At 35.2% G+C, this 144,179-nt stretch overlaps 1 protein-coding gene, 1 long non-coding RNA gene and 14 pseudogenes across 2 annotated transcripts; all 16 read left to right on the top strand.

Moving 5' to 3' along the window:
• The first annotated feature begins 37,525 nt into the window (after window positions 1-37,525).
• LOC115885902 lies at window positions 37,526-61,716 on the top strand (annotated as a pseudogene).
• A 2,869-nt stretch (window positions 61,717-64,585) lies between these two features.
• LOC115885901 lies at window positions 64,586-69,121 on the top strand (annotated as a pseudogene).
• Window positions 69,122-73,686: 4,565 nt separating this feature from the next.
• On the top strand, window positions 73,687-82,429 carry LOC115885900 (annotated as a pseudogene).
• A 71-nt stretch (window positions 82,430-82,500) lies between these two features.
• Window positions 82,501-85,108, top strand: LOC115885899 (annotated as a pseudogene).
• Window positions 85,109-88,731: 3,623 nt separating this feature from the next.
• Window positions 88,732-90,947, top strand: LOC115885952 (annotated as a pseudogene).
• Window positions 90,422-91,356, top strand: LOC115885898 (atypical protein kinase C-like). Its single transcript, XM_030904929.1, has 2 exons — window positions 90,422-90,562; window positions 90,862-91,356. Exons 1-2 carry the CDS (start codon window positions 90,422-90,424, stop codon window positions 91,354-91,356), a joined length of 636 nt encoding a protein of 211 aa, XP_030760789.1.
• Window positions 91,357-91,371: 15 nt separating this feature from the next.
• On the top strand, window positions 91,372-94,157 carry LOC115885954. Its single transcript, XR_004050813.1, has 3 exons — window positions 91,372-92,701; window positions 92,765-93,935; window positions 93,998-94,157. It is a non-coding gene; the product is annotated as an uncharacterized LOC115885954 (long non-coding RNA).
• Window positions 94,158-106,850: 12,693 nt separating this feature from the next.
• LOC115885897 lies at window positions 106,851-109,791 on the top strand (annotated as a pseudogene).
• A 908-nt stretch (window positions 109,792-110,699) lies between these two features.
• Window positions 110,700-118,647, top strand: LOC115885896 (annotated as a pseudogene).
• A 3,172-nt stretch (window positions 118,648-121,819) lies between these two features.
• Window positions 121,820-122,477, top strand: LOC115885895 (annotated as a pseudogene).
• Window positions 122,478-122,494: 17 nt separating this feature from the next.
• Window positions 122,495-124,395, top strand: LOC115885894 (annotated as a pseudogene).
• Window positions 124,392-125,390, top strand: LOC115885893 (annotated as a pseudogene).
• Window positions 125,391-126,598: 1,208 nt separating this feature from the next.
• LOC115885892 lies at window positions 126,599-130,305 on the top strand (annotated as a pseudogene).
• Window positions 130,306-130,507: 202 nt separating this feature from the next.
• LOC115885869 lies at window positions 130,508-131,493 on the top strand (annotated as a pseudogene).
• A 1,476-nt stretch (window positions 131,494-132,969) lies between these two features.
• On the top strand, window positions 132,970-134,440 carry LOC115885891 (annotated as a pseudogene).
• Window positions 134,441-137,506: 3,066 nt separating this feature from the next.
• Window positions 137,507-138,657, top strand: LOC115885890 (annotated as a pseudogene).
• Window positions 138,658-144,179: the final 5,522 nt, after the last annotated feature.

Genomic DNA, 144,179 nt, shown 5'->3' with positions numbered 1-144,179 from the left:
CTGACTTTTTAAGCTTTTACTACTCTTTACTATCAGCTAAAATAACACATACTGTCGTATTTAATTTTTTTGAAAAAGCGCGCTATGTTTGTTAAATTGTAAGAAAGCGCCCCCTAGCGTCTACGTTCAAACCTTATTATTATTATTTTTATGGTATAATATAGAGTAAGAAACGCTCCTTTTAAACGAGCCCTCGTTTGTTGGATTCTGATCGCCTAGTCCGGAGTTATTAACATTTAAATAAAGATAGATCTAACCTTACTTCCCCCACCACTTTATTTTAGCAGATAGGGGAAAATGGTTTTAACAAAAAAAATCCAAAATTTACTGAAGATTATGAAACTATTATTTATAGTACCCTATATCTAGGTAAAATTCTGTAAAAAATCTATTTTCTTATTTTCCATAGCAGTTGCGCCACCTAGCGGCCGTTTTACAAACTTGAAAATAATTTCCAGCAGTTTCTCATAGCTCCTTTAGTTACAAATATTTTTTTCCGTAAGCCCTGCGGCTAATACTTTCCGAGATACAGCCGAGAGCTATTCTTTTAGTGGGACACCCAGTACATAAATTAAAGAATTGAAATGTTAAACTTAAATTTTGTAATTTCCAGACTTGATATAATATCATTTTATACATCTACAAATGCTAACTCGAGAACTGATGTCAAATATTATTGAGTATCACAGTTTCGGCAGAATGACATCGTTAAATGAAACTGAACATATCGAAATTAATTAAATCAAATTGTTTAAGTGATATTTTCAAAAGTCAATAACTCGGAAACGGTTGGTTTGAGGTACATTATGTGTATTTCGATTTGTGCTTAAAATTGGGGGGGGGGAGGGAGAATTGAAATATGCAATAATATACAGGGGGTTCTATTTAAAAAAATAAAACTTTGATGTGCCACGACTTTATGACCGACCCTGTATACATAAATTTATTACTCGCTAATAGATATTTAAAAATCCTATAACCTTTGTATTTAACTTTTTGCGGTACCTCCTATATTTTACGTAATAATCGACCGTTTTCATAAATAACAGATAACAGCGATCCTGTTGTAAAACACAGATAATGGTTTTTGGTAAAGTAATAATAAATATAAGGTAATCATATTATATCGAAGAAATAGTGTATACTTTTAGATAGGTCACCGTTCTTATATTTTTTATATCAGAACTGTCAATCAGCCACTTTTTCAATTACTTCTCCTTGACATACATCAAATTCCTTCCTATCAATAGTATTCATTCTCGTATGTCAATGGCTTGCCCCAATTTCGTCTGTTTTCAAACATTTTATCCCACCCAAGCACCCACACACACAACCACCCCTATTGGGAGTTTTAGCGTCGGCAACCTATTTCATTCATCCCCTTTTCTACAATTAAATCGTTCAAAAATCACCGCCCCATTCAGAACTGCTACCATTATCGTCTAATCCCGTCTCTATATCGCTCTCTTCGGCTATTGTCGGTTTTTTTCTACGCCTGCACCCCGATGCCCAATAATTCTTTGCCGAATCCGTCAGAAAATCACGGTTTGCTATGAAAACAAAAATGCCGTTCAAGGTATAGACGAGCGGATATTGTCTGTAATATGGTATATCTCATATCTGTTACGGTTAAGGTCCTATGTCCGGTTAATGTCGACATTACCCGGGTTAATCTCGAGAATAACACACAACAAAACAACTAAAAACATAACCTAGCCCAAACATTAACATGTTAACGTCGACATTAACCGAACATCGGACTTTAACCGTAACATATCCATTGAATAGATCAACGAAACAGTTAAATACTATATTTAGTTATTATTCTACCACGTCATTTGCGTTAGGTTAGATTAGTCTGTTGTATTAGGGTAGTATGTAGTTATTGTTGTGAAAAAATGAAAAATTATGTTATACAGAGTCTTAAATAAGTGCAAATATTTTCGAGGCTGGTAGTTCTCGAGAAAAGAAACATATTTCCCCTTTACCATTTTTCAGATAAGTCTAAAACAACGTAAAGTATTTTTTCCCTATGAATTAAATTAGCCAAAACGTACAATAAACAAATCGAAAAACGCGTCGAACCCTCCTCGTCTAAACTGGTACTACCTTATAAAATGTTCAATTCCGAATGGGAGAACAGGTAAAATATATAAGTTTCAGCCGCATTCCACGACACACTGTCGCCATACATCCCTCTCGCTCCAACTCGGTGGTACCGGTCCGTTCTCTATCCTCGTCTCGCCGATTTGCAGGTGGATGGCTTTCAAATGTGCTTGTAACACGCCGATTGATGATGGGCACCGTGACGAAACGTACCGGGACAGTTCCAATGGTACTTTTCGGTTGTTTGGATGGGTATATCGTCTTGTTGCTTGTTAATTATGCTGTTTTCTTTGTATATTCTCTATGATGTTTTTCTTTGGATCTGTCCTTTGTTGTAAAACATTTTAGTCTAATCTACAATATTTTTATTGCAATGTTTTTTACCCTTAACCACTAACGTGAGGAAAGGGCACATAACCGCTAACGTGCGGTCTAGCATACAGATGCTATTTTTTATATTTAAGACAGTAGAAACAAAATTAATAGCCTCTAGCTAAACATCAAAACAAGTATTGACAAGCCTTATATAGAGACTTTCGCCAGTATATACAAAGAAGCCAAAGTAAGAGTATAATGATATATAAAACCACCCAGAGTTCCCAACAGGCAAAGGAGTACGACAGGGAGACGCGATATCCTCAAAGCTGTTTACAGCAACACTAGAAGAAATCTTCCGTCAACTGGACTGGACCAATAAAGGATTAAAAATAGATGAAGAATATCTTAACCATCTAAGATCCGCTGATGACTTATTCCAAATTACTAATAGTCCTGAAGAATTACAAGCACAAATTAACGAACTAAACACAACCAGTAATAAAGTACCTAAGTCTCAAAATAAATTTAGCAAAAACTAAAGTTATGTACAACAAACTAGTAGACAGAGAAGACATCCTAATAAATAAAACAACACTGGAAATAGTAGAATATATATATATTTGGGACAACTAATACACAGCTTGGGATTTCTATTATCAGAAATCAACAGAAAAATTAAGGTTGCATGGAGTACTTATGGAAAAAACTCAATCGTATTTAAATCTAGAATGCCACTTTATCTAAAGAAGAAAACATTCGACCAATGTGTCATACATGCGAAACCTGGACAATTAAAACGGACATTATAAGGAAACTGCAGGTCGCACAACGCTCAATGGAACAAAATATGCTTGGAATAACAAAGAAAGACAGAATAAATCCCTCAAGTGGCAATGAGCAGGACACCTGCTAAGAAGGACGGACAACAGATGGACCACAAAAATTACAGCATGGTACCCACGAGAAATTAAGATACCTAGAATAAGACCAAACCTGTTGAATTGTTTTGAATTAAAATCTGATTTAAATAAAAAAAATCTGATTTAAATCAAATAAATCTGATTTTTTTGATTTTTTTTAAAAAATCATGATTTTTTCCAACCCTCTTCATTAGTATATACCACATATTTTTTTTAATTGTTATACCCAATTATAAAGAGCTTCAAGTTTATTTACTGAATTTCGTTTGGAAATGAACATTGATCATCTAATTTCATGCCAAACTTTTGAAAAATCTAATCCAAATCAGAATCTTCCCCATTCATCTCTTCAACTTGAAGTGTATCCTCTAATTTGCCTCTAACTCATAACATTTTTGGTAAATCTTATACTATCGTCATTTTAATCTAGATTTTAGGCTCATTTTTCAAACATTGTGAATGAAGTCTCGGAGTCCTCGACAACATACCGTATGATCGAATAAAAACAGCGTCAGCGATGGCTATGAAATGAAGATCGCTGTCATTTTATATGTAAAATTATACGGGAAATGTCATCGATCGTCATTTCATAGCTATCGTTGACGCCGATTTTATTCGATCATACGGTATTTCTGCTATACTACTACATTGCACTTGTCAAGATCCTCTTGTCAACTACTAAGACACTTTGTCGTAGCATCGCCGAGAGGTACGTAGCTCCCCATTATACGTAACTCCCATTAAATTCTTGCTATTTTTCTCCTATTCCAGACCTGTTCTTGTTCTGTAATTCTGCATTAGTTTTGCCGGTTTTACAAGATGGATATGATTTTGATGCGTCAAATCACAATATAAAACATTTAGGTAAAGCAAGCAAATTAAATTACTAGGAACAGAGAGAAACGAGATATTTTGTATAATTTAAAGATCTGAGAAATTAAAACAACATTACAACTTACAACATAAGTTTTATTATTAAATTATGCCTTATTTGGTCCATAGCAAAAGAGTTGAAGAATCATAGTCCTTCAGACAGATTTTTTAACTTATTAAAACATTTTAACAAGACTTTTTTTACATTGATGTCTGCTAGTAGCAATATCCCCCAAGATTTTTTGGCAAAAAATTATTCTCAAACCAACAGTCACAAACCCAATCAAGCTAACAGCTATACAAGGTTTTTTTCTTTAAATTATTATTGGTGTCTTTTTATTACCCACTGTCATAAAAATTTCTAAAAAAGGCAAATTTCCTGGAATTCTTTTGTCCTTTAGAGGATGTACGGATTCATTTTTATTATATTTCTGATTTATATAGACTGGCAATATTTTGTATGTTTGTACTCTCTGTGTCTCTTAAAGTGAGAGTTTATTGTAATTTAATAAAAGGGAATAAGTTTTTATGTGAGTTTGTTTTTAATATCATCATTATTTGTAAATTAGACTAAATTATTTTTGTATTACGTTTTCAATATATGTATGTAGAGGTAGATTGTATGGGAGTTAATCACTGCGATCTTATAGATCTATTGTGTCTCTCTTTCTTGAGTTATAACTCATCATACAGTCTCAGGGTTTTGGCAAAAGTCAGTATCTGAGACGGTTTTATAGAGGTTGCTTCTCCATCTACTATATCAGTCGTACCAAAGTTTATGGCAAGAATGGATGTCGTCTCGGCGCACTCAGTGATGAGGTGTTCTGGTGTTTTCCCATTTTCCCTACAGAATCTGCATTCGCCGTTGTTTTTTAGCTTCAATCTACTGAACTGTTCATTGAGGAGACAGTGGGTTACAATCCTGTTAAAAAAAACCCGTGAAAATCCGAATATTCTTCTTACTTAAATCAATGTTTTTTTTTAATTTTTCTCTATCGTAAGTCTTGAGAAATTTCTTCGAATGTTTTAGACCGTTGGAGAATTCCCATTCCAGGTTATGGATGAAGTCTTCCAGGTTTCAATATTTACAGAGCTGTTTCAATATATACAGAGCTATACAGAAGTTTTATTAAAGTAAAAACAAGTCGTTATCAACAAAAGTCGATCAACTAAAATCTGAACCTCGCCTAAGCGCACCAAGTTTTGGATTGGGCCTCGTATCTAACCTCAGCATTTATAAAGCTATTCCTTTTTCGTGCATTTTTTCAGCCTCGATCAATTTGAACACCTGAGTGTTCTGGTTTTTTGGAACCTTTTTGTTTTGTGGGAACGTCGAAAGCTAGCGGCCGCCGTACCGCCTCCTAGCGGTAGAAATTTGCACTTTTGCAATTCGTTTCTTAGCACACGGTGAGCGAGGAAAAACATTACGTCAAATGTAGACAATAGTTTTGGTTGTTTTTGATGTAAGAGAAACGTTTTTTGAATATGTGTGTTAATTGAAAAATAATTTAAAAGTAGGTACTAAATATTTTTTCAACTGAGTTTTAAAAGGTGCCATATGTGTATGTACTTATGTTATTTTTGATATAATTATATTTGTAAGATTGTTAGACACAACATTCCACAATGATAATACCTTAAGCTTACTTAAGAACAAATTAACTAACTAAATACAGCCAGCAACAAAGGAGGTCTCAAAATGAATTTACTTTACAATGAACTAGTAGACAGGAAAATCATTCTAATAAATAACACAACACTGGAAATAATAGAAGAATATATATATTTGAGCGCTCAGGACCGCTCTACTAATCAGAAATCAACAGAAGAATTAAGGTAGCATAGAGTACTTATGAAAGAAACTCAATTATATTCAAATCTAAAATACCACTTCATCTAAAGAAGAAAACATTCGAGCAATGTGTACTACCAGTCATGACCTGTGCATTGCGAAACCTAGACACTTAAAACGGACATAATAAGGAAACTGCAGGTTGCACAATGCTCAACGGATCGAAATTATGCTGGGAATAACCAAAAAAGACCTTAAAAGAATAGAGTGGATACAAAAGCCCAGGTAATAGATGTCATCCACATAATTAATCCTTTAAATGGTAATGGGGAGGATCCCTAGCAAGAAGGACGGACAACAGATGGGTCACAAAAATTACAGCTTGGTACCCACGAGGGATTAAAAGACCTAGAAGAGGAACAAACCTGAGATGGGACCATGATATTAGGAAATTAGCAGGGATAACTTGGGCCCGCATAGCCTACAATAGACGCTCAATTACAAAGAGAGTAGGTATCTAAATATGTGAGGGAAGTTACACTATAATTGGAAATGGTTGAATAAGCTGAGAATGATGCTGATGATGATGATTATCATCTTTCATTATATATTAAGATAAAATTAAAGTGTCCTCAAATCAACTAACTTTATGTTGCGGATTTCATGGTTTTATCATATCTATTTTTTCTAACTACAAATCACAATTATTACCTAAATTACCTGCTCGTATTATTAGGGTATCAGGGTACGAGGATCACAAGATTAACAAAAAGGCAGATGGAATGTCCAAACAAAGCTCATCAATGCCATTCATATGCCCAAAACCGTTCTGTGGGGTTGCAAAAGCAGTCACAAGAATGACCACAAAAACGGTGGCCGGCTAACAAATCTGTAGAATGGTGGAGAAATTTACCAGGGCATAGACTAGCGAAATAGTTGATAGTAGAACATTCGCCAAAGATCACGGCAGACCTGATATGCAAAGACAAAAAGACAGTCCAACCTGTAGTGGGTTTACTAACAGGGCCTTGTAAGCTTAAACTGATAGGATTGGCGTACGAAGCTATGTATAGATTTTGTCAATCTGAAGAAGAAATGACAAACGACAGAACACAATGGTGATAGTCAATGCTAGGCTATTGACAAAGAGTTATATGGAGGATTTAGTCTCCAAGTTACTAGATTTTTTGAAAAGGACTGGACTGAAGAATATAACTTCAGGATCAGAAGAGGACCACATTTTTTTATTTTAATCATGAATTTAAATAAAAAAATCAACTTGTTTAAAAACTTATGATAAATAGAAAGATAACTGTAAAAATTATAAAAACTTTTCCTATAAAGCTATAAAAAAGTCTTCCTATATCAAATATACCCTATACCTATTCATCAAATAAGTGCAGGGTGGGTCAAATTCGACGCTTTTAAATGGAAACACCCTTTTCTATAGGAGATAGACGAAAACTAATATCGGTGTCTGGAGCTCAATTTTCATCAAAAACATGACGGTGTAAACCGCACATCAAGATCTGTTACCGTCTCGGAGTTACTATCTAGACAAAGACTTGGTCGACAAAAACCGACTGGTAGTCAAAAGCAGTGCTAACGAACCACACCCCAAAAAACTTGGCCAAAACTTCAACATTCTCAGTTCTAAAAACAATTTCACTTCATTCCTCAAAATCGAAAATCAGACAGCCACTGGTCAGGTTCTGAGGTACCCACCAGGACAATGCAACTTGAATAGACCAACACGAACGCACTGTACGAGAAAAATAGAATTTTGGACCAATTCAGTACCGAGAATCTTAAAGAAAACATCTCGAAGTAAGAGCGAGACTAGAAACTCACCTCAGACTTTCAACCTATGGCTACAGGTATATTGATACTACCATGGACTACCCTTACAACACCTCCATGCAAGACAACGCCATGTTCATACGCTACGGGTCTCAAGCCTAAACCTCACAGCACGGAAACTTTACAACGTAAACCTTACAACGTTGAGACACAACCACGTATTTCTTGTACATAACGTTACCAGCTTGCCCAAACACCAAGAGAACAACATGGGCAATAGAATTTTGGTCTGACGCCTAAACTGGAAAGGATTTCAGTAAGGGTGACAGTGCTGCCAGGTTGGGCAACAAATGGGGAAGTGCTAGCGACTTAACGTTTCTCAGTAACGATAAAAATAACCTGAAGAGTAGCATAAAGAGTGGGGAAGGCGGTTCGAAGAAAAAGAACGAGAAAAGGGTGATTTTCAGTGCATATCACACGGTTCAAGTTGTTTGAAAAGGAAATAGATCGGGTTTTGACGTTTGGTTTTCGATCATCACGAATGTGAATGGTGAAAGTGAATTTATCTCCAAATTTATAACCAGAGCAATGGATGGAAGCGGGGTGTTTTTCAAAAATGTGCATTTTTAACAAATCGCTGTAACTTTTTTACTATGGAAAATTTTGAATTTCTATGAAAACATTTCCAAAGCACCTTTTTACGTAGAATTTAATGGTTTAAGTATAATTTTTTTAAAATTTATAATTTAAGAGTTATCAACAGAAAAATGATTTTTTATTTGGGACACCCTCTATATTTTTAATTGACTGAAAATAATTTAAAATTACCTTTCAAAAATATAGCATTTGATATTTTGTTATAATCCCCTTCGAAATACAAGTAAAGTTCGCCACTTTTTAACTATAGTAGGCTTTGGACCCCTTATTGATGGTATGCCCTTAAGTAGAGACTCGAAAACATATTTTTCCAGCAAGACGACGCACCACCGCCTCTGAACGCTGAAGTTATCAGCAAATTTTTGCAGCAATTTCCAGAATAATTGAATAGCTAACCAAGATCCCAGAACGTTGGCCGTCAGGGCACTGACTATCTGCCCATGGATCATCCATGAATATATTTGGGAAGAATAAAGGTTCCTTATTCTTCCGTATAATCTAGACAAGAGTAAAATACTTTGAAGAAGAATACATAGAAGCAGTTATGAGAGGGTATCTTTCACCCTCACTGAGTTAATGAATTCCGCGAAAAATATTCAAAAACTGCCCCGTCTGTCCATAACAGAAACTGTCGACATATCCGAACAGTCGACATATCCGAACACCTGTAGCAAAATCTCATGTCTTGGTTTGCTATTTATTTTTATTGTTATTAGATATAGTTTAAATGTGTTGATGTTGGTTAAATATATTTTAAATTGTTATAAAATTCTTCATCTCTCATAGCAAATATTATTTTCGTTTTAATTGATGCTCACAGCTAGATTTTTTTTGCATTACATATTTTGCTATAGAAAAGGGTGTTTCCATTTTAAAGCGTTTAACGGAAACGTTATTGGCCTAAATCATACAGTAAATTGGCCAGCAAGGTCTCCTGATATTTCGCCAAATGATTTCTTTCTCTGGGGCCATTTAAAAAACAGGATATAGAAGGATAAAAAATACCAAATTAGACGAGTTAAAAAATGCTATTTCTGCCGAATGCAATAGAATTTCAGTTTACCAACTAGCGAATGTAAGAAGAGATTTTTATGATTGCCTGAGTTATTGTCTAGCAGTCGATGGAGGAATATTTGAACATCTTCTTAAAATCCTAAGTTCTAACAATTTAGGTTTGTGCTAAATTAATAAGTTATTGAATATTGTAATAATACTATAATTAACCTTGTAATTGATTACTTCATTTTACTTTAATTCATATTAATGTATTTATAAATACATCTTAAGATTTCCGATGTAGGAATGAGTTTTCAACAATAATAAAGCACTAAATAGGTAAATTTCTGAAATGACAACTTCAATTTGATAGTTATCTTTTACCTTGACTGTTGCTCATAAGTAAATACAGGGCCATAAGAAAGGAGAAATATTTAAAAAGAAATCGGCGATAACTCGTAAACGAGCTAATCAAAAATATCTAAAGTTATTCTTTTGAATGTGGGTTTTCATAAAAAAATGTGGGTTTCTTCCATAAACCTAAATAGAATTATTCTCTAAAATAATTAGGGAAGTCAATAATTGACCCCATTAAAATTTACATGGGATTTCCTAAGTCCCGCTCGACGATGCAACACCCGGTATATCTGTGATCCATGTGGAAACACATTACATCAGGACACCCGCCGTAGAAATGTTAATATTGTTAATATCGGGGGCAGAGTTACAGAGATTTAGTCATTTAGGATACGACTTTAAATAGAAAATTGATTAAAATCAAAAAAATCTGATTAAAAAAAATCGATTTTTTTATTTTTTTTTAATCATGATTTTTTGCACCCTGCTTAAATTGGATCTTAATATTAGATTTTTACGACACATGATTACCATGTAATCGAAAAAAAGGCGTCCAGTTGGTGTAGAAATGACGCGAGCAATGACACTTCTCATATAATTTTACATCATTCCATTAGTTTCCAAGACATCTCTGAGGACTATATTTGTCCATATTCATTTAAACTGACATAAAAATACTTATTGACGTTTATGGCCAACTTAAAAATTACGACACTTTAAAAAACAATTAATATTATCAGACCGGTTCGATCTGACCTTAGCGCCATCCGATAGAAAAATTACCATAGGTGTACGTCGTAACCATTAATTAAGCTATAGAAAAATGCGCGACCTTCGCATAGACGGCGCATTCTCTCTCCTTTTATATTTATTATTAAACGCCATTTTTGAACTGGAAGGTTCTCAGACTTTATTTGACCACGTACAAGGAAAACATTTTTTTCACCTTTCTGCTTGGCTTTGGTGTGTTGTTATTTATTAAAAATCAGTTTTTTTGCCTGCGTGCTTAAGTGGATGCGGCGTTGCCAGATCTGTAACAAATCGTGAAATTTAATTTTGCTTGTTCTATGAGTTACATGACAATAATTCCCCAATAAAAATGTCAACCTTATTATTTGTTGTTATATTATTCTGTTTTTGTTCTTGTTATACCAGATGTCTCCGTACTTCTGACGGTTTCAATAAAATGCATTCTTCATAAAAAACTTTCCTTGTTCTAAAATGGTTAATCCCATTTATATTTTTAGAAATTTCCATACCGTTTTAGAGAAAATTCCACACCTGTAATTTTTAACCAATCAAAACGTGTTTGTTTTTGACAAATCACCATGGCAACGGATAAATTTTAGTGAAAATTTCACACCTCTACTTTTCAACCAATAACATGCTTTAATGACTAGTTACCATGGCAACTGAAAAAATTTCCGAAATTTTTTCGAGGCGCCACCGAGGCTTCCAGTGGAAATTTTTTTTGACAGTTGAAAGGTAAACATAAGATCTACAATCATAATGTGAATGAACTACAATGTCTATATATTGAAATATTACCCATTTGAGTTTTAGCATTTGATGTAACTAAGGTTGGATTAATATTTTCAAATTTAGGTGTGAAATTTTTCTTACCGAATACCACGCAAGCAAATTATTCCTGAAATTTTCTTTCAGGCACGAATATTTTTAGGAAAATTATCCTCGTCTTCGACTCTTTTCAAAATCTCGATAATTTTCAAAATATTCATTGCCCTAAAAATTTCCGAAAATAATTTAAGCTCTTGTAAATATTATAAGTGAAAATTTTTTCCTTGTGGGCACCCAACAGCAGATATACTGAAATTTTTGACGTTTATAATGACAAGAATATCTTTTTTGAGAGTCTGGTTTTTATTTGTTTACATGATAATTTTGATACATTTCAATTTACAAAACTGTGATGAAAGTTTGTAAGCTGCTTTTATACGCTTGACTTCGATTTCCTAGTATTCGCGGGTGTCAACTTCTTAATCTCCTGGCGAATATTTTCTTTGCTTTCATGACGAAACATTTTTTTAAGCCGTGCCGCTTGACAGCTTCATTGAAATAGTTTTAGGTTTGGGTGTCACTTGGATTGTCATAGTAACTAAATAATCAATTCGACCAAAATTCGAAAAAATACATTTTAATTCTTTGATTTCAAGCACAATTTGGTGTGGAATTTTCTTACCGAATACCACACGAGGTCAAAATTAAATCCGGACATTTTTCTCTCAATATTTTTTAGAAAATTATCCCTCGTCTTCGACTCAGGATAATTTCAAAATCGAGCTCAAAAAGCTTCCGGAAATTTTGTTTTTACTTAAATCAAGGAAAATCTTTGATTTTCTCAGTCGTATTAAAATATCTGAGGAACTTTTCGAGTGTCTTAGACAGTTGAGGGGACTCCCATTCCAGGTTACACGGATGGAGTCTTTGAGTTCCCTCAGGTTTTAGTTGGTTTCAAGCTTGAAAAACAGAATGGTTATTCAGTTAGTGGGTACTCCTTTTCTAGCTAGATCATTTGCTTTTTTATTGCCTTCTATCCATTGGTGAGCTGGTGCACAGAGTTGGAGGATTTTCTTTGACTAATTTGTTCAGCTTCTCGGGAAAGTATAAACGAAACTAACCATTTCAGAGCAAGCAAGCATTTTATTCAAAATGTCAATAAAAAAGTTTTTCTCTTGTAGACAATCCGGGGACAATCCGGGGACATACTGTAGTGCATTACACATTTTTATTTTTTGAAACAGCCTGGGTATTTATTTTTCATAGTCACTTATATGTATCACAGATGTATTTTAATTGTAATGATAGTTTAATTGCCTGAAACAGAAATCTAAATCTCATTAAAACATCAAATTATGGTGGAAACACCTATCCAACAACCAACAACTTTGTTATAATTAAATATTTAATCAATTACCTATCAACGTTTATAAGGACCAAATAATTGATTTGGTTTTACATGAGATCTCCACAGATTTTTGTTGTGGAAGAAGTTGTGGTGAGACTTGTCTTGTGAGGTATTTTTTATTTACATCTATACTAATATATAAAATCCTTAAGTGACTGGCATACTGATTAATCACGATCCTGCTCAAACCACTCAACGTAAAGAAGCATATATTTACAATATTTTTTTATTTAAAAACGGTCAAGTTTCCGAAAAAACGCTTAAGCACGTATATTTTGTTTGTTGTTTTACATATTTTAGACTTTTTATAAATTTATACAGGGTGTTTCATAAAATATGACCATTGAGTAATGGGTTATAGCAAACTGCTTGACATTTTAAGCTGATTTTTTTGGCAAACTTGACTGTGTGGGGTGGCAGGGTTGATAAGGAGGGGTTTCTCGAATCCAAATTCCAAGGGCAAAAAGCCTTAAATATTACAATATTTGTTATTTAAAAACGGATTAGTCTTTCAGGAAAACGCTTGGACAAGCATAATTTATTTGGTTTTTTTACATTTTTAGAAATTTTTAAAAAATCATACAGGGTGTTCAAAAAGTTGGGTAATTTTTTAGCCGATTCTACTTAAACTGCTTGACGTAAAAAGCTTATTTTTGGCAAACGAAGTTTTCGAAAGTCAAATTCCAACGAGCCAAGATGAAACTACTCCTCAAATATTACCAGTACCCTTCAATAATATCATATTGTTTTCTACTCGTGCTGACATAAATGTGAGAACATTTTATCCAGTTTGCTATGATAATGAAATTCTTGCTTTGCTTTATCATCGCACTATTACAATGATTGGTGCTTGCGAACGAAGTCGCTGGTACACACTAGTTTTATATAAATAAGCTCAGTAAAGAAACAAATCCACAAAATTTGAAATCAAATTCAAATGTTTCCAAATGAAACGTCAAACAAAACTGTCAAGGATCTCCTCCTAGGACCCTATCTATGATGTCGATTACGTCTATCATGAATGAATACATGGATAGCATTATACTCCTTCCTTAATAATTTTATTCAAACAAAATGAAAAAATTAGGCTTTAAACAGAGGTAATTTCGTACATACGTTGGTTTAGTAGAAATGTGACATTGTATCGATTAACATATTCAACCAAGTTAATTTTTTTTAAGCCCAAACCAAAAACTCACATAATATGACATAATAAAACCCTATAGGAGATGAAACTATAAATATTCGAATAGAATAAATTTCACTTCTTTTTAGTTAGTCTCAACAGAAATTTACTTAAACTTAATCAGATTATCTAAAATAATGAATTCTGACATACGACCATATACAGGTATTATTTTAATGAATGGTCTGCGTACCTGACTAGACCGGCATTTCTTAAAGTCGTCGAGTCTGACGATGCCGAGATTACCGCCGCGGAAAGAAAGCGGCGAAATAAGTAAGAAAAAAATAAAACAGTACCGTGGGAGTGGTACTGATGGTCACCTGCCGTCGGAAATCCCTCGTTTTGATTCATTGGGAACCTCGTCGAGGAATAACCCAGTACTCGCCGGTATCAGCGTCGGAAGTTGTGCCCAACAGTACCACGATCCGGTGCTGCGAACACTAAATGCAATGAGCGAAAATGAGTCCATATAAATCGTATAAATATAACGGGTGCAGTGTCGGTTCCTCAATAAATGCCTGTACACGTGCAGCACCAAATACAGTAATGCGCCAATGCCTATTTCGCACGCTGCATATAAATTATGGGATTTTGGAATTTTTGATTTTGGAAAATGGAGGACTAAATCATAACTAATTATTTATTTCAGAAATATTCAGAATAAACAAATAACATCAAAACTTAACACTAATGCATATTCGAGTTATTATTTACAATATTAACATTAATAGTAGTAGTGGGAACTATCGAATGAATACTATCGAAACATTCGATAGTTGCAATTCATTCGAATAATTCGATAGCTAGTAAGAAAACATTCGTTGAAAACTATTCGAATCAAAATTATCGAATAGATGCGTCATCTGCCTTGAAATATTGTATTCTGAAATATTCCGGCAGCAAAAACCATTCATTTATAAAAATTCATTCATTTATGAAATTCATTTATTCGTCAGGATCGATTATAATAAAATAATGTAACTGGATTTTTAGTTGTCGCCCGGCGCGACGTAGGTTTCTTTCCGAGAAACCCGGCGGTCGTAGCAATGCTACGAAAGAAGAGCGGCATCTTTGATTTTTTGCGGAGTAGATAAAGATAAGGACACATTATTTTTTTATTGGTGCTAGTATTTACACAAAAACTACATTATGAAGGGCGCTGTTGCCATATATTGGTATTAGTTGATATTAGCAAAGAATATTATTGTCACAGCTTTAGTTAGTTAGGGAATAGTACGTCTATATATTTTGCATTTTTTATTAATATTCTGTTGTTACACTGCAATAATACTTGTTATTTTGGATGTAGGAAAATGATTTTTAATGCTTTTAAGCAAAGACTGGTTTAATAAATAATAATAACGAAATAATTTGTTATACGACAGATATAACACAAAATAACGACAAAATTTAAAATCCATTTATATAAACATTCTTTGTAAGTAGTGGCAAAATATAAACAACAAATTAGATGTCAAATTGTTTACATTAGATCATATATAAAAATAATATAGACTCTAAAATTTTTTTGCAGCCAGGGTTGTTTTTAAATAATAATTACAGAACTAATTTGTTATATTAACAACAAATTTTAAAATCATGAAATATCAACATTTATTAATTTTCTAAGCATGCAGTGTAATGGATGGAAAATATAAATAAAAATTAAAATCAAAATTATTTATATTAGGTGCTTTATATTACTATTTAAAAATAATATTATTTACTTTTACTGGCATTTACTTTAAAAAATAAATGAAATATTTCTTCGCAAAAAACTAAGAAGAAAATAATAAAATTAAAAAAAGAATAAAAAATAAGAAATAAGTAATAGCCTTGTATATAAGGGTAATAGTAATAGTAAGATAATTAGCATAAACAAAATACAAACATCGTTAACTTTTTTTTTAAATTGGCACGTGTAAAACTTTCAATTTAATTTTCTCACCCCATAGTTTGAGTTCGATAACCATTTATTTAACCACATTACTTAAATATGATTATTAAGTTCAACTAATTCATATTATTAAAACATTTAAAAAATACGAAATATCTATTTTTAATTAATTGTAAGTTCATCTCATCTCTCTTAAAAATTGCTACTTCTCAAAATTTTCCATTAAAAAATAGACCTTATATCATATGAGTAAATAATTGAAAGATCGGGCTACGGAAAATCACAAAATTTTCAGAAAAATGTTGACCACCTGCACACGCACACAATCGTCAATTAAAACTATTTTAGTATTTTAAATATTTTTAATAAACGCAAAAATAGCACAGTATTTATACGGCGAAGTTATAAAAATTTGAAGAACTAATAATGCACTGACGCACACAAAAATCAAACTGGATACTAAATTTCATTTATCAAAAAAAAGCATTCGATAGTCGTGGCTCAGCGATAGCATTTAGTGGCACGGCGAGGGTTGTCACGTATGCTTTAGTATACAAATGAATGAACCAGTTTTATTCGAATAAAACCATTCGATAGTTGAAATCATTCATTCAGTAACCATTCGATAGTCTAATTCATTCGATAGTTCCCATCGCTAATTAATAGTACAACCAGTACACGAACCAGTATTTAATCCCCAAACTGCCCAAACCATATATAGTTCTGATTTGCATGAGTTTTGGGACTTGAGACTATCAATTTTGATATAAGACCAACAATGCGATTGGTGACTCGTAACATTTCTTGGACTAAAACTTGCGTATTTTCGGTAAATCTCAATACAGGTGAGAGTTTCCTACGATCTGCTCTATGGGTATCTCGGAAACTACTGGAGATAGAGAGTCGGTTAAAATGAGGAAAGAATTGCAGTTTTGTGGAGTCATAAATATGCGCCTTTCATAGTTGCCCATGACTTCATAAAAAGCGCCATTTTTAAGCTTTTCAGCGATATAAAGCTATAATATGTTTTTTCGAAAAATTACTGATTATAGCCAATTCTTATAATTTTCTCACAATTTCACTTAGTTAGCCATAGAAACAGTTCAATCGTCGTTGCTTCTCCAGTGGCGGTACTAGAAGTTTAATTAAGAACCGGTCCTTTTTAGCGAGGCAGAGTAGTAATTCAGTTTTAAAAGATACAACTCAAAACAATGGCGGAACATTTTCTAAAATAACTTAAAGCGTATGCAGATATTATTTTTTAAGTTTTAGTTTGTTCAATGTAAATTGTAAGGGAACCGTTTAGTAATATATTGTGACTTTTTATAAGTTATAAATCATAACAGAATAAGAAATACCATGCAATCTAATTGAAATTAGTCCAAAAAGATAAGAGTGGCTATAACTAAATTTAACTTTCTAACATGTCTTGAAAACCGTTCTCTAAAAACGTAACATTCACCGGTCAACGTATCGAATGTATGGTCAAGAAAAGTTGAGCCAATAATCCTACACGCTTTTCCTCATTTGAAAAATTCTATTTACAATTTTGGTAATTTTTAATTTACGAAGTTTTGACAGCTCCACATTTCTGAGAGGAAAGGCGATTAAACTTGTTTCCATGGCTAACTAAGTTAAATTGTTTAAAATGATAAATTGTCTAACTCAGTAATTTTCGAAGAAAACATGTATAACACTTATCGCTGAAAAAATTAAAAATGGCGCTTTTTATAAGTCATAACCAATATAATTTGCCATTAAAAAAACATATGTTTGTGTCATATGTCAAAAAATGACAGGCTTTAGGAGAAAACGGAGGGCCACATTCTCAAGGATATGATTATCTACAACTTTTATCTGAAAACTTTTGTCTAAAAATAGCTTATAATGGAATTAGGAACAACTTTTAAAATAGCCGAAATTTGTTTTTCGAAATATCTAGTAAGCCATGAACTTTTCAAAAATCTGAAAGGCGCATATTTATGACCCCACAAAACTGCAATTCTTTTCCCGATTTAACCGACTCTCTATCTCCAGTAGTTTCCGAGATACCCATAGAGAACATCGTAGGGAAACTCACCCTGTATAATTCAAATTTTACCCTGTAAAGACTCGGTCTATGTTTGTTTTTTTGTATCCGAATTGCTTTAACAATCAAATTGAATCTTTATCTTCTATCCCATCGACCGTCATTTAGTAAGTTCCTCATGGCGGCAAGCACCAGAAGCCTGTCATTAAAACGACCTAAAGGAAATCGATGACGTGTCTTTGACGATGTTCAGTAATAAAAAATATACAGGGGTGGCGCCTCTCATACGCCGGCGCCGCGAAGCTGGAGAACAGTAGTTTATATTGAAATGAAATTTTGACGGCATATGTAAGATTAACTGAAGCATTTTTTATAAAAATAATAGAACCACAGGGTGTCCCCAAAAAGATTTACACATTAAGTTTTAATATTTTTTCTAATGGAACACCTATATATTAATTAATTTTCGGATTCTAGGAAAAAAATAAAGGTGAGTTTTATTAAAGACGCATATACCTAAAATCTAAGAGTTTTGACATATTTCACATTTGTGAAAATAAAGAGTAAATTTTAAATTTCGATAGCAACAGCTATCTAATTTTTAATTGACCTTGTATAGCCTGATATTGAACTAAAAGTAACCATTGTATTTTAAACCAAATTGAGAAATTTGACCGAAAAGTTATACAGAATTGAAACAAAATTATTATGGAACATTAGTCACTTTTAAAAGCAGTTACTCCTTTATTTTAAATGGAACACCAGTATATTTTTCCGGTGTTCAATGGGGGAATTTATATATCTTCAAAGTATATTATTAAGGTTGCCTACCCCTCAGACAAATATTTTCCTAGATATTTTTAATTTTTTGTGATTTTGCATGATAAATCTTTATTTGAAAAAAAATTTAGGTGGCTGTGTGATACCTTTTTTGTTAATTTAACAAAATTAAAGGTATGAAATCGTGAAGGGTAAGAAAAAGATACACGTTTAAAAAATATTTTTAATTATTACAAGAATAAAAACTAGATATAAACCAATATATAATTATGCGACAAAAATTAGCTAGATGAAGTCGAATGCTCAAAATGCTTCCTTTTCCTTTTTAACTTCATAAAAATGATTGTGCTTTCAAAAGGATCTTTTCATTTTAAAAGGCATATTTGTAATGTGGAGTTCGTGCTACATTTTCAAGAGGGTTATCCACTGGGATATTTTTCTAAAAAGCATGTACACTTTTTCTCTTGTTAGCGAAATAATGTAAGCAGGTTAATGTCTCTTGATATTTTTTATTGATGAGATAAACGCAATTTTATTAATTTTTTGCCTTGATCCAAGTCTAATAGCAGCCTTTAAAAATGTTAAATATCATTAACTTGGGAAAGTTTTTAAATAAATTGCATTGATTTCATAAAAATATGAAAAAAAAGTTCTAAAATATAGGTAGCAGTATTACATAGTTTTAGAGTTACAGGATGTTAAACCTTTTAAAATTAGGTTTTTGTAATTATCTTAAATACCGTAAAATGGGGTGAATAGAAACAGTTTCGTAGGCTATTAGCGATAATACCAGTTGAAAAAATGTGGTATTATTTTCCCGAATATTTTAAAACATGGGTCTTTTTGTTCTTTGCGTATACATATAATTTGATTTTTGAAAAATATGCATATAAATATTAAATAAAAATAACATTTGTGTTTTCCTATTCACCTGCTATTCGGGAGAATAGAAACACATTGATGTTAATGTTTTATCTATTTCTATTTCCAACAAGGTGATTAGAAACAGTAAATTATTACATATTTAAGTAGTTTAACAATAATTAACAATACATATAATGCTTACATGTACCAGCTTATGTATTACTTTAAAAATAAATATTTTTATTTATAAAGTTTTTCATGCCCATACAAAATAGGTGATAAATCGATCTCACATTTATGGATCGAGCTGATTGACTTAAGTAGTGCTGCCACAGATAAAAATATAGTTTTTACATTTTATTGTGTATTACCAATGATAGAAAAATTAGATATGTCGACTCTTTTTACTTTTGAATATTTTTAGTCATTGATTTGATTTTTTATTTGTTTCTATTCTTTTACTATGTTTCCTATTCGCATTTGCAGGTGCCATAATTTTTTTTATTTTTGAAATTGCTGTAGGAGAGACTAATAGTTATAATAACTAATATTATTTATTACTAATAATTATATTAGTATTACTAATAGTAGTAACATTCAATTATACCGGCTGCGTCTCAAAGTGGCTCACCCACTATAACTTCTGATAAAAAAAAAAACGAGATTTGGTATGTTAGTATAAATTAGGATTGATTGGTGTATTCAATTGTTTTTAGTCTTCTGTTTCACCGGAAATGACTACAACTTTTGATTTTTGTAGCACCCTCAGTATTTCTTTACTTTATTCGATAAATGACATTCTGAATAGAATGACATATCTTATATGTCAACTTTTGACATTCTCCTTAATAATAAAAATTGGGAAAATTCAATCTAGAGTGCCAAGGCTATGTTAAAAGCACAATTCTTCATCAAAGGAGCCTTGGAAAAATAGATTTTATCGTCTAATGTTTTTTAGTGTCTTAAGAATCGTATTTTTAATCATAACTCAATTTTTTCAAATGGGCAGGTGGCTCATTATCATATTTGGAAAAAGCATTTTTTTACACGAATAAATTGATTCCACACACTTGGTATTTCAACTCAAATTTTCGTTACAGACCGCAAGTTATAATTTCAAATAAACCATATGCGAAAATGTCAAAGTTCACATATGATGTGTCATTCTATTCAGAGTGACATTTTCTATCTAGGAAAGTAAAAAATACCGGGGGCAAAGTAGATGAAGACAAAAGAGACTTGACAGTGAACAAAGTCGAATTTTCATGAGAGAGACACCAGATATATTAAAATTTAAGGTCCCATCAGTCCATTTTATCTGTTGCCCATTATATTTCTTTGAAAAATAAACAAAATTTTCTGAAAAATAAATTAATAATATAAGAAGAATATAAAGTAACGTATGTTAATACGGAAATGTAAATTTTAGTTTAGGTTGGTTTAGGTTCTTTTTCGCAATGTTACTGTTAATATCAAAGAAACGAGTGACTAACTAAAATTTGATCGATTTCAAGATAAACGATAAAATCTGAAAATCTGACAACGGCGTACTTTATTTATTAACCCTTGATGATTTTTTAGGACGCTAATCCAGCTGTGCTAATCAGGCTTAAACATAAACAAATCTGATTAGTTCTTTTCTTGCATTTTTTTGCCTTTTTAAGTGTGTGTTTAGAGTTTTCGATATATTATCGTTTTGAAGTTTTTAAGGTTTAATTTTAGTATCGTTTTGTTGTACTAATTTGTAAATTATTGTTGAAATATGAATACTTGCTGAACCGGGGATACGTAGCAAGGAAAAGACGAGATGGTGGCAATAATGTGTGCTTATAAAGACTGCAAAAATAGGTCTTATTCTTCGACAAACATAATACTGAACAAAGGATCACACAAAGAAAATTATTTTTTGAAAATATACTATATAATTATGTTTATTAAACTAAACTAATGTAATCCATAGATCGAACATGGTTAGAAAGCTTGTAATATATATTTTACAAAGAAATTGAGCAACTCTATTTTTTTGTACATAAACTCCCATTATTGATATTGTAGAATGGAGGAGTTAATCACCGCGACTTTTATAAGATGTGTGTGTTCATTGTAATATTACACTTTGTTCAAATCCATATGCTTAAAAAAACCACACGTAAATAAAACACTTCTTACAAATCGACTTGGTCACTTTAACTTGTTTACCAACGATATGCAAAATATTGCTTTTTATTATCTTTATTCCCCGACAATGTTTCTAAATATAATTTATTTTATATAATATTTATAAAACTCATTTTTCGTTTATTTTTTTGCCCCTTTAGTAACTATTTATAGAAAGCTATACAGGCAAGTTTTAATAATGGTCTATTTCAGAATTTCCCGCGAAAAGTTACGAAAATTTAAAGGGACAAGCAAGAGACGAGTCACTCTCCCACCACTCAAACATGAAAGGTACCATAAGAACTTTGTCGTCTCTTGTCTTGCTCTACTCTTTGCCGGGGTGCCATTTAAAATCAAAAAGTTGGCAGTTAAAAAAATACACAAAAAAGTTATAGGGGTGAGCCACTTTTGAGACACACCCAGTATATATTATATAAAATTAGATAAAATATAATTTATCAATTTTCCATTTTTATTTTAATTTCATTAATTGTGACCTAATAAAATTGTACGTTTATCATCTCATCAAGGCCAGGTCGGAAAATATCGGAGATAATTTTTAATTATAGTCTGTCCAGCGATAAGATCCTTGACAGTGATAGATGTGTCTGTCATTTTAATTTCAAAAGTAGTTTATTTTATTTTTACAAAGAAATAAGTTGGTACAACTGGAACATAACTTGGAGATATTTAAAATTTGACTGACAAGTGGTGCTAAAATATTGTGAAAGCTTTGCATAAAACTGAAAAAATGTAATTGAGTTATTTTATTTAATCAAAGCAGGTATGTGTTAATACAAAACAAACACGAACAAGACACCATATACCAAAAAAATAGAAAAAAAGGCATTTACTTTCAAGCTTTATGAACTTTTTTTTTTTTGAAACCCGCATTTATACATTTATCAATATAACATATATACAAATACAAATTTGTTATATTCCACAGGAATAAATAAAACAACATAAATAAAACAAACTATTTTATTAATAATAACACTTGCAAATTTTATACCTTAAAGGTTTGATTAATTAACTTTAATCTTAATAATTTTTTAAACCAGTACCTTTTATTTTTTCTCAGTACTAAAATCCATTATTTACCTATCTGGTGTGATGTCGATATTTTACAACTACTCAGTTTTTAGTATGTGTTTAGTACATGATTCTACCATATTCGAGATACACTTATACGACGAGATGGTATACGAACTTTATTTGGTGTATAAAGACTTTCTGCTTGGGCAGCAGTAGTAATACGCCACACTGCTCTGGGTCTACAGTTAATTTTCACTCGATTTTCCTCCACTTGGCTACAAGGCCACAAAACACAGGTAATAACACGAATCAAAATGCATCATCTTCCAAAACGTAGGGTATTTGACAAAAGAGTCGACACAAAATTATAACCTATAATTTGGCAAGACTTTGACAAGCGTCAAAAATCTAAAGGCGAGTTCATACGCATCGGCGTCCGTTTGTCGTTCATCGTTCGTCAAACTGGCAAAATTGAAAATACGATCTGTCATTTTTTACGAAATAAACTAATAAAACTGGTTAAAACAATGAGAGACGACGTATGACAGTTATATTTAAAACCCATCCATAGTTAACTTAAAATTGTGAGAAACTTTTTAGTAAAATAATAGATTTGGTATGGAATATCTGTTTTTCTTCTGTCATCGTCTGTCCGAAAATCTTACTGAGAAAAGCAATTATAGCATTAAACGGCCACACAATTTTTACTACATATGCACGTCCCGATGAATTTGTTAACACTATTATAGCATTAAATACACGTAGCACTCATAGTAACTTTACTTTTTTACCCTTGATTATGTATAAATAGATGTACAAATGAGGGCTTAGTACCAAAACCGTCTTCTAGGTGGCGCCTTACTTCTGAATTTTTGTATTCCCCTGCACTGATTTTCTTTGAGGGGAATCCAGCCCTTATCGTTCCAGATGATGGAAGGGGCGCGAGGTCACATCTGGCCGGGCCACTTAACTGCTTTGTTTCACTATGTTTTACGAAAATAGCTTTATCGCATTTTGTTTCAACTGTGACAAGAAAAAAAGGAAAAAAGTTATATTCGCTTCTAAATTCGGCAGTTTGTTGATCTTTCTCGGCTTGTAATTTCGTTTCGTTTGGTTATGTCTTATAGAAAATAAATATTTATAGAGCTTTTGAATTGAAATATACCTTGAAATGCATATCTGAGTAATTAAAAAATTCAGTTTTTGTCCCACTCGCGAAGAAACATAAACAGTATTTGTGAAATTTGGATTAGAAACTATTATTTTATTAATTTTGTTGTGTTTAAGTGTTGTGTGTTGTACCTACTGGATAATATTTTCCACCATATTTAAGCAAAAAGCATCTGTTTGGGTAAAAGTAAATACTGTTCATATTTATTTCTAAATTCATATAAATTTGTTTTAAATCACTCTTGGGAAAAATGTTATAGAGTCTGAGATAAGTTTAATAATAGGAAACATTTGATAGATTGATAGATAAGATTAAACGGTAATGCCGATTTGCTTAAAGTTTAAAAAAAATACTTTGATTTTTATGCTATAATTGTTCATTTTCTCACTTTTGGAATTACGTCAGATATATTGTATGCAAATTTTTCCGAGAATTTTTCTTAATAACTTGATAACGTAAAATTGTTTATCTGAGTCAGCTTCCTGTGTTTAGATAAACTTCATATCAATTTCCTATTTTATATTTTCACTCAAATCATATTTTTTTGTAGAAAATAATAACTGCAAAAATGGCGTAAAGAATTTGACAGGGAGGGTATTTTATAGATATACAGGATGATTCAAATATATATTTACTTTTAAAGTTATTAGTTATGAGCAAGGTTTATGAGTTTGTGAAAAGAAGGAAGCTATATTTTGTATTTTTGCTTGGTGGATTTGTTTATTAAATTGTCATTTCAAAAATACCATAATGTCGTAGTCATTGTAGAGTTCATTTTGACCAAAGAATATATTTTGACCCTTTTTTGGATTGAATTTTGTTGTTTATAGTAATAAAATATATATTTAAAGAGCCATCTCTTTCTAGTTAAGAGAAGTTAAAAATAGGTAATATCGACGTTTTTTGCACAAGGACATGGTAGAGATTTAATAATTTAATAATTATATAATTCATATAATTATATTAAAATAGACTAAATTGTTTACATTATATACAGAGGATGAGTCAAAACTAGATATTATATTTTTCTTTGCTATTTCAAATGAAACACTATTTTATATCATAAATCAACAAAGCTTTATGCAAAGCTTTTGTTTTATTAAGATCTATCCCAAATTAGTTATTAAATTGTTTTCAATTGTCTCTTTAAGGAATAAACATGATTTTCTACGCAATTTTTATTAGTAGGTTTGTCGACAAAAGTGATGTATCTATTTATCAGCGACAAAAATTAAGAATTAGATGTTTAAAATAATTTTCTAATTATTTTTTTACTTGGCATCAATAAATGATTTATTTTATCGATGCAGCTGAAAATATTATGTATTCTAAAAGGGACATTACTGTATATACATCGATTTACTAGTTTAAAAATTATTTTTTCAAACAAATTTGGAAAAAATTTTTTTGAGAAAAAGTGAGTTCTGTTCGAAATAATCGAGAAAAACCCAACATCTAAGTTTGACGCCCCTAGTATATATCATGCATTATAGTTGATTATGCTGCAATTTATTATACATACGTAATTTTGTTTGGTGAAAATGAAACTTTCAAAAGTATTTATTAAACATATTAGAATTTCCTACATTATAATTTTGAAGACGTTTGAGTGGGCGAACAATTTTGATTAAATAATGGCAATAAAAAATTAGTACTAAAATAATCAAAAACCACTTAACACATATAACTCGCTTTTAAAAAATCTAAAAGAAATAAGTTTGTTTATTATATTCATATTTTATTAAATTATTATAGGTGTGACTGCTAAGTGGTCGTACTCGCCACTTTAACCAAGCATTGGTGGGACCTTCAGAGATCATAATGCGAATTTCTTCATACCATGTAAATCTATATACATGTATTAATAAATGCGTTTGCTTTATTAAATTTTTTTTCTTATACGGTATGAGCGAAAAAAAACGGCGTCTATTTGTTTACGTACAAATGACATCGATATTCATTTCCAAACCACCTCTGAGGCCGTTTTTTTTTATCGTATGGTATATATTTACATATCCCTTATCCTTTAATTCCGATTTATTTCTAATAATTATAAAAATAAGATACCTGATTAATTCTTCCGAAATATTATAAAATGAGATATCACGAAAGAAATAAAGTTAATTATCTCGTTTGTTTTGGGAATTCCAAAAAAATAAAAAAAAGGGTATAGAGAATCTTTAGAGACACAGTTCAAATGTTATTTTTGAGTATACTGGTTGCTTCAAAAAATGTGGCGGATACATGTTTTTTAATGCAAAACTCCATTTTTATTTTATTTTCGATTCTGCCTAAAATTCTATAACTTTTTTTTATAAATAACGTTAGTAAGTATTTACAATTTAAAAAAAAAGTAAAATTTTATTCCTATGTTACTTAACTGTCAGTTGTTTCCGAAGTTGGACTACACAAATTTGGTAGGAGTGTTTTACAGAGATGAAAAAAAAATATATTTATATGTAAAAATACTTGCAGTTAGATGCTACACTGTGTTCAAACATTTTTTTTGGCTGATCCGATATATATATTATTATTTTTTCTAGTGATTTTACAAAACCTTTCAACATTTGTTAAGAAAGTATATTAAGTACACCTATACTCAACAGCTTGCAATCTGTTCTGAATTTTATCCTTCTTTTAATTCATTTACATTATAACAAGTTGCCATATGACAAAACAAAAATTATTTATTATTAAACATTAAGTAAAGTGATTTATTTAGTTATATGACATTCTTAATAGAAGTTGAAGGATTTTGTAAAATCTATCAGAAAGAATTATAATATATCGGGTGTTTTTCAAAAGTAGCTTGATTGATGTATTCAATTAGTTTCGGTCATTTCTTGTTTCACCGGAAATGACTACAACTTTTGGTTTTTAAATGGTACCGTCGGTATTTTTTTACTTTATTTTGCAGAATATGGCATTCTCAATAGAATAATTCAATGTCAACTTTTGACTCTTTTACTTAAAAAATAGTATTTTAAAGTTCAATCTAGTAGAGTGCCATGATAATAAACAACATGTAACCGGTCGTAAAGATAACGACAGTTTGACTCGACATACGGAGTGTGTGGTACCAAATTATTTACCAAAATTAGGTACCAAAATTTATTAGGTATCAAAAAATGCTTTTCCAAATATGCTAATGAGCCACTCTCGTTTCATTAAAAAAAATTGAGTTATGATTAAAATACGAAATGGGCATATTTCAACTGACCAGGAAAAGACACAAAAAATATTAGACGACCAAATCAATTTTTCCAAAGCTCCTTGATTAATCCTTGATTAAAAAATAATGGTTTTAACACAGCCATGACACTAGATTGAATTTTAAAATGCTATTTTTGATTTAATTGAAAATGTCAAAAGTTGACATATGATTGTTGATGTCAAAAGTTGTCATTCTATTCAGAATGTCATTTTCTATCAAATAAAGTACCGTATGATCGAATAAAAACGGCGTCAGCAATGGCTATGAAATGAAAAGCGCTGTCATTTTATATGTAAATTTATATGAGAAATGTCATCGATGTTCATTTCATAGCCATCGCTGACGCCGTTTTTATTCGATCTTACGGTATAAAAAATACCGAGGGTACCATTTAAAAATCAAATGTATACATTTCCGGTGAAACAGGAAGTGACCGAAACTAACTGAATACGAATCAATCTCGATTTATGTCATATACCTACTAACATTCCCAATTTAGTTTTTTTCTCGGAATCTGAAAAAATAAAAAAGTTATAGAGGTGAACCACTTTAAAAAAAAACACTCAGTATAGGCTGTGTCATTGAAAGAGTCTGCAGATATTTTTTTAATTTTAAATACGTAGAATTAACCATTAATATATGTTGAACACCCTGTAGCATCTGCCTTAAATATCTACATAGTATCTAATATTTTTTCTTCATCAACAAATTGAAATATTAGAAAACTAGTTTTAGGTTACACCATTATACAAGGATTATACATAAAAAAGTAATAATTTTACGCAGGATCTAAAATAAAATAGGATGTTACATTTAAAAAAAAACATTATGTTAAATCCGTCATACTTTTACAAAGTTACAGAGGTAGGTAGGTATAGTTTTGCCTGCTTTTTTTTTTTAATTATCCATCTAGAAATAAAAATATATATATACTAATATAATAATTTAGTATTTAACAAAGGCTAATCAAAATAAATATAAATCCATATCCAAAAATAAAAAATGTAAATAACGCTTTGGTAAAGAAAATTTCGGTTCGAAGCAGATGAGATATTTTATTCTTTACAAAATTAGTGAAAAGAATTCCTAGTCTACTTCTTTGCCCAAATTCAATAGTCTCACCCCTTTTTTACGTTTCAATTTCTGCCTACAGTTGGCAGCATCGACTACAGGCATTGACTAACTATTAATATATAAACAAAGGCTTTTTTACGCTCAATTTTGTTCAAAGATTACTAAAAGTACTTGTGAAAAATTATTAAGAACTTTAACACCCTGTAGCTGAGAAACAAAAGCAGAATCGGGTCTATATTGATATGAAAAATAAATCTTATTTTAACGTGAGGAATCTCCCCGAGGGTAGTACATGGTTTTGAAACACCCTGTATAATTGGTAAATATTAAAAAAAACACAACGATGTTGTCACTTTTTTATGACCCTGTAAACGCTCTATATTTAAAAAATGTTCCTAAATTAACTACCATATGCTCACAAAATTTTGTTTTCAAAATACAAACTGTCGTTCTACTCGGAACCTCCGCGTCGTATGTAGAAGCCCCGCTGTATATATTAATAATAGAGTCTTTGTAATAAGTAGGTATTATTATCTCTAATAATGCTCAGAATAAAGGAGTGTTAAAAAATGGTAATGTTCGTTAAACTTGAGTTTGATTAACTGATTAAGATATGATAAAAATATGATGTCCAACGAGAAGATCATGACAGTGATAGATGTGTCTGTCATTTTAATTCAAAGTAGTCTATTTTATTTTACAAAGAAATAAGTTGTGCAACTGGAACGCATAGCAAGATATATTTAAAAATTTGATTGACAAGATGACAAGTGATTACTTCAAAATATTGTGAAAAACTGTATGAAACTGAAAAAAATGTAATCAAGGGGCCACATTTGTAAAGCAGTATGTGTTAATACAAAACAAGCAAGAACAGACCCGCTACATACCAAAAAAATATAAAAAGAACTATTATTTTACTTTCAAGCTTTATGAAACTACCCACATTTTATAGAGTTATATTTATCAAATACAACTTAATGGCACAAAATACAAATTTATGTAATATTCTAGGAACAAATAAAACAACATGAGGTAAATAAAACAAACTATTTTATTAATAATAACACCTACCAAATTTTTATGCCAGGAGTTTGATTAAATTAACTTTAATCTTAATTTTTTTTAAACCAATGCCTTTGCCTTATTTTTCTGCAGTACTAAAATCCATTATTTACCTATAGTGATGTCAGAGTATTTTACAGCTACTCCAGTTTTTAGTATGTGTTTAGTTTGATCCTTCTACCATACGGGATGCACTTAACTTTTGACAGGGAAATGGTACCAAACTTTATCGATGGCAACTTCATTGGTGTAGAAGACTTTCTGCCTGGGCAGCGAGTATTAACCATAAACTGTGCTCTGGGTCTGGTTAATTTTCACTCGATTTTTCCTCCACTTGACTTCAAAAGACACAAAACACACGTAATAATACGAATCCAAATGCATCTCATCTTCAAAACGCAGGGTGTTAACAAAAGTTGACACAAAATTATAACTATAATTTGGCAAGACTTTTGACAAGCATCAAAAATGACAAAAATCTAAAGGCGAGTTCATGCGCATCGGCGTCCGTTTGTCGTTCATCGTTCGTCAAACCAATAAAATTGAAATACGATCTGTCATTTTTTAAATAAACCAATAAAACTGGTTAAAAACAATAACACGACGCATGACGGATTTATATTTAAACCCATCCATAGATAACTTAAAAATTATTAGAAACTTTTTTTAGTAAAATAAATAGATTGGTATGGGACGTCATCTGCTTTTATTCCGTCATCGTCTGTCGAAATCTTACCTGAGAAAAAAAACAGAGTATAGCTAACTAAGACTCTGGCAAGTTTCTTTTGGTACAATTTTTATGAGGTTTTCATGTGAATACACTTTTAGTTCCATTTTTCACATAAATGAATTGAGTGGAGTCTACTAAGCCACCCAACATAGTGATGCGTGAGTGTAGATGAGCAGGTATTGTAATTTTTGACATTTTTAGTTCACAGGTAATTTAATTTTCTTATTTTTTCGTTGAAATTTTCCTGCCTGGCCTTGGACAGATTGTAGATGTGTTTTAATTTCTTGAATCGTTTATTAATGGAAAATAAAGAGGCTATTCAGGTTTCAGGTTTACGGTTTTTTGTCTGCAGGTTGCCTTTCATACTTTTATTATATACCTTTTTATATATATATATATATATATATATATATATATATATATATATATATATATATATATATATATATATATATATACTGCTGCTATCTCACTCTGCTAACTAACTGCTATATATATATATATATATATATATATATATATATATACTTTTATAAAACATTTTTTAGTGAAGATAATTACTGATTTATGTTAGTGTGTAAGTGAAGACTTTGCAGTGTTTTAAAGTTATATACGAATTAGTTATAAAGTATATTTTTTATTTATAGAATTGTTTTCGTTTATTTCCGTACCAAAGTAAATCCGTAAATGGTTAATTTAATTTTGAAAAAGAAATAATTATAGGAAAATAAGTTATCAGAATATCAAAACTGATATTCATTTTTTAAAAAATATGTCCAAAATGTCAAATTGCGTTATTTTAAAACAAGGCAGCCACAATCCTTTCTCTCGCGTTGTCGACAATAGCTGGTGGAGTTTTGTAAACACGGTCTTTAACATATCCTCATTAAAAAAACTAGATTTGATAAAAAATGAGCATTAAATCGTTCACCCAAGTCTCGTTATTTATACAACCCATACAGGGGCGTATACAGCAGTGGCGGCTTGTCAGGGTAGACAAGGCAGGCAGCTACCCTACAATTTTATAGAATCTAAGCGGTTTATTACATTACATTATTTACTATTAGTGTTACCAAGGGAGGGGGAGAGAGAGAGAGCTAGAGCATCCTCCTCAGGCTGGCCATCGTACCAATGAGTCGGACCTGCAATTGGATATAATCTTGTCTAGGGATTTTGCAGAGTATCCATTCTGAAGCAAATCGGTTTTAATATTATTTAGTTCAGAATTCAGAGATTTTTGGTCAATGCATATACTGATTGCTCTATGACAGTGTTTTAATTATACCTCTTTTGGTTGCTTCAGAATGGTTCGACTGAGAATTTAGATATTGTCCTGTATGTGTTGGTTTTCTATAGACAGAAGTGTGTGCTAATGGATCCATCGCTTTTACTTACAAGAACATCCAAACGGCAGACAGAAGTTTTTCTCTTTCTCAATCGTGAATCTGATTGAGTTATTTCGTGAATTAAGATGATTAAGAAAGGAATCCAACGGTCTATCGGTTCCGTTCAGATTATAAGGTATCTGGCAGATTACCCCCCAAGAGGCAGCGAAGTCTTTTCGGAAAACGTTACGTCATCCCTCAATACAGCTTCGACGATGTCTAACATTGATTCCTCTAAAGGGACGTAGGTGTATAAATCTCTACACGTCAAAACTGACAAATTTGTCTGAAGGACCTAATTCTACTTTCTTAAATATATCTACAAAATGTTTAGAGTTCTTAACAAATGATGTTTCCTACCAACAGTTGGACAATTTGAAGAGAGAGAAATCTACTTAAATTGCTAGTTGCTGAATCTCTTGAACTAGTAATAGATCTCAATGTACATCATCTTTGTGAATTTTTGGTAACCCATAAAGATGTGGTGGTTTACTGTGATGTGAATTGTGCTTGATGTTCTTAAATTATCACATTCATGAAATTCGTATATTTGTATAAAGCTCTGTAGATTGCTAAATAAAATAAATAAAAAAGTAAAAATATTAATGCACGGTTAGGTTGGTTAGGTAATAGGTGTAATAATCAATATTAATTTAATCTTTGGTCTTGTATATTAAAATAATCACTACCGCTGGCGTACAAAAACAAAATAATTTTGACCGTTGCAGTATATTGCACACGCCCTTGTTCCTGATTTCTATATTGCCTGTTATCAGAGTCGATGCACGACGTACGGCAGTCTTCTGTCCTGTCTAGCTCATCGTGCGGTAGCGACGCGACTAAGTCTGAGTTATCTCGTGATAAAGCCCAGACTTAGGCGAAAATCTTTGTCGCCTTTTGCACTGTGCACATGAAGTCGCGGGCGCTCGGTATATTTCGTTCCAATATTTCATATCATTCATTATACGTAGTATTTACAACTTTTATATAGAAATTCAAATACATTTACAGCAAATTGGGAACATTTGTCAAGCTTGTCCAAGACGATTCAAAATGATATAACCAGTTGTATTTCAGTACACGCCACAGAACTAATAGAATCCGAAATAAAAGCGCGTTATTTTATTATTCCGTCCAAGCTTGAACGATACAACAGATATTACAGAAAAGTATCAGTGTGCTATTTCAATTTGATATGTTAATAAAAGGGGAAGTCAAAATATTTCTTTGCGAATTTTATTTTTATTTTTATGAAATATTAGATAACATTGTTATGCATTTAGAAATAAGGTTTGCAAATATGTCTCAGTTATTTTATTTATCTTTTTGCTGATTCACAGAAATTTAAAGAATCTATAAAAAAAATTCCAACGCGTTTAATATCTGATTTAACAAACTTTTACCGCTATGTTTTTGACCAACATAAATTAATGAATAAATGATTTCGAAAAGGTATTAATAAGGCTGTACTTAAACTGCCGTTAAACGGTAACTTACTAAAATACCGTTATGGAATTGTGACGTCGTTGATGTGACGCACTTTGACTTTATGAAATATAGGAATTTTAAGGGCTAACCCAAAGCTATCCACCCCACCAAATAACCAACAACCAAACGCAACTAACCTCGACACTGATAAAAAAATATAAAAAACAAATATAAATTAGTAAAATCAATAACCCCACCAAATAACCAACTAACCAATGAATTAACACCCTCCAAATAACCACGCTAACCAACCGCTAAATAACTAAACCAATCCAACCCAAAAGAGTGAAACCAATGCAATAAGATCACGCTATAAGCAAAAAAAAATATAACAAGTCTTGGTCGGCGTGAGATTTGAACCACGGACCATTCGCTTACGAAACGATAGCCTCAGCCACTGACCCACAGGTGCTCTTGCAAAATGCTTAAGGCTAGGTATTACTTTCCGCCGACATGAAAGACGTCACAATGTCTATTAACGGCATTTTAGTAGGCTACCGTTTAATGGCTTTTTAAGTACATCGTATTAATAATAGATATGAAAATTTTTTTGGTTTTGAAAAAAAGATTTAAAAATCTGTTTTTCTATAAATTACCAATGTTCCCGTAATATTACAGGTAATATTACTGTTCACGCATCTCATTATTCTTTTTTTTTAGTTTTCTTTGATTGGGTTTGGGTTTACAATATTTAATCATTTGTACAATATAAGTGATGTGCAGAAATAAGTAGTTTAGTTTTTTGTTTATTTTTCTTTACATTATTCGATTATTAATTGTTTGGTTGAGAATGATCACATAAATCATTAAATTAAATTCAATTTCGTTTCAAAATTCAAACTCAGATGATTTCTCTATTGCCCAGTGCGCGCGATCATAGTGCGCGTACTACCAGAAGACATTCGCAATTCGGCCTGTGTGTAGAGAACAAGTCGCAAACTTACTAGTCAGAATCCGACACTGTTTCTATTTTCTGGTACTATTTTTTTCACCCAACAACGTTACGTGCATCCGAAGAGTGTGGGCAAAAAAAGGGTAAGTCATTTGAGTGCCCTAGTATATTTATTTCTCAATATTTTCTTTTTTTCAATTCTCTTTCGTTCAATTTCGCAACATATTTTGATCCTTCTCAGCCGGATAATTTAGCTAGATATTTCTTTTTTTGCACATTTTTATTACTATTGGTGATTTTAAATAATTTTCTATTAATTAATATTAAAATATTTGATAGGTAATATATTTTATTTCAATAAAAATTTGTTTTTTATCGATAAAATCGTTCGAATTCGTTTTTTGTCGCATTCCATTTTAATCGTTTGGATAAATTCGCTTCGCATATCTCGCAGTTCTTGGCTGTTTTTCGATTCTAAATTATTGAAATAAATTGTATTTTTTACTTGAGAATATTTTAAATTTTAGTAAATTAATTACTAAAAAATAAAATCTTATTTGCTAATAAATATTTTTGGGTTCATTTGATTAAAATATTAATTAAAAACACACATAAAGACCTAAATTCGTTTCATTAATTTTTCATTTTTTTTGTTTCATAAAAAAGATAAAATGGCAGCACAATCTAATAAAAATTAAACGGTTTTATTCATCTAAGACAATTGCTTCTTCTAAATTAAGAACAACTCGCTATTTTTGCAGATAATGCATCACAAGATAAAAACACAGCTTATATTTAAAATTCGTTATGAGCAAATTGATAATATATGAAGAGTTCTACAATAATCACTTAACAACAATTGCTTTATTGTCTTTAACAGAAAAACCATTTGAGAGGTAGAAGAGTCTATTCGTAAAATGTTTGATGATAGATATTTTTTTAATTCGCACAACTTATCATAGTTTATTCAATAAAGATATAAGAAAGAGACAGATCAATGTAAAGTTTTCATCAAACTAATTTGCAATTGCAAAAATAGATTTGTCTAAATTTTATGGTGATTATTCTGAATGGCCTGCATTTATAGATTTATTTTAAATCATTAGCAATTTTATTTAAATAGTTCCGGTTCCACTTCAAAAATTTCAATACTTTTGCAATTATCTTTAGGGAAAAGAACCTCTCTCTCTAATAAAATCTTTAAATTTAAGTGAAGATAACTATGATATTGCATATAAAAGTTTGGTCAATCGTTATGAAAATGTTCGCTTATTATCAAGTTCATTGGCAGCAAATTACTGATTTACCTAAGTGCTTCCAGAAACTCCTGTTGAATTAGAACATTACTAAATGTTTTAATGAGAATTTAGAAACGTTACGAAATTTAGGTTTTACCCATAGATTCATGGGATTTTGTTCTTTTCATATTGCTATTGCCAAGCTTGATATGTCTACACTAAAAAAGATTTGAGTTAGAACATAGCTCAACAAATAGCACCAACTTTCGAAGTTTAAAACTTTTTTAGAAAAAACAGTGTGTAGCTTTTAGAATCGATTGCATTCACTACTCAAAAATCTGACAAAAAATCATTTTTCTTCTCATAGTTCAAGGAAAAATTCGTTCGCAATAAATCGTTTTTTACTATTAATTCTAACAAATCTAATCCAATAATTCTCCAAATGCAAGCTATTATTATTGTTCGTTTGTAATACTAAAGGCCATCTATATATCGTTGTAGTTCATTTCTGGAAAAATCACCTAAAAGAAAGATATTCAATTGCAAACAACATAAACTTTGTTTGAACTGTCTCTGTAATAATCATAATAAGCACCATTGTAGTTCTCGTTTCTGTTTGTCACTCATGCAAAGGAAACCACCACACCCTTTGCATTTTTCTACCGAAAATCAAATCAATCAAGATGTAATATCGCCTCCCGCCTAAAATTCTGTTGCTGGTTCTCTACACATCTCAAATTAATCCTATTCCAGGCAGTTCTGGTTCTTCTGAAGTAAATTCGTTAATTAGTCTCTTGTCGTCCAGGCTCGCCTGTTATTATTTCTACCGCTCTCATCGAAATTCGCGATGAATGTGGAAACTTCCATAAAGTCCAAGAGCTATCATTGACTCCGCTAGTGATTGGTTTCATTACGGAGAAATGTGTCAATAGGTTAGAAGTTGTCCAAACAAAAAAATCAATATATCGATATTCGGAGTTGGTCGAAATTATCGTCTACCGCTACCAGCTTCATCTCGTCTCACTTCGCCCATGCAACTCATCGTCGTCGTCATCTCTATTAATCAGAGGCAGTCGTATTGCCTAAGAATTGGAAGCCTACTCACTACTCGCCTTTAAATCTCGATTGTTGGCCTCATCTTTCCGGTATAAAGCTAGCAGACCCTATTTTGGAAAACCTGCTCCAGTTGATCTACTACTAGGAGCAGAATTATATCCTTTTATTTGGGACCAAGAATTCTTACTCATAATCCCAAAAGCCTTCTGCTATTCTCACTATTTTTGGTTGGGTTCTCAGTGGTTATGCTTCCCCACCAGATTGTGTAAAAACTAGTTTTACGCAGTGTGGTGTGCTCAGAAAAGATTTTCAAAGATTCCATGGATTCATTCATTAAAGATTCTGGGAGGTGAGGAACTGCCACAAAAATAACTTTTCGTTCTTCGGAAGATGAGTTATGCAGCATATTTCTTAAATCTCTCTCGCGTTGGTCGTTTATCGTGTGGGCTTACCATTTCGACATATCGCCAATTTTCGCTGGTTCTCGCTCGCACTCGCATATCGTCGTTTTTTGCTTTCGCTAGAAAAGCGATTACTAAATTCTTCTCTCTATGACAGTTACTCTGAAGTATTACAGGAATATTTGTCGTCAGGACATATGGAAAAAGTGTCTGCTCCTGCTTCGGATGAAGGTCATTTCTATTATCTCGTTCATCACCCTGTAGTTAAACTCAGTAGTGCTACTACTAAAATTCGAGTAGTAGTAATTAGTAACAGTTTAGCAGTCGTACGAGAAGGTTGTGTTACCGATCGTGCGTTTTGTCTGCCGGTTATTGAACGTTTTGTTTTGTTTTGATTTGACTTGTTTTTGTTCCTGACCCGAAATCAACTCAAAGTTCACTGTTCGTTTAAACTTGACTTTGTTTACGTGTGTTAGTTTTTTGCAACATTAACTGATAATTTTTTCGCCGTACTTGTTTCCGCTGTGCGTGAGTTTTAGCTTGTTTATACTTCGAATTTTTATTCAGCTGTCATCGACTTTTTATTAATATTATTAATCATTACATTATTATGGCTGAATTTAAGTGCGACTCTTGTCAAAAATCAAAAAGGACAGTTATAAGGTTCGCTGGCAGTGGAAGTGTCGAAGAAGTTTTTTGTGCCTGTACAGGACTGGATAAAGGCAACAACAAAATTTATGTCAACAAAGTACCACAACGTTTAGATTTTTCTGCACTGTCTGCGATTCTCCCTACGATAAAATATGTTCATGATAAATTACACAGCTTCAAGAATGCCAGGTCAACCAGAAATGAAGCACTAAGTTCTGTTTAAAAAAAATATTGACATTTTCCAGTCATAACTGAAATGTATGACATGCTGGTGACCACGATTCCCAGTGGAAAATTTTACTCAAGAAAATTGATGACTTATATCCAGGATATCAGATACCACACAAGAATCCTTATTTAAGTCACTTAAATGAGATAAAGCAAAGACACCTTCCATCATCAATTTTAATGGACAACCATGATGGGTCCGTTAAAGTCCCTTCGCTGACCCATCTAAGGAAGAAATGGCGAAGGAAATGGCTGACCTTAGGCAGAGCGTTAAACAAATGTCGCTCACATTGGAAAAGCTTGTTACAAGGGATAAGACCTGTACAGATCATAATATGCAGCGGAAAAAATCCATTTCAACGCAGACGGGCCCTATAGATCACCAAAATAGTACTTTAGATAGTACTTTAGCTTTTATAGATTCGCCAAAAAAAATAGTTTCACCCAAAATAGTGTCATCGCAACCTCCTAAGGCCGCCATAAGAGAAGACTGGAATTATGTGGTGGTGTCCAGAATTCCACCTCCTTACACAGCGAATCAACTTGCGCACTATGTTAAAGAAAAACTAGGAACCACCGACTTCATCAGATGCTTTCCAATGCTGAAAAATAAGGACAGTTCCCATTCCGATTTCAAAATTGGAGTGCAAAAGAGGTGTCACTTGGTGCAGCTTAAGGACATAAATATGTGGCCGCCGGGAACCATAATAGATTCAACCTCAACATCCTTAAGCCAAGCTTCGTTTACTTCTTCGGTTGAACCTGCTCAAAATCTCAAAATAAACATCATTGAGAACCGCAAGCTACCTCACCTACTTGACCCACCACTGGCAACTATGCCAAGGGAGGTAAGAACTATTAAGATTGGGTCTGACAGGGAGGCTATAGCTGCTTGCAAGTCCCTGGCGATGGAAAATCCAGAAATTATTGTGCAGGGAAGTGCGAAGAGAGATGGTTTGGCAGTTATGGACCCGATGACCCCACCTATAGTACGGCTGTCTCAGGACTCAGATGCGGTAAATGGACGTTACGTGTTGGCCAGGTTGAGGGACCCCTCCATTTTGAAATCTCTTAGGCTATTCCTTGCCTATCTTCACGACCAACCATCCAGTGTGTGTTTTGAAGGACACACTAGTACCAGCATCAAATTGATGCTTGCATCAGAAGGGCTACCTAGTGACCTGGAGTCCTTGCGTAAGTTGTACTACCGCTTCCACAACGCCTATGGTATTGGTTCAACTGAAGTTGATGCAGATCTTTCAGCTTTCAGGTCATTCTTTTCTGCGGAGAGCCTTCTACGACTTCAAAAAATTAGGGAAAGTCATGGCAAATATTATTCCAGTGGTTCCCCAAATAAGAGTAAAAATTTTTAGTTGAATTGACGCGAACAGAGGATCAAGCACCCTCTGAAGAATTAAGCGATAGCAAGCTTGGTCTATTCCTTATTAATATTCAGTCCTTAAGACATAAAACAGATGAATTATATCTTTTACTAGAAGAACTTGAATTTCCAGATATCATTGCCATAACTGAGCACTGGTTGAATTTTGATGAGCCTGTGTTTATTAAAAATTATACCACAGTAGCCAGATTTGATAGAACAAATTTTTCTCATGGAGGTACTATGATAATGTCTTTAAACAACGACTTTTCCGAGGTAACTAGGTACAATGATTTGTTATCTGAAAAAGTATTCGAATTTTCCATTGTCCACCATAATGCTTATGACCTTTACATTATTTGTATTTATAGAACACCTGACTCTGACGTGCAATTATTCTGTCATAATCTACTAAGCTTGCTTGAGTCCCTGCCCTTGAAAAGCAAATTAATTTTGTGTGGTGATCTTAATATTGACTTTCTTAGTGTATGTGCTGCTCCACAGGAGTTTCTTCCAGTCCATTTTGATTCTTTTGGAATGGTCATGCATGTGAGCTCACCTACCAGAATATCCAATGCAGTTCTAGCTGCAGGAGCTATGTTGTGTCATCTTTTGATCCAAACTCCATCGCCTGCAACGTCTTTAGCTCAGGTCTCTCTGATCATGAAGCAGTTTTAACTGAATTTTCGATAAAGTCCAAAATCAAAAATGCCCCTCGTAAATTATGCCGTATTTTTTTGAAAAGAATGCTCAAAAGTTCGGCCACTTATGTAAAACAACCAACTGGGATACTAGCTCTTATGATGTCGACACCGAATTTTCTATTTTCGTAAAACATTAACCAGTCTAGCGTTCCAAATCCTTTCTCTTAGGCTATAAAAATAAGCATAATAAACCTTGGACCACTAAGGTCTACGCATATCTTCTAAAAAGCTTATGCGTTCATTATCTCACTTAAAAAAATTCTCAGACAGTCTCTTCTTCCACAATTACACGTAAAACTATACAGAAAAATTTATCATAAGACTATAAGAGCCGCTAAGGACCTTTATTATAATAGGAGAATAGTTAATTCTGGTAATGTTGCTAAGGAAACATAGTCTGTGTGAATGAGTTGAGAAACAAAGCTTCTTCGATCTAGCAATATCTCTACCTCGCCTGAGAACCTTAACGATTACTTTGTAAATGTGGCGAAAAAACTTAACTAATACCATATGTCCTCCTCATGATCCACTTTATCTCTCTAATGATAATGTAAACTTACACAGTTTCTTTTTTTCGCCCGTAGTTGTGAAGAGCTTCGCAATTACCAATTAATACCATCAAAAATAAATCCTCTTCTGAAACGGGCTAACTTTAAAAATGTTTTCGAATCTGCCAGAAAGCACTCTGAATCACCTATGCTTTTAATAAACATGTCGTTCCAAAATGGTATTTTTCCAAAATGTCTTAAGACGGCAATAATCATTCCACTGCACAAAGGAGGAGACAAAAAGATGAAGCTTCTAACTATCGCCCAATTGCACTCCTTCCAACGCTATCTAAGATCATAGAAGGTTGGTTAAAAGGCTGGTATCTTTTGTTTAAGTACAAATACTTACTGAATATCAATTTGGATTTCTAGCAACAAGTCCACAAATGACGCTATGTTTTCCCTCCTTAATAAAGTTTACTCAGCCTAAACAACCATCATTCTACAGCAACAATTTTCTGTGATTTTCTAAGGCGTTCGATTGTGTAAAATCATAAGATCCTAATTAATAAGCTGCGGCACTATGGGTTCGGGGGATCATCTCTCGAATGGTTTTAAGTCGTATCTGAGCAACAGAAGTCAACTTTGTGAGGGGTGGATACCACGTTGATAAACTTTCACAACAGAAGCCAATAGAATGTGGAGTACCACAAGGCTCAGTACTAGGCCCTATTTTTGTTTCTTCTTTTATTAACGACATTGCTAACATAAACATCAGTGGCAAAAATATGTCTTTGCCCGGACGACACTAGCTTCACTTGGAGCAACAAGGACATCACGGCACTTCATAGGATTATATCAAATGACTTAATCACCATTAAATCTTGGTGCGATTCGAACCTCCTGAGTCTCAACATTTCTAAAACTAAGGCTTTGTCGTATAAAAACTCGTTGCAGCAGCCTTTTGGCCTTGACAACACCACCATTGACGTCGTAAAATCCGTAAAATTCTTAGGGCTTGTTGGACAATTCTCTGAAATGGGACATACATATCGAAGCTTTGTCCGAAAAATTGAGCTCTGCCTGTTTTGCATTAAGGTCTGTTTCTAAGGAGCCCAACTTGTCAGTGGCTAGAACTGTTTATTATGCACTTTTTGAGTCGCACCTCAGGTATGCCCTTCCATTCTGGGGTACGCGTTGTGCGGCTCAATTTGACCGCATTTTCAAGCTCCAGAAGAGGCTTTGTTCGATATTCACTGGGACTAAACAGCAGAACTCATTGCCGGGGCTTTTTAGAGTTAAAAGAAAATATTGACTCTTCCTTCCTTATTTATATTTGAATCCGTTTGCCTATTACGTAAACATGTATCAGCTTCTCAAGAAAAGGCCATCTCCCACACTTATCCACTCAGGAGCAGCGGAGCAAGATCTTTATCTACCTACCCCGCTCAGAGTTAGTTAAAAAGTTCAATATTATACAACTCGAAAAAAATGCACAATCACCTGCCATTTGAAATCAAATCCATAACATCATTTTCATTTTTCACCAAAGCATTGAACTCTTATTTACTAGACAAAGGCTTTCTACGCCGTAAATGAATTATATTTGAATTGAAAATCGAATTTGAATCTTGAAAACACTGGTTAATGTTTGCTATTGCTATATTTACTAATGACATCGAAATTAATTTATTTAGGAGTCATTGATATTTTCTTATAAACTGGCTAAATATTTTTGAATATTATTTTTATTTTTTTGTTCTTTGACATTGTAAACATTTATATATGTTTATTTTAACAATAAGACTGACAATATTATTTGTATAATGTTTTGTATTATCTTTTGTTTGTTTGTTTGTGTACCTTGTTATTTTTTACTTTGTTTGTTAGTTTACCTTTGTCCACAAATTGAAAATTTTTTTGACAATAAAGGCATTTATTTATTTATTTATTTATTTTATTTATTTAGTATTTGATGCTTCGGCTAAAGATTCCAAGGGACAGTCCTTGAATGATAGTCTTTTAACGGGAGAGAAATTACAAAAGGATATATTCTCAATATTGTGAAAATTTCGCATTGATAAAATCGTATTCACTGCAGATATTAAACAAATGTATCGGCAGATTTGGATAGAACCAAAGCATACCGATTATCAACGTATTTTGTGGCGGTTCTCCTTTTTAGCGAAGACGTTCAAGACTACCGTTTGAAACTGTCACCTTTGGAGTTAGCTCATCTCCATTTCTGACTCTTCGCACCATTCAACGGCTTATTGCAGAGGGGAAAAGCTTCATTTCCACTAGCTGCAAAAAGTCTAGAAACTGACATTTCGTAGACGATGTTGTAACAGGCTGTTCATCGGTCGAGTCTGCATTGCAATTACAGCAAGCTTGTGGCATTATGCAGTTCTGGAGGATTTGAACTTAGAAAATGGTCAGTAACTCACAAATTCTTAGATAAAATAACGTGATCTGTGTGTCACGATTCTTCTTTTCTTTTTTGATTTTTTGAAAGGACATGGTTCTCAAAATTCTTGGTCTCAGTTCTTTCACTGCAAGATTATTTCACATATAAAGTTGATATTCTGGAAAGGCCATGTACAAAAGAGCACGTTTTTCAGAGCTGGCAAAATATTCGATCCATTGGAGTTTCTATCACCCTCACTTTTTTCGCTAAATATTTGATTCAACAACTCTGGGTTTAGGTATGGGGTGGGATGAAAAACCGCCCGATCTCGCATTTGAAATTTGGGAAAATTATAAATCCCAACTGCATCTCATTTCGTCTCTTAATGTTCCTCGTCGCATCACTTGTGATGTCATATACTACGAACTTCACGGGTTCTGTGACGCATCAGAAAAAGGTTATGCGGCTGTTGCTTACCTTCGTGCTCTTTCTCATAATTCTCAATATCGGGTCTCTTTGGTGAGCGGAAAATCAAAAGTTTCGCCCTTAAAACAGATCTCTCTTCCTCGACTGGTTATGCGCTGCAGTCTTATTGTCTGATCTTATTGCGAAGCCCTCAAACACGCTGGAAAACAATCTTAAGTTTTAGCTTTATGCTGGTCAGATTCTATGGTAACCATTTCTTGGATTAAATCTCCACCTCATCGTTGGAAAATTCGTTGCCAATCGAGTAAGCCATATTCAAAGATATTCTTCCACCTGCTTTGAGTGTGGAATCAATAAGAACCCTGCTGATTGTGCTTCGCGAGGTTTGTTACCAGAGGATCTAGTAAATCACTCCTATGCTGGGCGGGACCACCATGGCTTAAAGAGCCACAAAACTGTTGGCCTTCTTTTAATCACTCTGTAGAGCCTAGTTCTTTGTCCATAAAGGAGGAAGAAAAGGTAACCTCTTTGAAAATAGCCGTTTCTATAGATTTTTTCGATAATTTATTGTCCAAATACTCATCTCTTAGGACTATACAACGCGTTCTTGTTTATATCTCTCGATTTGTTCACAATCTTCGACATCCCAAGGATAAACTTTGAGGAATTTGCACTACTAATGAGTTACATTCTTCTCTCATGTTGCTTATTAGAAATGTTCAAGCTCAATCATTGGAGCACGAAATATATTGTATTCAAAGTGGTAAGACATTGTCTAAATCTATGCGTAAGCTCTCCCCCTTTTTCGATAGCTCGGGTGTTCTCAGGGTGGGCGGTCGTTTAGGTAATTCAAGCTCAATCATTGGAGCACGAAATATATTGTATTCAAAGTGGTAAGACATTGTCTAAATCTGTGCGTAAGCTCTCCCCCTTTTTCGATATTAGCTCAGGTGTTCTCAGGGTGGGCGGTCGTTTTAGGTAGTCAGGTCTCAACTTTTTCTCAAAAACATCCCGTCTTGCCCTCGTCAACATCCGGTTGACTGAATTGATATAGAACATTACCATAAGCAATAATATTTGCATGTTGGATTGCAAACGTTGCAATTTTCTCTTGTCTCCAAAATTTTGGATTTTGTCAGCTAGAAGGGCTATTTACAAAAGTCATTTCTAAATGCGTAAGTGTTTCGTAATAGTCCTAAAATTTCTCAACCTCCAATGGGTCAGCTACCATCTGTTCGAGTAAATCCAAGCTAAGCCTTTTCAAGTAGTTGGTGTGGATTACGCCGGGACCTCTTTTTATAACTTTAGGGAAAACATCGGGGTGTAAAATCTCCAGAAGGCTATATTTTGTCTCTTTGTTTGTTTTACCACAAAAGCATTACACGTTGAATTGGTTAGCGACCTCACACTCATGCTTTTTCTTGCCGCGTTACGTAGATTTATTGCTCGACGTGGTAGGTGTAACCAGATATTCTCTGATCATTGGCACTAATTTTGTTGACAAGAGTGAAATTCTCAAATGTATGGAAGATCATGTGGTGAGGAAAGTGACTTGGACATTCAATCCCCTTCTTCGCCTCATTTTTGGAGGATTATATGGGAAGCAGGGGTAAAAATCTTTAAAACTCATCTTTTCAAGTCACTAGGGGATCAACGATTGTGCGAAGAACTTTATACGGTTTTGGATTCAAATTGAAGCTTTGTTGAATTCAAGACATTACTTGTCCTTAAGCTCTGATCCCAACGACTTATCTGCCCTAACTCCAGGGCATTTCTTGACTTGCTCCACTTTCTAGTATTCCAGATCCCGATTTGACTTCTATTAATGTCAATCGACTCACCCGATGGCAATTAATCCAGAGAATCCAGCAGGATTTTTGGCGTCGGTGGCATCGTGAATACTTGCATCAATTGCATCAAAAATTAAAGTGGAATGAAACTACTAGTTCGATAGTTTCCGGCACATTGGTGTTAGTGAAACAAGAAAACAATCCACCCCTTAAATGGCCTCTCGGAAAATTTCCTCTCGGAAAAATGTCATTTAGGTGCGGATGGTATATGCAGAGTAGTTACTCTCAAAACTCAACGAGGACAATTACAGCGACCGGTTGTTAAAATTTGTCCTCTTCCTCTAAATTTGTTAAAATATATATATTTTGGTGGGCGGTATGTTCACGCATCTCATTATTCTTTTTTTTTTAGTTTTCTTTGATTGGGTTTGGGTTTACAATATTTAATCATTTGTACAATATAAGTGATGTGCAGAAATAAGTAGTTTAGTTTTGTTTATTTTCTTTACATTATTCGATTATTAATTGGTTGAGAATGATCATAAATCATTAAATTAAAATTCAATTTCGTTTCAAAATTCAAACTCAGATGATTTCTCTATTGCCCAGTGCGCGCGATCATAGTGCGCGTACTACCAGAAGACATTCGCAATTCGGCCTGTGTGTAGAGAACAAGTCGCAAACACTAGTGCAGAGATCCGACACTGTTTCTATTTTTCTGGTACTATTTTTTCGCAACAACGTTACGTGCATCCGAAGAGTGTGGGCAAAAAAAGGGTAAGTCATTTGAGTGCCCTGGTATATTTATTTCTCAATATTTTCTTTTTTTCAATTCTCTTTTCGTTCAATTTCGCAACAATTACCGATTTATAAATTACCGGTAATTTTACATCACTGTGTGTATAACTATTTTAGTAAATACCATTTTTATTTTTTTTTTATTATTAACTATCACGGCCTAATAAGAAAATTATATCTTTTACATATTGCAGTGAATAGTGAAAATAAATATAGAGTGATATATATTTTTGAGAAGTTCATAGGGGGCAAGACGGATCATATGATTTATAAATATACAGGGTGTTCCATTTGAAAAAAAACATAACATTAGTTCATATCTTCAAAAATATTCTTTTCGTAGAAGAACAGACTAGTCACCATCTCGATACCTTTCAAAATAACAGAGATATGGGGAGTGTCCCAAATTGCAAAATTTTCAAAAAGACCCTGTAGCTCAGAAACGAAGATGGCTATGAAAATTTTGTTTGTAGCATCTTCCGTTTGACAAAAAAGTGTGACAGGTCTGTGCAAACCGCATCCTCCTATCTTTACAAATAACGGAGATACCGTATTATTTTAACCAAAGTGGGACACCCTGTACATAGAAATTCTAGCAACCGCCGCTGAGTCAGTGGAGAAATTCCATCGTAAAATAATTTAATTTCTATTAGTCACGTCCTTATCCGTCCAGACAATAATCCCCTAAATGCTCCGACGAAGGTAGGTACCTTCATGGATAATAAATATTTTTGCTGGGTACCTTTTTCTCGAGCATTGTGACGTCTGACATTGTAAAAGTAATTTTTTGTTTTGGATATAATATTAAAATTAAAAATTAAGTTAATTGTTTAGTAAATGTTTTGCATATTATAGGATTTTATTTTATTTTAGATGGCGTTTCGGGCCTATTTTTGGTCTTTTCACAATCTTATCTACAATAATTTAACACAATTTACACCTCAAGGTAAAAAATTACATTTAATAAAAACTTAAAAAAAAACAACGCTTTATTGTACAAAAAGCCAAAACAGCTTCATCGACAAAGCATTCACAAAACAAAAAAGCACAAAAACAAATATACAAATAATAAAAAAAGTCATACAATACAAATCAGTTCAAAAAAATTTACGTCATAAAATTACAAATAAAACATATATGGACATTGCAGAACACAAGCGTATCTAGAAAATTTTACAAAAAGAAAACTGTAAATGGATAAAATCATGTTATATATAATTAAATCAAGAGTTATAAAATATTAAATATTAAATACTAGACCTTTAACCAGTGTGTGAGATGATCAAAATTTTAAAATTCAAAATTGTTCATGATTAAACATTAACAAAAAAGTCGTTTACCGCATATAGTAAGTAACTCTCCAGTAAGTATGATTTCAGAGCTTTGCGAAATGCGGGAAAGAATGAAAGTGACTTGATATTCGAAGGCAAACGATTGTATATTTTCCTGGCATTGTACAGTATTGAGCCCTTAACTAGTTCTGAGCTCGGGGTTGGCAGATAAATATCATGCTCCGCATTCCTAAGTGGCTAGTTGTGAGGAGGCCTTTCCGGAATAGAGAATATGTGCTTGCGGATTAAGCAAACGGATTCAAAAATGAATAAGAAAGGAAGAGTCAGTATTTTGAAATTTTTGAAGAAATTCTGGCAGTGAGTCCTACTGTTTAGTCCCAATAAGTATCGAACTGCTCTCTTTAGAAGTTTGAAAATACGATCAAATTTTGTCGCGCAGCAAGTACCCCAGAATGGAAGGGCATAACGAAGATGCGATTCAAAAAAGGCATAATAGACCATTCTAGAGGTTGATGAGTTAAGTTCCTTAGAAACTGATCTTAGCGCAAAACAGGCAGAGCTTAGTTTCTTTGATAAGGCTTCGATGTGCAAGTCCCATTTTAACGAGTTGTCTACAACAAGTCCTAAGAATCTCACAGAGTTCACGACGTCAATAGTGGTGTTATTAAGTACAAAAGGTTGTATAGTACTTTTATATGACAAAACTTTAGTTTTTGAAAGGTTGAGGCATAGGAGATTAGAATCGCACCAAGATTTAATGATGCGTAAGTCACTGGATATTGATAAACACCAGAAATAAAATAGGGCCAAGTACTGAACCCTGAGGGACACCACATTCTATAGGCTTACAAGAAGACAGACGTATCAATCCTCACAAGCTGCCTTCTGTTGCCAAGATACGGCTTAAGTCATTCGAGCGGCACTCCCCTGAATCCATAGTATTGCAATTTGTTAATTAATATATTATGATTTACACAGTCGAAAGCCTTAAAGAAATCACAGAAAATTGTAGCTGTAGAGTGATGGTTATTCAGGCTAGAGTATACATTATTAAAAAGGTCGAACATAGCATCATTTGTGCAACTGTTACTTAGAAATCCAAATTGATGGGTAGAAAGTACTTTATATTTAAGGAGAAAAGATAGAAGCCTTTTTTTAACCAATCTTTCAATGATCTTAGATAATGTGGGCAGGAGAGCAATTGGGCAATAGTTCGAAGCTTGATCTTTATCTCCTCCTTTATGCAGAGGAATAATTATTGCTGTCTTAAGGCAGTTTGGAAAAACTCCTTTTTGGACTCATTAATTAAAGTAGTGAGATAGATTAATGTGCATTCCGGAAGTTCAGAGAACATTTTGAGAGTCCCAGATGAGATTTAATTTTTAATACTTTTAATTGTACTACGGAGCTCATCTAATGCTACAGGCGCGAAAAAGAAACTGTGTAAATTCTTATTTGCTTTAGGGAGATATGAAAGTGAATCATGGGAAGGAGTTATGGTGTTCACTAAATTTTTAGCCACATTAACAAAGTAAGTGTTTAAATCTTCAGGTGGAATTAAAGACTATGTCAGACGAAGAAGTCTTATTCCTTAAGTTATTTACAATAGCCCAAGTCTCTTTAGCAACATTACCGGATTTGGCTAGCCTCCCATTATAATAAATGTCCTTGGCAGCTTTTATAGTCTTACGATAAACCCTTCTATAAAGTTTCACGTAATTATGAAAGAAAACGGTGTCTGTGAATTTTTTAAGGTGAGATAATGAGCGCATGTTCTTTGTAGATATACGCAAGCCTGTCGTAGACCTGGGTATACCTTGCTTACTTTTGATAGGCCTAAGAGGAAACGCCTTGCACGCCAGATTAGACAAGGTATTTATAAATCTAGAAAATTCGGAATCGACGTCAGCCGAGAGGACAACCCACTCAGTTGTTAGATATAGGTGGCGAAAATTTAGAAAATGTTTATCCGAAAAAATGCGGCCCAATTGGGCGGCAGAGCCGTCAGGAAACGACCGTTACGACGGAGACAGCCTATCTATCGCTCGTGTCGCACTCGTTAGAGCCAAAAACAATAACACAACAATAACAAGACGTTGTCTGTCCGCATCTTCCAGCTATTTATGAATGAGATGCTCAGTCTATATTTTATTCTAAGTCTATGACTAGAGCCCTTTACCCCTTTATACCTTGCTAATTAGGAATAAATAAAAACTAAATACAAATATAAATTTTATATTGAGTTATTCTCTTCTTATTATTTATAGGAGGTTAGGCATAATTTTATATGAGATCGTAATGACCATCTGTTCTGACATCTCAGTGCTATTCTTTATTAAACATAGCGTAAAGAATCGTCAACGTTATGTATAAATTAACAGAGATATAATTTGAATTAGGTAGGTATATCATTGAGTCATGGGAAATGAAGAGGAAAAAATAATATCATAGACATTGGCGTAACTACAGGGGTGCCCGGGTGTGCTGCCCTTTCCCCAGGTACTGCTGGGCACCCCCAGAGAAATGTTGAATTTTGACTGAACGATGACTCTTTTCTAAATGTTAATTTTTATTGTGATGTACTAAAAATGACTTTTTCCATTTTTGTTTAGTTAATATTATTTTTCTTTGTTAAAAAAAAAGTGTGTTAGTTTTTATTTTTTTACAAAATTTGTAGGTATTTAAGTAATCCACGGGGGTCGCTGGTTGATAACCAAGTTTATCAAATTTATTGATAGAGAAATTCATGTAAACGTTTTATTCAAAAAATGTATTTATTTTTAATGATATTATTCTATATTTTTTAAAAAACAGAATCCTTAGGTTGCCCCCTGGGTTTAACCTAGACCCCCTCCCCCCAAATATGCTAGTTACGCTAATATTCATAGACGACGACCAGAAGCACAAGCATGACAGTTTTCTAAATTTGGTTGTCATATACTGAAATAGGATCCAGTTCTAAAGATACAAATACGGGATGTTCCTAAATAACATGCTAATAGTTAAGGGGGTAATTCTTGGACCTATTCTAACAGCGCTTTCACACGCCATGGACCGTGCGCGACGGACCGTCCGTGGACGGTCCGTTTTTTATTTATTTGAGGACTGTTATTTGACAATACTTACTTCATCCTTAGTTTATAATAAAAACGTTCGCGATTTAGTTTTATTTAGCCACATTTTGACGTTATTCATTGGATATTTTTATTAACAGCTCGAAAATATACCTACATAAATATGTCAATGAATTTTGCGTCAAAATTTATAAGTTTATTTGTATGAGTTAAGAGCTTTCAATTTATACTGTACCATCGAAAAAAAACGGCGTTCAATTGGCTTGAAAATTACGATCGACGACATTCCCCATATAATTTTACGTACAAAATAACAGTTATCTTCATTTCCAAGCCACCTCTGACGCCGTTTTTTTCGATCGTATGGTATTATACCAGATTATACTATCCTTTATGGAGTCTAGCAGTCTGGTCTAGCAGCAACAGTTTACATCGAAGTTAGCACATAGGATACAGGTATAATTTCTAACATCACACATTCCAGAAACTTACAATTTAAACCCAAAAATAGGATTTCTGTTTGAATAGATCAAACACGAAAATGGGTTTAGGGATAAAGAACAAGCGATTTTCAACAAATTTTCACGTATAATTTTGTCACAAATTCTTCATGAGACCCTGAGTTGTTCGTCGTTTTTCGACATTAGTTGAGGTTAGGATAGAATTTCTGCTAGAACAAGGCTAGAACTATGAGTATAAGAAAAAAAACTAAGTCAAACTCAACCAGTTTTGTTAGTTTCAGTCATTTTTAGGCCCATCCAATATCGACAAACGACCGAATTCACCTCGAATTTCACTAAATCGAAAACTGAATCAATGACTATATAAGGAAATCTATCAATGAAATATAAGGACATGTAACGCCCCTAAAGGGCTGCAGCAGAATTTGTGACCTTTTTTTTGTTTTGGTGGCAAACAATGAGTCATCATTTGGTTACCAGCGACAATTTTAGCGATTTTTAATAGTTTGTGTGTAGTAAACTTTGTATAAACTTTATTACAATGGTGATTAGTTGATCAACTTTCAAGTGTAAAAGCAGCAGCGATAAGAAAAAGCCAGGAGTTACGTTTTCATAGGTAAATAAACAGTCCACTCCAACTTTTTAGCGTTTTCTTATTGAATTCGATAATTATTCTTCAATTTCAATTAACACCTATATGTACTTGATATGTGCTATACGTCGATACTAGTTTTGTACCTTTTGTTAACATTTTAATACGTTTTTTTCGTAATTAATTAGGATGATACACCATAGGCGTAGTCAAAACAATTATCAAAAAATATAAATATTGCTTCAAACAGCTAGGTTAAGAAAAATATGTTCCACGGCACTGTTTGGTGACAGCGTCACAATTTGCTCTCGGGTGTTATTTGTCCTTGGATTCTTTAGTCATTGAACTGAATAATACACGATGCAAAACTTAGACAAGGAAAGAGAGGGGACAGGTAACACGGCAGCTGAAAGTGAGGCGAGTTGTCACCACGCGAAATTCTCCAATGGCGTAGCATCAGAAATTAGCTTGTACCTAGACGGTACAAAATAGTTATTAAAACGTAAACTAATATATCGTTCATTTTTGAGTAATGCATATACAATTTTGTATTTTATAGCCTCACCTTTATAATATTAGAATATCTAAGTCGATAATGCAAAATGTATTTAACAGTCACAGTAGACTGATTATCAAGACAATTATTTATTTATTAATGTGTGTATAATGTATAATTAAATAAAAAATAATGTAATAACATATATTTTAAATGTGTATATACATATATACAGTATGATCGAAAAAAACGGCGTCTTGTTTGTTTGGAAATAGAGAACAACATTATACGGTCGAGTTGGCCGCTGCTGGCACGTATACGTAGACGTAAAGAATCTTTTACGTGTATAAAAAATAAAAAATATAAGAAATGCGCATGCGTACGTAAACGTTTACGTGTTTGTAGGCCGACTCGACCGTATACCGTTGTTCTCTATTGACAATTTCACAAATGAATATTAAAAATTACATTATTCATTGAATATTGAATCCGTAAGAAAGTGTGAAGAGAATTGGCTAGATTCATTATTATACCGTTTAATCGAAAAAAAACGACGTCCATTTGGCTTGTAAATTACGATCGATGACATTTCCCATATAATTCTACATATAAAATTACATAAAAACTATACAAAACGACATCGAAAAAAGACGGCGTCAGCGATGGCTATAAAATGAGGATCGCTGTCATTTTATATGTAAAATTATATGGGGAATGTCGTCGATCGCCATTTACAAGCCAACTGGACGTCGTTTTTTTTTTTCGACCATATGGTATAATAATGAATCTAGCCATTACCCTTCGCACTTGCGTACGGATTCAATAAATAATGTAATTTTTAATATTTGTTACCTTCAATCATAAGAATATCCTATTTTTAAGAATATCCGAATTTATTCACACAAAAATAAAACAATTCTAGAAGCTTTGTGTTATTTTATTTATTTTTAAATTTTTATTAATTACTCACTGAAACTATTATTATACACTTAAATTAGCAAATTTTTTGAAAGAATATTTAAAAAATATATGTATGTAGTAACAAGTAGCCCACCACAAGTTTGTCTACCCCCAACAAATCTTGGCAGGTAAATTTAAGTTTTATATAACTATACATATAGATTTTTTATCACTAGAATTTTTCATTTTTTTATAGTTTACAATTATTTTACATATTTGATAACAATACTTTATACATTTTTTTACATGTAAAATATATGTATAAAAAATGATTATAAGAAATTGTATTTCTCTGATAATAATTCCCTACGCCACTGGTGAAATCCGGTCTGAGTAGCAATATTTATAGTTTCAAACATTAATTATAATACAGGATATTGAAAATATTACTTGGAATTATTCAAAATAGTTTAGTTTGGATGTGGTACAAGACATATTAAAAGCATTTTACATATTTTTACTGCTATAATGAAAAAAATGTACATTTTATGACCACATAACAAAAGTTGTGTATCAATTTTTACCTGTGAAATGTAAATCCAGCCACTTTTTTCTCGCTTCGGCCTTTGCAGTCATACTCTGAACATCTCACCATACTAAACAACACAGTTTATAAATTTAAAACAAAACAGTTGTTACAAAAAACACAAAAATTCGCTCGGTGTCACCTCGAAATCTTGTCACCAAAGTATGGCCGCCGATCGAATTTTGGCCTCACTATCCGATCACGGGAGAATATGCATGTTACCCGTCCCCTCTCTTTCCTTGTCTAAGGGTGCAGCCACACTATCCTAAAAACGGCGTATCGGCGTAACGGCGTAATGACCTTGAATAGATTTCCAGTAATTCTATTGGCTGAAACATTCATTTGTCAGAAATTTTATCTGTCAGATTCATCTGTCAAAAATTTCAGCCAATAGAATTAATGGAAATCGATTCAAGGTTGTTACGCCGTTACGCCGATTAGTGTGGCTGCACCCTTAGGGTGCAGCCACACTATCCTAAAAACGGCGTATCGGCGTAACGGCGTAACGACCTTGAATCGATTTCCAGTAATTCTATTGGCTGAAATTTTTGACAGATGAATTTGACAGATAAAATTTCTGACAGATGAATGTTTCAGCCAATAGAATTACTGGAAATCTATTCAAGGTCATTACGCCGTTACGCCGATACGCCGTTTTTAGGATAGTGTGGCTGCACCCTAAGATGCAAAAACAAACAACTGTCGAGATGGATTGTGGGAAATTTTTTGCGCGGGCGTTTTAAATTCTCTGTATTACTGGGAGTGGCTAAGCGCATAAATATCCAGATTATCCAAAAGATACCAACAGGATATTTTGTTGCCTTGACGTAATATATATCTATCTGTATGGTTTATTGCATTTTATGTAATATAAAAAGTACTACATTATTTATTTTTCCTAAATATCTAGACGATATTGTTAGGATATTTTATTATCATGAGCATGTTTGGATATCTCAGCTGGATGTACATTAGATATACGACAGAGATATCCATAGGATATTCTATTCTGAGACATCTACAGGATGTCTGGAGGATATCCTATAGATGTCTTTATAAGATGATCTTATAATGGGACATTCCGACATTCTATGAATATCCTGCGGATATTGTATGTTATATGGGTTGTATCGAAATCATTTCTTCATCGGCTGGGAAGGAAATGAAGAAATAAAACATTTTTTTTTGTATATCAAAATAAGCATTTTGACGCATGGAAGACGTGTATCAAATATACCATCAGAGATATTTTGAAAAAAAAAATAGAAAATTTTACCAACTACATAAATATATTCATATGAAGTTTTCTTTCTCAGAATAGGTCCAAGAACCACTTGCTTAAATATTAGCATGTCATTAAGGAACATTCTGTATATTAGACAATTACAGAAAACAAAAAAAAATGAGTCAATCAAAGGAATGAGGGTAGAGATACCCTATTAATTTTTGTCCAAAAAAATGTAACAAAATTGATAATTATTATATGTGCACGTCAAGTTTTACAAGAGATCTTCAAATAATGATAAGGTATTTAAATCTCTCTTTATGCGAAGAATGTTGTTGTTGAATATTCAAAATGTGCTACCTGGCCCCAGTCCGACCCTGGTAAGGTGCGCCTATGGTCATTTTTATCTTTAGAAATTATTTGAGAAACTTGGACAGTTCCTATTAAGCAGTAGTTCAGTAAAGAGTCCGCAAGATTCGCCAACTTAAACTTGGCCAGGCTTTGGAGAAAACCAGTGCTACAGATTTCAGATGTTGATTATGTAAGTATTTTCTTTGCTTTCTTTCACGTTCGTTTTTCGGTAGTTTAGGCTTTAACAGCCGCTACACTATCCCCGAAATGTTTTACGAAATATTTCTGGAAATATTTCGTGAAACATTTCGCAAAACATTTCTGGAAATAGTACGATAAAATTATATAAGCCCGTGTTATAAAAATTAGTTCCCACATTTCCTGATATAAATAGAGACCCGCCGTGATTGGTTGTTTGTTTTTTATTGTTAAGCCAGATGAACAATAAAAAACAAACAGCCAATCATTTGCTTTCCAAATATTTGAAATATATAATTCCAATGATTTATACAGGGTGGCGCACCTCATTCGCCTCGATTGATTCTACGAAAACCGAAAGATGTAGAAACAAAATATTTTATGGGTACATGTGGGAAAGCAATGTGCTTAATTTAAAATTATTTTGAAATGTACAGGGTGTGTCAGAACTAAGATCCATACCAAAGTTATGTTTTTTCTTATGCAACACCCGGTATTTTATTTCATTTTTGGATTCTTGGGCATAAAATAAGGCATCTATTATAAGGGTTTAATATGTTTAAATGCTTGGGTTTTTGAGATATTTAAAGATATTTAAATATGCATGCTGTAATAAAAAAGTTTGTCAACACCTCGTACATTACTTTTCAGAATTAATTCTTGTGCTGACTTTCAAGCCAGAGAAATAAACTTTACTAAAAAACTTGATTGCTTCCTTAAATATATACAGGGGTATCAAAAATTGCTGGTCTATTTTAAATATTTATTTTGCATAAAAACTTCGTCGTATTTCAAATACAACACCCTGTATTTTTTTAAATAAGTCAAAACAGAATGCTCTTTCAAACTGTATTAGGGTTTTCTATCCCTATGTGGCTCAGATTTTGAATAAAAAACGATTTTTCAATAAAATTGTAATCAAGATGGCTGGTGTCGCCATGGCAATTTTCTAGTGGCACTTAGTAGCTATTTTCAAAATCGACATTAGTTTATGGACTTTATTTAAATTTATAACAGTTTATTTTCATTTAATTTATCTACAATAAGGTTAATAAGTAAGTATTTATTATTTTATCAAGAAAAATGAAGCAATATCTGCTGGCCGAAGGAATGGATGTGTTACTAGTGATTTTATTTTGTGAGGACAATTGTTTGGGAGGGGGGAGGTTAGCCTGAAGGGTTTATGCTCAAAGATGTCCAAATAGGAATTTTCTTGATAAGCGTACCTTTGAAAAACAACTTTTCCTATTTCGCAGAGCTGATAGTGTGTTATACGAAAGATCTATTTAGGCAGAAACTTGTCGTTGGAAGTGAAGAAAATGAATTTACCTTAACTGGTTCTTTTATAGAAAATCCAATATTTCTACAAGTCGTAATCGTAATATAAATCAAAAAGAACTACTTTATTTTTCTTGATAAAGTAATGAATACTTCCTTATTAAACTATTGTAGAAAAATTAAATAAAAGTAAACTGTTATAAATTTAAATAAAGTCCATAAACTAATGTCAATTTTGAATATAGCTAGAAGTGTCACTAGAAAGTTGCCATGGCTACACCAAATCTTGATTACAATCTTGATTAAAATTTTATTGAAAAATCGCTTTTTATTCAAAATCTGAGCCACATAGGTATAGGAAACCCTAATACAGTTTGAAAGAGCATTTAAATCTGCTTTGACTTAACCTTGACTTTGAAATAACGAAGTTTTTATGTAAAATAAATATTTAAAATAGACCAGCAATTTTTGATAACCCTGTATACATTTAAGGAAGCAATCAAGTTTTTTAGTAAACTTTATTTCCTTGGCTTCAAAGTCAGCACTAGAATTAACTCTGAAAAGTAATGTACAGGGTGTTTACAAACTTTTTTATTATAGCATGCATATTTAAATATCTTTAAATATCTCATCTCTTAGTTATTTGGCGGGTTGGTTAGCGTGGTTATTTGGAGGGTGTTAATTCATTGGTTAGTTGGTTATTTGGTGGGGTTGGTTGGTTTTTACTAATTTATATTTGTTTTTAAATTTTTTATCAGTGTCGAGGTTAGTTGCGTTGGTTATTTGATGGGGTGGATAGCGTTGGTTAGTCCTTATAAAATTTCTATATTTCATAAAGCCGTCAAGTCGTCAAGTGCGTCATATCAACGACGTCATACCTATTAATGGCATTTTAGTAAGCTACCGTTTAACGGCAGTTTAAGTACAGCCTTAAAAAAACTATTTAGTCATTTCACGATTATCACAATTTTTTAGTATATCTATTTTTACTTATCATATTAATTTTAGAAAATGATGTGTACGTTAGTGAAACATTTAATTTTTGTGTCCAGTGAATAACATTTTTATCTGTTCTACTATCAATTAAGAAAAAATAAATAATATAATATACACGTTAATGTAAAATGAACTACCTAGAAATATAGGAATTATAATGATGTTTTTTTTATCTCAAAAACCAAAGCATTTAAACATATTAAACCCTTATAATAAATGCCTTATTTTATGCCCAAGAATCCAAAAATGAAATACAACACCGGGTGTTCCATAAGATATAGAGCGGGTGTTCTATATAATAAACTCCTCGACATAATAAAAAGAGGAAAGCAGCCTATTTGGGCCATATCATGAGACATAGCAAGTATGAATTCCTTCAGCTCATCATCGAGGGTAAAATTGAGGGAAAGCGCGGATCCGGACGACGGCAATGCTCCTGGCTGAAGAACATCAGAGATATTGGACAGGCCTGGACTCACATACTTTGCTGAGAAGAGCGAAAAATAGAGATGAATTTGCCATGGTTGTTGCCGATCTTCACTGAATGGAGAAGGCACTTTAAGAAGAAGAAGGTCCATAAGAAACAATATTACTTTGGTATAGATCTTAGTTCTGACACGCCCTGTACATTTGAAAATAATTTTAAATTATGCATATTGTCCGTCTACATATACCCATAAAAAATTATGTTTGTACATCTTTCCGTTTTCATATAATCAACCGAGGCGAATGGGGTGCGCCATCTTGTATATTTCTTCGGTTAAATGTAAAATTGCATCTTGGGTTGATTTACTTTCTTGAAATCCATGTTGATTTGGATATATGATATTGTTATTTTCAAAGAAACTGTTGATTCTCACGTTTAGAACGTTCTCAAAAATTTTTGAAAATATCGACAGTAAAGATATAATGTAATTGAATACATCCGTATGACTATTGCTTTTGTATATTGGGTTTATAACAGCCACCTTAAAAATTTTGGGAAATGCTCCTTTTTCTATACAACTATTCAAAATGTGTTTAAGGGACTATTATATATGGCGAAATTAATTGTAGTATATCAATGGCAACTTTATGATATCCTGGAGATTTTTTACTCTTCATATTCGATATTATCCTATAATATATCGTCCTATTGCTGCCAAAAGTCACTAACTAACATTTTTCCGAACAACCAAATTTAATCACTAACTATGTTTTGAAGCGGAGAATCGATTGCAAAAGTCATTAACTACGATTTCTGGCTATTTATGTTTTATTTTAATACCGAATAGTTACTAACTACAACATCTTTATGCAATGCAATTCATCTTTAGACGCATTTTTCTCGGAAGTAATAAAAAGTAAGTTAGTGACTTTTGGCAGCAATGGGACGATATGGAGCTGCTTAATGATTTTTGATTTGTTGTATAGGTGTTATTATTACACTTTTTTATTTTTTTTTGCAAGATTTTTGCCCACAGATTCAAAATGATCAGCAAAAGCATCAGCTATTTGTTTTTTATTGCTTACTACCTCTTTAATACTATTTTCTACTTTTTCTATTTTGGATTCCCCGGTTGGATTTCCCGGTTCCGAAAAACAGCTCCGGTTCCGGAAACACTAGAATAGAATTCGTAAAATGATACATGTGCGTAAGCCTAATTATTATTTCATATCGTCGGTGAAACATGATAAACTGCTAACTCCATTATTCCTAATTTTACAGGAGAGCAAAAAAACGGTACAAAAAAATATGTACACATGTAGGAAGTATTTCCATGCGTTAATATGATAAAGAGATAAGAATTTTATTTGCTGGGGAACAATAATCTACGGTGAAGCTCTGTGTAAAGATGTGCCTTACAAAACCCTCTTACTATCAGTAAGAGATTGTGCAGGAGCAGTAGTCAGGGAAATGCTAGACAAATATGGATTAATCAAAGCTGATTCTTCTCAGTTTTGTTTGGTCCAAGTCACTCAACAACCTGGCATTCCTGACACAGAATATGTTTTGGATGACGATGAATGCCCGCTGAGTATACTAATGACAGCTCCAAACACAGGTTCTATAATGTTCCACGTGCGGCGGAAACCGGCGGACTACCAGCCGCGCAGGCGCAAGAAAAAGCCCCTAAGAGGGGGGTTGAGGGACCAAAGGGGGGATGTCCCCCTGCTGGTGGAGCTGGAACCTGATGGACAACCGCCCTCTTTGGCTGATGTCAATAAGACAGTTCGGCTCACCAACGACGTCATGGAGGTGGGTTCAGCGACCGGTATAGCGTTACAGCTGTGCGGGCCGCACATCCAGCCGCGCCACTGCGTCATCAACGTCGAGAGCGTGACGTCACTGACACTCTGTCACGCGGACGCCCACACGTACGTCAACGGGCCACCAAACCACCATCTTGACGCACGGGAGTCTGGTCAAGTTCGGCAATAGCAACACCTATAGGTTTCTCGATCCTACGCAGGAGGAAGGAACACGTCAGGCTTTGGGGAACATAGATAATCAAACACGAATATACGAAAGCCGTTCACCTCGTGCATTAAGCCCCACACAAGCTAGCGGTTCTAGGGAAAATATAGAAACCATTGACATTGACGGTAATGTGGAAACGGTATCCACGCATAGCGGTGCAAGGGAGAACAATAGATCCTTAGGATCAGACAGTCGCTCAGAAAACAGATTGAGCGGTATGGATCGCTACCCAAGAGGCCAAGACCCCATCTTACCAGCGGTGCTAGAATTTCCGGAAGAGTCTCAAGAACAGTTTCTGGCAAGAGCTATCGCGCATCTGGATGTAACGACGCCTACCTTCACACTTGCTCCAGCTTATACTTTGTACTTATGCGCAAGGTAGAGAGCTTCTACACATTATCGTCCCGAACTGACAACTACCGAGCGAGCTCACAAGCTCACCATTCTACTACAGCATGCCGCCATGCTCATCAGACACACAGTGCAAGATAGGAGTACGGAAAGTACCTCTCAAGTATTCTGGTTGGCCAACGCCAGTGAACTGCTACACTTTCTCAAGAGCGACAGACACGTCAGCGTTTTTTCTTTACAAGCTCAAGACACCTTAGCTGATGCAGTCCAACTAGCTTTCAAGAACCTAGTTGCTTGTCTCACAGATGAACTGAACGCAGCTATGAATTATCTGATGTCTGTCACTGGCGATGATCATCCCAGGGAGGTGATAAATATCTTAAGCGGTGCGATGAATTTGTTAAAGAAATGTAGAATCAATGCAGCTTTAACAATACAGCTGTTCTCTCAATTATTCCACTGGATCTCAGCCAAAGCTTTATCGAACACCATTTCGAACAGCAATTTGTGTACTCGCAACTTCGGACACAAACTGGCCAACAGGTTGCGCAACTTGCAAGCTTGGGCGGAGTCTCAAGGTCTAGAACTTGCTGCTGAATGTCATCTGACGAAAATAGTACAGTGTGCCCATTTATTACAAGCTATCAAATACACTCCGGAAGACACTCCGCCAGTCTGAGCGCAGCATGTTTCAAACTGAACTCTATGCAGTTGGGAGCGCTGTTAATGCAGTATAAAGCTGAAACTGGTGAAAAAATTGTGTCACCTTCGATGTTGGAACAAGCTGCAAAAGCCGCTGAAAGTGTGGCTGATGAACTTGCTACAGCTGAAGGTAGGGAGGTAACGCTTTATGAAGATCCAGAACCTCCACTACAGTTACTTCTGCCTGATGATGGATTCAGTTGTGATGTTGTTCAAGGAGTACCACCAGGTCTGGCTGACTTCTTACATCCTCTGCAAGCTGCTGGTTTATGCAGACTGGCTGCTCAGCCAACTAGTTCCGGATACTGGACAGTCTACATGAACACTCCACGACCTCCTAGTACTTTGATCACCACTCAACCAGGGGTCCAAGTAATAAGGCTACACAAAGCAGGGGGAGGCATGGGACTATCAATTGTAGCTACCAAGGGGGCTGGACAAGAGAGATTAGGAATTTACATCAAGTCTGTCGTACCAGGTGTTGCAGCGGATAGAGATGGACGACTGGCAGCTGGGGACCAGCTTCTGTCAGTTGACGGGCAGTCGCTACTCGGTATTACCCAGGAAAAAGCAGCCGAGTTTCTGGTGAAAACTGGCAGCGTCGTAACGTTGGAAGTCGCGAAAGGCTGAGCCGTTTACCACGGTTTGGCAACGTTGTTGCAACAACCAAGCCCCACCCCACACCTGACACCAATTGTTACGTTTTTCGTCGGTTCCGTGTGGATAGAAAATCACAATTTATTTACACTAAGTAACAAACAATAACGATCAAAAAAACTTAAAGAACTATTTATAACTTATTTACAATTTATCTAACTATTTATCTAACAGGAATTGATTTTGAATTAGCGCGGCGATTGTAACTGTGCGCATCGACCGGTTGTTTTTCTCTGTCCTTTTCAGGCTTCATGCGTTGGCTTTTATATGAGAGCAACAGACAATCCAGATTTGTCTCGACAATTCATAGCCGCGTTCTTTGTCTCACCAGCTTCTTATTGCCGGGCGGCCAGTCCTAGCCGAGTGGCCAGGCCTAAGGCCGAGTTCACACGGGTCCGCAACATTATTTTATTTTCAGCATGTGAATGCCATATTCTCGTATCTTCACATCAAAATTGCAACATGCGTACTGGAGCATGTGCATGTCGTCCAGGAGTTGGTGGGCATAACTATGACGTATGTAAGAAGGGATATACTGGAAATGTGTCAGATTGCCTTCCACGTGGCGAATGTTTCGATAATTGGGACCGAATAATAACCAAGAAAGCAAAAGTGTGTTTTAAATTTCAATTTTTTTAAATCTATTATAAAACTCATCTTATAATTTTAGATCAAACGTTGGTGATCATTGAACGAGCTAGTGATATTAAAAAAGTTGGAGCAACTGGTGCTCATACAAAAGAGTTCGATGTTATGCAAGCTCAGCTAGATGAAATAGATCATCTATTAACAGCACTGGGGAAATCGACATAGAAGAAGAATTACAAATTCTAAGAAACCAGATCAATGAAAGAGAAAACGACAAACTAAACTAGCTCGTTAACAATTCAGCAAATATTAAGGAAAATATTATTTTAACAAGCAGAAAAGTTAACACTCTCATCAAGAGCATGGCTGACCTGCAAGAGAGGATCCGCGAGCTTGAAAGTAACGGAACAAAATTGTTAGAAGCCAATGTTAAAGGTGCGCTAAACCTTCTTGAAAAAGATAAAGAAAAAGCAGACCTAGCAGCACATAAAGCTGAAGATTTGTGTGAAGATGTGAAGTATGCAGAAAATCAATGTAGGGATACAGAAACGTTTATCAACAGCACTAGAGACAAATACAAAACCTAGTCTGAAGAGACGAAAATGAGTTAAGGAATATTTCTACAAAACTCGAGCAACTTAATAAAGAAATACCCAATCTAAATTACTTGGTGTGTGATGAACTTGGCGATCGTTGCGATTCAATCTGTGGTAGAGCTGGATGTGGATTGTAGTAATTTCATATCTTGCGAAAATGGTGCAAAACAACTTGCGGAAACGGCTATTGGTTTGGCTAAGAAAACAGAAGAGACTCTTTAAAATACAGAAACCTTCGTTTTAAAAAGAAAAGTTTTAAAGAAAAACGTCCATAAATCCCCAGAAGAAGTAAAGAAACTTGCTGAGGACATCAAGAATGCTGTCGGCAGGCTGAGACATACAAAAGATATTATTAGTGCTACCATAAACGACTTGTAAAGTAAATGATTTGAAATAAAATGCTAAATATGCTAAGTAAGTGTTTTGATGTTTATTAAATTATTCATACTTATATTAAATAACTTAATTTTTAAATCAAATGCCACTAAGCTCTTAACTGATGCTGAAACAGTGAATCATTCTCTCAACAAGACTCAGAATGCCCAACAAAAAAAAACAAAGATGCCGATGGTGTCACGTCAGGTATTCAAAATCAAATAAATGAAATCGAGGGTAACTTGACAGAGCTCCAAACAAACATAACTGAAAACGAGAATTACGCCGACCGAGTTATTCAAGAGTCTAATAATATGTTATCAAAAGCAAAGAATACAACCACCGCTTCAAAGGAGTTACAAACATAATACGAAGATGATAGAGAACGACTTGATAAAAATTTGGATAAAGTGAAGAATACCAAAGATAGATCTACGGATTTGTTCAACAAAGCTGTAAATTTGGTGGATAAAGTTACCAAAACTCAAGAGGACATCAATAAATTAGAAATGAGCATTCCAAACCAAACCAAACTTCAAGACCTCATTGCGAAAATGGGACGTTATACAAAAACTCTGGAGAACAAAGTGAAATATTACAAAACCTGTACCTAAAAAAATCTTTAAATTTGTCAGAAATGATTCACTGTCTTAAAAAATACTGTTAGTTTCAAAGGAATTAATTCAATTCTGACGGATCAACATTTAGATATTCAATTCTCATAGTTTTGCCAGGAAAACCTCAAAGAATTACGAAGGAATTAGGGTAGATATTACAAAAGAATTTATTTCAAGTCAATTTATGAGATTCCATTTTTTTCAGGAATCACAATGTTTTTCACATAATAATGGAAATAGTTGTGCAATTCATACGGACCATCATTTAGATAGAGTTTATTTCTTAACTGTCATAAGGTTTTGCTAGGAAATGCTCAAAGAATTACGAAGGAGTTAGGGTAGATATTACAAAAGAATCTATTTCAAGTCAATGGGAGACACAGAACGATATCACAAGACGCTGCTATAACAATACAGTCAGTTATTGTCAGAATGGCAGTTTTTATCATTTTTATGGTATTATTCTGCATAGTTACTATTAGTTATCATATATACGTAGCTATAAATAGAGATCAGTGGAGTGCCAGTTTAGAAAATTATATTTTTTATAAAACACTTAAAGGAGTATATAAATATATTAGACTTTGATTCTGTGCATGTCAAGATGTACATTGACCAGCTACAGTATGGACTACTCTCATTGCAAACAGAGCGAAAGGCCTAGTGTTGCAATGCTCCAATTACAATTATTGGCAATATTTGGACAAAGGCATTGCAATGCCTTCATGGACGTGGTGTTTTACCACATTTACCTGTTTCGAGATGGAAATGAACAAAGGCAACGAGAACGACAAACCGAATAAATCGAAACAGGCGAAAACGAGAGAGAACAGAAACTATCGCAGGTACAAAGAGAGCCTGGAGTTAGACGTCAGCAAGAATTCAAGCAAAAAGATTCTCAAATGGAAAGAGAAATACAGGAACGATGGGAGACGCAGAACGATATCTCAAGACGCTGCTATAAGAATACAGTCAGTTATTGTCAGAATGGCATTTTTTACATTTTTGTGGTATTATTCTGCATAGTTACTATTAGTTATCATATATACGTAGCTATAAATAGAGATCAGTGGAGTGCCCGTTTAGAAAATTATATTTTGTATAAAACACTTAAAGGAGTATATAAATATATTAAACTTTGATTCTGTGCATGTCAAGATGTACATTGACCAGCTACAGTATGGACTACTCTCATTGCAAACAGAGCGAAAGGCCTAGTGTTGCAATGATCCAATAACAATTATTGGCAATATTTGGAGAAGGCATTGCAATGCCTTCATGGACGTGGTGGTGTATCACATTATGTGTTTGGAGATGGAAACGAACAAGGGCAACGAGGACGACAAACCGAATAAATCGAAACAGGCGAAAACGAGAGAGAACAAAAGCTATCACAGGTTCAAAGAGAGCCTGGAGTTAGACGTCAGCAAGAATTCCAGCAAAAAGATTCGCAAATGGAAAAAGAAATACAGGGACGATGGGAGACGCAGAACGATATCATAATGGATGGAACATAAGGGATGGAACCAGTGTAAGAGTTACACAGAATGGTAAAACTCTATTTTTCTACCAGTTTAATGAAAGTTACATAATTTTTTCTTTTAGGTTTAGAGAAAATTCCCCGAGTGTTTATATCAAGGCTTGTTCCGGGTGGTCTAGCTGAGTCCAGAGATCTTCTAGCTGTAAACGATGAGGTTTTAGAAGTTAATGGTATTGAGGTGGCAGAAAAAACCCTGGATCGGGTATAATTATTATTTATTTTTAAATAGCCTTAATATTTTAATTTTTAAGTACTTTTAGAAAAAAAAATTTTTTTTTTGTTAAAGGTTACTGACATGATGATAGCGTACAGTTCCAATCTAATAATTACTGTATTATTCTGCATAGTTAGTTATCATATATACGTAGGTATAACCATAGATCAGTGTGTAGAGACCAGAGAGCAGTATAGACAAATCTCATTGCAAACAGAGCGAAAGACCTAGTGTTGCAATGCTCTAATTACAATTATTGGCAATATTTGTAGAAGGCATTGCAATGGCTTCACTTTTAGCACTTATATCATAAATAACTATTTTCTGCAAACGTCAGTAAAAATATGGTAAAAATGCCATAACATAAATAATTTTGGAATTTACGATTTTCTACTTTAAGATTCCCATTAGTTTTCGTTATTTGCAAAGAATATCGCGCACGCTGTATAAATCCGTATTCGAGATTGTGTATAAAACGAGCGCCCAATGCTACAGAAATGTCGAAGAACAAAATAGTTTCCAGGGCCTCTTTAGACAATAAAATAGAAGTGAAAAGCAAGATAATATCAAACCCACATGATTTCAGACAGGTTTCTGCAATTATTGATGTAGATATAGTACCAGAAACTTGCAGGAGGGTTAGATTACATAAACATGGGTCTGATAAACCTTGGGGTTTTACATAAGGGATGGAACCAGTGTAAGAGTTACACAGAATGGTAAAACTCTATTTTTCTACCAGTTTAATGAAAGTTACATAATTTTTTCTTTTAGGTTTAGAGAAAATTCCCCGAGTGTTTATATCAAAGCTTGTTCCGGGTGGTCTAGCTGAGTCTACAGGTCTTCTAGCTGTAAACGATGAGATTTTAGAAGTTAATGGTATTGAGGTGGCAGCAAAAACCCTGGATCAGGTATAATTTTTATTTATTTTTAAATAGGCTTAATATTTTAATTTTTAAGTACTTTTAGAAAAAGATTTTTTTGTTAAAGGTTACCGACATAATGATAGCGAACAGTTCCAACCTAATAATTACACTAAATGCAATTTTTAACGCATGCTGTTAGTGCCTAAAATGTGACATTATGCACTGATGGTAAAAGTCATTTACTTTTAGCACTTGATTTACTTTTATCATGGAAGCGATAATATTACCATAGCAACCATAAACTCCATAATTAATTTGATTTCAGAATGACATATTATGAATTATTCATTAACGTAAAGAGTAATAATACATTGATATATACGAGCATAAACTTGTCTGTAGAAAAAATAGTGTATGATATGTGTGCTAAAAGTGATTTTATTTTGTTCGAAGGGTTACTTCGGCCTTAAGGGGCCTTCGGCGTCGTGTCCCAAGCTTCCCTATACCGTGGTATAGTAAAAAGTTGTAACGGAGCTCTTGAATGCAAAATTTGCAACGTCCCTGCTCTCGGACACCAAATTTGTAACGTTTGCTTCTTCCTGAGCTGTGTTACTGACGCTTAAGTTTCTTGTAGTGTCGCTTAGAAGATCTCGGGCGCCACCTCTAGTTAATAAGTGGTTAGAGGCCCACTAGTGCCGGTTCGGGTAGCTTTTAAACACTGGAGGAGTATGGCAGTGTTACAGTTCTTTTAGTTCAGAGGTGGGGAAAATAAATTAAACAATAATCTGTAGTTATAAAATAAAGAGCAGGTCGTGTTTTTCAAAACTATTTTACATGGATATGTACAGGGTGATTTTGGAGAAAGTAATTTCCAGGGATATATTTGCAAATGATTATAAAGTACCTGCATAAAGATGTAAAAAATAAGCTTTGTTTATTAAGAAGCCTATTATTGAACATTTAAGAAAGCTAGAAGAACGTGCTGTGGAAATTAATGTTTTGTTTGTAACAGCACAGAATATGACACATCTAGATATTATTGCTCCTGATTATTTGTTTGAATCATATAAAGCTGTAACTGATCTGGATGGACAGCATCCTTATTCTATTACTGTTCAAGTTGCTCCATTCGATAAACTAGAACCAGGTTTGAATTGCAAGCAAATATGGCTGACATGTAAACGCTTTCTTTCAGTGCGTTGCAGTAAGTTTATTTCGTAAATGTGTTGTTACAATTTTTACTAAATGTTAAAAAAAGAAGTATGTTGTTCGAGTAGTGTAAATTAGAGTTTATACATCAGGCAGTGAAAAATATACATCATCGCGTTGCGGGCTAAGGCAACAGCAACTCACTGCCGATAGTATTCATTTGCAACAAATTAGAGGCATATATGGGGAACACTTTCCCATAGAGGTTAGGCATTACCTAGCCCAATTTATCGAAGAAAAATTCTGGTCCATTATAGACCCTGCTTCAAAAAATCCCAGCTACGAACAGTATGTGGCAACACTGGTAACTCAGCTAATGCAGGAGATAAGCTAAAGCTGAAGGGTCCACGGATTCTTCAGAGTATTTTCTAACCAAACTGAGCCGAGGCTGCCAAATTATTTAGAGAACGTTACAGCTCGAACCCGCTGCAGTTGTTTAACTTTACCTGGCAGTGTCTGGCCACGGAAATGAAATTTCTCCAGGTGACTAGCTTGGCTGGCGCCGGTTTTATGGGAATAGGGCCCACATTGCTAACCTATCCAACCTATGCAACCTAACCTAACCTATCCAACCTATGCAACCTAACCTAACCTATCCAACTCTGTCGCCAAAGTCCTACACAAATTGGACGATTTAAGGAGACGAACTTAGTCTACTGCTGAAGATGCTCGAAAACTGGAACAGGATCGGGAAGCCTTTGCTTTGCAGTACCACGAATGTACAAAGGTTAATGCACATATCCAACAGCTGGTCAGTCAAGACACGGCTCAAGATCAACAAGCCACTTACACAAAACGAAAGGAAATGCTGGAATTAGAATTAAATCGCCGGGATGCCGGATCAAATCCAAGACTGGTGCGAGAGCTTGGCAGAAAAAATACGGCACAGCAGACAGCGAATTAAAGAGGTGGAAAGGCTTAAACAAAAATTGGGACTCGATCCACCTGGAGTGGTTGATGTTTTGCCATCACCTTTAACCAAAATCACCAAGCTGTTATCTTCGCCGTAATTTCGACTTTTATCATTGAGAAACAACCTCTACAAGTCATGAAAATCAACACAAGATTTACAGCAACTGTACGCTTGTTGGTTGGTGGTAAACTAAATGTACACATGACCTCTCCCCAAGTTAAGGTTACCATCATATCCCAATTGCAAGCTAATCTTTTTGTCGGTGGTCTAAAGGGCGGTGACAGTTCAGGGGAAATATTAAATAACACAGGTACAATGCAGTATCAGCAAACAAACAGACAACTCTCTGTGAGTTTCCGAAATATGCAACTGAAGAAAATCGAGAGAGCAGAAAAGAAAGGCACTGGGAGTGTGATGGATGAGAAATTTTTATTATTTTTCCAGTCTCAGTTCAGTGCTGGACGTGGAGAATTAATGCTCCAGATGTGGACTCTTAGTTTGCCTGTAGTCGTTATCGTTCTTGGTAATCAAGACTCCCACGCTTGGGCCACAATAACGTGAGACAACGCATTTAGTGAGCCAGGAAGGTGCCCGTTTCAAGTACCAGACAAAGTTTCATGGGGTAAAGTGAAAGAGACGTCGTCTCAGAAGTTCAAATGGGCCACTGGATGCGGTTTGACCGAAGATAATTTGGGAATGGCTCTTCGCAATAATAAATTAACTAGAGAGGGTTTGACAGGACCATGGGTTGATGGCACCATTGTGGGTTTTGTGAAGAAGAAACAGGCCGAGGAAATGCTTTCTACTTGCCAAACTGGTACTTTCCTTTTAAGATTTTCAGACAGTGAATTAGGCGGCATTACTATAGCGTGGGTTTTCGATGCACAGTTTGCAGCCGTTTACTTCTAAGGATTTTTCTGTACGATCACTTGCGGACAGAATTGCCGACTTGGGTCATTTAGTGACGTTGTATCCGGACACGGCGAAAGAAATATAGTTTCAGAAATAGTATACGCCATTTCAAGAACAACGGCCGTCAGTTAATGAATATATTAGGCCTGTTTTGGTAACACAAGTACTTGGACTGGCTGGAACCAACTACAACACACCCCCTCACATTTTTATGAGTCCAGATCCCACTAGAGATACAACTTCTGTCGATAGCAGTTACGCCAGATCTGTGGCCAGCATCTCTACCGCACCTCAGTTAGGTGGCATGGACTACTTGAATCAGTTGGACGATAACAGTTACGCAGATCTCGGCCTCAATAACGATTTCGATCTCATGATGAATAAATAAAAACAGAAAGATAAGCTAGGAAGGTATTGTTTGTTGTTGTTTTGAATTCCACGATCTACGAGAGTTTCCGTTAATCGAAGGGATACTGTCGCAGCTAGTAGGGTTTTTAAAGAAAATTTAACCATATATGTGTAATTAAAATGTCATACAATTTAGGGTGGAACATTTGAGGTTTCAGCAGAAAACATTAATTTTACCTCAAAACACCAAAACAATAATATGATTTCAATAACCATCTCCAGCAGACTATAAAAATTACTACACACATCCATCAGACTAAGATAGTACTGGGTCGGCAAGAGAAAATCTTGGGTCGGCATTTACATACAAGTCTAGAAGTGAATCGCTATGACAATCTTGTAAGTCGGGGAGAGAAAAATGCGAAGTTTATTACCTATCCACTTAATCTGGAGCTTATCTTCATGCGCTTGTGAAAATTCATAGAAGATTTAGGATTTATGTCGATTAGAAACGACAGTTGAATAGAAATAAGTAGGAAAAATAAGTAGGTATACCATTCTATCTGAAGTTTCAGTTAATGGAGAAAATGTATTCTTTCATAAGCTTAGTGGATGATTATTCCCGGGTGACATGTAAGTGTAAGTGGACTTTTAATGTATGTAGAAAAGTTTCAACTCCATCACTTAAGAAATTGTATGTTATGAAATATCATGGACCAGTTGGTGGTGAATTTTCCTATGCAGAATCGAAAAGGTCTAATAGAATGAACTGTTTATAAGGGAAAGTGAAACAAACTATAACATTTATTATATAGATGTTTGCATGAAAGATAGTTTAAAGCCAAAAACATTTAAATTAGAGAAAATAAAGGAAGAAGGATATATATTTAATGATGATCCATGTATTCAAAGTGTCACCTGATGGGGAACACACAATGTTGCAGAATTCTTTATGGGTGGTTAATGTATGGATGGACGATTATAAGGATTACTTTTATAATCAGAATAAGCATGCTAAACATGTTAATTTTGGAGATGTCAGTTCCAGAATACAATTAAGAAAATAATTAAAGTGTCACTAATTTGACTGGCATTTGAAAGATATTTATCCTAAATGAATACTTCCATCAGATGACCAAGAAATATTTATGAAAAAATGGTCAGCATTAGAACATGACAAATATCAAACATGGCATTCTCGAAAATGAAACTATATGGATGAATTTCATATCAGGTTGAAAAATAGCTCTCTATCCAGACAAGATAACAGTTACCATTACTCTTCAAAGTGCCAAAGATGTAAAGGCAAAGTCGAGTCTTTTAGTTCTGAGACCTTACCTAAAAAGCAAAAATCAAATTTGGTACGAAACTGATAAAAATGAGCTGGTTTTGGCACAACTATTATGTTTCTATGCTGCAACTCCTAATCACATTCTTTACAAATGCCATGAATTAGGTGCAGACCAAGAATGGAAACATAAGAAAGGGACAAATTTACCAGTTTATAATTTAGGAGCGGCTACTTGTTTAGGGGTGAGTAAAAGAAAAGTTAACGCAACCCTCGAAATGAAACTTCGCATTGACCCAAACTTAAGTACTTGGGATTTTATTAATGTATAGTTTTTCGAATCTTTCGCTGATATGTTTTGAGTCAAATTTTAATTAATTGACAAAACTTTTGTCTATACAGGGTGTCCCAGAAATAAGTGCAAGTAGTCTACTTCCGTCAAAGTTGACACCACAATGAAGACCTCAGAGTCTAAATTTGTTGGAATTACTGAAAATAACGCGAGAAATAAAGAAATAATCAAGATCAAGGAACAAGAAAACGGAAAATTTAATAAAAAATGTTAAAGAAAATACCGACTGTTACATCAGGCTGGCTTTATAGCCAACACCATGGCAACACTGTTAGAGAACAAATCCACGATTTCCAAAGAATAAATCTTCAACAAGATGAAGGCGGAGAGCCAGAAAGAAATGGACATGTTACTGAGGATATTTAACAAAAACAAACAGATGGCGAATAACGAGGACATAATTGAAGAAGCGCCCAGCGAATATTCAGATTTTGAAGATGCGGACGAGGAAACGGCCATGTTGAAATCTAAGCCGGCGACTGTGGTTGTTAGTCAAGCGCCTCTCCCTCGCAGATCGACAGAAAAAAAGGAAAAGCGGACAGTTGGAAAAATCACAACTGACGCGGACAGTCCCAAAGTGGCCATTCCGCAAGGCAAAAAGGTCCCAAAGAGGACGTGAAACGAATCAAAGTGTCGCCCCCTAAGGTGGGTAGGCTGTACCCGAATCTGTCAGATATCGAGGCTACTACGACCGATCAGGACACGAGGACGCCCACTCTGAATCAGGCAGAGAACAGCTCCCAAGATAACAGTTTTGATTTGGCCAATCCTAACACGAGCTTCGGAAGAGATATACTAGAGGCACTGTGTAAAAATGTAGCTCCTTCCAAGAAGGCAACATATGAAGAATCCACTGGCAGCGAAAATTTGAACATTATGAACGAACTAGATGACATTTTGGATGAAATTGACGATGATGACAGTGAGACAGGACCGTCTCCTCCGAAACAGGGCCGCCATTACTCTCCAAAGCACGCAAGGGCACACCAGTCGAATTCGCTTCTCCAAATGACGGCAAGAAGGAGAGTAATTTTCAGTCTCCGAAAAAAATCGTCGTCGCGCCGCCCCGGCAATCTACCGAACTCCCGGTACTTGTAGACGATGACGAAGTTTTAGAGCTCCCGCACACGGTTAGTTTCTAATAGGACACAAAAGAACGAGTTACATACCCCTTTGGGGTAGATCTCGAGACAGCCTCTAATTGAGCAAATTTCCGAGGAAGAGACTGGTAGTACTGAGAACGATGAAGCATTGGCGAAGATTAAAAGGTTGGAGGAAGAAGTGAATATTCAACATAATATTATAGCCCAAACGAGTCAAGCTTTGAATTTGTGTAGTAGTACCCCTTAAATTTTCCAGTTCAACCGAACAAGTCGAGGCTGAAAGGGTACTGTTCGTTTCGAGTCACAGAAGACAAGCAGCACTGCACGAAGTTCAAAGGTTAAGAATGAAAAAAAAAACATTTTAAAAAACCAATACAAAATAAAGACCAATAAAGAACTTAACACAGAGTGTGCTGCTGGAGAAAACAACGCTCACTGTATTGAATATAGTGTTAGCCTATGAAACAGAAATACGTCATTGCCTTGGTTACGACTGAGCAAGTCGTACCGACAAAACTGACGTCTACTGTTGCCAGTAAAAAAAATCCCGATACGGACATGTATATTCACGGATCTGTGACTTTAAAAATATTTTCAGCGATTTTACTGCGACTTTCGAAGTCTATTGTCTACAAGCTCAGGAAAAGTTCCTTCCCCATGAGGTTAAGTACCGTATACACAAAAAGGTGTCTAAAGATTTGGCCACACCGGAAAAAAATAAGCAAGAGTCCAGGTTCGAAAGGTCACCAAAAGAGTCGCCTGTTGGGCCTCAGGTAGTACGGGCTTCTTCGTTTGCGCTCATGGGTTACGTGGTTTTCTCCGTTCAAAATCTTAACAAGAAAATGTGGAGTTTGAACAACACTCCCCCTATGAGTCGGCCCTTGGAAGGAGTCGTGGAAATGAAGGTGAATTGCGAACTATAGCCGTCCCGGTGGAACACAGAGGATTTTTGACCATGTTCGAGGATATTTCCGGCTTTGGAGCGTGGCACAGGCGGTGGTGCTTGCTGAAAGGGCACACTCTGAGTTTCTGGGAGTACCCCGACGATGAGAAAAAAGTCCCTCGAATCTATACGATCGATCTGAAGTTTGTGACGTCGTAAACTGGGTGCAAGACTGCACACGTTTCTGCTGGAAAGCGAGAGGCCAGCCTGTCCTACGGATTTGAACACGTTGGTGTCACATTTATTGTCGGCCAACACAAAAAAAGAGCGAATAAAAGGTGGTGCAGTAAACAGTGGTTCTCAAAACCAAACGCAGCCCTCACTGTGCTATGAGGATGTGGAGGAATACTTAAATATAAACAGAGTCGCTTTTATGTATGGAAACGGTCGATTATTAGTTAAAATATAGGAGGTACCGCAAAAAGTTCAATATAAAAGATAGGATTTTAAAATATCTATTAGCGAGTAATAATTTTAAGTATACCGGATCGGTCATAAAGTCGTGGCACATAAAAATTTCATTTTTTTTAAATAGAACCCGGTGTATATTACTGCATATTACAATAATAATTTTTTCAATTCTAAGCAAAAATCGAAATACACACAATGTACCTCAAAGCAACCGTTGAATTCTTATATTCTTTTTCAATATAAGAAACGACATCTAAGTTGTCTTGAAACTAGGCAAATAAGTCATTTGAAAACACCCAGAAATCATTTAATTTTCAATAAGAAACCTATACCCGAGAAAATCACAATTGAAATATATACTATGTATTGTGTGCGAAGTAAATGATATGAAAATAGTGTAATATCATCATATCTTTTTATTTTATTTTTTCTTAGATATAATTGAAAATATATTTAATCGTAGTGTACAGTTTTCAGTTTGCCGACAGTAAAGTGCCAAAGATGTGAAGGTGAAATGCAATAAAATTTATATTCTTAAAGAGCTTAAAATGACAACAGCTGATCACTTTCGGCTGAAATGGGACCCGAAAAATTTAGAGATAAGGACAATGTCTGTAGAGAAGACTTTGGAGCCTTTGGTGCTTCAAGTTACAACTCTAGTCAATACAAACGGCCCATCAAAGAAGAAGAAAGGAAAGTCCAAACGTGGGCGAATGCATTGGTAAGCACGGTGGAAAAAGACACTGAAAACTTCATCGAAAAAGGAGAGCAGATTGCTTACGAAAATCCTGATATTACTGAAGGAATGCTTGCAGTCGTTGATGAAGTAAGAAAGACAGGTACACAAATGAGTAGATATGCTAGGGAGTTTTCAGAAGATCCCTGTTTTTCATTGAAGCGCAGCAATATGGTTCGGGCAGCCAGAAATTTATTGTCAGCTGTTACACGACTACTTATTTTGGCAGACATGGTTGACGTCCACCTACTACTAAAATCTCTTCATATAGTAGAAAATGATTTAGAAAAATTGAAAAATACATCAAGCAATGGAGAACTGCGGGATAATAATAGAAACATTGAGGCAGAATGCAAATGAATTAATGAACCAGGCTGCTAAGAGACAGCAGAAACTAAAAAACCCTTAGCTTAGGGATGATTTAGCTGCAGCAAGGGCTGTTTTAAAGAAACATTCTATCATGTTGTTAACAGCTTCAAAAGTGTATGTACGTCATCCAGAACTTGCAGCAGCTAAAGCAAACAGAGACTATGTTCTCAAACAGGTTTGTGAAGCTGTGAACACTATTGGTGATGTTTCTAAAGAGAGAACCTCCAGTTAGTGATGGGTTGTTATTTAACTATCTGTTATTTTATAACAATTATTTAGAAATAACATAACGCAACCGTTACTGCTTTTAAAAAATAACAGATATAAAATAACGACACGCAGAGATCGAGTGCTCGTGAAACGAAGTCGGCGCTCTGCACCGCCACGAAATTCGATGCTGCTCGAAGCAATTCCAAAAAACAACTAGTATGGATGGAAAACCTATTATTTCGACAACCATCGATACAGGCGGCGAGATACAACGGACGGCGCGGCGCGTCGTGTTGTGCTGACAACAGCTTAAAAATAATAGGATATAAAAGAAGCAGCTTTTTTGAAACAGTTGCGGGCATAACGCCTGGCTGTCGAGATAACAGGAGTGGGAAAGGAGCGCTGCTGCATCGGTCGATTGTCGATGGAGGCTCGCAACGGGTTGGAGAATAACGCATCAGTTGTTTTAGCTATGTTGTTTTTTTACCTGTTACGAGCATAACAGAACGGCGTTCGAGATAATCGGAGGTTTGAAACAGGTTGGAGAATAACGCATCAGTTGTTTTAGATACATATTGTTTTTCAACCTGTTACGAGCATAACGGGCGGAGGTCGAGATATTATGGCGCTGTATGTTTCAATACTTTGTTATTAAGTTTCAATATTTAAGTATTTATTTATTCTGAAAAATTTTCAGAATAATATTTTAAGATTTTTTAAAAATGTATACAGGGTGTTTTGAAAAATCTGGTCATTGATTAATCACGATCCTGCTTAAAGCCCTTGACGTAAAAAGCTGATTTTTGGAAAACGGATTGACTTTAGGGTGTAGAGGTGCGATAAGAAGGGATTTTTCGAAACTCAAATTCTAAGGGGGTGAAACCACCCTCAAATATTAGAATATTTTTTATTTAAAAACTGGTGAGTTTTTCGAAAAAACTCTTAAACACGTATATTTTATTTTGTTGTTTTACATATTTTGAGATTTTTACAAAATATATACAGGGTGTTTCATAAAATATGACCACTGAGTAATCACTATTCTGCTTAAACTGCTTGACGTTTAAAGCTGATTTTTGGTAAACGGATTGACTGTGGGGTGTAGAGGTGCGATAAGGAGGGGTTTCTCGAATCTCAAATTCCAAGAGGGTGAAAACGCCCCTCAAATATTACAATATTTATTATTTAAAAAACGGTTAGTCTTTCGGGAAAACGATTGGACACGCATAATTTATTTTGTTTTTTTACATATTTTGAAATTTTTTAAAAAATAATACAGGGTGTTCCAAAAAGTTGAGTAATTGATTAACCACGATTCTGCTTAAACTGCTCGACGTTTAAAGCATATTTTTGGCAAATGTGAGAAAATTTTATCCAGTTTGTATGTTAATGGAAATTCTTGCTTTGCTTTATCATCACCATTACAAATTAATAATTCGATGCGAACGAAGTCGCGGGTACAACTTAACAAGTATAGCTAGAGACGTGAGAAATATAAAATAAGAGACGCCCCCCGATGCGCAGTGGACATCCCACAAATTTGCTTCAATCAGATTTTTCGTAGCGTAACTGCATCTCTCTTCCGCCGAATGCGTTCTCTCTCTATCGTGTGCGCGACCGGTGCTATCCCCAAGTCTCTTCCTATATTTGTCAAACTGTACATGCTAGTTTAAGTGTAAAATTAATTCGAACTCTAGTGTGTAGTTGGTTTACTTATGAAGAATATACTACACATTTTCTTATATTGCTATTTTTTGACCGCAAATGGTAAAATCATAACGAAGAGCTTCTCGCCCGTCGAGTGAGATGCACCCTGTACACTGCTACGCAATTCAGAATCTACGCGGATCGAGGGGTAGGGCGTAGGTAGATCGGAATTTATAGATATAGACGAGTGGCGGCATTTTGGCTTTTTTATATCGCAATTTGTAAACAGCGCTTATTTGTAAACAACCCCCGTTTTTAGAGAGGTATTTTAGATAACAATCGATATTTAGAAATGTTATGACACCCTGGAAATACTACCACCGAGCACGTCATTGTTGCAACTGCGTTAATACGCCTGGCGGTGACCGCCTCATATTCTTTCAGATATTTAGCAATAAAATAAAGAAACCTGTTATTTTTAAGCTGTTATTTTAAGCTGTTTTTTTATAAATAACTATAACAGTTTCAACTGTTATCTAAAAATAACAGTTTTGCCCATCACTACCTCCAGTAGCAGGCCCGTATGATGTTCCAGTTGAACTTGCTGCTGCCTTAGATGATTTTGATGAACATAAAATAGTAGTCCCCCAGGCACGCGTCGGCGACGGTCGCGATGTCGGATAATCCGAAAGATAAAGTAAAGTAATATAAGTCTGACAAAATAAAGTGCAAAATTTGTCTAGAAAATGCTGATAAACGTAGTTTAAAGTGTAGTAATCAAAACTGTGCAGTTTACATTCATAAAAAATGATTCGACAATATCGCCAAGTGGTTTTCTATCGATTTAAAAAACTGGCGCTGCCGGGGCTGTTCTGAGGACGGAAAACGTTCCAGACTTGCATCTACAACTGCTGATATACCGTGCGATAGTGTTGTGGTTTTGAAAAAGGAAATAGAGTGTTTAACGAGGGAAAGGGAGCTGATAAATAAATTGGCAAGTGAGAGAGAATACACTATCTCTATTCTAAAAAAGGATTTGGCCGACGTGAATTCCAAGGTATGCAGAAACACGGCCGCTGATAATTTTTTATCTTGCGATGAGCAAAAAAGTGCTAATACGGCTACTTTATCTTATAGTGAAGCGACAAAAACGAAGAATATAGTCAAGTCAAAACCCTATTTACTAATAAAATCAACGGATAGAAATGTATTAAATTCATCTGTAGAAAAAATATTTAAATCTCGTTTTTCACCAGGCTCACTGAATGTCGAAATAAATAATACCAAGTGTACCAAAGACGGTTTCCAAATTTCTTGTAATAGTGAAACCGAAATAACAAATCTGAAAGATCATCTAAAAGAAAAAATTGGAAATGAGTTTGAAGTGTGTGACCAAAAAAGATTGAATCCGAGAGTGGCAGTTTACGGAATTCCCGCAGATTTTAAAAAGGCCGGAACAAAACTTGAGCTCGTAGATGACTTTATCGAAAAAATAATATACGATAACAATCTCGATACGAATATCGGTGACATAAAACTTGTTTATGCTTTTCAAAAAAAATCTTTAATTAACGTAGTTTTAGAATTATCAAGTAGTTTTTATAAATTTCTTTCCAACAGGGGTTTTGTATATATTGGTTGGCAAAGATACAGGGTAAATGATTATTTTAATATTGTTCGTTGTTATAATTGCTGTAAATATGGACATTTAAGTAAAGATTGTAAAAATAATATAGTTTGTCAAAATTGCTCTGGTTCTCATAGTGCTAAGGATTGCAGGGCAGATGTCAAATGTTGTCCTAACTGTGAATTTACAACACTAAATTCAATACAAGTTGGTCTACCGAACACGATGCTGGAAATAGGTCTTGTAGCTTTTATATATCGAGACTAAATTATTTTAAAGCAAATATTAATTATGACTGACAATAGTTGCTACATATTTAAAGTAGGACATTTAAATGTAAGATCAATTTTCACAAATTTTAACAATTTCACAGATTTAATGGCCTCTGAGCGTTTTGACGTAATGTGTATTTCTGAGACATGGATTGCATCAAATTACGCAACCGATATGATACATCTTCCAAATTATTTGTTTTTTCATAAAGATAAGGTCGTGGAGGAGGAGTTGGAATGTATATCCATGAGGATATTTCTTGTAAGGTTGTGTTTTCTGATCTAGAGGAAATGGAGGGAGTGGATCAGCTCTTTCTTGAAGTTACAGTTCATAATTTTAAAATTTTATTTTGTGTTTTATATAGAGCACCCTCTGGTAGTATCCCACATTTTGTGGAGCATGTAGATAATATTATGTCATTTGTTATACCGCAATATGACCATATATGTTTTACTGGAGATATAAATATAAATCAGCTAACAGATAACAGTTTTCTGGACTGCATATCGCCTTTTGACATGATTTCTCTTATTAAAGAACCTACACGTACTACAGTCTGTTCGCAATCTTTATCGATGTTATTTGTTTAAGCTCGGTACTTTCAGATATGGTAACATCTTCTGGCGTTACTCCTGCAGATGACATTTCAGATCACAGTTTACTTTATTATTGTTCTTTGGATTTGAATTTGCCTAAAATTTTACCGCGTGAAATTGTGTTTAGAGACTTTAAGTATTTCTCTAGGGCAAGCTTTTTGAATGATTTACATGCTGTTAACTGGAATTCTATTTACTACATGAAAAACATCGACGAAAAAGTAAACTTTCTGTCAAATAAAGTTATTGACCTATTTAATATGCATGCACCTCTTTTGTCTAGGCGAGTGACGAAGCCATGTGCTCCGTGGTTGTCATGTAATACAAAATTGTTAATTAAGGAGAGAAATAACGCCTTGACAAAATACAAAAAATCTAAATCTACATCAGATTTGGCCTATTATAAATCACTTCGTAATCTAGTTACTAACATAGTACGTCAGGAGAAACGGGCTTTCTTAAATTTACACGACTCTAACACAAACAGCAAAACACTTTGGAAAGCTCTAAAAACTTTGAATATTAAATCTAAGCAAACAGAATCTATTCCCGATAAATTTAAAAATGTCAATAATCTTAATGATTACTTCGCTTCAGTCTACAGTCAATATAACAGCTGCAAACTAACTGCTGAATCTTTAAAATTCAAAAAATTTAATGACACTATTTGTTTTAAATTCAGATTGGCCGAGGAGTGGGAGATAATTAAAATTGTTACATCATTAAAATCCAATGTAGCTGGCTATGATGGTATCACTACTGTTATGTTACAATACTGTTTGCCCTGCGTTGCTTTATCTCTAACTCATATTATTAATTTATGTCTTGAAACGGGATATTTTCCAACTGCTTGGAAACTTTCTTTGGTTAAACCATTCCCAAAATCAAATAAGCCGGCAGAACTTTCAGACTTCAGACCTATAGCTTTAATACCGGTCTTATCGAAAATACTTGAAATTTTTTTAAAACCTCAAATCTCCCAGTATGCAGTTTTTAATAAAATAATACCAGCTCATCAATCTGGTTTCAGGCAAGGCCATAACACTGCCACTGTGCTATTGTATGTAATAGATAATATTTTGAATAGTATGGATGATGGCGAAGCTTTGGCTCTAATTTTACTGGATTTTTCTAAAGCGTTTGATACGCTGGACCACGAGTTATTGTGTAGCAAACTGCCGTTTTATGGATATTCTGACGTATCACTGAAGTTTTTTCGGTGCTATCTCTCGGATAGAAAACAGGTTGTTCAAATTGATGACAATTTTTCATCCTCAAATTGTGTTACTTCTGGAGTGCCTCAGGGCTCTGTCCTTGGTCCTATCTTATTTTTAATTTACACGGCAGACTTACTTCAAGTCGTCTTATTGTAACATGATATCATATGCTGATGATACACAATTATTTATGTCATTTAATCCAAATGAAACAGAAACTGCTATAACTAAGATTACTCATGATTTTAAACAGATATTTAAATGTTCTTTGATGTGCTTTTGTTCTGCGCGTCGTTAGTCGCCTAAAGGTCAACTTGAATGGTACATCCCTAAATTGTGTTAAGCTATATAAAAATCTAGGCGTCGTCTTTGACGTGGACATGCGCTTTAAAAGTCATATAGCAAATATTCTGAAAAAATCTTATTGTGTCTTAAAATCGTTATATATGAATAAATATCTCCTAAATTTTAAAATTCGAAAAAAATTATGTGAGTCTCTTATATTTCCTATAATTACGTATTGCCTTATTTCATTTTATAACTGCTTAGATAAAAATTCCAAAACTCGACTGCAAAAACTACAAAATTCATGTTGTAGGTTTGTATTTGGCTTGCGGAAGTACGACCATATTTCTGAAAAAATAAATATACTACAATGGCTCAAAATAGATAACATGTATAAGTATCAGACATGTAATTTTACACAAAAAATTATTTCCACAAAGACACCCTCATATTTATTTGACAGATTTATATTTCGCAGTGATGTAAACAGAACCTTGCGATATCCAAATAAACTGGAGTTTCCTGTTTACAGCTCCTCTATCTTTCGCCGCTCCTATCTAAATAATGCAATTTTATTGTTTAATAATATCGAAAATAATGTTAAGAAAATGTCTCTAAGCACTTTTCGGAAAAAGCTTAAAGAGGTTTACATGAGCCAACAGATTTGACGTCTCCCTGATCCAGATCACTTTTTTTTATCAGTTTTGTTTTTTTATTGTCATAATATATGATTTTTTTTTGTTTGTTAATTTATTTTATTTTTTTTATAAATATTTCTTTTTTTTCTAGTTATTTTATATATAATTCACTAATTATTATAGTACAAATAGTACTAACTCTAATTGTATATTTAATTTTTTTTCTTTGAACAGGTTAAGTAGAGTAGCCATAGGCTAGAAGGAGTATGATGTATTTTGTTATTATTTCTTTAATAAAGCCATTTATTATTATTATATAGTAATAGAGCCTTTGGCATATAATGAGGTTCACACTAGACCATCATTAGAGGAACGTTTAGAAAGCATTATAAGTGGTGCAGCACTCATGGCAGATTCAGGCTGCACGCGCGATGATAGACGAGAACGCATTGTTGCTGAATGTAATGCTGTCCGTCAAGCAGTGCAAGATCTTTTGTCGGAATATATGTCAAATATGGGTAACAAAGATAAATCTGAGAGTCTAGCTAATGCTATAAATAATATGAAAGGGAAGACAAAGGATTTGAGGAGACAGCTAAGGAAAGCTGTTGTGGACCACATATCTGATAGCTTCATGGAGACTAGCATACTGATTCTCATCAAGGCGGAAAACGGAAATGAGAAACAAGTAGAGGAGAATGCCTACATTTTTACTGAACATTCGAATAAGCTGGTTGAGGGCGCACATTTAGTTTGCAGTATGTCCAGCCTTGAGGATGGAGCTAAAATTGTTGAGCCGCCCAAATTGATTTGCTTTGCTCTGAGGTAATTAATGCAGCTAGAATTCTAGTCAGATCCAGTCAGATTCTTCAGTCAGATCCAGGAGCAAAGTCGCTCAAGAAAACATGGATGCCTTCAAATACAATTGGGAGAATCAAGTCAGAATTTTAACAGAGGCCATCGATGATATAACGACAGTCGAAGGGTGTCTCACTTGGATAAAAAATGTACATCTACTGCCAAAATATCATCATACTACCAAGGGACTGCCAATCACAGCGAAGAAGACTGCCTATGACTGCCATGTAATTATTATAGATGACTGCTGTAAGACTGCCAATGACTGCCGTAAGACTGCCAATGACTGCCAACGACTGCCTAGAAAATGTACATGTAATTCCGGTAGTGAGAAACCCCTCGACGACAGTAGATGACTTTTTGGCTGTTTCTGAAAATCACATTTTGGAAGATGTGAACAAGTGTGTCCTAGCTCTTCAGGAGAATGAAGCAGACACATTGGAACGTACCGCAGCGGCAATCAGAGGCCGTACTGGGCGTATTGCAGTTGTGGTCGCGGCGAAAATGGATAATTATGAGCCGTGTTTTTACACGAAACGAGTTTTGGAGGCAGTGAAGGTGCTGAATGATCAGGTGATGCATAAATTCAAACAGAGGGTCCAGGGGGCAGTTCAAACAATTTTGAGCGGCCAGCAAGAACAACATGCGAAAGACCTGGATGAAAACGAATTTATTGACGTTTCCCGTCTGGTCTACGATGGTGTGCGTGAAATTCGTCGTCCCGTACTAATAAATCGGGCCGACGAAGACCTGGACCCTGAAGGTGTGAAGCTTGATAAAAATTACACATTATAAACCAAGAGCAAATCAAGTGCCCATACAGAAGATGTGCTATTTTCAAAAAAAACGTTACGTGCATCCGAAGAATGTGGGCAAAAAGGGGTAAGTCGTTTGAGTGCCTGGCATATTTATTTTTCATTAGTTTCTTTTTTTTCCAGTTTTTCTATCTTTTGTTTTTATATCCAAACCAAACCAAACCCAAATTTGTTAAAAATTGTGGCGAAGGACCCACATCTCGTAATAATGAGTTGGATGGCAGTATTAATTCCACTAAAAATGCAGATTAATATGCTAGTATCCAGAGATATTTTCCCCTATAACATTAATCCAATATTAAGATTTCTGACTGATTGTGAGAATGTCTATGATGGTAATGAATATAAGAGTAGTGTTAATTTCCTACCAACACTTGACCTTCACATGTTACTTAGACACTGTGACCGTCGAAACAGGAAGACTATCGGCGGCGTTGCGCAGAGTATGAGGCCCGGACCAGGACCGCCGCCTATACAGCAACCTCCTTATTTCAACCCTAAATAGTGATATTTGGTGCTGCTGTTTGTATGAGTTGTTTGTATGAGGTTTCACTATTGGTCATTAATTTGTTTCTATCCATGTGTTATTGGTTTTATTGTACATTTTGTACTTATTTAGACTTGCAGATCTCTATCTTGCTTATTAGGATTTGCAATATAGTTTAAATAATAAAATCACAGACAATATTTGTATTCTGGAAAGCTATTCAAGAATCTTGGGTTTAGGTCCAACATGTTTTGGGACTGGAAACATAGGATATCCAACACAATCCCAACCAAGCACAACACGCCTCATTCTCCCCACTACACGCAAGCTATCACTGTCAATATTAATGCATAAAATGAAGCCCGTCTCGATGACGCCATTGGCTTCTTGCGAAACAAAGCCGAGGCTACGCAGGGTGTAAAAATGGAAGAAAGATTAGACGACGCGATAAGCGTGTTAAGAAATCACGCGGAGTCCCAGATAGGGTTAGGGCAGTTCTCAACAGTCTAGCCCCCCATTAAATGACGTAACTCGGGTACAGCGCCTCGACCACACAAGATTCCCACCCCTCGGACCCTGTCAAAGTGGAAGGACCTACGTATAATACAAAAGATCACAAAGAACCGCCAGATAGCGACACCAAACCCTCCAGTTCGGTTAAGAGTGTAGTTCAACTCGACCAGCGGTCCTAAGTCCAGCAAACGGTTTAGGCGATCTCAGTCCAGTAACGCCGACCGAAGACGAAACTAACGAAGATGGTTCCACAAAGGCGATACGCGAAAAAGAGCGTAGACAGGCCAATAACGTTCGTGAACGGATAATGATTTGCGATATTAACAGAGCCCTCAAAGAGTTGGGAAGGATGTCTGTAGCACATTTGAAGACCGACAAATTGCAGACAAAGCTCGGTATACTTAACATGGCTGTCGAGATTATCATGACCTTGGAGCAGCAAGTCGGGGAGCGAATAAGTTCAGGTCCACATGAACCTCCTCACATGATAAATAGTCCTAATGGTTCAATGAACAAATGACAAACGACTATGGAAAAATCTACATTTAAACATCAAATAAAGCTGCTTAATTCAGGCAAAAAATTCAGCAGAAAACGAAATTTGGGACTGAAGTAAAGAAGAAAGTAAATGTTGGTCGAATCGTAGTAAATATTACTGGACCTCAAGTAACCCTAAAAAGTAATCAAGCAGTTCCAATACAAACACCCCCGAATGTGCAGGATCTATTGCTACATCCTTTGACTCACTATGGGGACACTGTAGTTGCTTCCAACCCATTTGATGACAGTCCGAGTGCAGTAAATAATATAACTATGAGTCGACGACCACAAATGGATATGGGCTGACCTAATATGAGTATGTCGCCAAATATGGGATGTTCTATGGGGATGGGCAAGCCTCTAATGGTTCTAAGAATGAGGCCCATATGATCACCGATGATGGATAATCCAAATCCTATGGGGAATCCAATGATAGGTAACGAGCCTCGAATGGTAATAGGATATATGGGACCAAGTTCAGGTCCACATGAAACTCCTCACATGATGAAGAGTCCTAATGATCCAGGGCCGATGCATTCTATGACTGGTAAAAAAAAATTGGTGGGTAACTGTGGTCCTATGGGTGGTTCAACTGGTGGATCCTATGAATGGCGGTGGTCCAAATAATCAAATGAATGGATCAATGAATGGTCCCGTTAGTGGACCAATGAGTAGACCGATAAATAGTCTAGGACCTATGGGTCGGCCTCATGGTCCAGGTGGTGGTCATGGTCCAGGGGGTGGAATGGACCCAATAGGCGGACCAAATGGACCAATAGGACCTCCAATGAATAATAACATATTCATGATGTCACCAATGAATAGCATGTATTCCAAGCCAATGCCAGTGAGTGCAGGAAAAGTTTATCCAGCTGTTTAACCCATGGTTTTTAATTCACAGAATTCGAATGCGTCTCTTATCTACCCTGTGGAATTTGTCATAAAGAAGTCCATGACAATGATCAAGAAATCTTATGCGAGAGTGGCTGTAATTTTTGGTTTCACCGTGGCTGTACGGGATTGACAGAACACGCTGTCCAATTGTTAACGGCCGAAGTATACGCAGAATGGGTTTGTAATAAATGTTTTTCTACTAAAAATATTCCCTTGGTAAACTAACTGAAAATATGAGAATTTGGCGATTGAATTGAAGAATATCTGGCAATTAAGGAATGTGTCTGTAGTTCCAGTGGTGATCTCTGCGGAGGGAATCTCTTCTATATATCTTCCTAAAAATCTTGACGATATCGGACTACACGAGAACATTATAGGATATATTGAAAAGGCAGTAATCCTTCAGACATGCCACATTGTCCGCAAAAACTCGGACTAGTGGGAGGAAGGGAATTTTTTTCCCTAGAAGAATAATGTATTACCAGTACTAACGCAATAGAGAAAACGTAATAGTTGTAGATCTCCTTAGAGAAGCTACCGATTACGAATTTCGCTGCGCTTATCAAAGGCTGAAAAAGAACAATTTAACTTATTACATGTAACTCCAGGATTTCAAAATTATATAGCTACACAGTTAACTAAAATATTAGATAAATATCTTCAAGAAAAATTTCAAAATATAGAATATAGTGAAATACCTCAAAATATATAAAAGTGATGTTAGATTGTTTAGTGATTATCCAGACATTTTTTAGAGGAAGAAAAATCTACATTTAAGCATCAAACAAAACTGCTTAAGTCAGGCAAAAATTTCAATTTAACGTAATATAAGCTTTAAAGTAAGTAAAGTAGTAAACGAAGTTCAAGTACCTCACATAATAAACGAACTGGAACCAAATAATTGAAGAGCGAAGTGGAAGAGGCCATAACTCACCTCAAATTAAACAAAACCCCAGGAACAGACGGTGTCTCAGCTGAAATGATAAAGTTGATAGGGGAGGAAGGTGTGAAAATAGTACATAAGATCTGCAATAAAGTATGGCAGTCTCGACAATGGCTTAAAGATTGGACTAATTCTGCTTTCATCCCAATTCACAAAAAAGGATCCACACAAAAATGCCAGAATTATCGAACAATATCCCTAACGTCACATGCAAGCAAGATCTTACTTAGGATAATTGACCGAAGACTTCAGAGGTACTTAACGCTTGAACAAGCCGGATTCGTGAAAGGAAGAGGCACAAGAGATCAAATATTTAACATACGTCAACTCATAGAGAAATCCCGAGAATTTAATTCGCCTATGTTCTTGTGTTTTATAGACTACAAGAAGGCTTTCGATTGTGTGAGGTGGAAAAGCCTATGGAGGGTTCTGAGCGAAATAGGAGTTCCGAATCATCTAGTGGCTCTTATTAACAATTTATATGACAATAATACGGCAATTGTCAACCTAGATAACAAAACGTCGGAACCTTTCAAACCTAGAAAAGGGGTACGCCAGGGCTGTATACTGTCACCCAGATTGTTTAATGCCTATGGTGACTACATCATGAGACGTGCTTTGGAGGGCGAGGAAGGAGGAATCCTAGTCAACGGTAAAATCCTAAACAACCTTAGGTACGCGGACGATACCACCCTGATAGCGAAAAGTGAGGAAGAAATGGCCCGGTTGCTGGAAAGAGTTACCATCGAAAGCAATAATCTTGGTCTAGAAATAAACATTGATAAAACCAAACTCATGCTGATTGATAGAAGTGGTGCAGTTCGATTACACAACCTCCTCCCTAATATAGAAAGAGTAGATCAATTTATATACTTAGGGTCTTTAATAACAAATAATGGGGGCTGCGAAGGAGAGATAAGAAGGCGCATAGCTATGGCACGGACGGCTATGATGAGTCTAAGAAAAATATGGACAGATAGGAGCATTACTAAAAACACCAAAAAAACCCTTGTTCGATCTTTGGTGTTCTCCATATTCCCATACGGGTCTGAGTCATGGACCGCCAAGAGCGCTGATAGACCGTATAGATGCATTTGAGATGTGGTGCTGGAGGAGAAAGCTCCGTATCCCATGGACAGCTCGAAGAACGAACCAGTCAATTCTTAATGAACTCGGCATCACAGATCGATTATCCACCATCTGCCGTAGACGCATCTTGCAATACTTCGGTCATATCACTCGCAGAGGTGAAGACAACCTTGAAAAAATCATAGTACAAGGCAAAGAGAAGGTCGAAGACCCAGAGGACGATCACCATCGAGATAGCTTGACCAAATAGCAAATATTACAGGTCAGTTACATTTCAATCAAATCTCCGAGAGGCGGAAGATCGCCAACGATGGAAGATCAAAATCACCAACTGCACATAGCCATAATGTCACGATTCTTCAGACATGAAGAGACGACGAAGAAGAAGAAGCTTTATAGATCTGGTTCTCTCCGCAACAAAACGCTAAATCTGTCCTTGGCAACGGTGTTGCAAACCACTTACCCCAATTTTTCGATGAGATCGAAAAAAAAACGAGAGGAAAGGAATCGAGAAACGAGAGGAATTTCCATCCACAAAATTAGATATTTTGGATACCCTCAAGGAAGCTAAATTGGCTATAGGGTACAAACTAAATGGTAAGATCAACTATATGCCTCCCACAGCTTCTGATTTATCGAAAGTAGAGTGCAGGTATTTACCGATACCTGGTTGCTTGTCGCGCACGGAAGATGCCAGAGATTTCGGAGATCTTCCCGAAAATGCTAAACATTAAACCAATTAAACACAATAAAATAGAAGAATGCGTTGGAGTCTCAATAAAATGGATCGGAGTTGGTAAAGGAAGGGAGTCTATTATAAAAATAAATTAAAATAAGCGTCAGAAAAAAAAACTTTAAAAGCTTAAAAGCTTTAAAAGTAATGTTAAAAAACTTTTTTACTGGATACTTAAAAAATTATGGACCTCTCCATTGTTACCTAAAAACGAAATTTGGGACATAAGTAAAGAAGAAACTAAATATTGGTCGAATCGTAGTAAATATTACTGGACCTCCAAGTAACCCTAAAAAGTATTTATTATGGGTATCAAACCGTTAAAAAACACCTCATTAAGGGTATCAAACCCTTAAGGAACATTTTCGGGAATTTTCTTCAAGAGATATTCATAGGAACTGCAATAATTATGTTAAAAAGGTTTTTTCCTACATCATATGGTCATTTAATGAAATTATGTTTGATTGTATAAAATGGATTGGCGATTTCATATTGAGTAAATCTTGTGACAATTTTAAAATTTGCTGGAAACTTGGTAGATTAGAAGATGACCATCTAAGAAAGGGCGATATTACATCAACAATTATACAATTTTGAACAAATTTGAGTATAAAGAATGCGAAATTTGGTTTGTAAGATTTGATTTTTGGCAAAATATTTTAGCTCTGGGTAACCAAAATGGTAAAGTCTTTATATGAGATCTGGATGTATCGGATCCAGCTGAAGCTAAATGTTATACATTACAGCTTCCACGATGAATTACTGCTATAAGACAAACAACACTAAACCGAAATGCAAATATACTATTGCATGTTTGCGATGATGGTACTCTATGGAGATAAAATAGTCTAAATTGTAAAGTGTTCATTAAAAAACCTCATTACGGGTATCAAGCCCTTAAGGAATATTTTCGGGAATTTTCTTCAAGCGATATTCATAGGAAATGCAATAATTATGTTAAAACGGGTTTTTCCTATATCATATTGTCATTTAATAAAATTATGTTTGATTGTATAAGATGGTTTGGCGATTTTATATTGAGTAAATCATGTAAAAATAGTATTATTTGCTGAAAAAGAAGAAAAATTTTAGATTTGAGTAAACAAACTGGTATATTTTGTATTGGATATGGATGTCAGACTTGTGGTGCTGACCAATTTGATGCCACAAAAATTACCTGCAAGAATGTCAGCGTACAGAGAGACATGCACAAACATTTGTAGATGGCTCCCTACAATGTTGCCGGTTGGAGCATTTTCCTGAAGGCCAGCACACAGAAGAAACAAATTTATATCTGAATATTGTGGCGAGATCATATCTCAGGCAGACCGCAGGAAAAAGGTTTATGACCTAACCTATAGAACAAGAAAAGGACAAGCTATTAAAAAAGATTTAATAACGCCCCAAAGGTTTTTAAACCAATTTATAAATATGTTTGTAGCTTAAAGAAGACCATGGACAGCCTTTATTTGGTGTTCAATTTAATCATTATTTAAAAGAAGAACAGCCAATGGTATTTGCTGCTCTTGGTAGTAACAGAGTTATTATTTATGAATGCCCAGAAGGTGATGGGATCAAATTATTACAGTGTTATTCTGAATGAAATTTTTTATACCTGAATCAGCAGAATTGTATGGTGACAAGGGGAAAGGAATTGAGGAACTTGAGCAAGAATCAGTCGATTTCTGGATTGGAGCTGGATTCGCAGCATGGGCACGTTCCGCAGTACTCGGTCGATGACTATCCTAGCTATCCTCTCCCTCCCAAACGAGGAACGGTTGGTGAAACTGGATACTCTAGCGATCAGACTGCTATTACTGAGTATGAAGAAGCTGAACCTAGATGAGCACAAACTCATCTGGAAGCTGCGGATATTAGGCCAACGGCTATGATAACTCCTTCACAAGGCGAAAACAACCACGACATAAATGCCAGAGGCCCTTGCGGCATGACTCCCATCATGGTAGCCGCCATCAGGGGGGCGGAATGGACACTGGCGAGGAGGACGAAGACGAGTCCGCGGGCGCGGTTATCCAAGACTTCGTGGCTCACGGAGCAGACTTGAACGCTACCATGGACAAGACCGGGGAGACCATTCTCCATTTAGCGGCAAGGTACGTGCGCGCAGACGCTGCCAAACGATTACTGGATGCCGGAGCGGACGCCAATGCTCAGGATAATACCGGAAGGACGCCACTGCTTGCCGTAGCGGCTGATGCTTTGGGGGTATTCCAGATTCTTTTGAGGAACAGGGATACCAATCTGAACGCTATAATGAACGAAGGGACCAATCCACTTATTTTGGCAGCAAGGCTGGCAATTGAAGGTATGGTTCAAGACCTGATTAGCGCAGAAGCAGATATAAACGCAGCTGACAATTCTGGTAAAACGGCGCTTCACTGAGTCGCAGCAGTCAATAACGTCGAAGCTGTGAACATTCTATTGGCTCACGGCGCCAACACGGATGCGCAAGACGATAAAGACGAGACACCATTATTCTTAGCTGCCAGAGAAGGTTCTTTCCAGACTTGTAAAACTTTGTTGGAAGCCTTTGCAAACCAAGACATCACTGATCATATGGAACGACTGCCCAGAGATATTACTTGCGAAAGGTTACATCACGATATTTTGTACGTATCACGGATTCCTCAAATGGTTAGCGTAGTTTCTAACAGTCAACTGATCTGAAAGACTGAACATAGAGGAAAATGGGTGTGCTATCAGTGCAATCAGCCAGGCCACATAAAACGAAATTGTCCAAACTTACGGAGAAATGGAACTGAAACGAAACAGCAGGATTCTCGACGATGTTTTAACTGCCAACGTACCGGACATTTTGCTAGAGACTGCCGCGCCCCAAAAGGACAACGTCAGGCACCAAGAGAACAGCGTCGATACCAACCTCCAGGAAATAGTTCGTTAAACTCCAACGCGGCCATCTTTCAGCCCCGAGACATGGCTGCCAACGAGGCAAACTAGGAATAAATAATGAAAAACGGGTAGGGATACACACGTGCAACGAAGAAGGAACCCGAGCAGCCTGTAATGTCATTAAAATAAGTATTTGTGGTAAGCCATACCTTGCTTTAATTGACTCAGGTGCTGCTGTATCCCTAGTAAAACGTAAATTAGCGCTATCGTAATAAAATGAATGAGTTTAGGGATACCGTCTCGATCTGCCGCAAGGTTGAAAGTGGTAAAAGACATGGTTAGTGTAAAGTGCTAGCCCCAGAAATTGTAAGAGGCGAAGACTACGGTTTTTCAGTAGATTGGTGGGCTTTAGGTGTTTTATTGTATGAAATGTTAGCTGGTAGATCACCATTTGACATAGCGGGAGCCTCAGAAAATCCTGATCAAAACACTGAAGATTACCTGTTCCAAGTTATCCTAGAAAAAACTATCCGTATTCCGCGATCCCTCAGTGTGAAAGCCGCAAATGTTTTGAAAGGTTTTTTGAACAAGAACCCAGCAGATAGATTAGGGTGTCACAGTACGGATTTCTTTATTGATATAACTAGGCATCAGTTTTTCAAGTGCATTGATTGGGATGCGCTGGAGCAAAAACAGGTACCGCCCCCTTACAAGCCCCGTTTGGATTCGGACAGGGATCTGGCTAACTTCCCTCCAGAGTTTACAGATGAACCAGTACATCTTACTCCAGATGATCCAAGAGTAGTTCAGTGCAGTACTTATGGATGTAGAATATAGTAGAAAAGATCTGTGACTCCGAGATGAATAAAGAAAAGCACGAAAAAGGCTCGGATAGCGCTAAGGATGATTCTGTCAGCGCAGATAATAAAAAGTAAAGAAAATAAAGAAGGAGGATGATGTGATAACTAAGAAGGAACCCACAATTAGATCTAATTACTAAGGAGGCCTTGTGGGATAAACTAATACAGGCTCTCTGCAGTTTACACCTGATCTCTAGTCGGAAGCTCCTAATGATGATTCTAAAGCAGTGTTTGAATCTACCACATTGTCTCTATTAAAACAAGAAGAAAAAACTTATGCCTTATCTGACCTTTTTGGTTTGGGCTTAGGCCCAACAGGTCCTGAGACTGGAAACACAGGACATCCAACTCAGTCCCAATCAAAAAGTGTGCAGCTATTGGGTAGCAATGTTATAAACAAACAGTCCAGTTCTATGGAAGTGCAGTATATGCAATACAACAAAGTCAAATATTCGTTTTTTTTCAACAGTGTTAGCGAATTCTGGAGCTGATGAAGTTCTTCAGGGACATTACCCCTCAATCATTGCTTCTCATTATGCACAACCAGGTACTAAAAATATTTGGAGAAAAACCCTTTGAAGGTAACACAGTTTAATCAGCAGAATGCAGCTCGGTGGCCATTTAGCCATTTAGCCATGATGAAAAATAAGGATTGTACAGGAAGTCCCGGAGTAGGCTCTAAGCCCCCTCCCAGTATAGATAATTTCTCAGATCCAGAAGGATTAAAAGATATGATAGATTTGGATGATAGTGATATCCTTGGGAACCATCATTTAACAATAACCATCATTTAGAAGGACTGGAGGGTGCTGTAACTAACGGTTTACCTGACATGGGTCCAGATATGAACTCATGTAGTCCTTTTTTATTAAATGGTCAGCACAAATTACAGGGCGTTCAAGTGCATAATAAAAACCTAATTCCTCCGCAAAGGCAACACAGAGAAGAGCATTTGGCATCTATTAGAAAAATGCATCAGTTGCTGTTTTCTGAAAGTCAGAGTGATGAGACCATTGGAGGCCCTCCTGATGAACTATCAGGCATCCTTTCTGGAGGTGCAGCGCCATTGAGAAGTTTCTAATGTCGTGGACGCCTTCAAATACAATTGGGAGAACCAAGTTAGAATTTTAACAAAGGCCATCGATGATATAACGACAGTAGATGACTTTTTGGATGTGTCTGAAAATCACATTTTGGAAGATGTGAACAACTGTGTCCTACGTATGTGGAACGTACTGCAGCGGCAATCAGAGGCCGTCGCGGCAGAAATGAATAATTATGAACAGTGGATTTACACGAAACGAGTTTTGGAGGCAGTAAAGGTAACATTATGACCTTTTCCTATTTTTTCAGAGCGACAATTCACACCCTCAATTTTATTTTAGGTGCTAAATGATCAGGTGATGCCTAACTTTACGGAGAGGGTACAGGTTGGCAGTTCAAGCAATTTTAAGTGATCAGCAACGACAACCTGCGAAAGATGAAAACTGGACGAATTTATCCCCACTTTCAGTCTAGTCTACGATGGTGTGCGTGAAATTCGTAGTGCAGTACTAATGAATCGAACGGATGAAGACCTGGAACCTGAAGATGTCGAGCTTGATGAAAATACCCTTTGGAAACGAAAGGCAATCAAGTGTCCATAACTGAGATTAACGGCATAACGACAGCTCGCGAAGCCATGGGTAGATGCCTGAGGAAGATAAACAGAAGATCATCCAACAGGTGGAATACTTGAGAGGAACGAGAAGTTCAAGTTCGACAGCGAAGTCGCCAAGTAGGACGACACGGACAACGACATCATCGTTCTGGCGAAGCACACGTGCGTCATCATGATGGGGAAGACGGACCAGAAGTCGTTGCCCGCTAAAAGCCACGATGGTTGTCATCAACGCCGTTAAAAAGATATCCAAAGCCGGCACAAAGCTGGATAGACGGACCCGCCAAATCGTAGACCAGTGTCCAGAAAGCTCAACCAAGAAAGATTTGTAGACATATTTGCGACGTATAGCGCTTTATCGCCGCCAAATGAGCATCGCCTCCAAGGTAAAAGCTGACGTTCAGAATATCAGTGGTGAACTAATTGGTTCAGGCTTAGACAGTGCCACATCCTTAATATAAGCCGCTAAAAACCTGATGGACCTCCATAAGTAAAGTTTTATATTAAAAATAGAGATTGAAAGAATTTGTTTTACTTCTGTAGCAGTTGGAGGTACTGCGTGGAGTCACCCATCAAGGCAGCTGAAAATGGAGATGACAAGCGAGTAGAGGAGTATGCTGAGAATTTTACGGAGCATTTTAACAAACTGGTTGAGGTCGCAAATTTAGTTTGCAGTAATAAATGAGTCCTAGCTCTTCAGGAGAATGAAGCAAACACATTGGAACGTACCGCAGCGGCAATCAGAGGCCGTACTGGTCGTATTGCCCTTGTTGTCGCGGCAGAAATGGACAATTCAAGCCACTAAAAACCTGATGGACGCTGTCGTTTTGTCAGTTAAAGCGTCGGCGTCGTATGTTGCCTCAACAAAATAACCAAGACAACAATGAACTCTTGCCGTAAGTTAACACTCATCTTTTATTATTTGAACTATTAATTAATATATATAATTTATTTCTAGTCTCCAATTGTTGTATGGAAGATGAAATAACCCGAGAAGAAGCCTTATATTCGTGCCAAAGTAAGGAAAGGGTCACAGAAGAAGGTTCAGAACCGGATGCATTGTTGGGAATACCAAACAGAATCTGTTTTAAAGAGTGTTTTCGGTAACCTACTTTTTTCCGAGAAATTTTATATTTATATTTTTAAATAAAAAAAATCAAGTCAATCTCTTTATTGTTTTAGTTGCTTTTAAGCAAATAATGGTGTCAATTTTTACTCTAAATTATTGGTAGTATGGGTATTATACAATAATTATACATATCAGCAGTAATCTAAGAGCCTTCTTTAGTATTATTCATATGTGATGATATTTATTAAATTTATTGAACAAAACACCAGTGGCGGACTAAGGGGGGGGGGGCGGTCCGCCCCGGGCCCCGTCTTTTAGGGGGGCTCCGAATCTTAATAAGTAATTTTTTATTCAACTGGCAAACAAGGCCAATATGTGTTATAAAGTAGTTATAAAGCAGTAGTTATAAGGCAGTTTGTAGGTGGAGTATGCAAACCATGCATATACGCCAACTATAAACAGTATAAATGGAAGCAGATATTTAAATACTTAATTATGAATTATCAGACCCCAGTAATTGTCAATGGCATTTTCTGTTTAGGAAATTAAATCAAGGGGTAATTTTCTTTGTTTAAAATGTCGAATAATTATTATTTTTTTATATATTTTGAGACTGAATTTATTTATTTTAGATTTTAAGTTATTTTTCAATGGTTTCATTATTTATTTTTACTGAAAAAACATGTTAAATTACAACCAATGCACAGCATAACTTGTATTCTAGCTTTATTGCTGATGATGAGCAGTGAAGCCTTTAGTATAACGGGGGCCACGGGCCTGAGGCAGCGAAAGGGCCCCTTGGATCTTGAAGAACTTACAAAATCGCGATATTTTGTCGCGGTATTTCCCAAGCATTTTTAAGACAAAAATATTTAAAACTTTTTCACGAGAAAAACTACCTGTCAAGAAAATTTCTACGGCCTGAAAGTCAAATTTAGTGATTATCACAGCCCCTGTGACATAAAGAAAAGACATGTGGCTATCTATTTCAAAAATTAAATTGTTCAAATGTCATAATATAATAATGGCGGTATCTGTCATGGAATTGAGAGATTAAAAAATTATCATAAATACTTTTTTTTCAAATGGAAACCCACTTTTTTTATTTCACAAGTAAAAAAAGGTTTTCCAATTCGTTACGTTTTAACTAGACATATTCCTATACCTAAAATAAATCGTTTTTAAGTTATTTAAGATTTAGTTTGAAAACGTATATTTTTCTTCCTTTCGTTTTCCTAAACGTTTCTTCCTTTTAGTGTCAAACAGTCAGACAATTTATTTCCATCTGTCAGAAAATGAATTATTTGAATTTCCTATATTATAACTACTGCTGCTTAAAAGTTTAAAAAGTGTAGAATAGTTGATATTTTAATAATATACCGTACGATCAAAAAAAACAGCGCAAAGTTAGCTTGGAAATGATGATTGATAATATACTGTCATAGGCTACTAGTTAAAATCAAGAAAAATATACGCTTTAAAGCTAAATCTTAAATAACTCAAAAACGATTTATTTTAGGTACAGGAACATGTATAGTCAAAAAGTAACAAATTTTAAAAACGAAAGTAACGAAAGCCTTTTCACGATTGAAATAAAAAAAGTGGATTTCCATTTGAAAAAAAAATGATTTATGATAATTTTTTAATCGCTCAATTCCATGACAGCTGCGGCCATTATTATATGACATTCGGACAATTTAATTTTTGACATAGATAGCCACATGTTTTCTCTTTATAGTAGGTACAGTGGCTGTGACAATCATTAAATTTGACGTTTAGGCTATATACATATTTTTGACAAGCAGTTTTTCTCCTCTAAAAATTATAAATATTTTTTTTTCTCTCAAAAACGGTTAACGTTAGGTATTTGTGTTTAGTATCAAAATTCATAAAATTTTACAGAGAATTTAAGTATGTAATAAAAAATGGGGTCACCCATTTAAAATAAGAAAGTTGCTCTCAACTTCCGGTACTTCCGAAAGTGTCGCCATATTGAAAATATTTTTAATCGATAGATCTCATTGTGAAACAATGATATGCACAAAATCTCGTATCTAGATATTGTAGTTCTCTAGAAACTTCTAACGCAGGCTCAGCCTGGGACACCCTGTATAAATACTTGAATTTTGTCAACCATTATACATACGTCATTCAATTTTTACAAAATGTGCATTAGAAGTATATCATTATCTAAACAGACCGGGGGCCACATTTAGCTTCGCCGCCCCGGGCCCCCGACAAGCTTAGTCCACCACTGCAAAACACTTAAGTTTATATCTTATTACGTCAAACATGTCTTACTATGTTTAGGCATTTAGCTCAAAACTGCCAGTCCAAAAAAAAATACTGGCTGTTTTGGATTTTTTTCGGATTTCTTTAATATTTCTTGCATTTTTTACTTATAAGGTATTTTTATTTCTTCTTTTAATCTTATTTTTTAGTTCCGTAAGTGTGTAGGATAGAGCTTGATCATTGATGAATTGTTTTATAGGTTGTATCATTTACATAAAATAAAGAAAAAAAAGTTTTTCCTGTCAGTTAAGACTGATTTTTTAATCACGTTTTTCAGTTTTTACTAGTGTACACAATAGAAGTTTCACTTGTGATTTTATGCATTATTATAGTACTGTGTTTAGTGAAGAGAAAGTTCACAAAATTTTAATAAAAATTATATATTAAAATAAAAGAACCGTTTTTTCGTCTACACACACTGTTTTACTTGATACTTTTTAACCGAACGAGTAAAACGTTATATGTAGACAAGGTTTTACAGTCAGTCTCAATTTTTTACGTTTACTGTAGATTCAATTATATCTGTTAATTTATATACCGGGTGCGTCTCAAAAGTGGCTCACCCCTATAACTTTTTTATTTTTTCAGATAAAAAATCGAGATTTGGTATGTTTGTACGATGACAGAAATTAGGATGGATTGACGTATTCGTTTGTTTTCTGTCGCTTCCTGTTTCACCGGAAATAACTACAATTTTTGATTTTTAAACGACACCCTCGGTGTTTTGTTGCTATATTCGATAGATAATGACACTCTGAATAGAATGACATATCATATCACATTTTTGAATATGGTTTATTTGAAATTGTAAAACGCGGCTCATAACGACAATTTGACTCGATGTACCAAGTGTGTGGTACCAAATTATTCGTAAAAAAATGCCTTTTCCAAATATGCTAATGAGCCACCCTTGTTCCATTTGAAAAAATTGAGTTATGATTAAAAATACGCTTTGGGCATCTTTTAATCCGCCAGGATAAGGCACGAAAAACTTTAGACGATCAAATCTATTTTCCCAAGGCTCCTTGATTAAAAATTAGTGTTTTTAACACATCCATGGCACTCTAGATTGAAATTTCAAATTCAATTTTGTTTTAAGCAACTATGTCATAAGTTGACATATGATATGTCAAAAACCAAACCAAACCAAACCAAATCAAAAGTTGTAGTCATTTCCGGTGAAACAGGAAGTGACAGAAAAGAATTGAATACGTCCATCAATCCTAAATTATGTCATATACTAACATACCAAATCTCGTTTTTTATATGATAAAATAAAAAAGTTATAGGGGTGAGCCACTTTTGAGACGCACCCGGTATATTTATACAGGGTGGCACCTCTCATACACCGCGGAAGCACCGAGGAGAAAGGTAGTTTATATCGAAATGAAATTTTGGGAGCATGTAATATGAGCATGTAAAATGTTACACATCAAAATTGTGTTTTTTGAAATGGAGCACCCTATATATTAATTGATTTTCGGATTCTAGAAAAAATATTAAGGTAAATTTTATTGATGAAGCATATGCCTAAAATTTAACGATTTTGACATATTTCACATTTTGTGAAAACGAAGAATAAAATTTAAATTTCAATAATAGCTGTATAAATTGTAATTGACCCTGTATAGCCTGATATTTAATTACGATAACCATTGTATGTTAAACCAAATTAAAATTTGACCCGAAAAGTTATACAGGGTAGAGCAAAACTAATATTGAACATTGATCACTTTTAAGAGCAAGTTACACTATTAAATGGAATATCCAGTAAGGTATTGTCAAGGTGTATTACTGGTTGCATAACTGCATACTGCTAAAAATCGCAACGTGCATTGAGGAACCTGGCGCATTCGCCAGAAAGTAAAGAAAATTATAGAATTCTTTAGAAAAATCTAGAAACAACCGCCAGGGGGTATATAAGGCCCGCGCTTTGACAGTTGGACAAGTTTAAGTTTGAAGTTTAAAGTTTGAAGTCTAGTCTGAAGTTTAAAAATACCGCGAAATACCGTTAGAGTAATAGTAGTTGCATAAGTTGTGTTGTAAATAGTATAAGTTGTGTGTACAGAGTGAAACAAATAAATTCGTTAAGTATTTTATCGTGAGCTTAAATAGTGGACCCACGGAATCCGTAACAATTGGTGTCGGAAGTGCGATTCAAGAGGATTTTAAGAAGAAATTAAGTGGATTGGAAGATTTTTAAACCGAATTAGAGAATTTTTATGGTTGGTACAAGGGAGCAAACGAAGAAAATGGAGGAAGTAAGCAAATTATTGGGCGATTTTATGGAGAATATGAGAAAAGAAAAGGAAGAGGAAAAATTACGACGTCAACAAGAACACGACCGGCTTGAGAACATTTTCGAAGATTCGGAAAAACCGCTGACAGTTTGGTGATCAACGGGAAGGTCAATGGTAGAAGAATTCGAATGACTGTGGACACAGGCGCTATGGTATCATTGGTGCGGACTAACTCAGTGCAAGGATTGAAGATGATGCCTCTTAGAAGAAGAGTGTATTTACGTACAGTTACGGGGGAAATGGCCGTTGTACGGGGAGAGGCTTTCATGGAATTGGAGTTAGGGAATTTGAAGTTTCGGCATAGCGTTTTAGTGGCAGACATTGAAGATGATTTTATCATGGGTATGGATGTGATCAGTCAACATGGTTTTTCGTTTGATCACCATAGAAACATCCTGAAAATCGGAAATGAGGAATTTTCTGTATCTAAAGAGAAGAGACCAGGAAATATGGAAGAAAGATCATCGAAAATTGTTATGATACCTGGTGATACCAAGAAGACTGTGCATTGAGGAACCTGGCGCATTCGCCAGAAAGTAAAGAAAATTATAGAATTCTTTAGAAAAATCTAGAAACAACCGCCTAGGGGGTATATAAGGCCCGCGCTTTGACGGTTGGACAAGTTTAAGTTTGAAGTTTGAAGTCTAAGTCTGAAGTTTAAAAATAACGCGAAATACCGTTAGAGTAATAGTAGTTGCATAAGTTGTGTTGTAAATAGTATAAGTTGTGTGTACAGAGTGAAACAAATAAATTCGTTAAGTATTTTATCGTGAGCTTAAATAGTGGACCCACGGAATCCGTAACAGTATATTATTCCGACCTTCAATGGAGAATTCATATATCTTCAAAATATTATTAAGGTTGCCTATCTCTCAAATAAAGATTTTACTAGATATTTTAATTTTTATGATTTTGCGTCAGTAGATCTTAGATTATTTGAAAAAATGGCTGTGTTAATTTAACAAAAAATTGTGGATGTAGGGTAAAATACTCTAATAAAAAGATATACGTTTAAAACATATTTTAATTATCACAGAATTAAAACTAGATATAAATCTATAATTATGTAACAAAAATTAACTAGATGAAATCAAATGCTCAAAATGCTTCCTTTCCTGTTTCCTGCATAAAATAATTTTCTTTTCAAAATATATGTTCATGTTAAAAGGCATATGTGAAGTTCTACTTCGAAAAAACAGCCACAATCAGTGTTCTCATGTTGTCTACAATAGTTGGTCGAATTTTGTGAACACTGTCTTTAACATATCACTAAAAAAAGCCCAGACCAGATAAAATCAGGAGCATTTAAGTATTCTATTAATTGTTGATTGCACACTGTATTCACCATATAATAGAACTATATCAATTTTCTCTGATGTAGCATAAGTTTCCATTTTCGGCAAATTTCTGGGATTTTTTTTATGTTTTAACAGACACAAAATGATAACTAGTTGCTAAAACTGAACTAATTAGACAGCTATGTTGAAGTAACCTCAGACATATCACAGCCATTCTAATTTTTATCAAATAATAAAGATCTACTCACGCTAAATCATAACAATGAAAATATCTAGGAAAATCTTTGTTTTAGAGGTAAGCAACCTTAATAGTGTTTTGAAGAGACATGAATTCCCCATTGAATATCGGAATAATATACTGGGTGTTCCATTTAAACTAAAGGAGTAACTTGCTTTTAAATGTCACCAATGTTCAATATTAATTCTCTCACCCTGTATAACTGTTTGGGTCCCATTTTGATTTGATTTAAAGTACAATAGTTATTTTAAATACATATTAGGCTATACTGGGTAAATTCCAATTCAGGTAGATTTTATTGAAATTTCAAAATTGTTCTTAATTTTTAGAAAATGTTAAATTCAAAGTCAAAAGCCTTCCATTTCAATTATATACTTCCCTAATAAAACTCACCTTTACTTTTCTCCAAGAATCTAAAAATAAATTAATATATAGGGTGTTCCATTACAAAAATCACAACTATGATGAGTATTTTTTTTGGAGACACGCTGTAAAACACTAAATATATTTTTAGAAAAGATCTAAATTAGCCTACATAACATAATATGTTCACAAGATTTTATTTCAATACAAACTGTAGTTCTCTTTGGAGCCTCCGCGTTGTATTTGGGGCGCCACCCTGTACAGGGTATCCCACGAAGAATAGCTCTCGCCTGTATCTCAGAAAGTATTAGCCGTAGGGTCTGCGGAAAAAAATATTTATAACTAAAGAGGCTATGAGAAATTGCTGGAAATTATTTTCAAGTTTGTAGAACGGAAAAATAAGAAAAAACGGGTATTATAAATGATAGCTTCATAATCTTCAGTAAATTTTGAATATTTTTTATTAGAACCATTTTCCAGTATCTGCCAAAATAAAGTGGCGGGGGAAGGTTAGATCTGTTTTTATTTATAACTCCGGACTGGATGAACGGTTAGGTTAGGTACTAACTAAACAAACGGGGGCTCGTTTAAAAGAACGTTTCTTACTCTATATTATACAGTATAAACAATAATAATAAGCATTTGAATGTAGACGCTAGAGGGCGCTGTCTTACAATTTAACAAACATTGCGCGTTTTTTCAAAAAAATTAAATGTTGTAGATAGTATATGTAATTTTAGCTAATAGTAAAGAAAGAGTAATAAAAGCTTAAAAAGTCAGCAAAACACGCATCTTGATATCCTCTTTCAAACCGAAGATATTAGCAAAATTATAATAAATACGAAAAAATAAGGCCTTAATTACCTTTTTTTTATAACACGGTTACAGTAGCCCTCTTGATTATGACCATTCTAATAAAAAATAAGATAGAAACGATTAGATTATTCTAAAATCGACAATATACCAGAATGCCATATTGCCAGATGTATTAATATCTAATAATTAAGATATCAATGACAGTGAATTAGAAACGACGCCTCAGTGAAGTCATGGTAGGCTTTGGGAAAAAGTTGCTTTTGAAGTTTTGACGTAATAAGTATAAACGTCAGTGTTATTAGAGCAACATTTTGATAGTCTTAGCAGCGTTTTTTTCTCTTTTGAAGAAAGGAATTTTTAGAAAAGCAATCAAAACATAAAAACGCTGCTGAGACTATCAAAATGTTAATGTTATAATATTTTGATGTTTAAACTGTCCCTAAGAAACTTTTTTCCAAAGCCTACCATGAATTCACTGAGGCGTCGTTTCTTGATCACTGTCATTGATACCTTAATTATTATTAGATATTAATACACCTAGTATTATGGTATTCTGGTACATTGTCGATTTTTTGAATAAAATAATCTTTTTTATCTTATTTTTCATGAGAATAGTCATAATCAAGAGGGCTAGTGATATCGTGTTAGAAAAATAAGGTAATTAAGCGTTTATTTTTTCGTATTTATTATGATTTTGCTAATAACTTTGGTTTGAACAAAGATATCAAGATGCGGTTTTCGCCGACTTTTTAAGCTTCTCTTAGTATCTCTTATTACTCTTTAGTATCAGCTAAAATTACATATACTATCGCATTTATTTATTTTTGAAAAAACGCGTAATGTTTGTTAAGTTGTAAAACAGCGCCCCCTAGCGCCTACGTTCAAAACCTTATTTTTATTGTCTATGTGGTATAATATAGAGTAAGAAACGCTCTTTTAAACAAGATCCCACTTTTTGGATTTCAATTATCCAGTCCGGACTTATTAACATTTAAATAATAAGAGATGTAACCTTCCCCCACCACTTTATTTTAGCAGATAGGGGAAAATGCTTCTAACAAAAAAGATCCTAAATTTACTGAAGATTATGAAGCTATTATTTATAGTACATTTTACCTAGGCAATTTTTTTTTAAAATACGCCTTCTAGCGGCCATCTACAAACTTGAAAATAATTTCCAGCAATTTTTATACTCTTTTTAGTTATAAATATTTTTTCCGCAAGTCCTGCGACTAATACTTTCCGAGATACAGCCGAGAGCTATTCTTAGTGGGACACCCTGTACATCGAAATTTCTATTAGTCACGTCCTTATCCATCCAGACAATACTTGACCCTTAAATGCTCCGACGAGGGTAGGTACCTTTATGGATAATAAATATATTTACTGGGTAATACTGGGTTTACTGGGTAATTTTCAGCACAGGGTCGTACTGGCCATACTTGTCTGGCCATCCTCGGCGGGCTTCCCTACTCTATCATCTACATGTAAAATAACTCATATTCTTAAAGCTATCCCTGATTTGTTTTTTGATCAATGAACGTTTGAACAATATTTACCAAGAAGTGATAATTAATTGTGTCGTGGCATTGGATGTGATTTGTTAGCATTATAATGTCCCATCCATTGCCCCATCAAGAAACTAAAAAAAATAATTTAAATATCCAGGGTGGCCCATTAGTGGGACGAAGTCCAATACCGTCGTCGTTGTTGAAGATATGAAATAATTACATATACCGTACTTGCAAGGTTTATAAAGGGGCGTATCCTAAAAATATTTTGTTACATACAGGGTGTCACATAAAAAGGTTAATATTTTGACCCTTTATAAACCATGTAACATTTGTATACAACTTTATTTCACATCTTCGACAAAAACAACGTTATTGGACTTCCTCGCACTAATGGACCACCCTGTATATTATTTATTTATAATTAATCTTATATTCAGTTATTATCTTCTTATTATTTATACGTTAGGGCAGTAATTAATTTTATATGAGATCGTAATGACCTGTGTTGTCCTGAGATCTCTGTGTCGTTCTTTATTAAACATAGCGTAAAAAAATCTTCAACATTATATTATATAAATTAACAGATATAATTTGAATATGGTATTGGTTACGTTTATCGTCGGTTCCGTGTGGATAGAAAGTCAAATTTATTTAAACACAATTTATTTTACACTAAGTAACAAAACAATAACGATAAAACTACTTAAAGAACTATTTACAACTTATTTACTATTTATCTAACTATTTATCTAAAAGGAATTTATTTTGAATTTAGCGCGGCAACTGTACGCGTCGACCGATCAGTTTGTTTCTGTCTCTCCTTCGCACAGGCCTCGGGTTATAATACCCACAGCTGAACAGTTCTCGAATAGTCTCCATTAGATCATTGCATAGAGCAGATTTAGAATGTTGTCGTATGTACTCCGCCATTCCAGTGGAACTCGATTATTCTCAAACGTTCGATGAGTCATTACGATGTCTCTTCTTTAATGCGATTCCAGGTCAAATGGAGGCGGGACATATTAGAACGGGTTAGGCTGAGTCCACACAGGTCCGCAACAGTATACAGGGTGGCCCGAACTGTATTCCGGAAACTTCGGCAGAATATTCTGCAGATAAAAATAAGTAAAAAAGTTCATATAAATGTATGTCCTAAAATGCTTAGTTTCGAAAATACAGTGTGTAGAAGTTTCATTTTTATTTCGATTTTTTTCAAATAATTTATGAAGTAACGTCAATATTTGGATGAAAATTGGTGTTTGAGAGTTAGACGAGAGACATGATAAATTGAATTTTGAAGTCAATATGACTCTTACTTGTAGAGGGCGCCACTTGCATGTGTTTTAAATGCTTTTTAGTAAAGTTTATTTCTCTGGCTTGAAAGTCAGCACAAGAATTAATTCGGAAAAGTAATGTACGAGGTGTTGACAAACTTTTTTATTATAGCATGCATATTTAAATATCTCAAAAACCAAAGCTTTTAAACATATTAAACTCTTATAATAAATACCTTATTTTATGCCCAAGAATCCAAAAATTAAATAAAATAACGGGTGTGTTCCATAAGAAAAAACATAACTTTGGTATGGATCTTAGTTCTGACACACCCTGTACATTTTAAAATAATTTTAAATTATGCACATTGCCTTCCCACATATACCCATAAAATATTTCGTTTCTATATTTTCCCGTTTTCGTATAATCAACCGAGGGGAATGAGGTGCGCCACCCTGTATAATATGTACACGTCAAATTTTACAAGAGATCGTCAAAAAAATCTAAGTATTTAAATATTTTAGCCTCTATGCGAAGAATATTTTCAAAATCACAATGCCACCTGGGTCCCTTAGGTTCAGTCCGACCCTGGTCAGATACGCCCATGGCTATTTTGCCTTTAGAAATTATCTAAGAAATATGGACAGTTTCTTTTAGGCAGTAATTCAGTAAACACGGTTCCAAGTCAGTAGTGCTTCAGATGTTGATTATGTAAGTATTTTTTATTATGTATGTATTTCCCTTTGCTTTGTTTCTCGTTCGTGTTTCGGTAGTTTAGGTTAGACATAAGTATGGAGGGCTTAAGCCCCATACTCACACTTCGTTACTTCACTTCGTTCCTTCCTCGCGTCCCTTCGTCCAAAAATCATATATTTACTATGGGAAAATGTCGATTTTATGCGACTCTGTGTTCCTTCCTCCTTCGTCAAAACGCTACTTCGTCTGTTTACTTCCTCGAAACGCTCCTTCCACGTACTGTCGGTTTTTGGAGAAAGTAGCAAAGGAATTATCACGAACACAAAAAAATATTAAAATATATAAATCGATCTTGGATTTCATTCGTAGTTGATTTCTTGATTTGGCAGTACGTCTGTACAGGGTGTCCCATTTTCGTGTGTTTTGCAGGGTTTCTCGTTTATGAGTCGAGATACAAAGATGCGGTTTTCACATTACGCTGTTACTTTTTTATGAAACTAAAGATGCTACATACAGATATGTCCTAGCTCTCTTACTTCCTAAAATATAGGGCGAATCTGAAATTATTGCATTTTCCGATCCCCTTTGTATCATAACTTATCGAAAAGGTGAAAACGGTCTCCCGTACAGTTTTTCACGTAGAATGCAGTGACGTAACTATTTCTTCGTTGGAATCTGTCTTTTTTTTAAATTGACTAAAACTTATATGTTTTTTTAAATACGATATTTTGTATATTATTTTATTTTCCTTTTTACGAGCTTTCAAAAATACTTATTTTCATAAACGGGGTAAAAATGCATTATTTAACTTTATTACATAGTCGGCCGGTTTAAATTAGGTAATCAAAACAATCAACTAATTTATTCGACGTAAAATGTTGGTTATTGGCATGTTATTTAAAAGCAGCACAAGTTCAGTTTCCGTGTAGTTCATCAAAATATCACGATGCAAAGCAAAATTATCTGGTAAAATTAAGTTAAATAAAGGGCTCTTATTTTATTATAGCCGTTTAGCAGTTTAGCAGTACCAAAAAAAAATAAATATAGAGTATATTATAATTTTCGAAAGCTCATAACAAGGCAAATAAAATAAAAAATAATATATAGAGTGTCCTGTTTAAAAAAAGAACATAAGTTTGAGTCATTTTTCGAAATAGACAGCTCCCAACGAAGAACCACTTTCGTCACTGCCATTCTTCCTGAAAAACGAGACACTGGCGGTGGGTAAGTACTCAATAGGTAGAACAAAACAAAATCAGGATATCCGGTATATACCTGTACATTTAGATGAACAGTCTAATTTTATAAAAGGTATTTCTAACGACCGCATAGTAAATACCCGGTATAATACCAGTAATATCAGAAATACGGAGTATATCTACAATATTTCTTATATATATTGTAGATATTATATATTGGTATATTTCTATTCCTGGTATTATACCGGGTATTTACCATGCGGTCGTCGGAACTCCTTTTATTAAAATTAGGATTGTGAGAACCCCCCGTTTTAGAGAGAGGCCACTGACGTCGAGTTGCCTTGGTTCGGTTCCTCGGGCGCCATCCCAATGTTTAAAGTGTTTGAGAGAACACTAGTGCCTATACGGGTAGCTTTTATACAGTGGAGATACCAGGGAGTGATGAGATGAAAAGAAAATAAAACACACAATTAACTATAACGTAACACTAGGCTTTTATTTAACTAATTAATTATGTACAAAAATAATACAGGAAGGTTCATGTCCTCGAATCGTAACAACAGTGAAATAAAATGTATATTTAAAGACCCGTAAAGTAAAGTTTACAATAATAAAAATAAAGTAAATATCTAGCACCTCGCAGCACAAAATTTACACTAACAACCGTGTACCTCTAGAGTTTTGATCGACTATTCCCGATATGCAACTCTCTGACTGGTTCTATCCCGTGAATTAAAAACGCGTTCCCGCAATGACGTTCTATAAAATAAAGCGACGCGAGTTCCTAATCGACGTCGAATCTAGTGGCGTCCTAATGAACACGGACACGTAAGTACCGGAGCAACATACTCTACTATGACGCGATTCTCTAAACGGCGGCGACGTCGTTTCAGGCGTCCCGATGGTCGCAGCTAAACATTTCTTGGAACGGCGTCCGTTTTGACAACGTAATACGAACCTCGGATCGGCGTCGACGTTAAAAGCGTCCCGTGATATACAAACGCGAGTCCTGGATCGATCGCAAAATAATCGGCGTCCTGTGGGATAATCACACACGCGAGCCCTGGACATCAAATCAAACCTCTGTAGTGCTGGTGCGGCCGAGGTACTCGACTACGCTCCCCTCCACTCAACCTGCACTGGTAGGGAGAGCGGCGCAAACGTCTCGGTTTCTCGCACCGAACCACGGCGACCAAAACCGATCAAAACTCTCTTACAAAATGGCAATTAAATATTTAACTTATTTAATTCAACAATAGAAACACTAATGAAGTTCATTACAGTAATGAGTTAACAATAAAATACACTGCCTGTCATTATTAAAAGAGAATCAGGTCTCTATTATTCTAGTATAATATTAATACAATATACAGGGTGGCCCAGAAATTTTATGAACTTCATTACAGGATGTTCATCTAAATCTACAGGTATATACATATATACCGAGATTTTATTTATCTACAAATTGGTTACTTACCCACCGCCCATCACTGACCCTTTTCACCTTTTCGATAAGTTATAAGATAATCGAGATACAAAGGTTATCGAAAAATGCAAAAATTTCTACTAATTAAATAATAAAAAGTAAAAGAAAGAAATAAGAAATAACTTTTTTTTTCATAATAAGTAGAATAATGATGTGAAAACAGCATCTTTATATCTCTACTCATAAACCAGAAACCCCATAAAACACACCAAAATGGAACATCCTGTACATCTAGCAATCGCCAGTCGATATAAAAATAATTCACACACAATTGTCTAAAAAATGGAAGAAAAAAACCATATTGTCTTCATATTTTTGAAAAAATGCATGTCCATATTTATGTAACCAAACCAAACCAAAAATATCTGAAGAAATGAAGTTACGGATTTCACATCGGAGTCACCCGAGGAAGAGAAGGAGTGTACCCATTCAGCATACGCTTATGATGATTTGGTCGACGCCGTTCAAAGACCCCAACTTCAGCTGAAGAAAACGTCAGCCGGATCGGGTATTTCCGGTCTAGAGGGACGTATAGCTGCCATACAGTCCCTCCTGTTGTCACCTCAATTTGGCCGGACACTGGCTATACCTAACAAGATACAGGCTGTTCGCTCGCAGACCTCCGCTCGTCCGACACAGCCCATAGCTCAAAGTGCTCTCAGTGACGCCCAGGAAACTTTGAGCCATGCGCAGAGTGCCTACGCGGTGGAATTTGGTACTTTAATGACAAGGTACGAATTCGAAGGTTTGATGGTGGCTCATGATGGTGTTGCTTCGAGTTTACCACCGGATTTGACATCACATTCCCCTTATAACAAGCTCCTCTCGGTCTGTCGCTACGGAAGCGAACGAGGGAGATGCTGTTATTATAGGTCGAGTGAGAAAAGTGGTCTTCTTCATGAGCGCGATGAAATTTTGGAAGTAAATGGTATAGAAAAGCATTTGAGATATTCTTAAAGATATAGAAGAATCATTGACCATACTTATCATCCCGGCATAACAATCAAGAACATACATGTTGAGAGATTTGGTGCTTCATGCAAAGGCGTTGTTCGACTATGACCCTGAGGACGACATGTACATACCTTGTAGAGAATTGGGCATAAGTTAAAGGCGACATATTACATGTTATTAGACAGAGAGACATATTACATGTTATTAGACATGTTATATTACAGAGAGACTGAAGAAGACCGAACTCTCGCTGGACTCATTCCATCACTCTCGTTCTAACATTAGAGAGAAAGCATGCGATTGGGCAACGGCCCAGCTACGTCGAAACACCGGTTCCCATTAGAACACCGAAGTTAAGCGACGTAAGGCGATGCTAGTGGATGGACGGTGACCGGTTCGAAACTTTGCATCGTGCTGTTGTCCAAAAAGGGAAAAGTGTAAAATCTATTGATACACACTGCTCATTCACGCCGGTTCAAGGCCGGATGAGATCGGATATCTCGTGAGTAAGAGTTAATTTAGACACTTCCTAAGTCGGTAGGCCATTGACCATGATATGGCCGAGAACCGCGGTTCGGATTCCGCGTAAACAAGTAGGTCCCGTCCAGTTTAGCCATTGCAGCAGAAAGGAGACGTTAACTTGAACCTCGCAAAGCATGCGATTAGCAGCGGAAGAGCGAATGACAAAACCAAATAATAAGTCCGCCACTCTATTATGAGGTACTACATCTAAAAAGAAGAAAAAGTAAGGAGCTTATGATGCAGGAACTACGTCCGGAAGGAACTTACGATGAGGAAGTATCTTTATTTTAACAAAGAGAGACAAAAAATACCCATAGTGCTTATTAGTCCACCCGATATCGGTAGACAGGAACTACGAAAGCGATTAATTCAGAAAGATTTGCTGCTGCCATACCCCACATGTCAAGACCAAGAAAAGAAGCGTACTTAACCTGCATCCTCAGAATTTGAAGATACTGAGAACTTCAGACTTGAAACTTTACGTGGTGTTTGTACCTAATTTAGAAAACTTGAAAATTATGAAAGGCAGACTGGGGGAATGATATAAAGAAGAAGACTTAGTGTAAATCATAGAGAAACCCGGTAAATGGAGAACAAATTCGGCCATTTCTTCGATCTTATTATTATTAATAACGATACAGAAAGAGCTCATCACGACTTATTATGTGACATCAATAGCTTGGAAAGAGAACCTCAGTGGGTTCCAGCGGTTTGGGTAAAATCCACGTAGAACTTGTTCCACTATCAAATCAATTGTGTTGTTAACAAAATTTATTGTTAGAAATTCTACATTACTTAGATATGATTAGTTGGAATTCATCTTAGTGTAACTTGAGACGAGATAAGATGCAACTTTTTACCGGCCCAGTTCTAGTCCAGTAAGAAGTTCTAGTCCATTCAAGAAATATCAAAAAGCTTTTGTCTGTGTAACCTATGTATTTTTAGAAAGCTAAAAAAAGTCCATGCAAAAATTAAGTCTAAAAGATTTGGGAGTTGATACCACACCAAGATTTAAAATAATTAATTAATATAATTAATTATTTTTATATTATTAATAATCAATTGTTGAGGATCCACCTACAAGACAATTTGGACAAATTATACCCGATATGGATATTTTAATAGCAAAATTAAAAGAGAAAGGGCACTGTTAATAATATTGTTTTTATTTAAAATAATAAAAAGTAACAATAAGTGCTAAAACATTTGAATTTTTTAGCCAAAAAAATTAAATAAGAAATCCTGTACCGTAGAGAAATTTCGTCTACTCGTATGTCCTATGACACTTATGCTAATGTTCTAAAGTGCTTTGTTTGGTGTAAATCAGTGTTTCAAAATGAGTATGCAGTGGTAAAATTCTTCTATAAAGTTAGAAAAACAAATTTCAACAAAATATTTTGGAAAATACTCAGATTTTAAAATAACAACACATTGTACTATTAAAAATTAAAGATACGCATAATGCGATGAAGAGTGGAATGCTAGCAGCAGAAAGCATATATGAAACGATATTTGGAGAAAAGCAAAAAAACGTTCAGCTACGAAGATAAATTTAAAAATAGTTGGATTTAAAATGAACTGAAAGCAGTATGGAATATTAGACCAAGTTTTCACAATCCCCTTGGTCTGTGCGGTGGTATGGCATACATCGTTGGTGGAAGGGAACCTTGGACATTGAAACAAGGACATCCAGACTACAAAAGAATTAAGCCCGCCATAGGTAGCAAGCTAATTGAATATCCGAAACTGAATGGAAAAGTAACTTTCGATCTTGTAACGTCGCGCGTCGGTTGCTTTGACCGGTACAGATCATGAGGCTGATCAACCACCACATGAAGGATTATTCGAAACCTGTAAAACACAATCTAGCCGTGTATGATAGTCCTGTAGGATTGTTTTGTCCCGCTGGAGTTTATGAATTTGTACCGCTGGAGACAGGAGGACAAATACTGCAAATTAATTTGCCATTGTAATATTTCATTTAATTGTTATAATTAGGGCAATATTTATATTTTTTTTATAAGCAAATCTATTTTTTATTTCAATACAAAATAAAATACTTTTTATTAAAAAAATAAAAAAGTCGTATTCGCTTAATTCTTTGAAAACAAGTGACGAAAAAAATTCTTGAAATATAATATATTCAAAAAGCTAAAAACGAAAAAAAACTTAAAAGAAGTCCATGCAAAAATTAAGTTTAAAAGATTTAGGATTTGATATCACACCAAGAATTAAACTAATTAATTAATATAATTAATTGTTGAGGATTCATCTACAAGACGACAAGTTGGACAAATTGTACCTAATGTGGATACTTTAATAGCAAAATTAAGAGAAAAAGGACACTGTTACTAATCTTGTTTTTATTTAAAATAATAAAAAGTAACAATAAGTGGTAAAATATTTGAATTTTTTAGCAAAAAAATAAAATAAATAAGAAATCCTATACCATAGAGAAATTTCGTCTATGCCCTATGATACTTATGCTAATGTTCTAAAGTGCTGTGTTTGTTGTAAATGAGTGTGCCAAAATGAATATGCAGTGGGGAAATTATTCTATAAAGTTACAAAAACAAATTTCAACAAAACATTTTGGAAAATACTCAGATCTTAAAATAACAACGCATTATACCATTTTCCCTAGGGAAAATGATGCCCGATAGAAAGATAACGATGTGAAGAGAGATGTAGATGAGACAGACATATTAATTATTGGAGGAGGGCCTGCCGGTATGAGTGCTGCAATTCGAGCAAAACAGCTTGCCCAAGAGGATGGAAGGGAAGTAAAAGTCACTGTGGTGAAAAAGGCTTCACAAGTAGGTGGTCATATGTAGTAGTAGGCTTCACAGTAGGTGGCCCACAGCATTGATTGAGCTTATTCCTGACTGGAAGGGAAAAACGCAACTTTAAATACACCTGTAACAGAGGATAAATTTGCATGTCTAACAAGCAGTAGTTGTGTTTCTGTACTTGTTTTTCCTGATACCCAGAGACAGTAGGCACCCACCATAGATTAGATTATACCAATCCTTACTTGAGGCCGTTTAAAGAATTTCAGAGATTTAAACTCCATCCTTCTGTTAAGCATTATTTTGAGGATGGGAATAGAATTTATCATATGGAGCAAGAGCCTTAGTTGAAGGTGGATTTCAAAGTATACCAAAGTTTACGTTTCTAAGGGCATGTTTAATAGGGTGTGTTGCGGGATTTTTAAATCTACCTAGAGTTAAAGGTACGAAAGATTTGGGAGTTGATACCACACCAAGAATTAAAATAATTAAACTTACTGCATCTGCGTTACCGCAGATGGAGCTGAGGTTTGGTAGGGTTTATATAAATTTATATTAACTAATTATTTTACTACTTAATTATTTTTATATTATTAATTATTAATTTTTGAGGATCCACCTACAAGACAGGTTGGACAAATTGTACCTAATGTCCACATTAGGTACAATTTACATACAAAGTATCCATACTTTAATAGCAAAGTTTAAAAAAGGACGCTGTTAATAATATTGTTTTTATTTCAAATAATAAATAGTAACAATAAGTGCTAAAATATTTGAATTTTTTAGCAAAAAAATAAAATTAAATAAGAAATCTTATACCATAGAGAAATTTCGTCTATGTCCTATGATACTTATGCTAATGTTCTAAAGTGCTTTGTTTGGTGTAAGAGAGATGTAGATGAGACAGACATATTAATTATTGGCGGAGGGCCTGCCGGTATGAGTGCTGTAATTCGAGCAAAACAGCTTGCCCAAGAGGATGGAAGGGAAGTAAAAGTCACTGTGGTGAAAAAGGCTTCACAAGTAGGTGGTCATATGTAGTAGTAGGCTTCACAGTAGGTGGCCCACAGCATTGATTGAGGTTATTCCTGACTGGAAGGGAAAAACGCAACTTTAAATACACCTGTAACAGAGGATAAATTTGCATGTCTAACAAGCAGTAGTTGTGTTTCTGTACTTGTTTTTCCTGATACCCAGAGACAGTAGGCACCCACCATAGATTAGATTATACCAATCCTTACTTGAGGCCGTTTAAAAAATTTCAGAGATTTAAACTCCATCCTTCTGTTAAGCATTATTTTGAGGATGGGAATAGAATTTATCATATGGAGCAAAAGCCTTAGTTGAAGGTGGATTTCAAAGTATACCAAAGCTTACGTTTCTAGGGGCATGTTTAATAGGGTGTGTTGCGGGATTTTTAAATCTACCTAAAGTTAAAGGTACGAAAGATTTGGGAGTTGATACCACACCAAGAATTAAAATAATTAAACTTACTGCATCTGCGTTACCGCAGATGGAGCTGAGGTTTGGTAGGGTTTATATAGATTTATATAAACTAATTAATTAATTATTTTTATATTATTAATTATTAATTGTTGAGGATCCAACTACAAGACAAGTTGGACAAATTGTACCTAATGTCCACATTAGGTACAATTTACATACAAAGTATCCATACTTTAATAGCAAAATTTAAAAAAGGACGCTGTTAATAATATTGTTTTTATTTCAAATAATAAATAGTAACAATAAGTGCTAAAATATTTGAATTTTTTAGCAAAAAAATTAAATTAAATAAGAAATCTTATACCATAGAGAAATTTCGTCTATGTCCTATGATAATTATGCTAATGTTCTAAAGTGCTTTGTTTGGTGTAAATGAGTGTGCCAAAATGAGTATGCAGTGGGGAAATTCTTCTATAAAGTTAGAAAAACAAATTTCAATAAAACATTTTGAAAAATACTCAGATCTTAAAATAACAACACATACCCTAGGCATCATTTCCCTAGGGAAAATGATGCCCGATAGAAAGATAACGATGTGAAGAGAGATGTAGATGAGACAGACATATTAATTATTGGCGGAGGGCCTGCCGGTATGAGTGCTGTAATTCGAGCAAAACAGCTTGCCCAAGAGGATGGAAGGGAAGTAAAAGTCACTGTGGTGAAAAAGGCTTCACAAGTAGGTGGTCATATGTAATAGTAGGCTTCACAGTAGGTGGCCCACAGCATTGATTGAGCTTATTCCCGACTGGAAAGGAAAAACGCACCTTTAAATACACCTGTAACAGAGGATAAATTTGCATGTCTAACAAGCGGTTGTTGTGTTTCTCTACTTGTTTTTAATCCTTACTTGAGGCCGTTTAAATAATTTCAGAGATTTAAACACCATCCTTCTGTTAAGCATTATTTTGAGGACGGGAATAGAATATAATATGGAGCAAGAGCCTTATTTGAAGGTGGATTTCAATTCAAAAAAGGTATACCAAAGCTTACGTTTCCAGGGGCTTGTTCAATAGGGTGTGCTGCGGGATTTTTAAATCTACCTAAAGTTAAAGGTACGCATAATGCATTGAAGAGTGGAATGCTAGCAGCAGAAAGTATATATGGAACGATATTTGGAGAAAAGCAAAAAACTGAAGGTTTCAAACATTCAGCTACGAAGATAAATTTAAAAATTGTTAGGTTTAAAATGAACTGAAAGCAGCACGGAATATCAGACCAAGTTTTAACAATCCCCTTGGTTTGTACGAAGGTATGGCATATATAATTATCTATTGTGATTGGTTGAAGGGAACCTTGGGCATTCAAACATCGAGATCCAGAATACCAAAGACTTAAGCCGGCCAAAGATAGCAAGCTAATAGAATATCCGAAACCGGATGGAAAAGTAACTTTCTATCTTGTAACGTCGGTTGCTGTGACCGGTACAAATCATGAGGCTGATCAACCACCACATGCAGGATGATTTGGTACCTGTAAAACACAATCTAGCCGTGTATGATAGTCTTGAAGGATTGTTTTGTCCCGCTGGAGTTTATGAATTCGTACCGCTGGAGACAGGAGGACAAAGACTGCAAATTAATGCCGCGATTTGCATAGTGTGCGAACACAGTGCAAGCAGGTTTGCCGCTTACTGGTAGTCAGCGCCAATCTGGGCACCTATTCTTGACATCGTTCGCAACTTTGCGTATACGCATCACGTGTATTGTTATAAACAGGGTATCCCAGAAATAAGTGCAAGTATTTTAAAGGATGGTAGATCTCGATAAAAGAAACATATTTTCTCTTTATCGTTTTTCAAATAAGTATTTAAAAATTTCCAAAAAAATTCGAAAATTTCCAAAAAAAAAAATATTTTTTGCTAAAATTTTGAGAACCTTCTTCTTAATGTGCCTTCTCCTCATCGGAGGTTGGCGACCATCAATTAGAATTCCTCCCTGTCTTGAGCCAAACGGATAATTGCACTGGCCTCTCCTATATTAAACCACTGGCGCAAATTCCGCAACCAGGAAAACCGTTTACGCCCGATGCCTCGTCGTCCTTCAATCTTTCCCTCAACGATCAGCTGTAGGAAACTATATTTGTTATTTCGAAAAATATGACCAAAATATGCTGCTTTCCGTCGTTTTATTGCAGTCAATAGTTCTTGGTCCTTACACATTCTTTCCAGTACTTCGAGATTTGTTTGAGATCTTTTCTGGATTTTGTTTCTTGTAAATTTAATCTACTACCTATGTTGCCATATTATCAAGAAATTATTTTTCTTAAATAAAAACTAAAAAAAATTGCAAAAAAATTCCAAAAATATTTTCAAAAAATTCCGAATTTTCAAAAAAAAAATATTTAGAAAAAAACCTCATAGGCATGTCTGGGGCTGAACTATACTACCAGTTAAGTTAAAATACTTGCACATACTTGCACACTTATTTCTGGGACCCCTGTATATGGTTACATAGTAGCGCCGCGCCGCACACTGGTTCGCTCTTATGGACGTACGTGGCCAAAACCTGTATTTTATTATATCAGTGAAAATGAATGTATCAGTTAATATTTTTTAGTAAATCTATAAATATTTAGGCGTTTGGAGTTGCCTAACATATAAAAAAAGTTCTTTATCATTAGGCGTTTTCAATGATGATGGTTCATTAGAATTTAAAAGTGTTATTATTTACCAATAATTACAAGGGTATTACTTTATAAAGGTATTTAACAAAAATTGAAAAAAAAAACAGATTGAAGAATGGTTAGAACATAACCGGTATATAGTTCATAAGCTAATAAATAGATAGATACAGAGTGGCCTATTAGTGTGAGAAAGTCCAATATCATCGTTGTAGACGAAAATATGAAAAAAAGTATTATATAGATATTTGCATGGTTTATAACAGTGCATATCCTAAAAATATTTTGTTATATACAGGGTATCAAAAAAAGTAATGATAAAGCGTTGTCTTTTTTAAATCACAGCTCCCATTTTTCTGTACATAATTCGATTCAGCATAAAATTGTGCATATAGGACACTATTTTTATTTGGAAAACTATGCGGTGTTGCCATGCTATTTCTTCTTTATTAAAATTTTGGTTAATAATAGTAGGTACCTACATATATCCGAAAATTGGTTAAAACCTGAAGTTAATTTATATTTGTTAATATCTAGTACTATACTATGTTAATACCCTGAACTTTACCAATATTTTCTTAACACCAAAGAAACGAGAATAAATTTGTGAAGAAAAACTCACATTAATGTGTGCCGGTTATTTTTTTATGGCGTGGCTAACAATGTAATATTTAAAATACTCTATTTCAATTTTTTAAATGCACATTTCTTAGCCATGCAACATTTATATAAAACTTTTGTTTACGAAGACAATTTATGCTGAATAGCAGATATTAGCAGCTAATTTGACATGGTTCTTAAAAAAGACATTATGAAGTTTCATTTAAGTTAAAAACAATCACTTAGTTCAGCTTCGATATCCTTGATTTAGTTATGTATAAAAATATATTTCAAAGGTACAATATATTTTGATATTTTGAAATGGTTAGTATTATTTTTTTTTCATTTTATTTATCAAAAACTGATATTATATGAGGAAAGTATACGTGCAGTATAGTCTAATTATAATATGCACTATTTTATATTATTTTGAAAAACACTAAGCGAGTAATTTATTCATTGTCGATACAAAAATAGTTAAATGCTTTTTTAGACTATTGTATATAAATGTTATTACATAGGTGCTCTAAAGTGCATTTTTCCAAAATATATTTTTATAACAAACCTTTCATGTTTTTAAATATAGATTATAAAATATTTGATCATATATGATCAAAATAATTTTTTTCGATATATTGAGTTTTGGCCAAATTTTTATAAGGGAGGGAACTACTGTGCGCCGCGCCGCCTCGCGCTTATAACCTTGAAAAATTAAAGCGTGTTATCAAATCGGCTAGTTCACAGTGAAAGCAGGCAGGCACCGTCAACCAGCGTTCATCGGCGTTCTCGCTTTTACCGGAACGAAAATTTATTTATTTCTGCTTTTGCACGCGCCGACGGCGCACAGGGGGTATTAAGAACTAAAGGTTGGCCAAAATTATGTTTTATGATTTTTTTGCTTTTTTGCTAGTAATATTAATTATTAATTAGAGGAGAGGTTGCTAATATGGAACCCCATTTTGTTTTTCCTACACAATATTTTTTCCTCTACTCTGAAACCTTTTCCACCGATCAAATAGGGCCATTCTGTGCAAAACCAAGCAATTGGATGAGGATGCTAGAACAAGAAAGTAATTTGTATATTATAGACGATATTTGAGCGAGGATGGGTGTTAATAGGGTAAAGACTATTTCCTTTAAGAATCTATTTAAATCAATGTTTTTTTTTTGGCAGTGGCAAATATTGGCAAGATTTTTGTGCATATTCCAATGCTGGAGACTTTAAGCATTGAACGGATACTAATTTCCATGCGGAATATTGCCGAATAGTCTTACACCTTATAAAAATGCCACTGATTTTTTAAATATAAAACATTGTAAAAAAAATAGAATAGAAGGAAATGTTTCAAAATAAAAATATGGCATAAAACAGAATAAAGCAAACAAACAAAGCTGGCTCTGTATCCATCATGACAGTTATTATGAACAATTTGCAGAAAAAGCACTACAAACGATTCCACTATTTTTATAATCTTAGAAATATTCAGAATACACTCAAGATAATTCATACTTTTAACTGAAATATATTATTTATTTGACAGTCAACTTACGACTTAAAAAAGCTAATAACTAATAAACGTGCTTACATTTAGTATTTATAGATTTGTATTCAGTTAAGATAAAAAATGAAAATAGAAAAATATCACTTTTGGCCAGGTTTATAGACCAAATACATCTATGTGTGGCCCCGGCGAGGCGGGCGCGGCGTTTGAATATGGTTTGGTTAGGTTAGGTTAGTTAATAAAGTAAATTTCCTCTTAATTATCTACTTCCGAATCCTTCTCGCATCTCCGAAATAGCCATATACAATACACGTCATGCACATACGCAAAGTTACGCATCTGTGTATTGTTATATGGCTTTTTAGGAGATGCGAGATGTGAGCGATATTTGAAGATGCGAGTGGTCAAGAATATGTCCCCAGAGACGGCGCTGGTTGCCGGAAAGCAGAAACCTGCCTCCACTATGTTCGTACCCATACACTGGAAAACCTGCGATATTAAAGATCCGAGCCAAAATATTGTGTTGTAACGGAAGGAGGTGGAAGTCCAGCTTACAACGGCATGTAATCCATGCTATTGCAATATTTCATTTAATTGTTATAATTAGGGCTATATTTATATTTTTTTATAAGTAAATCTATTTTTTATTTCTATACAAAATAAAATATTTTGTATCAAAGCTAACGAAGTCCATGCAAAAATTAAGTTCAAAAGATTTGGGAGTTGATACCACACCAAGAATTAAAATAATTATTTTTATATTATTAATTAATATAATTAATTATTAATTGTTGAGGATCCACCTACAAGACAAGTTGGACAAATTGTACCTGCTGTAGATACTTCAATAGCAAAATTAAAAGAAAAATGGCACTGTTAATAATATTGTTTTTATTTAAAACAATAAAAAGTAACAATAAGTGCTAAAACATTTGAATTTTTTAGCAAAAAAAATTAAATAAGAAATCCTATACCATAGAAAAATTTCGTCTATGTCCTATGATACTTATGCTAATGTTCTAAAGTGCTGTGTCTGTTGTAAATGAGTGTGCCAAAATGAGTATGCAGTGGGGAAATTCTTCTATAAAGTTAGAAAACAAATTTCATCAAAACATTTTGGTATATATTCAGATTTTAAAATAACAACACATTATACTATTTTCCCTAGGGAAAATGATGCCCGATGGAAAGATAATGTTGTGAAGAGAGATGTAGATGAGATAGACTAATAGAATATCCGAAACTGGATGGAAAAGTAACTTTCTATCTTCTAACGTCGGTTGCTTTGACCGGTACAAATCATGAGCCTGATCAACCACCACATGGATGATTCGGTACCGACAAAACACAATCTAGCCGTGTATGATGGTCCTGAAGGATGGGTTTGTCCCGCTGGAGTTACTGAATTCGTACCGCTGGAAACAGGAAGAGAAAGATTGCAAATTAATGCCGCTAATATACTAAAAACCCCCAAAAAAAGATAAAAAGCTCACAAGAAAAATTAAAGCAAACGCGTAAATAAGCACTATTATCTCGAAAATAAAATATACTGGAGAATTAGAATCAGTAGAAACCAAGTTAGAGAATGCAGAAAATTTAAAAACTTTTACTGAAGAAGATAACAGAAAATTGATGGAGTTGGAAAACAGTATTAATAGGTCAACTCAAAACAGTATTAATACGTCTAGAGTTGAAAAAACTGATAAAAAACTTATAGGAAAAAAATGCGAAATCTGAGTGTATCGCTGCAAAATAAATCCAGAGAAAGCAACAAAAAGGTTAAAAAAGCTCGGATATTTCTAAAGCTGTGTGCTATTTCTAAAACTTTTACAACTCATCAATAGCAATAATATATCCATATCAGATGACAAATTAGAAAAGTACAACCATCAAATACTAGCCAACGAGACTAGTTGCCACCATTGCAATCAAAATGAGCAAAAACAGTAATCTAATTACCAGGATACTAGCCAGAAATGGTACCTGGGCAACATAACAATGTGGCTCCTTTGCCACAAACCAAGATCACGAGACAGAAAAATATGGTATTTATTCAACAAACCAAGAAACTAGAATAATGCCACGCGTCACCACGGATTGGGAATCTCGAATCATCAATTTACAAACAGAAAAGATAAAATCCACCCAATATATCGTCACATGGTTCAATCATGAACGCCGAGACTAATTGCCTTCACTGCAAACAAAATAAGGACAAACAGTAGGTAATCTAACTACCAGTACTGATGATCAATGGGATACTGGTAAGAATCCAATTTACAAGCAAGCAACATCGACATTTAAGAATCCAACCTATGCAAGCAAAGGTTAAGTAAATATAAAAAGCGAAAAAAATGCATTTTAACCATCTAGTAAATATTCCCTACACCATTTATGGGGGACAGAGCTTCTAGAGGTATTTCCCATGAACCACCAGAGATAAAAATGGGAATTAAAAGTTACAACACCACTGAAGTAAACGTTAATAACATTGATATAATTATTTAAAACTAACAAAAAGAAAACGTAAAATAGTTATTGCAATAATTAAACAAAACTGTACTAAAATTCAAAAAAGAAATGCCTGTTTCGCAGTACATGTATGTACATATATTTTTGAAATTTGCTTGTTGACTATTTTTAATTAATTAAGATTTGCAGACAGCACCTAAATAAGTACTTCAATTAAAATTTACAGTTGAAAAGTAGCTCCTACAACCTTATAGACTTGTTATCTATTTCCACTAAAAAATGAAGTTGTTACTTATTCTGGCAGCAGTAGTCATCAGCTGTCAAGCAGTCTCTTTCTATGATTTAGTACAAGAGCAATGGTCATCATTTAAGATGCAACATTCCAAAAACTACGACAGCGAGACTGAGGAAAGGTTCAGGATGAGAAATCTTCATGGAAAACGCCCACAAAGGCGGTCTCATGGCCAACGCGTTCCTCTACATGAAAGACAACACGGAAGCGTCCTTACCATATCTAACTGAGGATGAAAATCTAGGTTTAAGATGCAATATTCCAAAAACTGCGACAGTGAGACTATCCATATCAGATGACAAACATCAATTAATCTAACCTAAACAAACCAAACTACGACAGCCAGACTGTGGAAAGGTTCAGGATGAAAATCTTCATGGAAAACGCCCACAAAGGCGGTCTCATGGACCACGCCTTCCGCTACATCAAAGACAACAGCGGTATCGACACGGAAGCGTCCTATCCATATCCAGCCGAGGAGGAGAGACAAAGATTAAGATGCAACATTCTAAAAACTACGACAGCGAGACTGAGGAAAGGTACAGGATGAAAATCTTCATGAAAACGCCCATAAAGGCGGTCTCATGGACCACGCTTTCCGCTACATCAAAGACAACGGCGGTATCGACACGGAAGCGTCCTACTCGTATCTATCCGAGGAGGAGAGACTGAGGAAAGGTTCAGGATGAAAATGTTCATGGAAAACGCCCACAACTGCGGTCTGATCGACAACACCTTCCGCTACATCAATTCCATATCTAGCCGGGGACGAGAGATAAATATTAAGATGCAATATTCTAAAAACTACGACAGCGAGACTGACGAAAGGTACAGGATGAAAATCTTCATGGAAAACGCCTACAAAGGCGGTCTCATGGACCACGCCTTCCGCTACATTAAAGACAACGGCGGTATGGACACGGATGCGTCCTACTCGTATCTATCCGAGGAGGAGAGACTGAGGAAAGGTTCAGGATGAAAATCTTCAGTAATAGAATTCAGTTGGCCTTTGGTAACCAGGAAAGCAAGCTGATTATTTTGGCTTCGCAAGGATCGATTGAGTTGGTTAGGTTAGGTTACAAAGGTAATGAGGTCTTACAATAATTATGAGAAGCTGTTGTGGACGACTTCAAGAGTTTTGATGGTTTTGTCGGTTTGCTTTAGCAACAAGCCAGCCATAGTAGAACCGGGCGGTATGCAAGCTATTCTAGCCATGCACTTGGGCAGTGAAGGTCAGACATTGGTCTAAAACTGTCTGTGGACTTTAAGAAACTTATCTGACGCAACTTAACAAACGTCAACGGACTGGACGCTTTACTTTCATCTTTGGTATAAGTCCTGTCATCTCCAGATGGCAATGTAGTCACTTGTGCTGTAGGCATTTGACTTGTAACAATCAGTTTAACAAAGAAACTGTTTGTCAATGCGATGGCATTTCCGTGTTGGGGAGAACCATCGTGACTGCCAGAGATTATGATCACAGAAGCCGCCATATGCGCTCTCTATGACATCGAGACACGATACATTTGAAATCGCACAAAATCAATTCAGAGTCGTTGGTGGTATTCCTGTAATTGTGAGATTGCTGAAATCGCTGTCTAGCTGGCTAGGCCTGGAACTCGGATCTGCATAGGCACAGATTTCCAGGATATGTTAAGTCATGAACAGGCCTACGATAATAGAGAAGATCCGCCTAGCGTTCACAGTAGTCGTGGCGGAAAGCCATATCAACAGCAACAAGCCCTGTTTAGCGAACTACAAATATATATGGACATGGGGGTGGATACAATGCGATGGAGGCGACCAAGTCGCGACTTGGTACGACACCGATCTCTAAAATGATTTCTCTATTATTGATATTGGCATTAACTGTCTACTTCGAAATATTTTTACTTTTGACGACTTTATAGCCCGATACAACAACAGTGACAAGGTCGTGTGACTAAAGAAGAACAACGAAACCTCTTTTCCATGCCCTCCTGATTATTCGCTCACTCACTGTGTGGTCCCAGACTTACGAGTGTCTAATTGTGGGAATCGAGATACTCGTTTGCCGTTACAACCCAAAGCGGAGATCGGGTAACAAAACTGTAGTAGTGCTATTTCTCCCAGACTTCTCAGTGTACCAGAGCCCGACATTGCAGATATATTATTATATTATTATTAATACCCAAAATATTTAAAAAAAAACAGTTTCAAAGAGCTCGGACTAGACTGGAATTTACATATATTATATAATCAGTTCTTCTCTATACATGTAACAATGCCCGAAATGCTATCTAATACTTCTAAAAAGCTGAACATCTTGTCACTGACGGATGAACTACAGTTTCTTACACCACTTGAAAAGTGTGATACATAAAAGAAAGAATAATAATAATAATAACCCCTCACATAGAAATTTTGGATCTTAGCTATAATTTTTATTGCATACAGATCTGCTACCTCGATATTGATATTGGTAAAGTAGTCACGAAGAAATTCTCCAATTTGTAGACATGTGTGGAAATTGGAGAGTCTGTAAGGGGAGAGGATGTTTACATTATACAATCCGGATCAGGAGAGGTAAACGACAATCTGATGGAGTTGCTGATTATGATCAACGCTTTTAAAATAGCCTTTGCCAGTCAAGTTACAGCTGTTATACTCTGTTTCTTTTACGCTAGACAGGACAAAAAAGACAAGAGTAAGGCACCCATTTCTGCAAAATTGGTTGCCAACATGCTATTAGTAGCTGGAGCAGATTACATCATCACGATGGACCTTCACGCGTTCCAAATTAAGGGATGTTTCGATATACCTGTCGATAATTTATATGCCGAACCAGAAGTTTTAAAATGGATTAAAGAAAACCTCGCAGAATGGAGCAGGTGGAGCTAAAAGAGTGACATCTATCGCTGAGAGATTGAACGTCGAATTCGCCTTGATCGACAAAGTAAACGAAAGATTTCAGTTAACGTCTCCTTTTTGCTGCCAGGGTTAATCTGGACGAGGCCTACTTTGTTTACGCGGAATCCGAACCGCGGTCCTCGGCCATATCATGGTCAATGGCCTACCGACTTGGCAAGTGTCTAAATCGACTCTTACTCACGAGATATCCGATCTCATTCGGCCTCGAACCGGCGTGAATGAGCAGTGTGTGTCAATAGATTTTACACTTTTGCCTTTTTTTGGACAACAGCACGATACAGAGTTTCGAACCGGTCACCCGTCCATCCACTAGTATCGCCTTACGCCGCTTAACTTCGGTGTTCTAATAGGAACCTGTGTTTCGACGTAGCTGGGCCGTTGCCCTTGATCCACAAAGGGAGGAAAAAGGCTAACGAGGTGGCTTCGATGGTCCTGGTAGATGACGTCAAGGACCGCGTGGCCATTTTGGTGGACAATATGGCGGACACGTGCGGTAGCATCTGCCACGCGGCCCAAAAATTGATGGAAGCGGGTGCCACCAAAGTTTACGCCATTTTGACGCACGGCATTTTCTGCGGACAGGCCATCAGCAGAATAACAACGCCTGTTTCAAAGCTGTATATCTTGTTACTAACCGATGAACCACAACTACTTACACCACTTGAAATGTATGACACATAAAAGAAAGAATAATAATAATAAAACCGCTGGAGGTATTTTGTATCTTAGCTATAATTTTTATTGCATACAGATTTGCTACCTCGATATTGATATTGATATTGGTAAAGTGGTCACGAAGAAATTCTCTAATTTGAAGACATGTGTGGAAATTGGAGAGTCTGTAAGGGAAGAGGATGTATACATTACACAATCCGGATCAGGAGAGGTAAACGACAACCTGATGGAGTTGCTGATTATGATCAACCCTTGCAATATAGCCTCTGCCAGTCGCGTTACAACTGTTATACCCTGTTTCCTTTACGCTAGACAGGACAAGAAAGGCAAGAGTAAGGCACTCATTTTTGCAAAATTGGTTGCCAACATGCTGTTAGTAGCTGGAACAGATCACATCATCACGATGGATCTTCACGCCTCCCAAATTCAGGGATTTTTCGATATGCCTGTCGATAATTTATATGCAGAACTAACAGTTTTAAAATGGATTAAAGAAAACATCACAGAATGGAGGAATAGTATAATCGTATCCCCTGACGCTGGTGGAGCTAAAAGAGTGACAGATTGAACGTAGAAATCGCCTTGATCCACAAAAAGAGAAAAAAGGCTGACGAGGTGGCTTCGATGGTCCAGGTAGGTGACGTCAAGGACCGCGTGGCCATTTTGGTAGACGATATGGCGGACACGTGCGGTACGATCTGCCACGCGGCCGAAAAATTGATGGTAGCGTGTGTCTCAAATGTCTACGCCATTTTGACGCACGGCATTTTCTCCGGACCGCAAAATAAACAACGCCTGTTTCGAAGCTGTGGTCGTAACCAACCCCATTCCTCAAGATGAGCACACGAAATAGTGCTCAAAACTTCAGTGTATAGATGTATCGATGATGTTTGCCGAGGCTGTGAGACGTACATACAATAGTGAAAGTGTGTCATACCTATTTTAAAATGTTCAATGTTAGTTTGGTTGTTCTTAAACCCATTTTAGATCCATAAGACATTAAAAATAGTTGTTTTTTTACTATATGCATACAGGATGGCTCATTGGTATTAGGAATTGGTATTAGGAGGTCCAGTGTCGTCGTTGTTGTCGGGGATATGAAGAGGAATTTTGTACGGTCATTGTATGGTTTATAAACGGGGATATCCCGGGGATATTTTGTTGTATATAGGGTATCGCATGAGGGGGTTATGATGGAGTTTTGGGTTTTTTAAAATTGCACCCCCCATTTTTCTGTGGATGGTTGGATTCAGCAAAGGTGGCCGTAAATCGAATTCCAGTCTTGGAAAGTAACGGAGAAATCTTCGGCATGATAACCTTACAGTTGAGGGTTGGAACCTTTGGTGTTACACAGCAAAATAAAATTACACTAAACCACCACAATACACCAAAACACTTTTACTTTTACACTGGACGCGCGTTTCGCTAACCATGTTAGCATCATCGGTAGATGATTATAAACTCGATATAAATAAAAAACATATAGAAACCGGTAGTGAGAGCAGGTTGATCCGCATTATGACAAACACAGCGTAGAATTAAATTTCTATATTAGCAGTTAAGTGGCAAGAATCCTTATATAATTTTATTATTGAATACAATGATACATTCCCAGATATCACTAGAGTCTCGGATGTCACCAGTCGAAGATCCGAACAAGCCGCTGGATAATTTAGAACCTGGTTCTCAACGTCAGTATTCTTTAAATGATTTTGAACTTATTAGAGTTATCGGAAGACGCTCATACGCTAAAGTTTTGATTGTAAAACTGAAGAAAACTAAAAGAATCTATGACATGAAGGTTATTAAAAAGGCTCCCACTGATGATGAAGACATTGATTGAGTACAAAGAGAAAAACCTGTTTTTGAAAAACTCCCTGGTATAAAAAACCTCTCTTTCAAAATACCTTCTTTCTTGATGTTCAAAGAGCTTCAATGTTTACTTCAATCTATTCATTGGTTATTTAGTATTATGTATGTGATCAAATGTATGTGCCGATTTTCCCAGGACCAAATCTTCACCATGAAATGAGTAGATGGAGAAGGAGACCCGTGCTCTATTTCCACGCAGTTTAATTAAACGAGGCCTTTAGATTACACGTAATAAACAAAGACTCCGAGATTACAATTCATGTTATTCCTAAAGCTCCTCCACAACGATGAATTCCGTGCCAAGGAGAGGACAGAAGTATCTATATAAGGGACACAAGAAGATAGAGAAAAATGTATAGGCTAAACGGACACATTTCCCAAGCTAAACGATTCAATAGAAGAGCGTTTTGCACTTATTGTCATAATGGAATCTGAGGTTTGGGCCGACAACGGTTTAAGTGTATTCAATGTAAATTATTAGTGCACAAAAATTGTCACCAAGCAGTTAATGTAGCTTGTACTAGCGATCATATCCTAGAATTTGTATCCCGTAATGATAGAAATGGAGAAATGTCAGTGCCTGTTACAACATCTACAAATGAAAGCATTTAAAGTAGTGTCATTGAACACAATGATACATTCCCAGATGTCACTAGAGTCTCGGATGTCACCAGTCGAAGATTCGAACAAGCCGCTGAATAATTTAGAACCTGGTTCTCAACGTCAGTATTCTTTAAATGATTTTGAACTTATTAGAGTTATTGGAAGAGGCTCATACGCTAAGGTTTTGATTGTAAAACTGAAGAAAACTAAAATAATCTATGACATAAAAGTTATTAAAAAGGCTCTCACTGATGATGAAGACATTGTTTGGGTACAAACAGAAAAACGTGTTTTTGAAACGGCTCCAGATCATCCATTCCTCATTTATGCTCCCGGACACCTACAAGAGTGGTTTTTGTGATTGGGTTTGTAAGAGTTGGTGATGTATGTATACAATGATTACCTATGAAAGAGTTGCTTGGTACACAAAATGAGGGCAAAACTTGTGCAAAGTACAGAGACTGACATACATCTGCATCACAGGTGCCATAAGAATATGCCCAACAGCAGCAATAAAGGTCATCTTAGACCTAACACCACTGCACATTGTCGTCGGTAGATACCAATGCAACAATGATTAGAATGGTCATTGACGGAACGTACTGGGACAATTTTTAAGTCGACCCTCAAAAAGAAAATTTCACTCCTCTAACTCCCAGTGGAAGTACCAAGAAGTACCAAGAATATAAAAATATACATACCAAGAATATACAACTTTGAGAAATACCTCACTATAACATTGAGCACTAAAGAGGATTGGAAGAGAGAAAGTTTGCTCAGCATATAAAAGACCATACCATAACGTGATATACTGATGCTTCCAAAACCAAAGCAAGGACAGGGATAGGAGTATTTAGGCTGGAAACTAAATACTCCTAACCAATACCCCAGCATCCTTCAGGCAGAAATCTACGCTATCGAAAGATGCGTAGAATTTATCTTAGATGGGACTAAAAACAAGAAATAGCCATCTTATCCGATAGTCAAGCAGCACTAAACGTGATCAACTCAGTAACCTTCTTTCTCTTCTTCCTGTGCCTTATGCTTAGCCGCACGTTGGCGATTGTCTGTACTCTTCATACAATGTGTAAAGTGCCGTTTTCGGCTCTTCGAAATATGGTGGCTGCGTTGCTGATGTTACACCAATCCCGTATGTTTCTTAGCCAGGAATGTTGTTTTCTTCCTGGGCCTCGCCGTCCCTCTATTTTTCCTTGTAGAATCAGCTTAGGAATGTAATATTTGTCTCCTCTCAGGATATGGCCGAGGTATCAGACTTTCCTTTCTTTAACTCAGTAACCATCAATTCGAAATTGGAAGTACCCAGAGAAGCTGAAAACTCCATCCGTAATCTGGAATGGGAATCCTCCAACGGTCTAAGACACTCGTAAAAGTTTCTCAGAACTTACGACCGAGAAAAATCAAAAATTTTCCTTGGTTTAAGTAAGAACAATCTTCGGATTGTCACGGGGTTTTTAACAGGACACTGTCTCCTCAACGAACACCTCACTAGAGTGAAGCTGAGAAACAAAGGCGAATGCAGATTCTGTGCTTCTGTGAAGAATTCTTCTGTGAAGAAGGGAACACTCAATAGATCAGTAAGGTCGCGGTGATTAAAATATTCACCTCCTAAATATTCTACAAGAGTTGGTGATTTGCAAAAAAAGTTCCACATGCAAAGACAAAGGAATTTACCCGAGGAACATGCAAGATTTTACGCTGCTGAGATATCTCTGGCTCTAAATTTCCTGCATTGTAAAGGAATCATTTATAGGGAGTTAAAGTTGGATAATGTTGTGTTGGACCATGAGGGTCAAATCACAAAATATTGTATGAAGCTAAAGGAAATATTAGCGGAGGCGTATGTTATAATCTTTTGCTTTAATTATCTAATATTAGTTATATTAATTATCTTTCATTATTTGCAACGAATATGGCGCACGCTATACGCCTAGTATAAATCTGTATCCGAGATTGTGTAAAACACTAGCGCCTAATGCTACAGAAATGTCGAAGAACAAAATAGTTTCCAGGTCATTTTTAGACAATAAAATAGAAATGAAAAGCAAGTTTGGGGCTGAGTTTCGTAGCTTCTTTTTGGAGAGGAATTCCCAAACAAAATTCGACAATTTCGAAAGACTGCGCAAGCTTAAGGATACAACCCTATTACTGTCTTACATAGACACTAGTGACCCAGACTTCCTACCTATTAATAACGACGATAACTTAAGAAGAGCCCTGTTGAATGCGAAACCTCTGTTGAGGGTCATCATACAAAGAAAAGGAGATAGTTTAGAAGAAATAAATGGTTATGGTACTGTGAAATCTGGGAATCTGGGAATCTGGGAAAACTGATCGATTACGGTATGTGTAACTTCCACCTATTGCGGAACTCCAAATTATATAGCCCCAAAGATCTTGAGAGGTGAAGACTATGGATTTCAGTTGATTGGTGGACTTTGGAAGTTTTACTGTATGAAATGCTGGCAGGAAGATCACCATTTACTATATAATCGGAGCCTCAGAAATTCCAGATCAAAATATCAAATGTGATAGGAATCAATCTCGTGTATCTTACGAAGAGTATAATATAATATAAATTAATTTTATATCACAAAATATTGTATGAAGCTAAAGGAAATATTAGCGGAGGCGTATGCTATAATCTTTTGCTATTAATTATCTAATATTAATTATATTAATTATCTTTCATAATTTGCAACGAATATGGTGAACGCTATACGCCTAGTGTAAATCTGTATCCGAGATTGTGTAAAACACTAGCGCCTAATGCTACAGAAATGTCGAAGAACAAAATAGTTTCCAGGTCATTTTAGACAATAAAATAGAAGTGAAAAGCAAGTTTGGGGCTGAGTTTCGTAGCTTCTTTTTGGAGAGGAATTCCCAAGCAAAATTCGACAATTTTCAGTCGATCCTCGAAAGACTGCGCAAGCTTAAGGATATAGCCCTTTTACTGTCTTACATAGACACTAGTGACCCAGACTTCCTACCTATTAATAACGATGATAACTTAAGAAGAGCCCTGTTGAATGCGAAACCTCTGTTGAGGGTCATCATATAAAGAAAAGGAGATAGTTTAGAAGAAATAAATGGTTATGGTACTGTGAAATCTGGGAATCTGGGAATCTGGGAAAACTGATCGATTACGGTATGTGTAACTTCCACCTATTGCGGAACTCCAAATTATATAGCCCCAAAGATCTTGAGAGGTGAAGACTATGGATTTCAGTTGATTGGTGGACTTTGGAAGTTTTACTGTATGAAATGCTGGCAGGAAGATCACCATTTACTATATAATCGGAGCCTCAGAAATTCCAGATCAAAATATCAAATGTGATAGGAATCAATCTCGTGTATCTTACGAAGAGTATAATATAATATAAATTAATTTTATATCACAAAATATTGTATGAAGCTAAAGGAAATATTAGCGGAGGCGTATGCTATAATCTTTTGCTATTAATTATCTAATATTAATTATATTAATTATCTTTCATAATTTGCAACGAATATGGTGAACGCTATACGCCTAGTGTAAATCTGTATCCGAGATTGTGTAAAACACTAGCGCCTAATGCTACAGAAATGTCGAAGAACAAAATAGTTTCCAGGTCATTTTTAGACAATAAAATAGAAGTGAAAAGCAAGTTTGGGGCTGAGTTTCGTAGCTTCTTTTTGGAGAGGAATTCCCAAGCAAAATTCGACAATTTTCAGTCGATCCTCGAAAGACTGCGCAAGCTTAAGGATATAGCCCTTTTACTGTCTTACATAGACACTAGTGACCCAGACTTCCTACCTATTAATAACGATGATAACTTAAGAAGAGCCCTGTTGAATGCGAAACCTCTGTTGAGGGTCATCATATAAAGAAAAGGAGATAGTTTAGAAGAAATAAATGGTTATGGTACTGTGAAATCTGGGAATTTGATTTTTTCACAGTCTTGGGAAGTACTTCACCAGGAAACCAAAACACTACCCATATCAAATACAAGTGACTTCAGACTAGTTTCTGCTATTATTGATGGGGATATAGTATCAGCATCTTGCATGACGGTTAGGTTACTTAACCACGGGTCTGATAAACCTTTTCATGATTAAATATTTCATCTTGAAATATGATTTATGGTTTTACATGTATTTTTTTTTGTTTTACATAAGGAATGGAACCAAGTGCAAAGGTTACACAAAATGGATTAGAGAAAATCCCAGAAGTCTTTATATCAAGACTCGTTTTGGGTGGTCTAGAGGAATCCATAGGTTTTCGGATTGTAAATAATGAGGTTTAGGAATAAGTAAATGGTATTGAGGTGACAGCAAAAATTATTAATCAGGTCACAGAAATGATGATAACGAACAGTTCTAACCTAATAATTACTGTAAAACCGGCCAATCAGAAAAGAGTAGGTCCAGTAAAAAAGGGTAGCTTCAGCAGGAACTCGCGCATGTCTAGCGGAGTACAACAGTCTCAGACTACAGCAGGTTTGGACCCCGAAGATAAATATGATCAAAGTGAAATAGTAGATTTGACAGCTAATATCGAGTCTAAAAATGACGGTATTTTACATCTCTAATAGTTGTAGTTGTGTTTATCAGTTTATCTTCAATGGTGCGTCCTTGCAAACAAAATTCGACAATTTTCAGTTGATCCTCGGAAGACTGCGCAAGCTAAAGGATATAACCTTTTTTGTGTCTTACATAGACTCTAGTGACCCAGACTTTCTACCTATTAATAACGATGATAACTTAAGAAGAGACTTGTTGAATTATTGTTGTATGATGATAATGAACAATTTTAACCTAACAATTACTGTAAAACCGGCTAATCATAAAACAGTAGGTCCTGTAAGAAAGGGTAAATTCAGCAGGAACTCGCGTATGTCTAGCAGATCACGACAGTCTCAGACTACAGCAGGTTCTGACCCCGAAGACAAATATGATCATGATGAAATAGTGGATTTGACAGTTAATATCGAGTCTAACGATGATAATGAACAGTTCTAACAGTTATAACAACTATTTCACCTCTCTAATAGTTGTAGTTGTTTTTATCTTCAATGGTGCATCCTTATATAAAATATATTATAAACTCGATATTAGCTGGTTAGACTCGATATTAATAATTGTATAGCTCTACAAGAAGTGCCAGGTTGCAAATCCAACAACCATATTCATCTGACCAGTGCAGAAAAGGTCATCAATATGCGTCAACAGCTAAATGTGAAGCCAGAAAGCATAAAGCAACTCGTACGTGTCCGCAACCGCTGATTCGTTTATACGCTGTTATGAACAATCACACAGTATGTTTGACAGAGAATGCGCTCTTGATAAATCTTGTATTAACAACCAACGTTGTCAGAATCCATGTACATTATCAAATCCTTATTTAACAATTGCCGAATGTGAGACCAGAATCCATGCAATCTTTGAACGAAGTAGACCTTCAATAAAATCAAGGCGAAATGCAAGGTTGAACAGTTACTGCAACCCCAAAGAATTTCTCTAGAGAAACCAGAGTGTTTTCACCCTCCATTATCTCTGGCCCACTCTTCCCATGGACAGAAGAGGAAGGCAGCCACTCCAGCGACGCCTACTACGACATCCACTTCAAGGATCACTTTCACCATATCCCATACGATCGGCATTCGGAGAAGAGACGGAAACGGGGCAGTCTGTATTTCAGAAAGAAGAAGGGCAAAATAACAAGGTGTTTGCTCATCAATGGGTATCAGCCTGCTATGGACCCTCTCAAATATGCGATCTGTGCAACAAACCGTTGAGTAATAAACCAGTTTTATATTGCGAAACGTGTGGAACGATAGATAGTTCATCAGAACACTTGTAAGGATAACATTGTTGGATGCGTCAAAGTAAAAATAAAGGGTACTAAAAGCGAGAGTAAAGTGAGTGGATTTGAGAGAATAATCTAATAATTATTGTAATTATTAGAACTTTTTCGTTAAATTGCTATTGATATCAATTTTGAAGATGAATAAAGAATAAGAGTTTATAATACCCTTATCTTCAGGAAAACATTCGTCGATTGCTAAATGAGGCTGGATATAAACCTGACACGTTGGGAGGTTCTCTTGGATCCTCTCTCTTACATCAGCCTCCAAGCCAAAGGAAGTGGGGCTCTAGCTTGGTTATCACAACCGGAAACTAAAAAAAAAAAAGTTATGGACAATACTGGAAGATTTATCTGGTACCGGAAAAGTCAAGCGTATTCGACAAAGGAGTATATCTTTGAATTTTCGATAAAATCAGCAGACGAGTCTTTGATCGACAACGTAGGTGGTAGTACGGTTAGACTGTTGGCTTCCGACACACCTATAATAATCAAAGATAGGACCAGATCTACGAATTTATTATAACAAAGAAGAACGATTGCATGCCGCTATTAGTTATGCAAAATATTTTTGCAGGTTTATACAAGTTTTCAACCTGGGTCCCAATTTAGAAAGAATGTTTCCTAGAGTAGCTGGTCTCATTGAATTCCATTTAGGTTTGTTATCCAGCCTGAGACAGCGCCAAAGAGAGAATGCTGTGACCAACTCGATTGCAGATATCCTGTTGCAACAGTTTTCTAATATTCATGCTGTAAAACTAAAGTCTGCCTATGGTGAATTTTGTATTTGACATCGAGACGCAGTAGAAATATAAGTTTTATTTGCAAAACGACGAAAGATTTGAAGAATTTGGGAAGCATTGCCAAACAAACCACCTGTTAAAGAAAAAAGGCATTTCTGAATGTATATTGTTTGTCACGCAGCGCCTTACGAATTATTCTTTGTTGAATAGCCTTTGATTAAAACAAGCAAATAATATTGTCAAGAACAAGAGGTACTGCAGATAGTCTTAGGTTTGGTCAAAGAAATTCTAGTTGAAGTGGACTCTCAGGTAGCAGAAAAGGAAAAAGAGAATAGACGCGAAATCCTTTACAATTCATCAAGGACATAAGTTTAAAAAATCTGATATATCGCAAGGTAACAGGTCTTTAACAACAATCAAATTCGTAGCAATACTGATGCAAGGAAGGGGGAAGATGCAAGTAGTTTTGGTAATGATATTATCAGACGTCCTCTTTTTTCTTCAGGAGAATTGACATAAGTATAGCTTTTTACGCCTGACAGTAAGGCTGGCGTAGTCTCTTTATAAAAATTACTAGTAAGCGAAATGGCACGACAAGACTCCAGAGGAATTTATTTGATATCTTCCAACCCTACTGCTGCTGATCCAGAAATATTTGAGCTTAAAGTTCATAAGCCGAAAGATAAACAAGTTTGGATACAAGCTATAAGAAGTGCTGTTCAAAATTGTCTAGAAGAAGATGAAACGGCCGCCAATATGTCTGCCCAAGATAAAAAAGGTCATTTAAATGCCAAGCAGCATCAAGTACGGAATTTGATAGCTTTGCTAAGACAGAACGATGTGGAACAAGCCTTGTTATTGGAAGAGAAGATGTCGCTGCAGTCGCGTCTCTTGGCAGCTTCAGGGTTAGAACCGCCTTCGCCGCTTTAAGACCAGACGTCCTCTTTTTTCTTCAGGGGAATTCGCACAAGTATAGTTTTTTAAGCTTGATAATAAGGCTGGCGTAGTCGCTACAAAAGTTGCTAGTAAGAGAAAAGGCACGACAAGACTCCAGAGGAATTTATTGGATTATTTTCGAACCCTGGTGATTTAGACGGAAGTACGGAATTTGATAGCTTTGCTAAGACAGAACGATCTGGAACAAACCTTGTTATTGGAAGAGAAGATGTCGCTGCACTTGCGTCGCTGCAGACTAGTTTTAACATCAATTTAAAGTTACCCATTCCGAAGGAAAACCAATAAAACTATCAAACTACTGAAAATGGAGGCTGTGGCCAAACATGAAACATTTATTGCAACGTCTGATGATGAGTTAAGCTTCAGGAAAGGACTCAAAGGACTCAAGGTATTGAATATGGAGGATGATATGAATTTGTATAGAGCAGAGTTAGATGGACGCGAAGGATTAATTCCCAGTAATTATATTGAAATGAAACCAGGCTAATATCCGGCTTGAAAGACCTACTATGTTCACTCATTTCATTAGTTTTTTTTAACATCAATTTAAAATTACCCATTGCCTGGTGTGCTCCCGAATCCATAAATTATTTAAAATTTACCACTGTCCGTGATGTTTGGGCATTTGGTTGTGACCTTATGGAAAATGTTTTTTCTATGGCTTCCAGCCATGGGTTGCTCTAACAGTCAAGCAAATATTGGAAGCCATTGATAAACCTAATTTCCAATAACTGGATTAATTTCCATTGGATCATTATAATTTGATGTTGGATTGTTGGAGGCACGAGCTTGCCACTAGGCCAAGATTTACGGATATTGGCCCTATTTCATCAAACAAATCAAACAAAACCAAACCAAACCAAAGTAACATCTAGTTAAATGCCTCATATGCTGAGTTTTACACTTGGTGATGTCATTACAATATTAGAAGAAAAGACGCACAGTCCTCTGTGGAAAGGCACCATTTCCTCCGGCAAAACCGGCCTGTTTGATCCGATCAACGTGATGGCTTACCTGGGTAACGATTTATCTAGTTCATCTTTCATGAGATCGAATGGTCCCATGGAAACGAATAGTACTATGGAAAAATTTCTAGAGCAGATGCTGAAAAACTACTGTTAAATAAACACACGGGGGTATTTCGCAATTCAGCTGAACGTATTATTCTTTGTGAACACCTGGGGAGAAAATTATATTGAATATTACTTCCATGGAGATTTTAAAATCGCCAAATTGTTCAGATAACTATGTGGAGATGCGTGATGGTATTCTCGGTACGTTCGGAGTTTCAAAAGGCATCCATGAAAGGTGGTGCTTGTTTGCAATGTGACAATGTAATTAGAAGCACAAGTAGTCCGTAGGAAGACTATTGTTCCATATTTTGTATGATTAAACATCAGAAAAAGGAAATGCGCGCATTATTAGCAATTTTATATGATTCAGTAGAAGGATTTGTTCTGAATAATTTTGATGCATGAAAAGTGGTGTTTGTTTGCAATGCGGCAATGTAATTAGAAGTACAAGTAGCCCTTCGAAAGACTATTGTTCAATATTTTGTATGATTAAGCATCAGAAAAAGGAAATGCGCGCATTATTAGCAATTTTATATGATAAGATATGCAGTAGAAGGAATTGTTCTGAATAATTTTGGTGCTTTTTTTTTATTTCAAACAACTGTCAATGTGGCAAAGTAATTCGAAGCACAAGTAGCCCTTTGAAAGACTATTGTTCCATATTTTGTATGAATAAACACCAGAAGAAGGAAATGCGCCAGCAGCAGTTGCTTCAGCTACCCCATTAGAATCATCACCAGGGCCATTTCAGTATGAAACATATCAACAGTTTGACTGGGAGGAGTACTTACATGTAAACAATAGTGAAGCTGCCCCTCAACATTTTCAGCCTCATCTTGGATTTCGCATGAAAGCTAGTTCATGGCCAATGTTTTCTCTAAAAACTTGTCCTTGTTTGCAATGTGACAATGTAATTATAAGCACAAGTAGCCCATCGAAAGAATATTGTTCCATATTTTGTACGAATAAACATCAGAAGAAGGAAATGCGCCAGTAGCAGTTGCTTCAGCTACCCAATTAGAATCATCACCAGAGCCATTTCAGTATGAAACATATCAACAGTTTGACTGGGAGAAGTACTTACATGTAAACAATAGTGAAGCTGACCCTCAACATTTTCAGCCTCGTCTTGGATTTCGCGTGAAAACTAGTTCATGGCCAATGTTTTCTCTAAAAACTTGTCCTTGTTTGCAATGTGACGACAATGTAATTAGAAGCACAAATAGCCCATCGAAAGACTATTGTTCCATATTTTGTACGAATAAACACCAGAAGAAGGAAATGCGGCAGTAGCAGTTGCTTCAGCTGCCCAATTAGAATCATCACCAGGGCCATTTCAGTATGAAACATATCAACAGTTTGACTGGGATAAGCACTTACATGTAAACAATAGTGAAGCTGACCCTCAACATTTTCAGCCTCATCTTGGATTTCGCGTGATAGCTAGTTCATGGCCAATGTTTTCTCTAAACTTGTCCTTGTTTGCAATGTGACAATGTAGGCTGACCCTCAACATTTTCAGCCTCATCTTGGATTTCGCGTGATAGCTAGTTCATGGCCAATGTTTTCTCTAAACTTGTCCTTGTTTGCAATGTGACAATGTAGTACACCTCATCACTGAGTGCGCCGAGACGACAACCATTCGTGCCATGAATTTTGGTACGACTGATATTGGAGATGGAGAACTACCCTCTATAAAACCGTCCCAGATACTGGCTTTTGTCAAAGCCCTGGGACTGTATGATGAGTTATGATTCAAGAAAGGGGGACACAATGGATCTGTAAGGTCGAAGTGATTAACCCCCCTCCCACTCATTCTAAAAAATTCTAAAAAAAAAAAAAATGTGACAATGTAATTAGAAGCACAACTAGCCCATCGAAAGACTAGTTCCATATTTTGTACGAATAAACACCAGAAGAAGGAAATGCGCCAGCAGCAGTTGCTTCAGCTACCCCATTAGAATGAATGAAGAGATGTACTTGTATTGCTACTGTTATTTGTCTTTTAGGACCTAGATTAAGACTACGTTTAGATAGCAGTGATAATAAGATTAAGTATTAATATGCAGTAATAATTGATTCAAATGAAATTCACCAAATTGATCATTGTGAAAAGTCAGGTGGCATGGTACAGCCTCATCTTGGGTTTTGCTGAAATGGCTCCATCGAAAGTTTTTCAAAAGGAACCAGTCTCAGAACCAATTTGTTCCAAATTGGGAAAAAACTAGAAGCGGTGGAATTAATATGCTGTGCTACAGTTGGGGCAATGAAAAATAACAAGATGATACATTTGATGGACAGAGAGGAGCTTTTGATTACTGGTACAAATATGATAGTCGTGACGTCTTTCCTGTAGGATGGTGTGCAAAATTAAGGCATCCCTTACAGCTTCCAGGTCAGAAAATGATAATGGAGCTAATATGTTCAGATTTAGGTCTTCTTTGGTGGAATTCTCGACCACACTCCCAGTCAGTATGTAGTATGCCCGATGTAGTCCAAGCCCCGGAAGCATCTCCCCTCCATCGGCTCCCTCTACACCCATCTCCTCAGAAAGAAATAATGCAATGGCGGTTCCTTAATCGACACCGCCAATTGGTCGGCTTAATAGAACACTCTTCTCCGATTGATCTGGCTAAAAAGCTGGATGGTCAGCTATTGGACTCTTCAAATAAATCGGAGAAGATTGTGGCCCATATGAGCGCTTTGAACGACGAGGAGGTCGTGCAGAGTCATGAGGGCACCATGTACACCATCAAGTTGCATTTCACCTTTAGGTTGATGTCGATCTGTCGATATCTGTTTGGGTTGGAGGAACCAGCAAAAGAGTGCGGTCTGTGCGATAACCAGTCCCATACGCCGACCACACGCTAGTCTTAACAAGATCCCGACACAAGAATGGAGCATCGAAAACGTAATCCAGTTCATGGAGTCCACCAATTGTTTAGGAAACAGGAAATTGGCGGTAAGGCTTTTTTTGCTGAACTCGGATATGATGATGAAATACATGGGCCTAAAGCTGGGACTAGCACTGAAAACATGCAATTTGGTATCAAGACTAAAAGGTCGTCGATATGCATTGTAATATAAATAGGTTAAGAAAAAATTGTATTGATAACATATAAAAGCCAATTATTTCTGTTCTTATATGGTTCTTGTATTGTTATTTTTAAGTTTGTATTTACAGCGTGTGCGGTTTATTTTAGGTTGACTTTTTTTACATTGTCATGGAGTGATTTCAATGTTATCATACAAGAACAGATAAGTAATTGGAATATACTGGTAGTAACAGATAAAGAGAATAAAAATATTAGTATATAAGTGAATTGGTTAAATTAGTATAAAGTATTAGTAAATTATTTAACGGTGAAAAATCGCCATTATTGGCCAGATTATTACTACTCTTTTTTTTGGAATGTAAAGCTATTTGATTTAAATAATATTCAAACTGATCCGCCGAACTGCTGACTATAAAGTTGTCTCATAATTCTCTTTATCATTTGGATTTAAGAAACCTGAATATTAGTTTATAATTTATATCGGAATTCTATATTTCATGTTACTTTATTATTGAATCTATTTACTTTATATTATGTATATGTATAGCATTATTTTAAATCTTCCTGTATGTCTCTATAGGATTCTATATAGCCTATAGGCCTCTATATATTGATATACCGGTCGCACCAAATATCTATTTTGATACCAATTACTATATCAGATAATATATCACTATATCTATATTGATACCAACCGGTGAATTCTGAAAAGTACCCATTATTATTACTAATATATGTAAATAATTTATTGTTTTTAATATAGTTTTTTTTTCTGTATTATATCGTATACTTTTCTAGCATATGTTTTTAAAATTGTAAAACCTCTGTAGATGTTTAAGAATAAAGTAATATCATTTAGACCTTGTTTTTTAATGCCTATAGTAATGAGTTCTATTTTCTTGTTATAATTTATCAGCTATAGACACCAAAAGCGAAGCTTTAATTTGTTTCAGATTCTTTGTCAGGTATAATCTTAGTAATCAGTTCTATAATTCTGTTCTTAGCAATCAGTAATATGGGCCCGAGTACATAGTCTGGCTCGAGCACATGTTACAACCGTATTAGAAGGTAGAGATGCAAGAACAGTTAACCTAATAGGACTGCTCATTCCGTCGAAAGTGACTGCCTGGCGCATGCGAAAACTCCTCGCTTTATGACGTCATTGTAGTCCTTGCCATGATAGTGTGTGTATTATTGGTTGCCGTATGCAAAACATTCATTATTTAGTTTATTTGTTTAAACACCTTATATGTATGCAGTATAGAAAATCAACTGTATAAATCGTATTAAATACTCGGGTAATGCATTTTTAAGAACAGCAGTTCTCAGCATCACCTTTTGCAGGCATTCTTTTTAGAGTCTTTCCATAGTTTGCTTTAAAATAATTAATAAACAATATCGTAGGCACTTAATAAGCACTTAGTTACAATCCACAACACAAAATGAACGTATTTATACACTCTATAGTTCTAAAAACTTTAAAAATACCTTTTTCACATTTAAAATCGACAAACTAATTAACTCAGCATTTCTCAGCTGTTATTTTTATAAGTTTCCCTTGGGCAACCAATAATACAGACTGTCATGACAAAGCGCGGGAAGAGGCGAACGTACGTCTTATGAGGAATATGAGGATGGGCAATCCTATTAGTTTACCGTTCTTGGTAGAGATGAGCATTAAATCGCAAACTGTGATTTCCTCTATTTGCGAGATTCAATTTAGGCAACCAGTATTACTATAGCTGCGATTTTGCTGTGATTTGCGAGTTTCAATTTAGGCAACCAATATTACGATAGTTGCGAGTTGCGATTTTGATGCGGTTTTGATTTTGTAAACTAGGACCGTGATAACCCTCTATCTGCGAGTTAGAATTATTAGGAGTTGCAATTTGCGATTTTGTTGCGAATGAAATTTTGTGGTCTATTGAAACATTTTATAGTAAACTGCGATTGAATTTTTTCTCTGATTTTACTTATTTATAGAGAAATATATATTATTTTCTAGTGTTTTTCATGAGTAGTTCGCCTTTATAACTATTTATTTTTTACTAATATACAGGGTGCTACAAATTCGAGGTACGAACATTGGTATCTCGGAAACCGTAACAGATACGAAGATGGTTAAATTGGGGCAAAGTTGCTCCCTGGGCTATTCACCAAGATTCCATCAAAAAAGTTTTAAATAATTTCAAGGATTGCTGAGTTTTTTGGAAAAAACGATTTTTTTTGAAAACTAATTTTATTTTTTCCTGTCGTTACTTTTTAGAAAATCAAAAAACTAATTGCACATTCTCATAGCCACTTTGTTAGGGCTATCTGATAGTATTTTTAGATTTTCAAATTAGCTGTTAATTTGTGAGATACAGAGGCCAACTTAATTTTTTTAAATACGGACCTGCATTTTTTATTTCAGATTTTGAAAGAACTCAATCTCCTGAGTACAATGATATGCCACACTTTATACTTTTTTTTTTGTTTTGGGTACCTTAACACCAACAAAACTTTTTTATTCAGTCCTTAAGACATAAAACGGATGAATTATATCTTTTATTAGAAGAGCTCAATTTTCCAGAAATTGTTGCCATAACTGAACATTGGTTAAATATGGATGAGCCTGTATTTGTCAAAAATTACACTACAGTAACTAGATTCAATAGAAGTAACTCATCTCATGGAGGTACTATGATAATGTCTACTAACAACGACTTTACGGCAGTAACTAAGTTCGATACTCTAATATCCGAAAAAATTTTTGAATTTTCCGTCGGTTATCATAGTGCTTTTGACTTTTATAATATTTGTATTTACAGAACACCTGACGCTGACGTGCATATTTTCAGTCAAAAATTGCTAAGCTTGCTTGAATCCCTACCTATAAAAAGTAAATTAATTTTGTGTGGCGACCTAAATATTGACTTTTTCCAGTGTGTGTGCAGCTAGGGAGTCTCTCCAGTTCATTTTTCATTCTTTTGGTATACTCATGCATGTTGACTCACCAACTAGAATAACTAAAACTGGCTCTAGTACTATAGATTATGTCGTGTCGTCTTTTGACCCGGAATTCGTTGGCTGTAGAGTCCTTCACTCAGGTTTCTCTGATCATGAGGCAGTATTGACAACCTTTTTGCCACAATCCAAATGCAAAAATACCTCGCGCAAATTGGGCCGTATTTTTTCGGATAAAAATGTTCTAAATTTTCACCACCTATGTCTAACAACTGAGTGAGTTGTCCTCTCGGCTGACGTCGATTCCGAATTTTCTAGATTTATAAATACCTTGTCTAATCTGGCGTGCAGGCGTTTCCTCTTAGGCCTATCAAAAGTAAGCAAGGTATACCCTGGTCTACGACAGGCTTGCGTATATCTGCAAAGGACATGCGCTCATTATCTCACCTTAAAAAGTTCATAGACAGCGTTTTCTTTCATAATTACGTGAAACTTTATAGAAGGGTTTATCGTAAGACTATAAAAGCTGCCAAGGACATTTATTATAATGGGAGGCTAGCCAAATCCGGTAATGTTGCTAAAGAGACTTGGGCTATTGTAAATGACTTAAGGAATAAGACTTCTTCGTCTGGCACAGTCTTTAATTCACCTGAAGATTTAAACACTTACTTTGTTAATGTGGCTAAAAATTTAGTAAACACCATAACTCCTTCCCATGATTCACTTTCATATCTCCCTAAAGCAAATGAGAATTTACACAGTTTCTTCTTCACGCCCGTAGCATTAGATGAGCTCCGTAGTACAATTAAAAGTATTAAAAATAAATTCTCATCTGGGACTGATGGGCTTACTCTCAAAATGTTCTCTGAACTTCCGGAATGCACATTAATCTATCTTACTACTTTAATTAATGAGTCATTCCAAAAAGGAGTTTTTCCAAACTGCCTTAAGACAGCAATAATTATTGCTCTGCATAAAGGAGGAGATAAAGATCAAGCTTCGAACTATCGCCCAATTGCTCTCCTGCCCACATTATCTAAGATCATTGAAAGATTGGTTAAAAAAGGCTTCTATCTTTTCTCCTTAAATATAAAGTACTTTCTACCCATCAATTTGGATTTCTAAGTAACAGTTGCACAAATGATGCTATGTTCGACCTTTTTAATAATGTATACTCTAGCCTGAATAACCATCACTCTACAGCTACAATTTTCTGTGATTTCTCTAAGGCTTTCGACTGTGTAAATCATAATATCTTAATTAACAAATTGCAATACTATGGATTCAGGGGAGTGCCGCTCGAATGGCTTAAGTCGTATCTTGGCAACAGAAGGCAGCTTGTGAGGATTGATAAGTCTATGTCTTCTTGTAAGCCTATAGAATGCGGTGTCCCTCAGGGTTCAGTACTTGGCCCTATTTTATTTCTGGTGTTTATCAACGACATTGCAAATCTAGACATTAGCGGTAAAATCTGCCTCTTTGCGGACGACACTAGTTTCACTTGGAGCGGCCCAGATGTTACGGCACTATATAGTACTATATCCAGTGACTTACGCACCATTAAATCTTGGTGCGATTCTATGTTATTATATCTATTCTCCTATGCCTCAACCTTTCAAAAACTAAAGTTTTGTCATATAAAAGTACTATACAACCTTTTGTACTTAATAACACCACTGTTGACGTCGTGGACTCTGTGAGATTCTTAGGACTTGTTGTAGACAACTCGTTAAAATGGGACTTGCACATCGAAGCCTTATCAAAGAAACTAAGCTCTGCCTGTTTTGCGCTAAGAACAGTTTCTAAGGAAATTAACTCATCAACCTCTAGAATGGTCTATTATGCTCTTTTTGAGTCGCATCTTCGTTATGCCCTTCCATTCTGGGGTACTTGCTGCACGACAAAATTTGATCGTATTTTCAAACTTCAAAAGAGAGCAGTTCGATACTTATTGGGACTAAACAGTAGAACTCACTGCCAGAATTTCTTTAAAAAATTCAAAATACTGACTCTTCCTTCCTTATTCATTTTTGAATCCGTTTGCTTAATCCGAAAGCACATATTCTCTATTCCGGAAAGGCCTTCTCACAACTATCCACTTAGGAATGCGGAGCACGATATTTATCTGCCAACCCCGAGCTCAGAACTAGTTAAGGGCTCAATACTGTACAATGCCAAGAAAATGTACAATCATTTGCCTTTGAATATCAAGTCACTTTCATTCTTTCCCGCATTTCGCAAAGCTCTGAAATTATACTTACTGGAGAGACCCCTATATGCGGTAAACGACTTTTTTGTTGATGTTTAATCATGAACAATTTTGAATTTTAAAATTTTGATCATCTCACACACTGGTTAAAGGTCTAGTATTTAATATTTTATAACTCTTAATTTTATAACATATAACATTAGTTTATCCATTTACAGTTTTCCTTTTGTAAACTTTTCTAGATACGCCTGTGTTCTGCAATGTCCATATATGTTTTATTTCTAATTTTATGATGTAATTTTTTTTTGAATTGATTTGTATTGTATGACATTTTTACTTGTTTATTTGTATATATTTGTTTTTGTGCTTTTTTGTTTTGCTTTGTCGATGAAGCTGTTTTGGCTTTTTGTACAATAAAGCATTGTGTT

This window comes from Sitophilus oryzae, unplaced genomic scaffold (assembly GCF_002938485.1).
Source record: "Sitophilus oryzae breed Bouriz unplaced genomic scaffold, Soryzae_2.0 scaffold_465_pilon_pilon, whole genome shotgun sequence".
Taxonomy (NCBI): Eukaryota; Metazoa; Arthropoda; class Insecta; order Coleoptera; family Curculionidae; genus Sitophilus; species Sitophilus oryzae.
The sequence above is the reverse complement of the archived record's forward strand: the minus strand, read 5'-3'. Positions and strand labels throughout refer to the sequence as shown.

Bases quoted from the DNA above. Each gene is read 5' to 3' on its own strand.
- LOC115885898 (XM_030904929.1), top strand. From the start codon at position 90,422: ATGGAACTGAAACGAAACAGCAGGATTCTCGACGATGTTTTAACTGCC. The intron at 90,563-90,861 runs GTTCGTTAAACT...AGACATGGTTAG, and splicing joins ATACCAACCTCCAGGAAATA to TGTAAAGTGCTAGCCCCAGA.